At 47.2% G+C, this 144,179-nt stretch overlaps 1 protein-coding gene across 1 annotated transcript; it reads left to right on the top strand.

Moving 5' to 3' along the window:
* Nucleotides 1-65,625: 65,625 nt before the first annotated feature.
* On the top strand, nt 65,626-143,809 carry LOC146808570 (pepsin A-like). Its single transcript, XM_085620642.1, has 9 exons — nt 65,626-65,728; nt 79,091-79,247; nt 80,323-80,440; nt 104,830-104,948; nt 107,897-108,093; nt 114,164-114,280; nt 117,457-117,601; nt 141,785-141,883; nt 143,494-143,809. The coding sequence occupies exons 1-9, from the start codon at nt 65,676-65,678 to the stop codon at nt 143,620-143,622; spliced, it is 1,134 nt and encodes a 377-aa protein (XP_085476768.1). The 5' UTR covers nt 65,626-65,675; the 3' UTR covers nt 143,623-143,809.
* Nucleotides 143,810-144,179: the final 370 nt, after the last annotated feature.

Here is a 144,179-nt window from a genome sequence, read left to right as displayed (position 1 = left end):
GGGGCACACACCCTATGACTTCGGGGTTTCACCCTGTTCCGGACCTACAGAAACACAGAGTCTTCTGGGTGAAGTCAAAGAATCGTTTATTGGCTGCAGACCAATGACAGGTATCCTAGAAGTACACCAGCGTGTATGTTCTCAGGAGACTGCTGAAAATCATAGGAACGGACTTCTCCTTAAGTACAAAATATCATGCTCCAGGCATACATTCCTTGGTTTATGATATGGTCATATAAAGGCATACATTACAAACGAAAAAGCAGAGTCATGATGACCATCCCACATTCCAGTTCGGCCAGCCCACAATGATTTACACAGGAAGGTTCAGATCCCATGTTTGAAGTAAATAGACCCCCCAATAAACATGAGCATCTCCTGTTTTGGGAAACAAGTCATAAAGCAGGAACAAGCAGGTGTGGAAAAGATTAGCCGGGGGATTGTGTGGAATGAAAGGGTTTTATGACGGGTCAAGCCCTGATACGAATCACAGGTGGACGGAGGAAGGGGAGCTCGTGAGACCGGTTTGACCCGGGGCAGCAGAGCCAGCTGCCCAGGTCACGGAGAAGTCAGAGGGAAAGCCCATGTACTGTGAGGCCCGTATTAACTCCATCATAGCCTATGTGAGGGCAATGACAAGATGGCCACTGCTTCCAAAATGGAACCCGCGTAGTTGAGCAGAATACGTATACACAGTGCGTTCGTAACTAGAACGACACGCAAAGCACTCGTACGTGCCGCATTTACCATTTGCGGTTCGTTAATACCAAGATAGACAGGGGTAGGGCCCTGTCCCCTACGCGGTTCCCGAATATCAAAGTACGACAGACCCTCCTTTTGCCCTTACATAGGCAATCACTATACTCATCTTAATCCGAGTCTAGGTCAATGTTCACGAAGTCATGGAGATGTTGCTGTAGCATCATCCTATTACTTAACTCGTCCCTCGATACAGGTTTCCTTACACATAAGGTAGTACAGAGGCCACATATCGCAGGAGCACACTGTATACATAGACAGAACAGGAAAAGAATGGCTAAGATCATTCCAATGACCATCAGAACTTTCCAACCCCAGGCAGATATCAATTCCCAGAACCATCCCATCAGTGACCAATCTCCCTTATCCACGTGTATGGCTTCAGATATTTTATGGAGTTTGGAGATGGCTTGATACACTGTTGGAGCATTATCTGGTATGAAAATGCAGCAACTGGATTGGATGACCTTGCATACCCCACCGCGGTCTGCAAGAATAACGTCTAGGACCATGCGGTTCTGCAAAGTCATAAGGCGATCCGCTTGGAGCTCAGCTGTCAGATTACTAAGGGCACCAGCCGTTACATTGACGGTGGATTCAACCACACGAGTCAGCTGTCTCAGGTTCCTACTATTGACCATAGGTCCCCAAAACGGCAGGAAACCCAAGAAGAAGTCTCCTGCTTCCTGACCGGCAGTGTCCTCCTTACTGATCACACCTCTCACAACTCTGGTCTTGTGATAATCAGAGGCGGCAGTAAATGTCGGCGGTAGCAAGTTCGCAATATAACATGTGCCCGAGAAATCAGGGGGCAGCCATGTATATGCTCGGTCATGACAGATGAAATATGTGCCCTTAGCAGCCAAAAACGCAGGGGAAAACTGTGACGGGAAAGTGTACGTTTCAGTACAGTCACTTCTTCCCGGTTGAGCCCTAGGGTTCTGACCATTACCCTGTAAGCAGAACCGACCCATGTGGGGTACGACCCAGATTGGAGATGAGATTTTTCGCTGTCTTTCACCCAGACTAATACTATACCCCGTCGCGTTCCATCCTACATAAGGTCTCAGCTCTTCTTTGGGAATGGATGAGTATGCATTAATATCTCTACTCATATCGGCAACTCCTTTCATCAAAGCCTTATTATTGGTGATGGGTCTGATGGAACGCGGTGGGCGAGGGGAGTATGTATCTAGAGCGTAGAGAAACATGGTTTGGAATGCCCATGACGATCCATTGTAACTGTACGGTAGCACCAGGTAGGGAATACCCTTGTTAATGGTATGTGGCATTAACCCACAGACCCAGCAATTGGTCGTATTCATTACCAGTTGGTGCTGGTGCAAGAGTTGGATAAACGAGTTATTTACGAACTCTGATCGTCGGGTCTGTTCGTGCTCAGGCAAAGGGTGAAAAGAGTGAGAGGAGGCAGTAGAAAGAAGTATAGGCTGTTGAGTGGGTGCAATGGGTTTTGGAGCAGAGAAAAACACACATCCTACAATAAACATCATGATACTACACAGTGTAAAAAAGCACAAAAAGACAAAACATTTACTTTTTACAATTCTACACATCCTGGCTTGAAAGTTCATTTCTTCAATCGGTCTCTCCATCTTACAAAACTCCATCCTCTACTCGGGCCGCTCGCGGCGGATGAGTTTCTTCTGCTAAGGAGTACGCCTGTCAGTCCAGGGAAACGCCCTAGTCCAACCAGAACCGTTGACCTAGCGTCTTCGGCCTGTACCCCAAAGTCTTGGCACCGCGACCCTGCGGCAGAACCCGGATGATGGTTCGAAAAACAAAAATCAAGAAAGTCCTTCAGATGGGAGAGCAAAAAATGTCAAAAGGGAAATAATGAGGAAATCTTTATTTGTCCATGGGCCTAGGTCTCAAATTATAGCGGAGACGGCCAGGTGTTGTTTGGTCTTGAAAAAGAAGTTCAGGCTCAGTGGTGTCCAGTCGATTCGATGGCGGCACAGCTTCCTGCAGAATATTGTCACTCTCTTGGACTGAAGCTGTGTCTTTTAGGCGTGCGTCACTGAATGGTACAAAACGAGGCACAGTGTCTGTCTCTGAGTCGGCGATACCCTCTTTGACCCACTGGTCATATGGCAGAGGCAAGGGAACTACCTTGCAGTGAGTACCATGAATCCAGTGCTTCTTCCCTTTCACTCGCACTGCTGATCTTGTCGAAAGAAGAACAAGATGAGGGCCGATCCAACGAGGCTCGTCGTTGCCCTTACGCTGGAAATTCCGTACTAGGACCCACGAACCAGGGTTGATGGGGTGTCCAGGAGGTTCAGAGGCTTGGGGAAGAGTATCATGTACCTGTTGGTGCAAAACACGCAGTTTAACAGTCAAATCATACAGGTAATCGAGCAGTACTGGATGCTCTATCTCGCTGAACTTCGTAGGCCTTGGCACACCCCATACGTTGGCCGGGCGGCCAAAGACTACTTCATAAGGACTAAGTCCCACTCGTGAGTGTATCGTCATTCTGGTGGACAAGAGTGCTAAAGGCAGAGCGTCAGGCCATTTAAGACCGGTGCTCGCCTGAATTTTGGCTAACTTGAGCTTTAAGGCTCCATTGTAGCGTTCAACCAGTCCAGCTGATTGGGGGTGATTTGCAGCGTGAAATTTCTGCCTTATGCCTAAACCTTCACATACATTCTTCATCACTTTACCCACAAACTCACTTCCGTTATCACACCATACCATTCTCGGCATCCCAAACCTGGGGAAAAACTCCTTCACAAGGGCTTTGGCTGTGGATAGGGCAGTGTTATCTTTCAGAGGATAAGCCTCTACCCATTTGGAAAAAGCACAAACAACCACCAATACATATTTTAGGTTGTTGCACCTTTCCATGTGAATAAAGTCCAGCTGCAAAACTTCGAATGGACATGATGGGGGTGCAAAGTGACCGGCCGGAGTTGGGGTTCCCCTACCAGGGTTGTACTTCAAGCATACTATACAATTCTTGACCACATTCTCTGCACATTTGGGAATTCCAACATTCTGCCATACTGGAGCCAACAACTTACAGATACCTTTCGTACTGATATGTGCCATTCCATGCGCCATAGTAACCACTGGAAGCACATATGCATCAGGCAACAACCATCGCCTATGTTCTGTCAGGTCAATCCAACAACCATTCCCATCCAACTTACCCATACTCTCTCTCCACTTGCTTAACTCTTCTTCTGTAGCTTCAGCCTGAAGCGACTTCACACTCTCTATTGTGTTCTCACACATTCCCACATCATTAACCCATCTTGCGGGACCTGCAACATACATTCTAGTCTTCACATTCTGTGCGGTTTCTCTCGCGGTCTCATCAGCAAACGCATTCCCACGTCCAACGTCATCTGTGACTTTCCTGTGCGCACTACATTTCATGATCGCAACTTGCAAAGGTAGGGTCAATGACTCAAGGAGATCATTCACCAACTTGCCATTCTGAATTTTAGCTCCATGCGACGTCAGGAACCCACGCTCTTTCCACAAACGCCCAAAATTATGAGCCACGCCAAAGGCGTATTGGCTATCTGTGTATATGTTCACTCTCATTCCTTCAGACAACACACATGCTCTCGTGAGGGCGATCAATTCCGCTGCCTGGGCCGAATTATGTGGCACTCGTGCAGTTTCCACGATCGTGTGTAAAGTCGTGATAGCATATGCAGCAGTCGTGTCACCATTAGGGAGCTTGAAACAGGACCCATCTACCCATAAAGTGCCATCACATTCAGTCAGGGGAGTATCTTTGAGATCTACTCTCCCTTTCGTCTCTTCTTCTGTTCTGAACAGACAATCATGTTGCTCAATCTCATCTGAGTCTGCTGGAATCGGCAATAATGTAGCTGGATTCAGCGTATTGCATCTTTTTATGTGTATATGATTCGCTAACAGTGTGAGTTCATACCCTGATAATCGCGCACTAGTCAAGTGTTGTGTCTTGGTTCTATTCAATAATGTGTCTACAGCATGTGGAACCATAACGATCAATGTGTTGTCCATTACCAGACCAGCAGATTGTCGGATAGACATCGCTGCAGCAGCTGTCGCTCTCAGACAGCTTGGCAATGCCCTCGCTACAGGGTCCAAGGTTGATGAAAAATATGCGCATGGGCGCGGTCTGTCGCCAAAAGGCTGTGTTAACACTGACAACGCACAACCATCTTTCTCGTGAACATACAATGTAAAAGGCTTACTGTAGTCGGGAGTGCCCAACACAGGAGCTGAACACAACGCATTGCGCAATTCCACAAAACTTTTCTGGCACTCTTCAGACCATGGGATAGGATTCGGTGTGTCTTTGCATGTTAATGCTAATAAAGGTTTTGCCAATAAAGAAAAACTAGGGATCCAATGCCTACAGTATGAGGTGATGCCCAAGAAAGCACGTACTTCTCTCTGTGTCTTTGGCACACTCAACTGTGCAATGGCTTGAATTCTCTCTGGGGTCAGTTTCCTTCCCTCCTTCGATAAGAGATGACCTAAGTAGGTCACTTCTTGTCGACAATATTGCAGCTTAGAGAGAGACACTTTGTGATGGTAAGCTGATAAATGGCGCAACAGTGACAATGTGGCTTCTTTACAGATCTTCTCAGTATCCGCGGCGATCAGTAAATCGTCCACGTACTGGATCAGGATAGCGCCACTAGGTAAAACAAGTGCATCAAGCTGCGCTTTCAGAGCTTGACTATATATGGATGGACTCTCGCAGTAGCCTTGGGGAGCGCGTTTGAAGCGGAAGCTTCGGCCTCCCAGACTAAAACCAAAAATGTCTCTGCTCTCTTCTGCAATTGGGATACTAAAGAAAGCATTCTTTAAATCGATCACTGAAAACCATGCAGCAGAGGCTGGAATCATCGTTAACAAGGCAGTTATATCGGGGACAACCGGAAACTGAGGCACGACAATCTTATTAACCTCTCTAAGATCAATCACAAATCTGTAAACAGGTGGCTGTGAAGGATCCGTTCGTTTTAAAACAGGTAAAATCGGGCTATTGCAAACGTTGCCTCTTGTCTCTTCAATCACACCCTTATTAATCAAGTCGCTGACAATGTCTAACAATGCTTTCTGCCCTTCATTAGAGATCTTGTACTGGGGAATACGTGGCAGTCTGACATTAGCCTTTAGAGTCACCACATATGGTGGTATTTCCAAGAGGCCCACATCATTGGGACCAGTAGCCCAAAGGGCATCCGGAAGGGATGACAATTCAGGTGGCATCGTGTTTTGAGACAAATACATTGGGGAAACCACTTTCTTGCCTAATGTAAGTTGTACTCCTGAAGGAGAACAATACAGTGTAGCGTGCAATCTTTTCAACAAATCTAATCCCAGCAAATTCTCACCACAACCTGTTGTCAGGATCAGGGGCGCTTTCAGCTCGCAAGGTCCAACAGAAAGTGACATGGGACTGGAAATCGGGTTCCTAACTGGGGCGCCAGAAAAACCTACTGAAATATTTATATCGCCAGACAAAGGTGCGCCAGGGAGTTTGGAATGCATGATTGAACTCTTTGCAGCACCAGTGTCTAGCAGAAAAGGCTCCGTTACATTTGCTGTAGTCACCTCAACATACGGTCCACTCTGATCCACTGGCACTGAAACAACTCCCTCTCTCTGTCTATGGCTGTCCTAGTAACCATTATTTTCTGCATCGCCATCTTCTGCATAATAATCATTATTGTAATACTGTGCCGTATTACCAGTCGCGTTAGCTTGCTGATCAAAACTATTAATTGCGCTTTGGGGCGGAAGAGGACGCGCATTTTGGGGAACACTTCCACGCCCTCTGCCTCTAGGAGCTTGCTGACCACCTCTACCTCTTGCGCCATACGTATTACCATTCCGTTGCATTAATTTAGGACAACTATATTTAAAATGACCTTCCTCTTTACAGTATGAACATTGGTTGGGACCTACAGGGACACGTGGTTGATAATACCCATTCATTTGCTGGTTTGTCTGAAATTGTTGGGGTTGGTGATAGACACCTTGGGGTTGTCTATAATTATTACCACCGCCACGTGGTGGATAGGCCTGCTGTAGAAGGACCTTCGTCTTTAGTTCCTTCGTTTTCTTCTCCGTCCTATCTTTCTCGTCTTTATCTCTGTTTTCATAATACTGTGCAGTAGCCAGTATTTGCGCTGAAGAGGAAACAGCCCAAGAACTCTCTGAATCTTTCAACTTTTTACACAGGTCAGGGAGTAAATTCTGCACAAACTTATCCACAAACAACCGTTGTCCACCCTCAGTACTCATATCTTGCCCACTGTGGTCAATAAACGTTTCCTCAAACCTAGTAAAGAAGTCTGACACTGTCTCATCTTTCTTCTGCTTGCATGCAGATAACTTGTCCCAATTTACGCGCATCGCAGGCATTATTGTCTTCATATACGTGATGATTCTACCAGGCAATTCAGCTACTAAAGGTTCTGGTTTCGCACCACCCGTTTGTCTAGCATCAGCAGCAACAATGTTAGCCCATGTATCCCCTAGTTCTGCATTGTGATCTACATTACGAATTGATCCCCATAGAGGCTGTGGAACAACATTACCGAACAACATGTCTATGTCGGCCAGATTCATAATGCATGACCCTGCCGTCTGTGACAACTCTTTATAATAACCTGCTGGGTTTTTACGGGGATCAGGCAATGTCTGCTTAAGTGCTAACACCTCAGAGCGCTTCCACGGAACGTGCACCCAAACACGTTGGAAATGCGCTGGCACAGCGGGGTTATTGCCGACAGCTGCAACTGCTTCCTTCCATACCGGGGGAACTTCTCTCATAGGGTATTGTCGCGCTTTTGCCTTTTTTCCTACAAGGACCTCTTGTTCAAACAATGACTGTTGGCAATCGTCATTCCTTAAGGACAGTACAATCGCAACTGCTTTATCTACTTCGCGGTCCACAATTATACCAGTTCCAAAATCGCACCTCACTCTACACAATTCCTGCGGGTTCGGATTTCTACCACTATCCTCCAATTCTTCACAGAGAATTTCGCACATTTTCTCAAATACATATCTCTGTTTCGGGGCATCCCATTGATGGAAAGTGTTAACAACCGATTCCACATCATACAGTGAAGGAAAAACGATCCATCTACGCGCCATGTGATCTATTACCTTTTTCTCATCGGGGTTAGGCAATTGGCTACGCAACTGCTTACGCTGTACACCAGGAGTTGCACCAGATGACCCAAAGAGAGGCGACATTAATGTAGTAACCACATTAGCTAAACGCTGTCGCGCTGAAGGAGAAGCTGAAGCGAGAACAGGGGGAAAAACAGAGGGAAGAAAAGAGGATGTAGAGACAGGTACTGGAGTGGTAGAATGAAGAGTATTAGGGGAGGCAGTTACTGGATTAAGCAAAGTCGCAGAAAGTGCGGAGGTAGTTGGAAGCACAACTGGAGGCGCTTGAGAAGACTGCGCTACAGGAATAGGAACTGGTTGCAAAGCAACTGGCGGTTGCGGCAAGGCTTGCAGTATATGCACTGGAGGTGGCATATTTACAAGCTGGGGAGGCGCCGTGGCAGTTTGAGCATACGGGGGTGGCGAACTCAACAAATGTGACATCAAGGGATCTTTCTCCTTTTCTTCTGACTCATCCTGCTTAGAATATGGCAAAGCCGGGTAACATTTGTCAATCCCTAACTTACGCTGCCTGTGCAATTGCTCATTCATTTGCTCCTCTTCATTGTCTTTAAATTGTACAGCTGCTTGCATTACTGACATACCTCTCTCTCTCTTATTCTTTTTCGCTAGCTTAATTTCCTTCTGTTTGGCTTCTTTTCGCCATAAGCGGAAAGAGTCAAACATCGCCGGCCGGGCTTTCTTCTTAAACAATTTAATTTCCAGATTATCTAGAATATCGGTATCGAAACTACCATTTTGGGGCCATTTTAAAACACCGTCTTTCCTGGTGTAGTGGATCCACACTTCGTTATACACTATGGGGCCTACGCCATGTTTCACATAGAGCTCATAAGTTGGAGTTCCAACCGGAGGAACCGGACATGATTCCTCTAGCTGGAAATCTTTTCCACAACCCAAACAGAATAATCTACCAAATAGTCTAGAACCAGGCATCTTCGCTCACTAGTCTAGATCCAAACGTCAGAGGATTATCGATTACGATATTCTCGTGAATACACGAGTCCTCTGGCTTTGGGGTTTGCAAACACCAAATCACCAATTACCAAATCAAACCAAACGATCCCGAGGGATACCAAAACAAATGGGAGACGCTCCACTTATACTTAACTGAATATTGCTGATCGATGGCGTCACCAGAAGACTCTCTCGATTGTTTCGCTCTCTCAAACTCGTCAAGGGTCCAAAACAGGTCGATTAATCAGGGCAGCAGTCCTTCGTAGCCGTCGGGACGCGGAGAACCTCGCAGAAAAGACTTTCGGACCACGTCGACATGCAGGGGTCGATGAAGTGGCGGCCTTCCTCCGGAATTTCCACACGAAGCTCCTCACGAACCTCTGGCTTGGACTGGTACCGCTGAAATCGGCCCGAGTTGGGCGCCAAACTGAAGTACTGGGTATTTTAGACCCAGCGGTGCAGGGGCACACACCCTATGACTTCGGGGTTTCACCCTGTTCCGGACCTACAGAAACACAGAGTCTTCTGGGTGAAGTCAAAGAATCGTTTATTGGCTGCAGACCAATGACAGGTATCCTAGAAGTACACCAGCGTGTATGTTCTCAGGAGACTGCTGAAAATCATAGGAACGGACTTCTCCTTAAGTACAAAATATCATGCTCCAGGCATACATTCCTTGGTTTATGATATGGTCATATAAAGGCATACATTACAAACGAAAAAGCAGAGTCATGATGACCATCCCACATTCCAGTTCGGCCAGCCCACAATGATTTACACAGGAAGGTTCAGATCCCATGTTTGAAGTAAATAGACCCCCCAATAAACATGAGCATCTCCTGTTTTGGGAAACAAGTCATAAAGCAGGAACAAGCAGGTGTGGAAAAGATTAGCCGGGGGATTGTGTGGAATGAAAGGGTTTTATGACGGGTCAAGCCCTGATACGAATCACAGGTGGACGGAGGAAGGGGAGCTCGTGAGACCGGTTTGACCCGGGGCAGCAGAGCCAGCTGCCCAGGTCACGGAGAAGTCAGAGGGAAAGCCCATGTACTGTGAGGCCCGTATTAACTCCATCATAGCCTATGTGAGGGCAATGACAAGATGGCCACTGCTTCCAAAATGGAACCCGCGTAGTTGAGCAGAATACGTATACACAGTGCGTTCGTAACTAGAACGACACGCAAAGCACTCGTACGTGCCGCATTTACCATTTGCGGTTCGTTAATACCAAGATAGACAGGGGTAGGGCCCTGTCCCCTACGCGGTTCCCGAATATCAAAGTACGACAGTTCTCAAATATGCCGCTCTTTTCGAAATTAAGACAGATCAAAACTAGAAAAGGGGTACTCGAAGAAGCTGTTCCCATTCCTCCTAGGGACACTCCAGGGTACTTCATGTATCATAAACATGGCCTAGACGCCATATTATTTCTTGATTTATGGGTAGACTACACCAAGGAATTACCAGAAAGTCAGAGGTGGCCCGCAGCTGGGACCTGGGATGCAGATTGCATCATGAAAGTAGAGGAAGAATTATGGAAAAAGAAAGCTAGACAGTCACAGAAAGATGCCATTGAATTATGGCGTAAAGAATCATATAGACGTACAGAAAAAGCACTCAGACAGGAAGAGAAAAGTAAGGAGAATTCAAATAAAGTCCGTGAAAATCTATTAATTGAAGAAGGTACTCGAGTAAAATCAGAACAAGTAGACAGACAAAGAAATGCCCTTATGAATGGTATGTATCCTCTTCTGGCCGAAGGGTTACCTAAGGCTACTCCGGAGATACCAAAAGACTTGCCACCCCCATTGTTTCCGATAAAAGCACATCCTAAAGGGCATCCCAGAACCGCAGAAGATGTTTTCCTTTCCTCTTATTTAGACGACGCAGCTCCCGAGTATGCTAATACTGCACCACATAGACCGCCTGCCGAGGGGGTTCATTGCCAAGACCCTCCTCTGTCTGTACCTCCGCAACAACAAACTCCGACACAAGTTCCGGCAAGCACATCTGTTCCTACAGCTGTACCCACACCTATGGTTGCTATATCACGTTCAACGAATCCTTTCATACCCAGCACCCCAGGTGGTGCTACGGGAGGTACAGCAAACATTTTTTCCACGCCACCCAGAGTAAATAAACTTTCCTTTCAAGAATTAGCCCACCAACGTACGCCCAAACTAGTAACTCCCGACATGCTTAAGGAACTTCTAATAGATTGTAGATATGACCCTGTGCCACATCGTGTATTCCACCACCAAGATTTCATTCATCCCGGAAGAAAAAAGAAGAACAAATGATGCTATATGAACAGATCAACGGATTGATGAAGATTGATATCTCTTAAGGGCAAGTAGGGGACAAGGAGGGAATGTGGAAATATGGATTTTTATGATCAGTTATGTCCCCTACCTTGGACCCCAACGGTTTCATGTATAAATCACAAGTACATGTATGTTCCCTCCAGTTCCAGTTATGAAGACGCAAACACATGTGCGTCCACCGTCAACATGTCCTCTTTCAGATCCGCCATGAATGGGCCGGATATTCTATTCCTAAGTATGAAAGGCCACCGGCTTTATATGGTTCATTTATCCCATTTTACAGTCCAGGCGAGTAGGCCCTGATTCTGCCATTAAGCTTTTCCTGCCTTCTGCCTCTGAAAGCTCCAGTCTGAGCTCGCATCTGTATCCATGAACTTTGTCCTACTCCCTGCGCGGCTAACGGTGCCTGACTCGACCTGTCTGCTTGCCAAAAACTGTATTTCACCTTCGAGATTATCTGCTTCGCTCCCCATCCAATGCATTCCTGTCTAGTAGTTTAAGTAAACATTCTTCCAGCTACCGAGCAAAGGGCCCGGCTTCTCTGTCTTTATGCAAGTAATTCATAGCCCTGTTACTATGGAAGATTCCTACCCCCTCGCATCTAGTGTAGACACTTAGACGCTTGTACACGCACTAACAGTCAGTATAGTCAGTATAGAATAAGATTCTATCCTAAGAGACCTCTCTTTTTGGATAACATAGTTCTTTAAACATAGGATGTTAGATATGATTTGGGATTAGGTTGACATAACCCCAGACTTCTGTCTCCACATGTAGAGCTAAATGTCAAGTCCCCTTCACCCCCTAGTTGCACGTCAATCACACGTCATGCTGCTGCGCGCGCATCTCTGCCAAGTATTTCTGCTGACATTGCGAAATTCTTTCATGGAACCACCCATTTGTGACATCACACCTAAATGACGTTCTTTAGTTACGCCTAGTTACACCCATTTTAGTTACGCATGTATGATTTTATCTCTGTTATCAACTGTTACGCCTCCTGCATCTGTTTCACTATAATGCCTCTTCTATAAATATGATTATCTGTCAATAAAGTATGTTCCTTCACTTCCTGAACCTTCGTGGTGATGGAATATGGAGTCCTCAATTCGAATTGATTTTGGAATAAAGCCCGTTCCGAACCTCTAATACCACGGATTCTGCCTCTTATTTCACTGAGCTATTATTATAGATTTTCCGCATCAAATTAAGTACCGGTAATTAAATTATTTACCACATGTGCACCAGAGAACTGTGTATACTGATGGTCCGTAGGGTGACGCATGCGTCATACGTCCAACAGCCCCAATGCGTCATTGAAACCCCGAAGAGACGATGTACTCATTCCCTGACTTCGCGGAGGGTGTCTGTCCCATTCGTCGTTCATAGTGGAGTTGAAATCGCCCCCTATTATGAGTTCCCCTGGGGGCAGGTCCAGCAGAAACCCGCCCAAGGCTGGGAGGGCAAGCGCGTGTAATGCTGGAGGAATGTACATCGAGACAAAGTTAAAGACGCGCCCCTCCCATGGGCAAGAGGCCGCAGCAAAACGCCCCTGAGCATCTGTCCACGTCCCGGTTCCACCATCAGAAAGCTTTTCCGGATCAGGATCCCCACCCCTCTGGAACCAGATGGGAATTCAGAGTGGGACACCATCTTGAAACCCCATCTATCCAACGCTTTGACAGCCGTACCCACCAGGTGGGTTTCTTGTAGGAGGGTGATCGACGGGGCGTGCCGTTTGAGGTACTGTAGCACTAGCCCCCTCTTTGTCTTGTTACCCAGACCGGTCACGTTCCAGGATATCACTGCCAAGGGAGAACCCAATGCCTGTGCACTATCCAGTTCTGCGCGTGAGTCCTCCATTGTGGTGCACTTGGAGTGTGTGAACAGTTATAAAATATAAGGCCCTAACTAGGAGTGTGCCGGGCATGTCGCGCATCATTCGTGTGACCAATAATGTCTTCTGTGTGTGAACTCGTATGTGTGACATAAATTGAATAACCAAAAACAAGAAACAAACCCCCCCACCTCCCACCTCCCTGCTCCCCTGCCAGACGGTTTCCAAACTAACCGCCACCCTAACAGTGCAGAGTGCTTCAGTCCCATTAAACAGTACTTGCGTGTGAGGGGAGGGAGTCCGAGTGTCGTCTGTGTCTTCCCCCAACTCAGAGACAATTAAATGCAATGGATTGTTACATTGAAGTGCATCTTCGTTCACTGGTCTTTGTCAGTTTCAAGCGGGGTCACACGTGGGTGTGGAGTCCAAGTGGTAGGTGTCGCCTGTTGTCAGTTCCCCGCCTCGGACATCGCGGGGTCCTGCTCGCCGTTCTCGTTGATACCCTCTCCTGAGTCTTCTCCCTCGCGGAGTTGTTGTTGGCATTGTCCCGGTCTTCGGGGTCCCTCCACACATCTCAGCCCTCAAGCCAGTCTTGCGCCTCTTCGGATGTCTCGAAAAACCAGGTCTTTCTGTCCGCCACTACTCGCAGTTTGGCTGGGAACAGCATGGGATAGGCGAGTTCTCTACTTCTTAGTTCCTTTTTGACCTCAAGGAAACTCCGTCTACGCTTCGCACAGAGTTTTGTATTCGTAGCGGTGGAGCCACTCGTGCAGTTTGCAAGATTACGTCCCGGTCCCTAAAATTGAAAATACGGGCCAGAATAGGTCTTGGAGGGGCCCCCGACTTCGGCTTGCCCCCAGGCACTCTGTGTGCTCTCTCCACTGTGAAGAAGGTGGAAAGCCCCCTGGGTTGTAGCCTAGTCTTCACGAGGTCTTCCACATAGAGATCCATTGCCGGGCCCCCTTCGCTCTCCGGGACTCCCGTGATTCGAACATTATTACGGCAGGAGTGCCCCTCCTGGTCGTCCAGCTTGGCCCCAATGAGTTTGTTTTCAGCTTCCAACTGACCCCCCCTCCGTTGCAGGGTGGTAGTGTCTTTCGTGAGGGTCAGTGTCACTTTCTCGACCTCCGTGACTCTGGTGGCCATCTTCTGAAAGTCCGCTCTGAGGAGGGAGACATCGGACGAGATCGATCCCACCGTCGTTTGGACGTTGGAGAGGGCAGACATTATATCCTCCAATGTGACTTTGGATATGCCCACCGACGCAGGAGCCTTGTCGGCTGGTGCTTGTCATTCCGGTAAAGCTGGAAAGTCTTTAGTGTATGCATATTTGTAGAGCTTCAGCTGTGCGTTCGCGCGTGGCCCCCTGCCCCCCATATTGACCAGCTAGCAGGGCCTCCGCACGCTGTTATTCACTCCGTGACCGATGCTCGCCGCCGTCTGCCGCGTGATTTCCTTGCACGCACGGCCTGTCGGTTTTACGGCCACCTGGTACTCCTTAGGTAGTCTGAGCCGTGTGCCAGCAGTGTCCCATGGGAGCCCGGGCTTTATTCAATAGCTGCGTGTGCCTGCTGCAGGGACTAACTCTCCCCGGCTCCCGAGGTCTGTGGCTGCTGGGCTACGGGGCATCCTCTCCTGTCGTGCGTGATGGGACGCATCTTTCTCCCCCGAGTTTGCCCTTGTTGGTTGCGCTGGGCATTGGGTCCATGGGGCAGGGGTTACCACCCCTGCTCACCTCGCTATGCAGGATCGTCGCGTCGATCACAAGGCAGCAATCATGACCGCAGTGCGGCCTGGCGTCTCTCTCCAGGCTCCACTCTATGCCTGAACTCTACCCTATGTGCAGGGTCACTGGAATTATGCGACAGGGGAGGGCCAAATTATGTGGTAGAGTTGAGTAAGTTATTCAGCAAGAAAAGGCGGTTCGATGTGGCACATTTTATAATGGTAGTACTTCGTTAGTTTGTCATATTTAGGTCTCATGCCTACCGTTGCATTGCGTAGCCCTGCTCGCTCAACCCGAGACTTCTTGTAGGGGCTTCAGAAAGCTGACCACACGCTTGTGCGTGTGGTCAGCTTTCGTTACAGGGCTATTGGGCTTTGCGTGCGTCTTTTTGAGAAAAACAGCACGCAATTGGGCAAAGGTGGGTGAATGTCCTGCCTTTGCTCCGCCCACAGCCTATTGGTGTCGGTTACCCGCACAGTCCACATCTGTTTTCAATTATCGCGCCCAGACACGGGCGCGATAATTGAAAACAGATCACTCGCTGTGGCGCGCTCACTCGCACCACTCGCGGGCTTGTTCCGTGTGTCGGTGCCCTGGGTGGGCTTTCTCCCTTGAACAAGGTGGGCTCTGTACTCTGGGATACGCAAGTAGGTTTTTCTCTGAAACGCAGAGTGGTAAGGCGGGACGTGCCCCTGCATGCCTTCCAAGGAATACCACAGCGCTTTGCACAGTTCAAGGTTTTTACACGGTTTAGTGGCGGCTTATCGAAGTAATAGTCTCCATCACAATAACCTTGGTCTAACAAAATGCACAAAATATATTCATCAATGAATGCGGCCTGCCACATGAACATTTTTAGAACCAGTAAAAAGTGGGAAGGTTAAAATAAACAAGTATACATGCCTGTGTCATATCACACCTCAGAACAAGAGCGCCCACATTCCAGTGACAGCTCGATTGCTGTCAGAGGTAGCCCCGTTTGCGCCCAATTCCCAACCCGTTATTCTCGTTTGTAGATCACGCTGGTGAAGCTGAAAACTTTCGGCCTTTTGGAACTTTCACCAAACTCCCCAAATCCCGGCATTCTGACTGACTCACAACAAAAGCGGACCCCTCTCTGCTCCCTGTTGAAAGGGGTGTCTGAAACTAAGAGAATCTCTGTTCCTGCTACCACCCCAATCACCTTTGCACTTAGACACACTGATCTCACCCTATCACCCATAAACCCCGGACAAATGCAAAAAGAACTGTTGATGGACAGAATGCAGAACAATGTCATACATTCACCCCAGTACAGAGATCTGGGCCTAAATCCATTGTTTTTTTGCTCACCATGCCATTCCAGTTTGGACCAAGCCATATGCAAATCAGTCTTGACCCTGTGCCCAATGGGAACAGTCCAGCCCGAACTGCCAGGCCAGGTCCTAACTGGACTGGAAACAAGCATCCTAGGACCGGTTTCCTGTGGTCCAGGGAAGACATGGTTTGGCAGTTCGGGCTGGACTGTTCCCAGTAGACACAGGGTCAGACTGATTTGCATATGGCCATGTCTGAACTGGGGTGATGGAGTGAGCTAAAGAATGATGATGGATTAAACCCAGATCAGTTGACAGTGGGTGAGTGTTTGATTTGCTCAAGCGCTCCATCCATCATTCCCTTTGGTATCACAAACCCCGGACAGCACTCCAATCCCACCGTTTGAGCTTGCATTTATTTAGAGCTGCCCATCACGGCAGCTTGGTATACGGGTTTCGGTATTTATACAAGATTCACCCATGCACCCGGCTGCATACCGCCCAGGTCTTACTCGCCACCTCAGTCCTAGGCAAGTCAGTTGCTGAGCAACTTTTTAGTCGTCGGTCAGTCTTTACTCCTCCTCACTGGATGAAGTACTAACTTTACCACAAACAGTTAGCCGGCGGGAGTGGCAAAGGCTAGCTCACAACCCGTGCACACAATCTGAGACCTGCTCCATTTGAGCTTCTCTTATCTGGTAAAACACACGGATGTCTGTACCTGGGAGCAAATAGAAAGGACTCCCCATACCGCCTCGAGGAGCCATTCCAGATGTTCCCATGCTTCCCCTAGTGGCCGCCAGGTTTAGTGAATATCACCCACGAAAAGGACCCCAATCAACCTGCTTACCCTGGTCTCCACAGCATTTAGTGACACCTCCTCCGGCTAGCTCTCTGAGCCTTCCCACACGCGTTCTTGGCTAGATAAAGCCTCTTAATGCCTCCTAAACCTTCCTGCACCGCTTCGAGTTCTGTTTATCCAACCTAGGGGCCCCTCCACTGGAACCCGTCCCTTGCTAAACTATGACTCGGCCACTTGATTTATGCAACAGGGGAGGTCCTAATTATGTATACTAAATTATGCAAAAAGAAATGCAAATTATGTGGCCTAATGCAACTCATTTTGTGATAGAAGTACCTCATTGTTGTGCAAGTTTTACACAGGTTAACAGTATCTGGGCGAGGTTTGACCTTATTCGTACCAATTTGACAACCAAATAGGGCAATACGCACCAGAAAGAGGACTAGGAGCCCTTGCGGAGGGCCTCCCACGGGTTGCAAGGGTTTAGTAATATTTGGTCTGTTTGAGCCAGAAACAGTTGTTCAGACCTGCAGGGCATGCAGAGGATGGTGGACTTTGTGGCAAATGCAATGAAGTCATCATCAATAAAATCTTTATTCGGTCGAGCAAAGCAACCATATAAGAACGGCATACAATACCATGACATATATCAATACACCACAGCCATAAAAACAGAAAAAAACACAGAATAAAAACAAGATGAAAAACACAATGTCCGCTATGCCCATGCTGGAATCAGTCAAGCCTCGAGCGTCTGGATGCCAGAACTGCCCTTAAAACACTTGATACACAAATAAAACATGTTCATTGGGAGCACTTATAGATGCAGGAGGGCAGGACACACTTGAGTAAAATTCAAAGATCTCAACAATGGCAACAAAAACCTCTTTCTGGGCCAACTATAGTATTTACCTCATTAAGAGGATCCTGCGGGGACCTATTGTCGCAACCGCAGAGCGGCAGTTACCAGGGTGCCCCCATCGCACAGGAGTGGCCAGTAAAGGATGGATTTGATTAAAACGAAACCGGTCAAGAAGAAATCAACTATGCCTATTAGTCATCTGAACCAAATATTGTTCCATGCCCTTAATCTTTAATAACATATGGACTTTCACTTATGATTTCACCATTTAAGTCCCTTCACGGTGTGACAAAGCCCACTCAAAAAATAGGGCCTTAGGGCCCGATTCACAGAACTAACTTAAGACAAAATCCTAAACTTACTACCATTTTCGTATTCACAGAAGGCACTTACTCATTTCGGTATTCACAGAAGTTAGGAGTCCTAACTTTAGGACTCCTAAATGCCTTCTGTGAATACTGAAAGTCTTAAAGTTAGGAATTTTCTCTGTTTAGGAGTAGCAAAGTTAGGACTCCTAACTTTAGGACTCCTAAATACCTTCTGTGAATACCGAAAGTCTTAAAGTTAGGAATTTTCTCTGTTTAGGAGTAGCAAAGTTAGCACTCCTAACTTTAGGACTCCTAAATACCTTCTTTGAATACCTAAAGTCTTAAAATTAGGATTTTTCTCAGTTTAGGAGTCCTAACTTCTGTGAATACCGAAATGAGTAAGTGCCTTCTGTGAATACCAAAATGAGTAAGTGCCTTCTGTGAATACCAAAATGGTAATAAGTTTAGGATTTTGTCTTAAGTTAGTTCTGTGAATGGGGCCCCTTATTCCCTGAAAGGGACATGGGTATAGAGTGTGAGGGGTCAAATATGCATCAGCTCTCCCTTGGCCGTAAGTGTCGACTTAATGTAGGCAATCCATGGGGTTCTAGATGCTCCGTCCAGGAAAGCCAGTCAGAGAGAATCAATCTGTTTAGCTTGAGTTCCTGTCTGATCCGGCCTTTCCCCACCAAAGTGAAGGGATAGGAGCCACAGGGTAGGCAACGAATTGGACTCCAAACTCCGCATGTACAGACCAAGCCAGGGTACCCTGCGGGACCTGTAACAAAAGCCTTAAGAAAAGATTTTCTGGTGTTTGGATGGTGTCAGTGTCAACATAACCCCATAGCTCGCTCTCATAGCACACCTGCGAAACACTCTTCACTGTGTAGTCTTTCAACAAGACTTGTGGAGACCAAAAAGCCAGCCTATCCGCAAAGGAAGCCAGAGCCCAGGTTGATTTAATGGGCACCGTTCTTGTCTTCTCCAGAAGAAGATGCCAGCTGTTCTTGGCTTCAAAGAGTACCCCTGATTAGTAAAAGGTGGAGACTTTAACCCTAAGTGTGCTGACCCAGCTTAAAGGTCATGGAGCTGGTGAAGTCATAACTTTGTGAAAGAAGCATTTACAATGCAATAGGTCTCGCATTTGCGAGAGTTTATGCTAATGACAATGCATTTTATTTATTTGTTTAAAAAACCAACACATTAATAAAAGGCCTTGTAATCTACAATGCCAATAGCTCAAACTCTAGTAAATGCGAGACCTATTGCATTGCAAATGCTTGTTATTCTTGTTAACACTGTCTGGGAATTAGTTGCACCTTAGTAGTACCAGATTAACATCCATATATATGGCAATAAGCAACAGAAAGGTGACCAATCAATCTTTGCAAAGAGCCTTCCGCTGCACGGCAGCATGTGTTGCTGAGTTTTATTAACTTTTGAGCCGTTTGAGCTAGAAACAAAATGTTTTTTTGCTAAAATCTTCAGATTATGCAGCAGAGATGAATACCATGGATCCATGATCCATATTGAATTATTGGATGTATTTACCGTATCAAAATTATGTTCACTGTCCCAGGCACCCAGGAAAGGGGCAGGGTGCCGCTCCAACGCCCTCATCTACTGGCCACTGCTGGTGTGGGAGATTCCAGCCGGTAGCGTTTGCTTGAGGCTTGGGCTGCAGCAGCCAGGCCTTAGAACGTTGCAGCACCCAATAATGACCTCACACACAATGCTTCTCCTTACCTTCCATACCTCTGCCCTCCACTCTCGCTCCAAACAGAAGCACCCCCACACAGTTACATGTTGTTCAAGGCAGGTCATAAATGTGCATCTTAACCCCCCGAAATACTGAATACCATGCGGAAAACTGCATAGTATTTCTGTGTCTGCATAGTTAGTACCATTCCCAAAGGGGTGGTACTGAAATTGCATGGTACCGGAAGGGGTTATCTCACAGTAACAGTAATTATGTGTGCAGTACTGATGAATAATTACTCACTTACTCCAAACAACGCAACGACTCTGTACATTATTTGCAGGATTCTGCTGTAGTTTCTTCAATGATACAAGCAAATTTAAACCATTACCTGCACTTCTTACTCACTACTTATGAATCTAAATGTTATAAATGTTATCGACAATCACCAGAATGTGTACAAATCATACTACACAACACAGAAAAAAGTTTGCCTAAAAATGGTGGACCTGAAATCCTTGGCGTGGTACTCCCTCAAACATTATGCCTTCAGCCCTCCTATTTTCTAAACTCAATATTGTTGGCATTAGGACTCTGCTAACCCTTAAAACATGGTAGAATTAGTCTACATCTGATTGGCAAATTTAATGTCAATTTACTTTACTTATAGGTCCCTAGTCTATGGTACTACAACTACCCAAGGCCTGTAAATTAAATGCTACTAGTGGGCCTGGAGCACTCATTGTGCCACCCGCTAAAGTAGCACTTTAAAACATGTCTCAGGTCTGCCATAACAGCCTATAGTGCAGTTTTAAACTGCCATTTCGACCTGGGAAAAACACCCTTTGCCAGGCCTAAACCTTCCTTTTTAATACTTATAAGTCACCCCTAAAGTAGATCCTAAAAGCCAGAAGGTCAGTGTGCATGGTATTTAAAATGTAGGACATGTGTGTTTAAGTTTTACTGGGAGTGAAAAACTCCTAAAGTCGTTTTTCACTACTTGAAGGCCTATCTCTCCCATTTAATAACACTGGATCACCTTATTACCTTCAATAAGTGCTAACTTTGGATTGGAAACAGTTAGAGATGTGCTTTTTAGACTCAAATGAACTGTAATTTTAAATTCTCTTTAAAGGTGAAGTCGGATTTTAAGTCACAATTCTAAAAACAACACTTTTAGAAAGTTGGCATTTTCTTGTACTAACCATTTGCGTCTTCTACAAGTGTCCTAGATCACATGAGAGTGAATGGCTCTGCTGTTGGGATTTTTGCATTTCTCGCAAGCAGTGACACAGAAGGGACTAGATGTGGGCAGGATGGGCAATCCTGCCAGGGTAGCTGGGGGGCAGAGCTGTGCCATACCACACTTGCACTTCAAAGAGCTTGCCTCCAGCACACCAAAATGAACCTGGCACTTTTGTCACCCCAGACTTCTTGGAGCCTGGACAGGGGAAACGAAGAACCTTCCAGAACCAGATGTGAGGGTGGGACCCTCAGACCCACTTGTCAGAACACTCCACTCCTAGTCCTGTGGAATGCTTCAGAAGGATTGTCCTGCTGCCAGAAGGACTGCCTTGCTGCTTGAAGGTCTACCTTGTTTTTGAAGGAGACATGGACTTGCTCCTTCAACCCAGGAGCACCAGAGTGACTCCAAGAACTAGTTGTAGTAGTAATCACAAACCCACTATACCAGGAACCAGCTATGTAGACTCAGGCCTCCCCTGAATCTTGCCGTGACAGGGGGTGGCAATTCGACAGCTGGTTTGGGCTGAGCCCAGGTATGCAAACACTGTAACTTTGAGCTAAAAGTACCAGATACCCTTAACTCTGATGTTCGGAGATTTCGAGCTGAGAAAATCGCCTGGAAACTAGGCCTAATTAATAGCCCATCCATCCCCAAACACAAAACAGAAATATGTCTGTTATTGGAGGAGGCAGACCTCGGTGCCTTGTTTATCACTGGAAGCTGGATAAAGAGCATATATGTTAATGGCCCTACCTCCTGGGATTCAAATTGACAAACAGGCTCACATAGGAAAGGTGGGGGGTGGTCTTGCCGTTCTGATAAAAGAAGAATATAAATGTGTCATTAACCACCTTCCCATTCTTGATTGTGAAAGCTGTCAATTTATCATTACCTTCTCAGGGCAATTAATATAGAGGCCCCCGGGTCCTTATGGGGAGTTTTTAGATAGCCCAACAGACACTTTGGCCAGTTGTTTGGTAAAGAGAGCCCTTATTACTATTCTAGAAGATCTAAACTTTCACCTTGAGGATCAGAGTCTCCTCAATGTTAAAAGGCTGCTGCAAGATCTTGAGGGGCTACAACTAACCCAGCTGATAACGTCTGCCACACACATTAAAGGACATATACTTCATCCATTGATCTCTAAGAACCGTACAATCTCAGCATCTTCCCCAGTACCTGTGCCTTGATCAGACCACCACGTTATCCCTTTTGCACTTTGTTATATGGGAACTGGAAAGAAAAATCACCAATCCTCTGACATTACCCAGATGGGGAACTGGTCTAAGCTTAACCCATATGCATGGGGGGAATTCCTAGTCTCCTCTGCTCCCAAGATACAGGGAGAGGGTGAAGAAGAATATTCAAGCTGGGAAAGCTGGATCACACAATCATTGCATAGGATGACCCCTAAAATGAGTCCTAAAGCAAAATCCATGCCCAAAAAGGCACCTTGGTTTAATGCACAACTAGCGTCCATAAGGAAAAACTGCAAACAAATTGAAAAGGAATGGAGGAAGAACTATGACGTGCAACTTAAAGTTAGGTATAAAGCAGCCATCAGACTTTACCATAATAATATTAAAGATGCTCAGGCAAAAAAATTTGAGCAAAAGATTAACCAGGCTCATAATTAACCTAAGGAACTCTTTAAGGTAGTCACATCCCTAACCTCTCTAACTCACGACAATCATACCTCTCAGGTTTCAGAGGAAAAATGTAACAATATAGTCACTCATTTCCATAAAAAAGTCATGGACATTTATAGCTCCTTTCAGGATGGGAATGAGACAATTGTAAGCCAGGAATAGATCATGTGTGGATCTCTCCGACTCCTGTCCTTACTTGTTTCCCACCCACTAACATATATGATGTAAGATCTCTGATGGATAAGGTCAAATCAGGATCACCATTAGATCCAGCTCCACCGCACGTTCTTTGTATGGTCATTGAGAACTTGCTCCTGTCAATAGTGGAAATCATTAATCTCTCGTTAGAGGCAGGCGAAGTTCCAAAAGCTTGGAAAGATGCAATCTTTATTGAAAAAATCCAATCTAGATCCACCTCAACCAGGGAACTATCATCCTATATCACTCTTACCTCTAATTGGTAAACTGACAGAGAAACATGTAAATGGAATGGAGTGCGAGCACAGATTCTGCAAACTAACCGCTGCCTTCATCCTAAGCAGACGGGATCAGCACTGCTAGCAGTGTCAGAAGAATTAAAAATTACCTCTATACTACTCCCTGATCTTAGTCCGGCATTTGACGCCATGGACCATTCTATTTTACAAAACAGATTGATTGAAATTTGTATCCAAAACAAAGCCTTGGAGTGGCTTTCTTCCTATTTAAAAGGCAGAACTTTCCAAGTCGTGGAAGCCAACCTTTTTTCTAATATCATGCCACCGACTTGCGGGGCGCCACAGGGCTCCTCGCTTAGCCCGACATTGTTTAACATCTATTTGGGGCCGCTGGCTCATATAGTCCAGGAGTTTGGTATCTCTATGATATTGTATACAGATGACACACAGCTGGTGGTCACTTTTGATCCCAGAACTAATGGCAAATCAGATCTTTTAGCACCATGTCTGGAAAGAGTTGTGGAATGGATGACAAGCAGCTGTCTGAAGCTGAACGTGAACAAAAGTGAGCTGATGGTCCTCGGAAACAATGTGGTGCCCAGGCTGCTGATTAGCTGGCCTAACTGTCTAGGCATGCCACCAGTCCCAAACTCGACTATTGAAGATCTTGGCTTTTGGCTCGACAGGGAACTAACAATAGAGACCCAAGCAAAGTAACTTGGTGGTAATTGTTTTGGATTACTCAGAATGCTCTGTAAAATTCTGGAGCCTATACCCTTGCAGTTAAGAAAGACAGGAATCCATGCACTGGTTACATCACGCCTCAACTATGGAAACTCCCTTTATCTGGGGGCACCAAAATATGTCAATAAAAAACTCCAGGTCGTCCAGAATGCGCACTGAGACTTCTGTGTAAGTTCCCAATACAGGAATTTGTGGGAAAGCATCTAAAAGTACTATACTGGCTCCCGATTGAGGCTAGAGTCAAATTTAAGGCACACAAAGCCATACACAACGAGGGCCCATGCAAAATTAGAGACTTGGTGAGCTTATATGTCCCCAACAGAAGCCTTAAATCTTGCTCCGAATGGTTACTAAAAACTACCAGAATCGAAAGAGAAAGATGGGGGATAGATCCTTTGCACATCTGGCATCCAAGCTGTGGAACTCTCTTCCACATGAATTCAGATTTCTGGAAACAGAATACATTTTCCGAAAAAAGCTGAAGACCTGGCTTTTCCATCAGTACCATTAAACTTGCCTCTGACTCTTTGCACCGTATCTGACTTCCAGCGCTCGGAAGCTCTTGGGCAGCTACACACTCTATAAATCTTATAACATAACAGTTGGCGGGTGTTAGAACTGGGGGACTCTAGTTGGCAGAGGTAGGTACATTTGATCAAATAGGGACCCTTGCTTCTAAGTCAGGGAAAGGGGATTACACTACTGGATAACCCCTGCTCACCCCCTTGATAGCTTGGCACGAGCAGACAGGCTTATCTCAGAGGCAGTGTGTTAAGCATTGGTGAGCACATACAGTAATACAGATGGACACCACACAGGTTTTTATAAAATTAAGTATTCTTTATATAGACTTAACACAAGACACAAACGACAGAAATCCACAATACTGTACTAAAAATTGACTTAAAGATGGTAGAAGTAACTTAGTTCAAGTTGATGGTATATGCGACAAAGTTCTCACAAAAGTACCTGGTTGAATACCGCAAAATAAACAAAAGGCTCGCTGCGTTGGAGATGCGTCGGTTCCTTGCTTCAGGGGAGAGAATGCGTCGCGCCTCAATGCTTGCGCAGAGTAGGGGATGCGTCTTGATCCTTATCGGAGAGGAGGTGATGCGTAGATTCTCGTACTGCAGCCCGGTTGCGATGCGGCAAGATGGCGCCTCGATGCGATAAGACAATCCGGTGCGATGCGATAAGATGGCGCCCTTGATGCGACGATGCGTGCACGCCCAACGGTCGTGCGGCGAACTCTGTAGCTTTTGGAGCCTCGACAGGCCCTGCGACACGCTTCTCCGATGATGCGATGGCGACCTTGCGGCGGCGACACGCTTCTCCGGTGATGCATTGGGTAACAGCTTTGATGAAGGCACGCTTCTCTGGTGATGCGGCAGCAACCTCGGCGGCGGCAACACGCTTCTCCGGCGATGCGAAATCAACAGCTGCGACTGCGACACACTTCTTCTCGATGCGTCGCACTTCCAGCTCCCAGCGACACGCAGGCTTCTGCAGATAGAATTCCCACCAAAGAAATTCCAGGGGGAGCTGGTGGTTAAGTCTTTTGGCCCTGAAACTTCAGCAGGAGGCAAGCACAAGTTCAAGCCCTCCGAGTAATATTCTGCAAGATGATGAAAGTTCTTTAAAAGTTCCTTCTCCTTTCCTTGGCAATAAAGAAACCAATGCAGGCCAACCCAACAACACAGGACACTGGCAGGGGGGCAGTCCAGACTCCTGCAGTTTCCTTGGTTCTTCTCCTTGGCAAAAGGTTTGTCTTGTTCCCAGAAGTCTGGGTCCCAATATTTATACTACTATTCTCTTTGTTCTCTGAAGGCAGAGAGGCCTTTGCCTAGTCCAAACCAGTTCTGGTCAGTCCTGGAGCACTTTGTTGACAAGACTCCTTCTTTCCTTTCACATTGTAGGTCAGGGACATCAGACACACCACAGGAGGTGGAGCCAGCATTGTGGAGGGAAGGCACAGCCCTATGCAGGTCCCAGGTACAGCTCCTCCCACCCATCTACATGCAGATCTCTCTATTCAGCCCTGTGCTGACTCACCCTGTCTCCTGGAATCCCCCAGCCCCTGGCACTCAAACTCCAGACAAGGAATACACAACCTAGCAGAGGCAGGCTTGGATAGTTAGGTAAGAAAATACCTACTTTCTAAAAGTGGTATTTTCAAACATAGAATGATAAAAACAACTTTACTAAAAGATGTATTTTATCTTTCTGAGTTCAGGCATACTAAATTCGAGTTTCTACCATGTTCCCTGAGTCAGTTAGGATTATAAGATGTAATAATCAAACTGCCCATTCTGGCCTTTTGGGGGACAGGTAGCATTGCAATAGTGAAAAACGAAAATGGCTGTAATTCACTATTAGGACATGCCACACACACCAGGGCATGTCCTACCTTATACTTACAATGCACCTTGCCCTTGGGCCTACCTTAGGGGTGTCTGATAGGAAGATACAGGAAGGTTAAGGAACTGGCAAGTGGGTGCACTTGGTCAGTCAGCGTGGCAGTACCAGACTGCACATAGGCTCTGCAATGGCAGACCTGAGACTCACTTTACAAGCTGCTTCTGTGGTGGCACAACCAGTGCTGCAGGGCCACCAGCAGCATTTGATTTACAAGCCCTGGGCACACATGGTACACTGTACTAGGGTCGGAGAAGTAAAGCAAATAATCCAATCATGGAGTCACTAATCAATACATCAATTTAACATAGGTAGCACTTGCACTGTGGCACTGAATAGCAGTGGCACAGTGCCCAAAGCATCTAACCAGCAAAACAGATCAAAAACAGAGGAGGCAATCAGTAAAAAATGGTGAACAACCTTTACAACGCAACTTTTACACCGCACTACCATTACAACGAAACTATTACAACGCGAAATCTGTTACAACGCATGCCATTACAACGCATGCTATTACAACGAAATGCACTAGATGGCGTGCTAACATTAGAAATAGTGTAGTTTTACTATCCAAACACCTTCCCTACTGCAACGTGGACCGGAGTTAGAATAGTAAATTATACATTTCTAATGTCAGCACTCCATCTAGTGTACGTCGTTGTAAAAGCATGCGTTGTAAAGGCTGGCGTTGTAACAGATCTTGCGGTGTAAAAAATGCGTTGTAACGGCATGCGGTGTAAAAGCATGCGTTGTAACGTCATACATCCGTAAAAAATGGAAGGGAGACTCACGCCAATGATACCAGGTCTAACAGCGGGCTTCCTGTGTGAGATACAGGGACATAAGAAGTTCTTGAGGCCTTGAACACTGCTGCTGGCCTCTGCTGGAGTGTGCCCAAGCCCCTTTAGTTGTACCACCCCCCCCCCCCCCCCACCCCCCAGGTCCTGGACCCTTGGAAGTGGTGTCAGTGGTACTGCTCATTCCTAACCCTAAACAGAGTAACTGTTTAAAAAAAAGCTGACAGGAGAAGACTGGGTCCTAACTGCTAGCCGAAATGCTAAAGTTACATTGAAGGTCGGACTGACTTTGCGGAAGCTCGCGCTCCATTCTACTCTGTAGCAGCACATCCTCTTCAGTAGGACCTTTTGACGAAGGTATCAGCCTCGTGGAACCCTCCTTTAAAAAAAAAGTTTTATATGACACAAACTCACACCAAAGGAATCTGAGCTCTTTATATGAGCCCCAGTTGCGTTACAGACGGACACATTAATTTTTATTTAGGCACTGAGAGATTAAGTGATTTGCCCAGAATCACAGGATATTGAGAGTAAGTCCGAAGGTACAAATCTTTACTGGTCTGGACAACGACTGATTCCCCATTGACGATGACAAACTCCGTGGCCTGAAAATTCAGCTTTTCTTGATCAGAGAATTTCCCACCATCATCGACAGATTCATCAAGACTTTGTTCAGCGTCTCTTTGGTGTCGAAGACTCATTCTTGGACACAGCCTGCTGCCGTGCCCTGCTGAACTCTACCTTCTCAGGATCTTTTCATGAAGAATTATTCTAAGTCTGAAGATAAGCTGAGACTAGTCCCAATCCACGCCTTGTATCCTATCCATGCTCCATCACGGTCAGCCTTACCTTTTGACTTTGATCCGGTCCCATGCGATCGATGCCTGCAGTTGACACTTTGAACTTTTAGGCGCTAGATTGCACTAAAAGCTGTACAAAATTCATAAGCCTTGTTCTCCTGATTGAATTTGTTTTGGTGTCATTTTATTTATTACATTTTCTCTGTTTTTTCTGTTGTTGTGTTTTCACTTTATTAATGTTTGTGTGCTGGATAGATATATTACAAATTGCTTCTAATTTAAGCCTGGTTGCTTTGTACCAAGCTGTCAGAGGGTTAAACACAGGTTAATTTCGAGAATTTTGCAGTTTACCCGACAAGGATTGTGGTTGTTACATGAGTGGGCTTATTAACAAGGGCTTTATCTCTTTTTTGGCTTTAAAAGCCAAAGAAGCGGAGATAAAAATATCGCCCTATCAACAACAGGGTGCTAACATGCAAAATTGCATGTTAGCACCCTTTTTCACTACGCTTCCCTTTGCATCTCTAATGAGCAAAATAATAGGAGAAAGCGACATTTCTCCTATTATCAAGCTTCACGCTAACCCTGTTAGAGACAAAAAAAGCAGCGCTAACCTCGGTTAGCGCTGCTTTGTTACGTCTGCTAATTTTCAGACTTAGCCATGTAATCCAATGGGAGGTGGATTACATTGCTGAATCCACCATGGGCTATCAACAAGGATATCCCTATCTTGTAGTTTTATCGCTGCATTACTAGCGATAACCTCCCAAAATGCCGCTATCGCTGGATTTTTTATCGCCTAGGTGGTTAGCGTTGTTAATAACGCGATAACCAGGCGATATTATCCAGCGATAGCGGGCGTTAAAAAAATTGAGCGCCCTTAGCGTTAATTTTCCCTGTTCCTTGTTAATATGCCCCATAGTTTTTAAAGGAGCAATCTGGTGTGCAGGTGTTGTCGTACCATGCAACTTGTAATCTAGGTCTTAGAAGGTGCTCAGCTGGAAATGGAGTCGTCGAGTAGAGAAAAGTGATTAGAAGTGATGATAAAGAACACTAGTGCCAGAGATTGGCTCAAGACACTTTAATCCGAATTAAAAGAAGGGAGAGAGAAAAAGAAGGTGACGATATATACAAGAAAGCAAGGGGAAAAGTCAGACCTGCAAAAAAAAGGGACACCGAGCGACGAATAACTTTATCATTAATTATAAAGTCATGGTGCCAGCCTCATGTCATGTCGGACACCCAGAAACTTTATTTTCTTTACCCAACACTTCGATGCATTCTGGAACTTGTGGTTTTACTTTTCACATTGTGAGTATGGGTTCCAAAGTCCAATCATGAAAAGTGCTTTTGAGTGAAAAGCTGGATATGGGGCACCAGTACACCTATGCAGTCGCGCCGACCCTCAGAGATGCCAGCCCAAACATGGCTTCCTACACCCCAATCATATAAACACTTTCAACAGGAAGTTTTTATGTGTACTCTGGGTCTCAGCACAATCTCATAGTGACCTCCAAAACCCTAAAAAACTAATTGCAGGATTTGTGATGCCTACAGAGCCCTCTAGCCGGGCCTCTCCATGCCCTGCACTTGGGCAGAATCACTCTAGTGCAGCATTTTTCAAAAATGTGGGTTGCAAGCCGATTTTGGGTAGGTCAGGAAAGTCCAAGCAATGAATAAAGATGACTTAAATTCTGCATTTATCTTGTCACATTTGCTGCGCTTCAAACACAGAGGTCCAATGTTAGGCTGTGTTCTAACAAATTGCTGCTTTTTGTAACATAGGGATTGGTGTTTACAAACTCTCTCACTTTGCAGTCAGAGAAAGAAAAGTAAAGTGAATTATTTGACAATCTTGCTGGGGTACAGGGAGTGTGAAACGAAAGCCACAAGATGTCATTTTTTGCAATACACAACAAACGTGAATAACTGTAAATGAACTGTACACATTCAGCAGTTAGAAAAGTAAAAATTAAGCATATTTGTAAGAATTCTGAAGTGTGATGTAAAGGTAAATTTTAATTGGATCAAAATAAATCCAGACACTTTTACTTGGTGACGCACAAATGATAAATATTGAGTAAAAGCCGATTTCCTCACATTATCATTTGTGTGCAAAATAAGAATATCAATAAAACTGTCTGTGCAAATTTAGTGGCCATTTCAGTAGAAAATGTGCTCTCTGTAAGTGGCAGCGCTGCCGCACAATGCTTTAGTTACATTAAAAAAACGCTCTCCTCAAGTACATGAAAACTGGATGAGTCACAAAAGTTTGTCGTGCAAACATTGTTTTGTGGTTCTGATGTTTGGGGGGCGCTGCTCTAGGGGTTTACTTGCTTCCTTTCAAACCAGAAGCCTGAGTAGTTATGTCGACGTTGGTCGTGGGCCACACACCATGTGATCCTGCGCAAATCTCTTCACCTCCATGCACCTCAAATCTTAAACACGTGTCATGCAGTGTAAGTATGTGTAATCTATACCTGAGCGTGAGATTAAAACATAATAAACATGTTGAACAGTTCTGCCTCAATTCCATGGTCACATCCTGCTTCCTATCACATCCTTGTTCCAGTTATCTGATGCTGCCTGGACTTCAAGCCAAGTTCTGTTCTAGGCACAGAAATCTTGTTTCTGATTTTGGTTCTATGATAAATTTATTCTCTGCAAAATGTTCAACTGTTCAAAACTATTAAATGGATAAAATAACATAACACACCTTCACTGACAGCCTCCCCCATGACAAAAACAAGCCCTCAACATTACAGGTTCTTAGTGCTGCATCTATCCTGCTAGGGGTGTAGGTGGGGTTGGGGTGAAGGGACTGCTGAGCGCCCAATATCCGTGAGGAGATGGAAACCTGCTTCAGTCTGTCACCATCCTGGTGGCAGCTGCCCTCTCCCTGTTCACCAGCACTGGCACTCCTCCTAGCTGCATCTAGTGTGCCACCTCAGCCCAGCGCACCGCTGTCGACTCGCCGCCCCCCACCTTTTGTACCACACCCACCACCTTCCAAGACACCCTGCTGAATGCCGGGTCTTTGTTCTCGATGCCACAGAATACCATCACTGGTCATCCCCAAGGGTTCCTTCTGCTTCCAGTCCCTTCCTCAAGCTCGGCTCACCCACATCAAGAAGTGTTCTCTCAGGCATCCTACCAAGTGATCACAGTTTGGGAAGAACGGTGACATGATGTGTCAGCGCGAAGTTTGTTGCAACCCTTGCAAGTTTCCAGTTTGCCGCACCTCATTCGGTGTGGGCCAAACCTGCCACCACACAGCACCCCTCTCACAGGTGTCCTTACCAGCTTCTGAGTACCGCTTTGCTGAAGAACTAGGCTTGGTGGTCGAGTAGCTATCACAGACCATGATGCCACCACCTGCACCATGAGTCCTTTGAATATCTGGCCATTCTGTGGGTTACGCTTTAACTTAATCATTGACCTCGCATTCTCACCCAAAATCCACCATTATATCCTGCACTTGACCAAACACCTTTTGGGTATCTCAAGGACTACATCCTTCCTGATGTCCTCAACATCTGGGCTGGGCGATGCCTTCACCTCTGAAGCTTCAGCAGTAGCCAATGAGATGAAAGATTCTAGAATCACCCAACTGTTCTTCTATTCCAACCTCATGGCAGCTCGCGTCATCAACCTGCTCTTCTCCAATATTGCACACTTCCACATGCCCACCTGCAAGCCCCTCCTTTAAAATGCATCACCCCTGTCAACTGTAACATCCTCGGAGAGATCACAGGAAGGCAAGATTCCTGGGTGTGAGAGTTTATCCTCATGACCTTCATTGAGAACGACCTCCATGCCGGTATCCCCCTCAATACTTTTCTTGGCTTTTCTGTTTTTTTTGTCGGTCACCATATTCCACCACTCATGTGTCCAGGCCATTTACATATCACTAATCCATTGAAAGGTGTCCGTCTCTCAAAACAAGTTCTCAAGAGCATCACACCTTCAATCAGAAAAAAGTGTATTCAGCCACGCCAAGTATTTAAGAAGGACTGTGAGGGAAGTGGTTTATTATATGGTGTGTTTGTGAGACCACACAGTGTAATAAACGCACAAATCCATCTTTGGTCCAATCAGGCGCGTTTGTAAAGCCGTAGCTCAACCCTCAGTACCTGTGGCTTCAAGCAGTCCGGCTTTAACAAAGGCTCAAGTGCAAAACCTTTAGAAGTACCGAAACAGCTGAATGAGAAAAAAACATGCCACCAAAGAAATCCGACACCACTTTATAAAAATAGACCTCATTTTTATTAATTTTTAGACACCAAAATGAACAAAATCCACTGAAGGGTTCCTGAGGTATAAATTATTAAGCAAGCCATAAATCACTGCTTTTCACTCAAATCGCCAACAAGCAGTGGTAACTACCACAGTCAATGGTTACTTCGAAACATTTTGAAACTTTCATCAAGTTGTGTTCAAGTACTCCAGCCCCAATTTTGGGCAACCAACTCCATCAGGAAGCAGGTCACAGGGGCCCATAAGGCTGGATAGGACAGTTACCCTGCAGTCCAAACAGTCTCCGGTCCAGTTCCAGGTCCTATGGGCCGTAGATTCCAGTGAGTGTTCGTGATGCAAGGGATGAAGGATGCTGAAGATGTCGAAGAATGCTGAGGATTCTGATCCAATGTCGGTGTCTTTCTGGGACTACTCCTCGGTCACAGTGGGGTGACTTTGGCCCCAGTGTCGTTCTTCCCTGAAGCCCGGGTAAAGTCCAAACCAAAACCAGTTGCCTCTGGTTTACTGGTCTCTAGTCACAGCAAAACCAGAAGTTCCCTTTAACCGAGGCTTGTGTCTGTCTTGGGCAACCAAACAGCACTCCGACAACTCTCCTGGGTGCAGCATACTCAGGTACAATTTTTGAGAAATGAGACTTGGTCTCCGGGACTGCGCTTTGACAATCAGTGAAGTCAAGCAATCGTGGCTACCAAGTCACCAAGGCAGGCTTTTTTTAGCTTTTGTGGCCCTGAAACTGTAACAGGGAGTCAGTCAAATGACTCTTGGAGTCACTCCTTCTGTCTGGGGCTCAGGGATTACTCTTACTCGTGCAGGGCACCATACACATATATATCTATATAATGCTTTATTTAAAAGGAATCACAGACATGTTGGTCTTCTGACCCCAACAGGTCACCATTCCATTGATGGCTGCTTTTCCTAGTGTGTCCCAATTTGTGACCTGCCTCATGAATATTCATGTGGTAGGTCATATTGTGACCCACTAGGAATCTGTAATTTGAAAATCTAACTATTAGTACATAGGTCAGTTTGCAAATTACTACAAAGGTTGCAAAAATACTGGTTGAAAATTGCAACCAATACTTTGTGACCAGTGGTGTGTACATCTGGCCCCATAGACCATAAACATGCCAGACCCATTGGCTTTCTTTTGGCAGCGTCTGCTCTCCAGTCTCTTTGGTCAGCTGTGACATTGGCTATATTCAGCCTCAATAATGAGTCCTCTGACCAAACATGTGCTCCACGGAGATTGCTGCAGTGATGTGGCAACATGTCCACTCTTGCCGGTGATGTTGTGATGGAGTGTGTGACGGTGGTTCAGGGGACAGCTCTCCGCAGCACCTACAGTTCAGATGAATGACCTCTCAGCCAGTGCTGTCAACTCCTTTGTAAAGAAAGGTAAACTCACGATCCTCGGATTTACACAAGCTCACAGACTTCAAAGGGTCTTTACAATGACTACCCTTGTAACTAATGGAGAGTAAACAGCACTGAGTCCACATGGATACTTTTCACCCAGGTACCACCATCAGAGCAGCAGGGCCCTGTTGCAGTGAAACTGTAAATTCAAGGCATTGACACCTGAATGTATAACATGAAAGTCCCAGATTACTGACTATTGCTACATATGGGAGGATGATTTTCTTGAGGGACGTCCTATGCAGTACTCCACTGTCATTAAAGTACCTGGAAGTGCTGACCACAAACTGAACTTTTATCTATAATAGAGAAACATTTGCTCCACCCTGGATTGATCTGTGGTTGGCACAAATTGCACTGTCCCGGCAGTCAAACGCTGGCCGCCCATTCCAGCTCACACATCGCCCTGGGTGCAGCCCATGAGATGCATCTGGGTCACGTGATCCCAGCTGGTTCATAACTGGTGCTGACAGTAAAGAGCTTCCCTGACACTGAAACAGAAGGAGATTGGAGGAGGAGCCTGAGTGTTGCCTACCGGCTTCCTTAGCCAGGCTCCACCGCCGCTTGACACCTGCCGCTGGCCTCTATCGTTGGACATCTCCAAGGAGCTTCCTCCAGTGCATGTCTTAATCCTGCCCTGCAGCTGTTTACACTGTACACTGCTATCTCTTGAATGCACAATTACATTTATAGTGACTGCAAATTGTTGACTTCTAGTGTATCGTCAAGGTGGGCATACATTTAGATGTAGACATTTGCCATTCACACTCCATATCTACTTGCCTTGACGCTATGTTGATATTCAATAGTGGGCTGTGGATATAAGGGGGCATGGATGAAAAAAACCTAGATATTTTTGTAGAATATTGTGTTGGGACATAATTGTCCCTTGCATGGTATACAGGCATGACTAGGGGGTTGGTGGAACTCAGCGACATTCAGCAGAATTATGCCAAGGGGCAGAAAATATGCAGTTTGTGCTACAATTTTTTATTACAGGTAGCGCGAGCAATGCTGAAAGTCAATGTGACCTGCACCATGCGTTGAGCAAGAGTACTTGATCATTTTATTTTATCTACTCAAGTGACACCAAATCTACTTAAAACCCAGCCCACTGACTGCTTGCGAACACTGGAGAACGGCCATATTAGAAAATAGTGCTAGGGGGCGCCACATTTCTCTCTCACTTGCGCTCGCCAGCTCACATATTCTGGAGCCACGCTGCAATAGGTGGAATGTGGCCGGAACTCTGTGTTAAAGAGTAACATGGAGTAGCCAAAATTCTGTCAATTCACCGGGTAGAGCGGAACATTCTGCCCACCCATAGGTGGGGCCAACTGCATATAACTCTGGTATCCTGATTTGTACTGGCCCAGTTATCCTGCTAAATTAGCATGTGTGCTGAATCCTAGGACTGTCCCTGGTAATGCCAAGTTCCAGAAATGCTGGGGTGCACCAAGCACGCCCTCTTTAAAAGAGATGAGATCCCTAAGTGGTGGAGACAGCATGCCGTACTGATTCTTGAGAAATAATAGGTCTGGTGAGACATTGTTTCTGTGTCAGAAGGGTGTGTGTCCTAATGGCCCCGCTCAGATAAAACGCATGCTTCAGTACAGCACCCGGACCCTTGCACTGACCTCTTGGGCAAGATTTACAAAGAGTTCACATCCCACAGGGCAGCAAGGAAAGTTGCTGTGCTGTGTCACGTGAGTGGGAGAGAGAAGAACTGCACCACATCCGCCTCTGGTGCCGTTTTGGCAACCATGGGCGCACTCAGACATCCTTGTGCCATAGTGCAAGTTGTCACTATTGAGGTCTACATAGTTTTTTCCTGCACAAAGTGGTCCCTTCCTGCACAGTAGCTATGGGGCATATGTACAAGCCCCTATTGCCACCACATCACTTTTATGGACGTTGTGGTGGCAATAGGAGCTGCGCATTATATACAACGCAGCGTTAAGCCACTTAACGTAGCTTAACACAATACTGTACATAAGGCCCCCTTTCACGTCTTGGTTAGCATGAAAGGGGCGTGCAGTGGGTGTTGTGGTGGGCGTTCCACCGCAACACCCATTGTATTTGACCCTGCCCCCCTATGTACAAGGGTGGCATACATGGGAGGTAGCACCAAAATTAAGACCAGGAAAACCCTGGTCTTAAGTTGGCGAAACGAGTAGAAATGCATTGTTTCTCCTCGTTTTTGCTTTTTCCATGTGTGCTGCCTTGTGCAGCACACATGGAAAAAGCAAAATGCCATGGATTGTTTATGCACAGGAAGGTGTCCCTTCCTGTACATGAACAAACCTTTAAAAAATGCTGTTCTTTCACTTTCATGTGTGTTGCATGAAGCAGCACACATGAAAGTGACAAAATGGCATTTCAGGATTGTCTATGTGCAGGAAGGGACACCTTCCTACACATAACCAATTCTACCCTACACGCAGACACCCTTGCACTCTTGTGCACGGGTGCCTGCGTTGGCGCTAAGTTGTTAAACTTAGAGCCATCGCAGGGGGAAATGCAAAGCTGCACTACATTCTTGTAAATATGGTGGCGGAGCGTGTCTTTAAGCCAAGGAGGCTAACCACACGCTCTGCCACTTCCTAGTACATATCCCCTTATGTTTTAAGGGCATTTCCTCTTTGCATGTGAATTTCAAAGAGAAAAAACTAGAAGAAAGGATTTTCAGAGGAAAGCCCTGTCTAAAATTCTCTGGGGATTATTTACAAACCCTTTGTGCCATGGGTGCATCACTTTTTGTAACGCAAAGCTGGCGCAACCTCCTGCCACATATTTACAAGAACACGTAAAGCCACCTTGTAAAGCTTTCCTGTCCTTGTAAATTCCTTCAGGAATTACTAGAGGACTCCCGCCCTGACATGATGTTTCTAACTGAAACATGGCTAACCGAGGCATCTAATCCCACTATTGCCGGGGCGATCCCCGCAGGCTATCAGATCCTGAGGAAAGATCGGGGCAATGGGAGGGGCGGGGGGCTGGCTCTTATTTACAAAAGCACCTTCAGCTGCGTTTCGCTAGCTCTCCCCGAGATGGAGGGGGCTGAGTCCATGGGTTTTCTTTTAATCATCTCGGCCCATCAGTCCATTGCCGGGGTGGTTATCTATCGTCCACCAGGGTCGGCTGGGAAGTTTTTGGAGGCGATTAGCCACACTATTTCCCCTTTAGCCACCAAATATAGTCACTGTTTGATCCTTGGTGATTTTAATTTACACATGGACAATGTGCTAGCACCGGAGGTACTCAAATTGTACGAATCCCTTGATATTTTACACCTGAGCCGTTTTGTCCATCTGCCTACTCATGACAGGGGTCATATCTGAGACCAGATTTTTTCTTCAACTCCAATAGATGTTGACGCTCCTCTTCCCCTCACCTGGTCGAACCACTGTTTGGTTCATTTTAGAGTCCCTAAGAGTCTCAATCGATCCCGTCCATTGGTAAATGTCTGCGCTAGTAGTTTCAGGCCTTTTAACCAAATTACTTCTGAGGCCATACAGAGCGCCCTGCAATCCCATCCCTTTTCATTTTGCGGGACTCTTGAAGAGGACGTACTTTCCCTGGATAAATGGCTATCCCTTAGAGCTTTAGAACTTGCCACCCCCACCCCGAGGGTGACAAGAACGTGCTTCTGCCCCTTGGTATACTGAAGCACTAAGGAAAAGTAAGACCGCCTGCAAACATCTAGAAAGGATATGGCGAGCAAATTATATGGCTCTCGACAAATTGACCTATAAAACTGCTTTAAGAAATCACTACCAGAAAGTCCGAGAGGGAAAGAGACTTTTCTTTTCTACCAAAATTGACCAAGCCGGCAATAAAAGCAGAGAACTCTATAATATTGTTAAAAATTTTGCTTCCCCTGCTGTGATCAGACGTCCATTTGTGCCATCGAGTAACTGGACCAAGATGATGGCTTCTTTCTTCTATGACAAAATTAAAAAGATTCAGAATGTTTTTGAAATACAGTCGCCGCTCCTCACTTTAGACCCAGGTCTTTCCGGCACTGCTGTTAGTTCTGATTTTTCCCTTTTGCAGTTCCCTGCTTTCCCCATGGACCAATCACTAGCTATTATGAAGTCCTTGAAATCGGGCTCACCGGCCGACCCCTGTCCTGCCAGGGTGTTGTCAGCAATTGCGGAAGCTATTAACCCTATATTGAATCGGATTTTAAACAACTCTCTGTGTGAAGGATCTATGCCTTTGTGCTGGAAACATGCCAGAATTCTTCCTCTGTTTAAAAAACCCACTGCGGATCCAGAGGAAGCCGGCAATTACCGTCCCATATCGTTACTTCCTTTTTTTGCAAAGGTTTTGGAGAAATATGTTAACTCCATTCTCACGGAGTACATTGAGCGTAACCATCTTCTGCACCCTAGTCAGTTCGGTTTTAGGGCTAATTTCAGTACCGAAAAAGCCCTTTTAGAAGTATCGGAGACTATTAAAACCACGCTTGACAGGGGAGGCAACGCGGTGTTGGTCCTTTTGGACCTCTCCGTGGCCTTTGACATCGTGCCCCACGCTAGACTGGTGCAAAGGTTGGTTGAGGGGGGTGTAGGCGGCACGGCACTGAGTTGGATCAGGTCATTTCTCAGTAATCGTCTTCAAACCTTATGGTCCCCTCCGTTTGCAGCTGCCATCCCACCTTTGAATGTTGGGGTCCCGCAGGGCTCTATTCTGAGCCCTACTCTTTTCAATCTTTACATGACCCCTATTGCTTACCTCGCTGAACAGCACGGGGCAAAGGTTGTATCGTATGCTGACAATACTCAGCTGCTTTTTACCTGTGCGAAGGGTGCCGAGTTTGACGGTCATGCAATAAATACCTGTCTTTCTAAAGTCTTCTCATGGTTGAAGGATAACCAAATGAAATGTAAGCCGGACAAATCCGAGATTATCTTCTTCGGCCACCGCCCTTGTGAGATCTGGCATAATTGGTGGCCACAGGATCTGTCCCCTCCTGGGTCGTTAGCGACCGTGGTCAAGAATCTTGGAGTCAAGATGGACTCCTCGCTTTCTATGAAACCCCAGATTCAGTCTGTGGCAGGGACTTATTTCGGGATTTTAAGAACGATGAGGAACTTCCTACCTTTGCTTTCTGTCTATCACAGAAGAATCATAGTCCAGGCTTTGGTTACCTCACGTCTGGACTATGCTAATTCTTTGTATTTGGGTCTCCCTAAGTATCTTATCTCCCGCTTGCAGGTGATCCAAAATGCGGCAGCCAGGGCTATTTTCCTGGTCCCCTTTAGCACTCGGACCTCTCCGCTTGTGTCGTCCCTGCATTGGCTGCCGGTTCAGAAGATAATTTAATTTAAAGCCCTGGTTCTCGTGTTTAAAGCTTTCAATCAGATTGGAGCTCCTTATTTAAGACATAGGTTCCCCCGTTATATCCCTCAACGTACTCTGAGATCCTCATCTCAACTCCTGACCTCTGTGCCGAAAATTACTCTTGCGCATGTCGGAGGTCGCTCTTTTCAGGCGACTGCATCCGGCCTATGGAACAACCTCCCCCTGCCTCTGCGCCAGGCCCAGGATCTTCTTGCTTTTAGGAAAATGCTGAAGACATGGCTTTTCCAACTCTAATTCGGCTCAACTAGCAGTCTGTTGCCTGGTACTGTGGTTTATCCTTCTGTTGTTCGGGTGCGTGTTCTTTATTCTAGCGCCGGAACACTCCTGGGAGTAGCCGCGCGCTCTATAAATACCCGACATAACATAACATAACATAACATAACATAACATAAATATGGCCCCTTCTCACGCAACACTTTGCGTGAAAGGGGTGTGACATGCGTGTTGCTGTGGGTGTTCCCACGCAACACCCATGTATTCTGCAGCATTTCCAGATTTATGAGAATTTGTAAACCTGGAAATGCGGCAGAATGCTACGCCACTCCAGGGGTGGCGTAGCGAAGCGCAACGAGGAGAAATGTTACCATTTCTCCTCATTTTTCCTCAGACTAGGGGTGCTGCATTCTGCAGAGGAAATCACCTTTTTTATTGTTTTTGTGCAGAAAGGTACCCTTTGCTGCACAGAAACCATCTCCCTGCAATGCAGGCAGCCTTGCACCATGGCGCAAGGTTGTCTGCGTGGTGCATGGCAGCCGATCATGCGCCAGCACAGGGGAACGCAGAGGGATGTGTCATATTGTTGTAAATATGACGCATCCCAGGGCTTTGAAAGTGCCGCAGCTTGGTGCAGCCACAGGGCTTGCAGTGCAGCGCTGCGGCACTTTCTTGTGAATAAGGCCCTCTCTATAAAGGTATTTGTGTAGAAACTCATGGATGGTTGCACAGGAATGTCCATGCTCCAATCATGGAACACCCCTTTGATGCAAAGTAATTCAAGGCAGAGCATTGTCCTGCATTATATTTGGTTTACGTTTGTTTGTAAATACCAACCCAGACTTTGCATCGGGAATGCATTAAAAAGTATCTGGCCCCCTGTGTGAATGTGAAGTGTGTTTGTACAGTGTGTGTGGCACATTCATGGCAACAAAAGAGTGTGTAATGTGAATATGGTTTCTGGATCCAGCGGAATCTATTTTAAATGGGGCCTGGTTTAGCTTGTCCCAAGCAGGGGCGTAACACAGGCCCCCGCATCACCCACGGTGCGGGGGGCCCCCAGCTGCAGGGGGCCCCCTCAGCACAGTACTGAGGTCTGAGTGCCCCAGATAAAATCCGGAGGGGGGGCCCCTCCATGTACATTGTAGGGGGTCCTTAAACTTTCGTTTCAGCACTGGGTCCAAGATGGAGGATGGATGAAGACAGTGGAAGTGTATTGCTTACATTCCTGCAGCCAGACGGTACAATCTCAAACACTGAATTGAGTTAGGATGGAGTCAGTCTTATTATTAGAAACTCAGAGGGGATCCTTTAGCAGGCCGCTGCATTTCAGACATTTCTGCCGTTTTGTTGATGGAGGGGATGAGGGGAATCAGTCTGCAGATTCTCTTGCTAAGTGCAGTAAGGTTTCCAGTCAAGGCGTGACGTTTTGTCTGTCCCTGATGACTGCTTCAGGAAGGTTGATGGCATCCAGGCGCAACATGTTCACACTTCACTGTGGCCATGTTTTGGATGCTCCTGATTGGGGCCAGCATCATCACTTCCTGCTGTGAGATACATCGCCTTGCACAAAGGCTGTGTCTGCACTACATCCAGGAAACCACATTTGAAAGAGAACCACCTCAAAAGGTTTTAGGACCTCAGGCAATGAATGAATGAATGAATGAATGAATGAATGAATGAATGAATGAATGAATGAATGAATGAATTAATGATAACATTTATAAAGCGCAGGCTTTCACTCCAATGGAGCATCTTGGCACTGAAAGGCTAGTGTCAGAGGAGGGTCCTCTCTCATATCACAGTGTTGAAAGGATTTAAATAAGAGAAAGGGTCAAACTATCTGGGGCTGTAAATATCCAAGTTTTCAGTTTTTTCCTAAACATAGATTCTGACTGTATATGTCTCAGATAAGAGGGTAGGTAGTTCCAGGTTTTAGTTCCCAGGACAGCCATGGACTTTCCTCCTCTGGATTTCAGACGGAAATGAGGAGGTACTAGACGATTTTCTTTAGATGATCTCAGATTACAAACAGGTACATGAACTTTTAATCTGGACCTGAGATAATTAGGACCACTTTGTTTTACAGCTCTAAAGGTAATTGCAAGGATTTTAAAAAGAATTCTCTTATGTATGGGTAACCAGTGGAGGGTTTGGAGAGCCTCAGATGATGAAGACCCTTTAGGTAAATTCAATACCATTCGAGCCGCTGCATTTTGGACGGTCTGCAACCTTTTTAGAGTACTTTTCTTAATGCCTGCATAGAGACTGTTGCAATAGTCTAATCGGGAGAGAATTGTGGCCACTGCCACGGACTTGGGGGCTATGGCAGGTAGAAATTCAAAGAATTTCTTCAGTGTCTTTAACCAATAAAAACAAGTTCCTGCAACTGACATGGCCTGTTGATGAAAAGAGAGAGAGGTATCAAATCGTACTCCAAGATTTTTTGCCGTGTCCACAGTATTGGGGGTGGGGCTGCGCCAATTGGCCACCACATTTTGGGTTTGAAAATATTACATTTTCCCAGCAGCAGAATCTCCCGTCTTACATTTTAGATGGTTGATGTTCATCCACCTAAAGACAGCCGAAAGGTACTGTTGGACGTTTTCCTCAGCTACAGTAGATTCTTTGTCCAGGGTGAGGATAAACTGTGTATCATCAGCATAAGATACCGTCTCAATATCAAAAGATGATATAAGCTCAAGCAGGGGTACCATATAAATAATTAAAAGAGTGGGGCTCAGAATCGAGCCCTGAGGTACCCCCGAACACAGCTACCTCTCAGTAGAGATATAGCTACCCAGCGTGACTGATTGTCTTCTATTTTCCAAGAAAGACAATAGCCAGGCCAGTGCCTTCTGCGAGATCCCTACTTTTTCTAGTTGTTTACCCAAGACTGTATGGGAGACAGTATTGAATGCGGCTGAGAGATCCAACAGAATCAGCACTGCCATTTTTCCCTGATCAAGTGCGAATTTTAACGTCTCAGTAGTATGTAGCAGCGCTGACTCTGTTGAAAACCCAGTCCTGAAACCCGATTGCCTAGGGTGTAGCACATTATTTAGTAGGAGGAACTCGTTTAATTGCTTGTTTACAAGTTTCTCTGTAATCTTACTTAGGCAGGGTAATAATGAGATAGGTCTGAGGTTTGTCAGCACGGTTGGATCCGTAAGATGCTTCTTTTGGAGGGGTTTGACCGATGCAACCTTCCAGCTATCGGGTACTATTGCCTGTCTAAGTGAGGAATTAACAATCTGATTAATAATAGGATTACCAGTTTCGATCAGTGCATGTAAAACTTTAGGAGGACAGGGATCACATGGGGAACCTGATTTACAAGACAGGATGGCCTGTCTAGACTGGTCAAGGGTAATCTCACTAAAGTGTTCCAGCCGCAATATGTTTTCATGATTGGTGGGGGGTCCACTGGGAAATCCTTTCTCAAGTCACTGATCTTGACATCGAAATAGTCCGCCATTTGATCACATAGTTGCTGTGATGGGGGAATTTCTTGATTAAATATCTTGGGGTGGGTAAAAGACTGAACAATTTTAAAAATCATCTTCTGGTCAGATGCTGCCTGTTCAATAAGATTTGTGTAATAAACCCTCTTTTCATGTTTGATCATCCCGTGGTAGTTTTTTAGTACTGTTCTAAAAGTAATTAGATCATTGTTATTATAATGCCTCCTCCAATTGCGTTCGAGATTCCTGCATTTGCCTTGCATCTCTTTAAGCTGAGGGGTGAACCAGGGGGCAGAGGTTTTTCCCAGGAAGGTTTTACTACAAGTGGCCACCGGGGCCATTTGATAAGCTAAGGTTGTCAGCCAGTCATTGAAAATCCCTGTATCAGTAACCGGGTCACCTGTTAATAAGGGTTTACTTAATTCTGCTAATGTATGAAGATTAGAGTTTGATAGCATTTTATTCCATTTTCTATTTACAGTTTTACAAAGTAGTTCTGGGGTTTGAGTAGCTGCATGTAGAGAGCTCTCTGCAATCTCAAAAGGGATATACTTGTGGTCACACCACGTTAATGTCGTTGGGGCATCCACTGTAAGTTTAGTGAAGTTTGTACATATCCCATCCAGGGTATGTCCAGCATCATGTGTAGGGTTAGTTATCAGCTGCTTTAATCCTAACGTTTCTATAGTCTCTAAAAAGTTTTCCGTGGTTGAGGAATTGTATATTTCTAAGTGAAGGTTGAAATCCCCAAGTAGGGTAAAGTTAGAGTGTCTGACAATCAAGGCACCGAGGCTATCAGCCAGGGTGTCTAAGAAGTCAGAACTTGTTCCTGGGGGCCGGTATAACAAGGCTCCTGCAAAACCCACTGAGCTAGATAGTTGGAAGCAGAAACCCAAACTTTCCGCACCTTTGACCTCTGGAATATCAACTGTTGAGCATTTTATGGAGTCCCTATGAATAATTGCCAGCCCTCCCCCCCTCTTTGCAGATCTGTCTTTCCTAAATATGGTGTAGCCTTGGGGGAGAGACTGAACAATATCAGGATTAGACCATTCTTTTAGCCATATTTCTGTGATAAAAAGGCCATCTAGGTTAAGATTCAAAATTAAATCATAGAGATACATGGCATGTTTTCCTAGTGACCTAACATTCACCAATCCATAACAGAAAGGACTAAAATCTGAGTTTGAATTTGTTTTACAGATTTTAACAGGGGAAGAGCAAATGTTGGCTTCAAAACTAAGTTCCAGATGACAATTTGAGCAGGAGACTGAGCCCATTATCTTATCTGGGTGGACAGGGTGATGGCAGTTGCTAGCTGTAAAATTAAAAGTCCTTAATTCCTCACCAGAGTAACAATAGTTTTGTCCATGGCCAGCAGCATTTCTGGCCCTGGTCGCGATCGGGGCACGGACGGGCGCAGACGGGCTTGCCTTAGGTGCGCCTTCGGCGCGCCGGCGGCGCGCCCGCAGCGGGCCCGGCTCAGCATGAGAAATATATGGCTGGCCGGGACTGGATCAGCGCGCTATACTCCTCCCACCAAAAACACCTGGGGTAGGGAGGAGTGTCTGGAAAGCCCTTCCGCTCAACGGAAAAACCGAGGCGGACCAAGGGCTCCAAAAAAAAAGTAAAAGCAGTAAGCAGATTCAGTTCTTTCAATTTTAGCAGTGCGATGCGATTCTAACATCCGAATAAATGTGCAAATTAGCAAAAGTGTAGCAGCAGGACTATTTCATTAAAAGAAGATCATAATTTTTTCATCAGTTTTTAAAAACACAGTAATACAAGAAAGCGAGCGTTCTGAGCACACCCTTTCAACACTCACCCTCAGCGCGCCCGGCTCAGCATGAGAAATATATGGCTTCTTATCCCCTGTCTGTAAATGAAGCATAAAAGTGGAACTCAGACCACCCACGGAGTTCCAGTTCCAAGCTCTTCTTGACCAAAAAAAGGAGTGCTCCTTGTAATACTCGAAGATCTGCTGGACCGGTAGGGCTGGTGATAGTCAGACAGCCATTCTCTTGGAGGTGAGGGGACATCATCTGATGTCAACTACAAGGTAGCGCAGCTGTGTATCTGCCTAGAATCCTGCCTGTCTCCTCAGAATGGAAAGGAGAATGCCTGACCCTGAAGGCATGGTGTCTCTAAAAGAGCAGTAGCCCCGCTGTGACCCCAGTGTGAAGAACACCCACAAGAAGCTGTCCAGACAGTGGGAGTGAGACAGGGATAGACCAGTGTTGCGGGGTTGCATTCGGTCTCAGAGTGAGGTTCTAGTGGTGAACTGCGAAAAGAAGATCATCGGAATCACCCAGTGCCACCTGGCACTTCTGCATTACAGGACCAGTGCTGCTGCTAATGGGCTGCAAAACCTCAGTCGACCCCTCAGCACCAAAGAAGAAACATCTGCCCTGGCCCAGAGGAGGCATCTGCTAAGGTCAAATGACCCCAGAACTAAAATGGCTGAAGGCAAGCACTCACCGGTTCAGACCACCAAAGCGGTCCATGAAGTGGCCCGAAGGGAAAGGAGCAGGACAGCTACCAGGGCTGAAGTCATACCACCGAAGTCTTTGATGGTGTATGCCAACATGCACACCTCCAGCGCCTGCCAAGCTGCACCCTCAGATGAGTAGGTAAACGCAAGACATGGCCTCCAGAGACTGAGACACTGTAAATATGAGCAAAGCCAAGTTGGAATAAGGATTTCTCCATATCTGTAAGAATCCTTTGAGATAAAGAACTGGAGGCTTGATCAGGTGGTTACCTAGAGGTGGCCACCTAGAGAAACTTGCATCTATGCCTAAACTCAACTTGCGGGCAGGACAGCCCTGGACAGTGTCGTGCTGGTAGGACGGTGCTGGGGTGGGTGCAGCATTCAGCACCCACCACACACATCAGTATAGGTCATGGGGGAGAAATAATTTATAGTTAGTCTGTCTGGTTGTATAGTATATCGTACCTATTGTAGGTACTTTATTAAAAGTGTATTGTTGTCTTTAAAAACATTCAAGAAGTTGGCAGAACAGCGGGTTATTGAGTCTGTTGTTTGATTGTTGAGTTCTGGGTCTTTGCCGACTTCACTACCTCCTTGATAAGCCTCTGTCTGCTCGCCTTTGATGCCATGATAGTCAGGTGCAGGTGGGGGGTGTACAGTCTGCAGAGCCGTGGCATGAGGCACCCCAAGATACCAGAGGTAAACGACCCCAACCACCACGGTTGTGGTCCCGTAGTCCATGCTTGTCCTGTGCCCCCTCATCTGACAGGCTAGCATACATGGCACCTCCATAACTCACCCCCTTCTCTTCAGCACAAAGCCTTGAGCTTGGCTTCCTGCCAGCGATGAAGCCTTTCTATTGAAGTCTCAACTCTGCACTATGAATCTACCCAGACATTCTATTGCTCTGAACTCTGTTTGACTGATGTCAAGTCTGTCCCAGTCTGTCAGTGCTTGGCAGAGGATGAACTCCGCTCATGGCTGACTTCTCACCATACGCGGTCTACATGCAGCTGGGGTCCTGCTGTGCAGTGCACTACACTAGCCTGAGCTATGCATTGTATGTCTTCATCCTGTTGGTCATTTGCTGAAGAGACGCTCACGGCGAGAGAGAGAGAGTAGAACAAAGTGGAAAGTTCCTAGGGAAAGGATAACCGAACTAGGTCTAGGTCAGGGACCCTCTAGGTGTGGAATGGGGGACGGGGAAGGACACTTATTGTCTCTTGTTGCCCTCACACACCCCAAGGGATGTCATGCTTCATCATCGGGCGGTTGCTCCTCGTCGGGCAGGCGCTGCAATGCCCTACGGGTCCCCCGAAGGGTTTCTTTTGCGGAGATCATTTTAGAGAGCAGCTGTTAGATGAGTGCGGGTATGTGGAGAGGGTCCTCTTATGTACACTGAGTGTGTGTCTGAAAGGTGAGCTAAAAATGGCTAAGGGATACCAAAAGAGAAGGATTTTAATAGTGGTATATAGGTACCCCTGTCAAACTAAAAAAAACAGAGGTTGTGCATTACATCGTGGGTAATAATGTACCCTGGGTAACAGAAAGAGTGGTCAGGTCGACATGTTTCGCGCTCAGAAGGTCATAGTGATCCAACACGCTTCATCAGGACCAGTGAAATCAAGTGATACGTGAAATGAGTGAGTGCAAGTGTAGGGGGTATACTAGCCCCCAATGTTAATGGAGCGAGCGGGAGCTGTGTAAATTACAGCGCCGCTGTGACCAGATAGTGGATCTGCTCCACAATGGGACCTAGAGATAAAAGAGAAATACAAAAAAAGGCAGGAAACATATGTGAATCATAGTTATTAGGTCAGAGCCTGCACAGTGATAATTAGTTGCAGGCAAACTGATGGGCGAAGGCTATTAGAAGGGTGTAGAACCGGCAGTCGCCCCGGGCAGACCTCGGTAGTCAGAGGTAGTGACAAGAGCCACCATGAAAATACCCTATCTGAGGTTGCCTCGAGGTAAGATGGAATATGGGTACTCTTGGTACTCTTGACCGCCTTGTCATACCCGGTTGTGTCCATGCCGATGTGCCGGGGTCCCTCTGTACCTCATTAATATCGATAGCCAAGCACATCAATGTGATCACCCAAAACGGTCCGATGTTGCAGCGCGCTGATGTGTAGTACACGCAAAATGAACTATTGATGGACAGAATGCAGAACAATGTCATACATTCACCCCAGTACAGAGATCTGTTCCTAAATTCATTGTTTTTTTGCTCAACATGCCATTCAAGCTTGGACCCAACCATATGCATATGCATATGCATATATAGGCTGTTCCCATTGGGCTGTGCCCAATGGGAACAGCCCATCCCGAACTGCCAGGCCAGGTCCTCCCTGGACTGGAAACAAGCATCCTAGGACCGGTTTTGCGGTTTCACCGCTCTTCAGCCAGGATAGCTTGATTCCAGTGGCATGGAGAGCACGGGACTCACGTCTGAGCATACCCGTCCCACTCGGGGTGACATATGCAAAAAGAACTATTGATGGACAGAATGCAGAGCAATGTCATACATTCACCCCAGTACAGAGATCTGGGCCTAAATCCATCGTTTTTTTGCTCACCATGCCATTCCAGTTTGGACCCAGCCATATGCAAATCAGTCTTGACCCTGTGCCCAACGGGAACAGCCCAGCCCGAACTGCAAGGCCAGATCCTCCCTGGACTAGAAACAAGCATCTTAGGACCAGTTTCGGGGTTTCACCCCTCTTCAGCCAGGATAGCTTGATTCCAGTAGCATGGAGAGCACGGGACTCACGTCTGAGCATACCCGTCTCACTCGGGGTGACAAATGTAAAAAGAACTATTGATGGACAGAATGCAGAACAATGTCATACATTCACACCAGTACAGAGATCTGGGCCTAAATCCATAGTTTTTTTGCTCCCCATGCCATTCCAGTTTGGACCCAGCCATATGCAAATCAGTCTTGACCCTGTGCCCAACGGGAACAGCCCAGCCCGAACTGCAAGGCCAGATCCTTCCTGGACTAGAAACAAGCATCTTAGGACCAGTTTCGGGGTTTCACCCCTCTTCAGCCAGGATAGCTTGATTCCAGTAGCATGGAGAGCACGGGACTCACGTCTGAGCATACCCGTCTCACTCGGGGTGACAAATGCAAAAAGAACTATTGATGGACAGAATGCAGAACAATGTCATACATTCACCCCAGTACAGAGATCTGGGCCTAAATCCATAGTTTTTTTGCTCCCCATGCCATTCCAGTTTGGACCCAGCCATATGCAAATCAGTCTTGACCCTGTGCCCAACGGGAACAGCCCAGCCCGAACTGCCAGGCCAGGTCCTCCCTGGACTTGAAACAAGCATCCTAGGACCGGTTTCGGGGTTTCACCCCTCTTCAGCCAGGATAGCTTGATTCCAGTGGCATGGAGAGCACGGGACTCACGTCTGAGCATACCCGTCCCACTCTGGGTGACAAATGCAAAACAAGCATTTGCAATGCAATAGGTCTCGCCTATAAGAGAGTTTGAGCTATTGTCATTGTAAATGACAATGCCTTTCATTTACGTGTTTTGAGAACCTGTAAGCGGTCCGTAAACACGCACTTTGTACTAACAGCTGGCAGAAAAAGAGGCGCAAATACTGCCAGCCTTGCTTCTCAAAGCAAGTACAAAGTGAGTGTTAACGCACTGCTTGCAGGTTTTCAAAACACATAAATACAAGCATTTACAATGCAATGGTCTCGGCATTGGTAAAGTTAGAGCTATTGGCATTGCTCATGACATTATTTTTGTTTATGTTTTTGTTTTTAAAACATTTAAAGAAACAGCATTGTTATTTACAATGTCAATAGCTTAATCACTCTCAAATGCGAGACCTATTGCATTTGCACCCACACACAGAGCCACCTACACACACACTGATTAAGCTTTTGACATTGTAAATAACAATGCCGTTTCTCTACATGTTTTAAAAACAAAAACATAAACAAAAATAATGTCATGAGCAATGCCAATAGCTCTAACTTTAACAATGCCGAGACCGTTGCATTGGAAATGCTTTTTTTTCTTCTCTGGGTAAGAAGGAAAATACAGAGTCCTGTTACTTCTCTGCCGCCCGTCCTTGAACGCCAGGAACGCCAAGCTTTATTTATAGGCGATGGTAATTTCTTGCGTCCCGGGAAGCATCTCGCATTTGTTGGAGCTGGAGCTATTGGTATTGTATGCTATGTTTTGTTGTGTGTTGCTATGCTATGTTTTGTTATGTTATGCTATGATATGTTTTGTTATGCTATGTTTTCTTGTGTTTTCTTATGCTATGCTTTGTTATGCTATGCTATATTTTGTTTAGTTATGCTATGCTATGTTTTGTTGTGTTTTGTTATGTTATGCTATGTTTTGTTATGCTATGCTACGTTGTGTTTTGTTATGCTATGCTATGTTTTGCTTTGTTATGCTATGTTTTGTTGTGTTTTCTTATGCTATACTATGTATTTTTATGCTATGTTCTGTTTTGTTATGCTATGCTATGTTTTGTGTTTTGTCATGTTATGCTATGTTTTGTTATGCTATGCTATGTTTTGTTATGCTATGCAACGTTGTGTTTTGTTATGCAATGCTATGTTTTGTTTTGTTATGCTATGTTTTGTTGTGTTTTGTTATGCTATACCATGTTTTGTTATGCTATGTTTTGTTTTGTTATGCTATGCTATGTTTTGTGTTTTGTCATGTTATGCTACGTTTTGTTATGCTATGCTATGTTTTGCTATGCTATGCTTTGTTTTGTTATGCTATGCTATGTTTTGTTATGCTATGCTATGTTTTGTTGTGTTTTGTTATGCTATGCTATGTTTTGTTATGCTCTGCTATGTTTTGTTGTGTTTTGCTATGCTGTGTTTTGTTATGTTATGCTATGATGTTTTGTTTTGTTGTGTTTTGTTATGCTATGCTCTGTTATGCTATGCTATGTTTTGTTGTGTTTTGTTATGCTATGCTATGTTTTGTTATGCTATGTTGTGTTTTGTTATGCTATGCTATGTTTTCTTATGCTATGCTGTTTTGTTGTGTTTTGCTATGCTGTGCTTTGTTTTGTTATGCTATGTTTTGTTATGCTATGCTATGTTTTGTTTTGTTATGCTATGCTATGTTTTGTTGTGTTTTGGTATGCTATGTTTTGTTATGCTATGTTTTCTTATGTTATGTTATGCTATGCAATGCTATGTTTTGTTATGCTATGCTATGTTTTGTGTATGCTATGCTATGTTTTGTTATGCTATGTTTTGTTTTGTTATGCTATGCTATGTTTTGTTATGCTATGCTATGTTTTATTTTGTTATGCTATGCTATGTTTTGTTGTGTTTTGCTATGCTGTTTTGTTTTGTTATGCTATGCTATGTTTTGTTATGCTATGATATGCTTTGTTTTGTTGTGTTTTGTTATGCTATGCTATGTTTTGTTGTGTGTTGCTATGCTATGTTTTGTTATGTTATGCTATGATATGTTTTGTTATGCTATGTTTTCTTGTGTTTTGTTATGCTATGCTTTGTTATGCTATGTTTGTTTTGTTATGCTATGCTATATTTTGTTTAGTTATGCTATGCTATGTTTTGTTGTGTTTTGTTATGTTATGCTATGTTTTGTTATGCTATGTTACGTTGTGTTTTGTTATGCTATGCTATGTTTTGTTTTGTTATGCTATGTTTTGTTGTGTTTTGTTATGCTATACTATGTTTTGTTATGCTATGTTTTGTTTTGTTATGCTATGCTATGTTTTGTGTTTTGTCATGTTATGCTACGTTTTGTTATGCTATGCTATGTTTTGCTATGCTATGCTTTGTTTTGTTATGCTATGCTATGTTTTGTTATGCTATGCTATGTTTTGTTGTGTTTTGTTATGCTATGCTATGTTTTGTTATGCTCTGCTATGTTTTGTTGTGTTTTACTATGCTGTGTTTTGTTATGTTATGCTAAGATGTTTTGTTTTGTTGTGTTTTGTTATGCAATGCTTTGTTATGCTATGCTATGTTTTGTTGTGTTTTGTTATGCTATGCTATGTTGTGTTATGCTATGCTATGTTGTGTTTTGTTATGCTATGCTATGTTTTCTTATGCTATGCTGTTTTGTTGTGTTTTGCTATGCTGTGCTTTGTTTTGTTATACTATGTTTTGTTGTATTTTGTTATGCTATGCTATGTTTTGTTTTGTTATGCTATGCTATGCTTTTTTGTGTTTTGGTATGCTATGTTTTGTTATGCTATGTTTTGTTTTGCAGTTTTCAGAGAATGAGATTTGAGAGGAACAGGGAGGCATTCGGCGTCGAGGGAACGGGATCAGAACGCTGTGCAAAAGTGCCATGTGTAAGGATTAGGCTATGCCATGTAATATGTAACTTCGGGCACTAGAGTGTTGCTGCAACTGAAAGAGAAAGGAGTGACGGGAGAGGAACAGAGCAGCAAGCGACGAACATAGGGGGTGACAGATCATAGGGGAAAGGTAAAAGAATAGAGACTAGAAGGGACTAGGCAATCGTCAGGAAACTGTACAGAAGACACTACACAGGAGAGTATGAAAGCGTAGACAGTAGGACAGCGGGGAAGGAGAAACAGCAGGAAAGGGAGGAGAGAAGGACCAAAGGACATACAAGAGGGAGAACAAGCAGGAAAGGGAGGAGAGAATGGCTAGAGGACAGGGGGGAGAAATGCAGTTGTGTAAACACAGAAGTGTTCCACACATTAATGTCGGTATGTTTAACGCATATCAAAGAACTCGGCTGGTAGAGGGCCCGGTGCTGACAGACCTGTTACCCGCTTTTACATAACACAAAATTATAACATTTCCTGCAAGTGAAGTAAACTAAAGTAATTAAAAACATTGCGTTTGCGATCAAACATCAAAGCGGAGAAAGTGAAAGTAATGGAGCAGAGCATCAAAGGGCTGGGTGAGAAGGGAGGGGGGAATGCAAGGGTCAAAGCGGCTAAAGTGAAAGTAATCGAGCAGAGCATCAAAGGGCTGGGTGAGAAGGGAGGGAGGAATGCAATGAGCAGAGAGCCAGCCAAAAGACTGTGGGTAGCACTTTGAAAATCCCACATATAAAATGTCTCTTCGAGCCTTTGGCTCGCGAGACCTAAAGAACTATTGATGGAGAGAATGCAGAACAATGTCATACTTTCACCCCAATATGGAGATCTGGGTCTAAATCCATTGTTTTTTTGCTCACCATGCCATTCCAGTTTGGACCCAGCCATATGCAAATCAGTCTTGACCCTGTGTCCAGTGGGAACAGTCCAGCCCGAACTGTCAGGTCTAAACTGGGGTGGCATGGTGAGCAAAAGAATGATGGATTCAACCCAGATCTCTTGACTGGGGGTGAATGTTTTTTCGGCATTCCGTCCATCAATTGTGTGTCTTTTGCTTTGTCGTGTAGTACATGGCCGACGTGTGTGCAACCAGCTCAGGCCGTTCAGGCAATCCCCTCAGTAACATGGTCATATCGCTATTTGCAAGGGTTCTAGTAAAATACCTCACCTATGAAAGAGTGGAGAATTTCTCCATGGGTGGCGGCGTAGGTATCCCCATAGATTCACGGTCTATAACTCTTGCACTCACTCATTGCACTTATCACTTGATTTCACTGGTCCTGATGAAGCGCGTTGGATCACTATGACCTTCTGAGCGAGAAACATGTCGACCTGACTACTCTTTCTGTTACCCAGGGTACATTATTACCCACGATGTAACGCACAACCTCTGGTTTTTTAGTATGACAAGGGTACCTATATACCACTATTAAAATCCTTCTCTTTGGTATCCCTTAGCCAATTTTTTGCTCACCTTTCATACACACAGTCAGTGTACGTAAGAGGACCTGTAGTGTAGCACCCATATCCCTGATAGGCTCTGTGCATTGGAATAATATACACTATAGTTTTGACATAGGACTGAGGTCAGTATGTGTCTATCGAGTACATTAAACTTAATTACTTGTGTGTGCCTGCTAACTCAGAGGTCACTAGAAACTTCTCGAATATACAAGAAGGGATTAGTTTCTGACAACCGCATAAACATAGCAAAAACCAAAGGAAATGATGGACGGAGTGTTGAACATTGCAAGCACTCACCCCCAGTCAACTGATCTGGGTTTAATCCATCACCGTTCTTTAGCCCACTCTGCCACCCCAGTTCAGACATGGACATATGCAAATCAGTCTGACCCTGTGCCTCATGGGAACAGTCCAGCCTGAACTGCCAAGCCATGTCTTCCCTGGACCGGAAACAAGCTTCCCAGGACCGGTTTCTGGCATTTCAGCCGTCTTCAGCCAGGCTTGCTTGAATCCAGTGGCAAAGTGAGCAAGGGACTCACGTCTGAGCATACCCTGCCAACTTATGGCGAACAAAGCAAAAACCAAAGGAAATGATGGACGGAGTGTTGAACATTGCAAGCACTCACCGCCAGTCAACTGATCTGGGTTTAATCCATCACTGTTCTTTAGCCCACTCTGCCACCCCACTTCAGACATGGCCATATGCAAATCAGTCTGACCCTATGACTCATGGGAACAGTCCAGCCCGAACTGCCAAGCCATGTCTTCCCTGGACCGGAAACAAGCTTCCCAGGACCGGTTTCTGGCATTTCAGCCGTCTTCAGCCAGGCTTGCTTGAATCCAGTGGCAAAGTGAGCAAGGGACTCACGTCTGAGCATACCCTGCCAACTTATGGCGAACAAAGCAAAAACCAAAGGAAATGATGGACGGAGTGTTGAACATTGCAAGCACTCACCCCCAGTCAACTGATCTGGGTTTAATCCATCACCGTTCTTTAGCCCACTCTGCCACCCCAGTTCAGACATGGCCATATGCAAATCAGTCTGACCCTGTGCCTCATGGGAACAGTCCAGCCCGAACTGCCAAGCCATGTCTTCCCTGGACCGAAAACAAGCTTCCCAGGACCGGTTTCTGGCATTTCAGCCGTCTTCAGCCAGGCTTGCTTGAATCCAGTGGCAAAGTGAGCAAGGGACTCACGTCTGAGCATACCCTGCCAACTTATGGCGAACAAAGCCAAAACCAAAGGAAATGATGGATGGAGTTTTGAACATTGCAAGCACTCACCCCCAGTCAACTGATCTGGGTTTAATCCATCACCGTTCTTTAGCCCACTCTGCCACCCCAGTTCAGAGATGGCCATATGCAAATCAGTCTAACCCTGTGCCTCATGGCAACAGTCCAGCCCGAACTGCCAAGCCATGTCTTCCCTGGACCGGAAACAAGCTTCCCAGGACCGGTTTCTGGCATTTCAGCCGTCTTCAGCCAGGCTTGCTTGAATCCAGTGGCAAAGTGAGCAAGGGACTCACGTCTGAGCATACCCTGCCAACTTATGGCAAACAAAGCAAAAACCAAAGTAAATGATGGACGGAGTGTTGAACATTGCAAGCACTCACCCCCAGTCAACTGATCTGGGTTTCATCCATCACCGTTCTTTAGCCCACTCTGCCACCCCAGTTCAGACATGGCCATATGCAAATCAGTCTGAACCTGTGCCTCATGGGAACAGCCCAGCCCGAACTGCCAAGCCATGTCTTCCTTGGACCGGAAACAAGCTTCCCAGGACCGGTTTCTGGCATTTCAGCCATCTTCAGCCAGGCTTGCTTGAATCCAGTGGCAAAGTGAGCAAGGGACTCACGTCTGAGCATACCCTGCCAACTTATGGCGAACAAAGCAAAAACCAAAGGAAATGATGGACGGAGTGTTGAACATTGCAAGCACTCACCTCCAGTCAACTGATCTGGGTTTAATCCATCACCGTTCTTTAGCCCACTCTGCCACCCCAGTTCAGACATGGCCATATGCAAATCAGTCTGACCCTGTGCCTCATGGGAACAGTCCAGCCCGAACTGCCAAGCCATGTCTTCCCTGGACCGGAAACAAGCTTCCTAGGACCGGTTTCTGGCATTTCAGCCGTCTTCAGCCAGGCTTGCTTGAATCCAGTGGCAAAACCGCATAAACATGACAACTTTGTTTCCCTTACAGTCGGAACAATCTCAGAACCTTGGAAACAATAGATAACAGTTTCACTCAGTCAATCGTGCATGCTTCATTTCTACAGAGTTGCCCAGAAATAGAGAGATGGGCGTTTCAATAAAAAGGGGGTTTATTGAACAGTCGTATTTCTCATGCAAGAGATCTGAACTGCTACAATCGTAAGACAGGATGCGAAGTACAATACGTACAGAGTTAGCAGGAAGATAAAATAATACTGCAATAGCATGGTTTGTAGCTATATATATTCATAAAATACATACACAAGTAACACAGGCTAAAATGTGAATACTCATCTGATGCTTCTAAATACTTCTACCCCAGTGTACCTAACCTAAGTGTAGTACTAGGTAAGAAGTAGGTGCTGTTTCCTAAAGTATAGCTAGCTATAGTTTTAGTTTTGCCAAGAGTTGCCAAAAGTTTCTCTAAGTTCTAGTCTGCTCCATACCTTAGAATGTGTGAGGTTGGAATCTCTTTCCGGGACTCGATATCTAACACCCCGCAAGGGGAGTCAGAAACACTGGAGCTGGATTCTCTGCGAGGAGGATGACAGCGTCTGGTCAGTGCATCAGGTGGGAACTCGATTTCCTTCCGAACTTGCTGTGGCGAACCGCAAGTAGGCAGTCGAACTGGACCGTACCGGAACCGTGGTTTGCCAGGGCAAGTACAGGTATATTTATACCTTGAAGGTGTTTAGGAGTGCCTGTATTGACGTAAACGTCGGGCATCGGGATGTCATGAAAGAACCCCTAAGGAATAGATGTTCATGCATACTAAATGAGTTCTTGGAGAAATCAATATCCAAGCAAGGGAAATTCCTAAAGGCTCAAGAGTCTGGTTTTCCAAGAACTCGTTGTGACGTGGATTGACAGATGTAGGAGACCATGCCTGTATTTGGTTAGCATGGACAATGCCTAAATAAGGGCTGGATTTTCTATGCCTAAGTTAAGGCAATATGAATTGTACCTATATAAGGGCATAAATCGGGAAACCCATATACGGAATCTAAATCTACACACAACAGACCCTCTCCACATCCCTGCACTCATCTAACGGCTGCCCTCTAAAATGATCTCCGCAAAAGCAACCCTTCGGGGGACCCGTAGGGCATTGCAGCGCCGGCCCGACGAGGAGCAACCGCCCGATGATGAAGTATGACATCCCTTGGGGTGTGTGAGGGCAACAAGAGACAATAAGTGTCCTTCCCCGTCCCCCATACCACACGTAGAGGGTCCCTGACCTAGACCTAGTCCGGTTATCCTTCCCCTGGGAACTTTCTACTTTGTTCTACTCTCTCTTGCTGTGAGCATGACTATTTAGCAACAACACGGATGGAACAGCGGCCCCCTTCTTGGTTCTAGCATTAGATTTTGGAGCACGGGCACTGGACCATAATTAGCTACTGGTCCCCCTCTCTTTGTTTGACATTTGCTGAAGAGGCCACAGGACCCATTTATGTCACCTGCAATGACCTCATTCTGGTCTATCTATCGCAGCCTCTACCTCAGCTATTAAGGGCACGATTAAAGATGGTATCATTTTAATACCACAGTGTATGGCCAATGACCACTCTGGTGACGTGAGGCTGGTGAGTGGGCAAAATCATGCACAATAGCCCCGGTAAGGTCCAGTGCTAAGCAGGAGCCGGTCTGTTGGGACATTCTCTGAACTGGTCTGATGTTTGTGAGTTTTACTGCACATGCAGTTGTATGAGGTATTTACAGGTGGGTCTGAGGCACAGCATCTCCTGCAGCCATTTGAGGAAGTTATGGCCCAATATTATGACAGCGGCTGGATGAACAAATGGCATTTAGGAAAGGCTCTTTAAAGTCATAGAGTAGCCATTGGAATTCACTGGAGTAGCAGCGAGGATGCAACTGGGTCTTTTTTGAAAACCCTGCTCTTAATCCTGATGAAGCTGCTGGACTCTTTGTATAGCAGTGAAAGACGGGAGATTTTCATACAAAGTGCACAAATGTGCCTATGGTTTCAAGCGATTCAGGCTTCATGGCTGCACTGCCACCACTGGCCATACGGTACTCATCAAACACCTGCAAAAACAAGCGTCCTAAAGATTGACCTGTATCAGGTGTAATCCTGTCCCTCTTGAAGCGTGCAAGTCCTATCTGTGGGCACTCTGGCCAATCACTTCAATTTCTACCTTACAGCAAATGGTGGGCACACTGGGTCATGTCCCCGCCAGTCTCAGAACCTGAGAGATGACACAGAGCTAGTCTCAGAACCCAGAACCTGAGACAAGAGGTGGAGCCAGTCCCAGAACCCAGAACCTAAGAGATGATGTGGGACTATTCTCAGAAACCAGAACCTGAGAGATGGCATGTAACTAGTCTCAGAAACCAGAGCCTGAGAGATGGCATGTAACTAGTCTCAGAACCCAGAACCTAGGAGGTGACATGGAACCAGTCTCGGAATCCAGACCCGGAGAGATGATCTGGAACCAGACTCAGAACCCAGAACCTGAGAGATAACGTGGGACTATTCTCTGAACTAGAGCCTGCGAGATAATATGGAACCAGTCTCAGAATCCAGACCCATAGAGATGGCATGGAACCACTCTCAGAATGCAGAAGCTGAGACATTACATGGGGCCTGTCTCCGAACCCAGATACACAGAGATGACGTGGATCCAATCTCAGAATCCAGACCCAGAGAGAAGGCATGGAACCAGTCTCAGACCTCAGAACCTGGGAGATAATATGGGATCAGTATCAGAACCCAGAACTTGACAGATGATGTTGAACGAATCTCAGAATCCACACCCGGAGAGATGACGTAGAACCGGTCTCAGAATCCACACCCAGAAATATGATATGGAACCAGTCTCAGAATATGAGAGATGATGTGGGGCGAGCCTTAGACCCAGACTAGGAGAGATGATGTGGAACCAGTCACGGAACCCAGAGACATGACGTGAAACTAGTCTCAGAACCTAACATATGACGTGGAACAAGTCTCGGAATCCAGACTTGGAGAGATGATGTGGAACCACTCTGAAACCAGAACCTGAGAGATGACGTGGAACCGTTATCTGACTCAACCCGAAGAGATGATCTGGAACAAGTCTCAGAATCCAAACCTGGAGAGATGACATGGAACCAGTGTCAAAACCTAGACCCAGAGAGATGATGTCGAACCACTTACAGAACACAGAACCTGTGAGGTGGCTTGGATCTAGTCTCAGAACCCAAACCCAGAGAGGTGATGGGGAACCAGTCTCAGAACACAGAATCTGAGAGACGACGTGGTACCAGTCTCAGAACCCAGGCCCAGAGAGATGACATGTAACTAGTCTCAGAATCCAGAACCTTAGAGATGGCAGGGAACCAGTCTCAGAACCCAGGCCCAGAGAGATGGCATGGATCTAGTCTCAGAACCCAGAACCCGAGATATGACTTGGAACCAGTCTCAGAACCCAGACCCGGAGAGATGACGTGGATCTATTCTCAGAACATAAGTACCCTTTTAAAACCTTGTTGACAGCATCATTGACTTTGACCCTGTAAATGGCTCCACAGAGATTGTGCAACGTTGACCCAGAGTTGGCGTGGTGCTTTGCCAGAGGACTCCTGTTCTAGCATTCTGACTGTCTGGTCTGCCCATGGGCTGGTTGGCACGGCCAGGACACACCTTAGGCACCCTGGCTTGTTTAAGGAGGGAAGTGAGCCCGCTGTGAAGTGATGGTTTCTGAAAGTAGTTGTTGGACTTGGCCCTGCTTGCAGGGTCATCCCGAACTTTTTCACCTTCCCCCTAGCCTTTTTGCTGTTGTGGAATGAGTGGTTGGAGAACGTTGGACACTTTGGCGCTGGTTATCAGTGCCAAGTGTGTGTGCTTTCTGCCTTACATAGGTATATTAGGAAACCCCCTCCCCCTTTAGGGAACAGCTCCCCATGGTAGGAAATGTATATGCCATGTGTGGTGCGAGAGGAAAATAATGAATGCTGTGCAATGGTGTACGCACCTGTACTTTCACCATTGCAGTAATGTCACTTTTAAAATGGACGCCATTGCTGTGTGCTTTGTGTTGCCTGCCTCCGGTGAGTCGGCGGTCTAGTGTTTGAAGTGACAGGGTGCCCTACACCTCCCCCACAGTGAGAGTTGGGACTGGAACTGCCAGGAGCCTTCTAGAAGGTTCTAGCCCTTTCTGGTAGGCGGGGTGAGTATATATAGGGGGGCTGTGCCTCCATGTGCTCAGACGGAATGTGGACTTGATTGAGAGGGGACACCCTGCCAGGAGGTACCGCCGTGAGGGCCTGTGTGCTGGCCCCTGAGCACATCTGTACCCCTCTGCTGTCCACAGGACTAGTGAGATCCCATTGCCACCTTATGGGGGTTGACCATTCCTAGGAACTGCTGTCCTGTATTGATGAGTGCCCACTGATGGCTGATCTTGCCCAGCTTTGCCTGCCTGCTCTCCTGCCATAGCGCCTCGTGAGTGCTATCATCTGTTTGCCTGCACTCCAAGGAGGTGAGGAGCGTGGGCGCTACTCCCACGGATGGGACCCTGGGACTGTGAGCCATCTAGCGCCTCGTGAGCCTCCAGCCCTTGCCCAGGAGAAGAAGGTGCGTGGGTCCTGCAGCGCTGTGCTGCCAGAGTACTATACTTGCATTGACTGTTCTCTGCTTGCTGTCTAGCACCTCGTGAAGTGCTACAACTGTTTTCCAGCCCCCAGGACTCTTAGTCCTGCATTCCTGGACTTAGCCCAGCAACTTTACTCCTGCATGAGGAGAGCACTTTATTGGTACTGCCCAGGAAGGGGAAGAAGCTGGTGCCTGGAGCGCTATGCTGCGAGGGAATCCCGGCGTGTGGGATTAACCCCCCTACCTTTTTCCAAAGGAGCGGGTGCCCACCCCGCATTTACGCGATTGAAAGCGGGTGGCCACCCCGCTTTATTCTACAACGTCATGGGAGCCTACCCCATATGGCCTGCCTTCACAGGTGCCCACCCGCGTTATTGTGCCCTTTGGCTTCTTTGTATTAAGTGGGAGCCCACCCCGCGTTTTGCCGCGTCTTGCCTGCCTTTAAATACTGCGGGAGCCTTCACTGACTTTCGCGGGTGCCCACCCCGCATTGGCGATATTTTGAAAATCTTTTTTTATTTTGTCAAAGATAACTACAATAAAGCAGAGGTTCTCCGTCCGTTGGTTATACATAACAGTCAGCAGCAGTACATAATCCCAACATTTCGCTGTGAGAAAGCACATTACATCATAATCACACCCCGTAACACCCCTTGACCACCCTCCACCCTCCCTAGCAGTCCTCATCAAGGCTCTCATCCGTGTGTTCTTGTAGAGGCTCGCAAATGTTGCCCCTGTATTTGTTCCAACCTCCCCATAGCTTGTTCCATTTTTTAGGGCAGCCCGATTGGCAAACACAGTCCTCTCTGCTATCATGGCCATGTCAATATCGGTGCACCATGCGCTAAGCAACGGCACCTCCTCCGCTCCCCATTTCCGCGCTATGTTGCACTTAGCCAGCATAACCCCAAGTGTTCGCCCAGTCTTGCGCCAACTGTGTTAAGTCGTTTGGTTCCCAAACATTCAGCAAACAACCCCTGGGCTCTGGCAAGAGGGACACCCCCGTTACCTGCGAAATCGTCCTCATCACTTTCACCCAATAAATCATAATCTTCGGGCATTGCCATATGGTATGATAAAAGGCGCCCTCCTCCCCACATCGTCTGAGGCAGTATAGGTGCGAGGCTCTACCCATCCGAAACAATATGCATCTTGTATAGTAGGTTCGATGCAAGATTTTGAGTTGTACCAATTTGAATCTCGAGGGTATACTCACTTCCCTCGTGGAGGACAGCGCCTCCTGCCACGCTGTGTCATTGAGATCACCCACATCGCGGATCCATCGGTCCATGAGAGGCATCGTGGGATCCGGTAGGTTGTTAACTAACTTGCGGTAAGTAAATGACGTAGCACGCTTATGCATATAGTCTGTCAACAACCTATCCTTCATAGGGGAAGCCTCCGGGACTGCAGTACCGGGCGGCAGGGCTGACGTCAGTGCATGCTTTATCTGCGTGTATCGGTAGAATTCAGTGGGTGTCAATTCGTACTGTTGCTGGAGGCATTCAAAGGTGACCACCTCCCCCTTATGCCACATGTCTCCCACTGTAGAAATGCCAATGGCATCCCACTGGTCGAAGCCCTTACTATTCCTAAGCCGCCCCAGTTTCCCCGTGTCCCACAGAGGAGTGAGTTGGGTAATGACCCCCTGCCAGCCCAGTTTTGACTGCGCTTCGTGCCATATGGCAACTGTGTGTTTCGTGGGCCCTATTAGTCTACGGGTGTGCTTCTTATTGTAGAGGGGAGACAGCAAACTTCTTGTTCCTAGAAGGGATCTGTCAGCCTTAAACGCAGGATCCGCGTGTGGTACGTGCACCCACTGATTAATCAACTTCCGTTGCGCCGCCCAGTAGTACAGTTGTATATTTGGGAGCGCTATCCCCCCATCATACCACCCCCGTACTAGTTTAGCCTGCGCTATGCGTGCTGGTTTGTTTCCCCACAATAAGTTGGAGACCTGGGCCGCAATTGCTTTGAAGTAACTGGGATGGACCGGGAACGGGGCGTTTTCCAGCACATACAGGAATCGAGGAAGGGCCATCATTTTGAAAAGCGCTGCCCTCCCCAGCAGAGTCAGTGGCAACAACCCCCAGTGTGCCGCGTCCCGTTTAAGGTGCTCCAGCGGGGGCAGCAAATTCCTTTTAAAGAAGTCATTAGCGTCAGCCGTGACATAGATACCCAGATATTTAAACGCAGCGTCAGTAACCTTAAGCGGGCAGCCCGGAGGCAGCTGTGGCGGGGGGCCGCGCAAGACATATACGATGGATTTGGACCAGTTAATGGTGTACCCAGTCACCCGCCCGAAGAGCTTGCATACATTGAGGAGAACCATTATGGAACACCTGGGGGAGGCCAGATATAATAAGATGTTGTCTGCATACAAAGAAATGCGGTCCTCCCACCCGTCCGACCATCTGAGACCTCTGATCGTTGGCTCCCACAGAATCCATGCCGCCAAGGGCTCCAATACCAGGGCGAAGAGCAGCGTGGACAGGGGGCAGCCCTGTCACGTGCCCCTCGTTAAAGGAAAGTCAGTAGAGATGTGCCCATTAGCTGTAACATGCGCCACTGGCTTGGTGTTTAGAAGGCGGACCCACGTACAGAATATAGGGCCAAAGCCCATGTGGTGAAGAACTGCAAACAAAAAGGGCCACTCGACCATGTCGAACGCCATTCTGGCATCCAGGGAGAGCACAACCGCCGGTTCTTGCAGATATGGGATACATGCCATTACTCTGTGCAGGCGCCGCAAGTTCAATGCAGTACTCCTACCTGGCATGAATCCGGACTGATCCGGGTGAACCAGGGTCGCCAGGTGCGGCGTTAGCCTCAGTGCCAATAGTTTTGCCAAAATTTTCGCCTCAGCGTTAATTAACGATATCGGACGGTAGGAGTTGCAGTCGTCAGCAGGCTTGCCTGGTTTAGGTATTGCCACTATCGTGGCAGTTCGCTGGTCCAGTGGTAGCTCGCCCTTCGCCAAACAGTCGGTGTACATCTGTAGCAAGCATTGGCGATATTTTGGATAGCGGGTGTCTACCCCACATTGTGTACCTCTGCCGCGGGTGCCCACCCCACATTGCCGCCGAGAAACGCTCGGATTGTGGGCTGGGCCACCGCGCTGCCTGCGGCGACCGGAATCCCAAGCCTGGTGGTAGGCGGGGCGGAGGGAGCACTGGAAACTCCGACGGCAAGGAGGAAGCGAGAGGTGCTGATGTTGGTGGGGTCCCCGTGAGCTGAGGGGAGCTGCGCAGCCTGGCCACTACGTCCGGAGCCTTTCAGGCTCCTTGCCCAAGTCCCGGTCCAAGACAGTGGGGACCTGGTGAAGAACGGAGATACTGCCGCCTGCCCAGAAGAGGTCCCGGGATCGGGGCCGGACCCGAAAGTGCTGCGCCGAGTTGGGCTCCCGTGAGCTGGTGGGAGGATCGGTGCTGAGAGAGCCTGCTGGAGCCTCGCGGGCTCCACGTTGAAGTCCCGGGTCCCAGGAGGGGGCCCGGGTGATGTCAGGAGAGAAGACGGCGCTGATGCTCCCAGAAGGCGGAAGCAACCCAAGAGGAGCCGCCAGGAAGGTGCTGCTGCTGGCGGGGCTACCGTACTGGAGAGGAGAGCTCAGCATGCGCCGAGCAATGGTGGAAAAGAGGAGCCCGGTGAGTGGGGCTCAGTGGTGATTCTGTCGTTGGGGGGAAGGTGTTGGGGCACATTGCTGGTGTCCGCCCCCTGTGGATGCTCGTAGGGCACCGGGAGTGCCTGTGTTGACTCACAGCTGCCCCGTCTGACAGCGGGCAGCTGCACCATTTTGGGGCAAGGTTCTGGATTAGTGAGTCCCCGAGGGGGCTACTGCTGTACCCGTACTGCGTGGGCCACATCACTTGCCATTGCAGAGTCCCAGAGGGGGCGCCCCGGTGCAGTGGCGCCAAAGGCTCAACTGCAATGTGGGTGACAATCTTTGCAACGTGTGCATGTATGAGGTTCGCCCTTCCGACTTGAGGCCTAGTTCATTTCTACGCGCAGTGTAATCCTGCCATGATGTTCATGCTCTTATGCTAATGAGAAATGCCCTAATGATGCCTAATGTACCTGCAAAGATTCATGCCTAAGGTGTTTATACCCCAGGATGGGTGCCTATTGTATTTGATGAGGCCTAATGCCATGATGTATGCCTAACGTGCCTTTACACTAACGATATTTCATTTATGCCTGCGGTGCTGTTTAGGCCCATAAAGTACTACTGTGATTATGCATACTGCATTTCTATGCCGGATCTAATGTTTCCTATGATTTTCCAGGTCCATGCCGGATTACGTTTTCAGGGTCTATGGCTATTGCGAGGATGCCTGGTGTTTAGGCCCAATGTTTATTGCAACATTGCTAAGTTCATGAGCTAGCCAGGAGGTACAGACTGTTTTACATTTACTACTGTTGTTATGATGATGAGGAGGCTCTATGTCTATACCTAATGCTCTTCCCTAAGGCTGACGTTGATGATTTGTGCATAGTAGGTTTGCTACCTACTGCGATGCCACATGCTGATGTGTTCTATACCTCCAGGTTATGCTAATGATGTTGCCTTTATGCTAATAATGTTTTCTCTCTAAGGCCTACAATGTTGGAGATCTGCATGACAGGGTCTTCAGCCTTTAACTACTGCAAACACGATTGTGCCCTATGCTAAAAGGAGGAGGCCTAATGTTATACATGATGTGAGCTATGCTCAGGAGGATGCCTAATGCAACTATGCCAATAAGTTTGATGCCGAATGTATTTCTCCTAATGCATTTATGCTAATAAGGTTTTCGGTATGCCCACTGCTAATGTTGTCTATGCAAACGTGTTGATGCTTACTGATTACGCCTCATGCGTTAAGCCCCATTTTAATATGACTATGCCTGAGGCCCTTACACTGATGGGTTTTGTGCATAATACGCCCCTATGCTCACATGTTCATGATGTTGTGTTTTTCATGCCAATGAGGGTTATGCTTCATGTTTAGGCCTGCCTTGATAAATGCCTAGAGTGATTTATGCCCAGTGCATGTCTTCTACCCAGTAGGTACGGCCGGTGAAACATTATTGCTTATGAACTTTCATTTATTCTTGGACTGTGATGGTTCTGGCAGCGGCCCGATTGGCCCTGCCTTGTAAATAATTCCCCTGTGAACTGCTACCCGGTGCTGGTTGGCACAGTTTATCTGTACCTGAGATTGAATTCTACAATGTTTTTATAATGCACAAGTTATTTTTACACATCCTGGTGTAGAGTCTCTTTTGTAGTGTGCCTAGTGTGTCGCCTGTGAGTGTGCTGTGCAGATTCTTTACACAATGCTCCTGGTTTAGCCTACCCGCTCCGCACCACGCTTCCCCGTTTCGAACAGTAGTAGTTTCTCAAAGGAGGATAGAATGTGACTGGTCATGAAAGACCTTTCACAGATGCTTTGTCCTGAAATGGTCAATACAAACACCTCACATTAGCCGATAAAGAATGGAAGGATTGTGCTACCATCCTGGCTAGTGTACTCTGAGAGTGACGTGGATTTGTATGAGACAAATAACCTAACATCAAAGCAACACGAGATACAATGAACCCAGCAGAGATAATCCTTCCTGAACTTAAGCAGACAGCCAGTGAGTTTTAGTGTAACCTAATTTTGAGAATAAATGATGTCCCGCCACAAAGCACTCTCGCCACAGGTCATAGGCATGTTTGGTTTCTCTGTTTGCCCATACAGCATTAGGTGATGGATCTCGTGCATTCAAGCACACCATATGTCAAAGGTCATGCGCGTGGAGTTATGCCTATAATGGAAAGTGTGCGTTTCTCAACATCACAAGAACTTAGAAATGATAAGAGTCTAGGTGTGGACCATGACAAAGCTCTGGGTGAGATGTTTACTTCTCCTATTTACTGTTCTCTTTGGGCTTTGTAAGTTGTGTGAGCAGGAGTCAGAGCTCTGTGGTATATAAGGAGCCCCTGACAGCAGAAGTCACCTTCCTTCGTCTTGTGTACCTTGAACCAACGACAAGAGCCATGAAGTGGCTGCTCCTTCTCACGCTGGTGGCGGTGACCGAGTGCCTGCTAAAGTGAGTATTAACCATGATCTGTGACTAAAATCCTAGGGGCTAATTTATGAGAACCCTGCGTCCCTTTTGCACTGCGGAATGTGGTACATTGTGACTCAGGGCTCTCAGTCTGATTTATGAAGCTACGCAAAGCTCCCTGCGTGACTTTGAGTGGCCTCATAACTGATGGGTAAGGCATTGCAGTGCAAATTGCTGCGTTGTCTTACGCTGTGCCCAGGAGACATTCCATGGGCGTTGCGCTGGGAGTTCCCAGACAACACCCATAGATTTTGACGCTGCTCCAGATTTACAAACTGATGTAAACCTGGACAAGCGGCAAATCCTTATGCCTCCAGAGATTAGGTGTAATGAAGAAAAATATGTTTCTTTCTTTTAGTTTTCTCCTTGTTTTTTCCTCTTTCCGTGTGTGCTGTATTCTGCAGCAGACATAGAAAGCGGAAAACGCCTTTTGGTATTTTTTTTGCAGGGGAAGGTGCCCCTGCAAAATCCTGAATGTAAAGGAGGGACCCTTGCACCATGGTGCAAGGGTGCCTAGGTTGGTGCTAGGCTGCTGAAATGGCGCCAGCACGGGGAGGAAGTAAAGGAAGTCACTGCGTTGCATAAATACGGTGCATTCCTGCCCTCTAACTTTTTCATAGGACAGCGCAGCAAGATGCCTTGCTGAGCTGCCCTATGCCAAAATCCCGTAAATGTTGCCCCTAATATTCACACTTCCAGACATGAAATGTTGCCTTTGAGGGGTCATCTGCCAGGAACCAGGGTCGTACGTGCCTACTCTGTACCATCCAAGGTTCTCGAAAACCTTCTACATGGGGGTAGAGAGGGCTTCGATCGCTGGTTCGACTGCACCCCGCCTTCTCGAGGCCTACACGGCTCATGACCAGAGCCGTTTCTACCATTAGGCAAGGCTAGGCGGCCGCCTAGGGCGGCAAAATGGGGAGGTAGGCAAAAAACTAAACATGCATGCATGCGCGTAATGCAGTCCCAGGGTACAGAAGGCCCCAACCCTTCAGGACTCAGTGCCCCATTTTTTCGGGGGTCAATGAATATCTGTTGTTCGGCAGAGTCACGGGCCCCTCATCGCAATCTGCAGGGAGTAGGGGCTGGGCATCATTTTCTGTCATGCCACTGAACGGAGGCCAGAAAGCGAGAACCATGCAGATTCCGGCAATGGGGGCTCTTTTTCTGTTGAACCCGTCTGTGCCCCTGGGCAGTGTGTCAATAGCGGGACACGAGAAAAGTGCTGCATATGTTCTCACATGCGTTCAGTCTGTGCTGTACCATGAGCTGCAGTCTGGTGGTCGGGAAAGTGATAATGGGATACACCACCTCCCCTGCCCCCCTTCCCACTGTCACTCACATTCAAAGGGCCTCACTTGGAGCACACATGCATTTTTCCAACCTAGATGGAATGAGGGCCTAAAAACACCAGTAGGCCGCAGCCTTACCACGCCACAGGGACTGCTGGACCAGGCCTGGCTCTTAGAAGCAACGTCTCAAGTTTCATGGCAGTATATTCCTGTTTCTATTCATGCCTTCCTTTACAGTCCACTGTTGATGTATCGTAAAGGCAGGTGTACCGTGAGTGCTGCGTGCTCTGTGCACCTTTACAGATGTTACACTGCCCTCTGCCGGTAGCGTCTGCTACTGTGAGCCTGTATTATTGTCTTCTGGCCTCCGTACTCTGGTAATGCACTGCAGCTGTGCTTCCCCCGTTACTGTCACCTGTCCCTGTGTTAACATTACTGTCGCCATGGGGGCCCACCAGCTCTTCGGGCTATTTAATGCGGATTGAAAACCATGCAGCAGAAACATGTACATAATATATTGGCGCAAAAATCGAAAAGTGACGTCCCGGTCTGTTTAAATAAAAAACCCAGACAGCACTTTTAAAACTACAGATCTCACATGTGGGGGCCTTGTGGTGGTCTCCTGCTTGGAACAAGCTTTTGGAGAGGGTTACAGAGAATGAAAAAACTGACAAGGAGTTTTTTTTTCCAGGCTAAGTTAAAATACATCAAGGTGGGTAAAAGGAAGTGCTTGTGTCGTTTGAACGGCACATTAGTATTCTGTCGCACTTTGAACAAGCATTTGCAATGCACTAGGTCTCGCATTTACGCGAGTTTAAGCTATTGGCATTGTAAATGACAATGCCTTTTATTTATGTTTTGGTTTTTAAAACAGAAATAAAAGGCATCGTCATTTACAGTGCCAATAGCTTAAACTCGCGTAAATGCGAGACCTATTGCACTGCAAATGCTTGAGATCACATGGGGCCTTCCATCCATTAAGTACCAAGAGTCCTGTGTGCCTGTGATATTAATGTACAGCTGGTACCGGGCCCGCCCCGAAAACGATTATCCTGGCATTGCTCGATATCTTGTCTAAGATAAAGCTTGCTCGGTCTCTAGAATCTCGCCCCATAAAGCAGCATACTGTGGGTTGGTGTGATTCTGCGTGGGTCCGTGTATCTGCCCGTGTTGGGTGTGATTGGAGGTGGTAGAGGCCAGCAGCCCTACTGCTCTCCCAACTCAAGCCCATGATAGCATAACTGAGTTAATACCCCTCAGAACAGGGCAATAACTTACATAGCCGCAACAATTGACACAGATGACTTACTTTAATACAGATGAGCTAGAGAGGCAGCAAAGCAGGCCTCTATTCCCCGACACCTGGATGACAGGGGGAGAGAGTGATGGTAGTAAAAGGGAGGGGAAGCATTTTGCAGTTCTCGCCTAGGGCGGCAAAACACCTAGAAACGGCCCTGCTCATGACAGGATGGCTAGACTTCCATAAGGTAGAACTAGATATATGCCAGTCCGCTTGTGGTGGGCGGGGACACCACACAAACCAGGGAGCGTTCCTGCATCTCCCCTGACGAATCAGACACGGTCACTCACACAAGCAGAGACAGAGGCCTTTTACACACTCACACACACACATGCAGTGGGGAACCCCAGTGTCATTCTCGTGAACCTAAACACACCACACTCGTGCACGTTTAAACAATGAGCACAGAAGAGCTGAAGGCGATCATTCTTCTTCACACAAACCCGTGTATTGTCCCTCACATGCCACACACAGCACAGCACAGCATGAGTCCCAACTCCACTCTCTCTCGCTCATCTACGCTAACCCTCTTCCGCTCTCTCTCTCTCTGTATCTCTTCCTCTCTCTTCATATCTCTCTCCCCACTCTGTCTCATCCTCTTCTGTGCTCTCTCTGTCTGCCACTGTTCCTCTTACTTTCTCTCTCTCCCTCTCACGATCTCTCACTTTCTTTCTCTCTCTCCCTCCCACTTTCTCGCTCTCTCCTTCTTCCTTTCTCTCCCTGTCTTTCTTTCTCCTCTCTCTCTCCCTCTTCCTTTCTCTCTCTCTGTCTCTCATGTTCTCTTTCTCTCTCTCTCTCTCTCTCTCTCTCTCTCTCTCTCTCTCTCTCTCTATCCTCTGAATGAACTTGTGCCTGTAAACTAGGCTTTTCAACTTCATCCTGGTGTCAGCTGGTAATCAGCCCAGTGTGGTGTTTATGAACACTCTGGCGGCCTAAACCCGCCCCTCGTGTAACACACACGCGCATTTCAAGCTGCTTCTAAAGTAAACACAGGCGCACTCTGCGATTGACTCAGGGGGGTGAGTGAGCAGAGGAGGCGTTTCAGCTGATCACCCCCCCCCCCTTATAAGCACTTCAAAGAGATAACCTCTGATCTCGCAAAAGTAAAAGAGTCTCCGCCAGGCCAGTGAGCTGTCTTCCTGCTTGTCTTCTACCCCTGTGAGCCATATTCCATCTCTCCTCGTCCCCTAGTGAGTCAAATTCTATCTCTCCTTGTCCCCCAGTGAGCCATATTCCATCTCTCCTCGTCCCCTAGTGAGTCAAATTCCATCTCTCCTTGTCCCCCAGTGAGCCATATTCCATCTCACCTCCTCCTCGAGTGAGCCATCTCCCCACTTGTTTCTCCGCGAGTGAGCCATCTTCCCACTTGCCTTCTCCCCAATGAGCCATATTCCATTACTCCTCCTCCTCAAGTGAGCCATCTTCCCACTTGTCTCCCCCCTCAGTGAGCCATATTCCAGTTTGCCGTCTCCCCTAGTGTGCTATCTTCCCACTTGCCTCCTCTCCCAGTTGTGCCATTTTCTGCTTGACTTATCCCTTAGTGGGCCATCTTCCAACTTGCCTTCTCCCCTAGTGTGCCATCTCCGAGCTTGCTTTCTCCCCAGTCAGCCATCTTCCTGCTTGCCTTTTCCCCCAGTGAGTCATCTCCCTGCTTCCTTTCTCTCCTAGTGTGCCATCTTCTAGCTCGTCTTCTCCCCCAGTGATCCATCTTCCTACTCAACCTCTCTTGTATTGATCCATATTCCAGCTTGCCTCCTCCCTCAGTGTTTCGTCTTCCATCTTGTCTCCTCCCTTATTGAGCCATCTTCCATCTTGTCCCTTCCCCCAGTGAGTCATCTCCCTGCCTGTCTTCTTCCCCAGTGAGGCATCTTCCAAACATCCTCTCATTCCCAGTGATCATATTCCAGCTTGTCTTCTCTCCCAGTTTTCCGTCTTCCAAATCGGCTCATCCCCCAGTGAGTAATCTCCCTGCTTGGCTTCTCTCCTACTGTGCCATTTTACATCTAGTCTCCTCCCCCAGTGTGCCATCTTCCATCTCGTTCCCTCCATTGTGCCATATTTTATATTGTCTCCTCCCCCAGTGTGCCAGCTTCCATCCTGCCTCCTTCCACAGTATGCCATCTTCCATCCTGCCTCCTTCCACAGTGACCTATCTTCCATCTTGCCTTCTTCCCCAGTGACCCATCTTCCATCTTGCCTTCTTCCCCAGTGACCCATCTTGCCTTCTTCCCCAGTGACCCATCTTCCATCTTGCCTTCTTCCCCAGTGACCCATCTTCCATCTTGCCTTCTTCCCCAGTGACCCATCTTCCATCCTGCCTCCTTCCACAGTATGCCATCTTCCATCTTGCCTTCTTCCCCAGTGACCCATCTTCCATCTTGCCTTCAGGCATGAACCCCTATGTCAAGGTCTCTACCGCAGTCCGTGATGTGCTCTTCCATCATGGTCCCCTCTTGTGCTTGAACTCTGTAGCGGTCCCCCCTCTATACGGGAACCTGGGGTATGCTCTCATCAGAGTTCAGGGGGATAGACACCGCATACACTGATCCCCACTGCTCCTCCTATTCCACCCTTAAGTACACATCTCTGTTGTTCTGGGACCCCGAGCCCACGGAGTGGCGAGTGCTCACTTCAAGGACTCGGAGGACTCAAAAGAGGTGTTGATTCTCTCCTCGAGGTTTTGGGACCTCCGTTGAGGTACGGGTCCTATAAGAGATCCATTATCCTAGGAGAGGAGGTGCTGATGTGGTGACTGTATGAAAGCCTTAAGAACAGAATAGGGAGTGCTCTCCAAATCACCACTGGGGCATTGGAATAGTACCCATATTAGGGACAAGAAGAGAATTTATTCAGGCCAAAGTCCATCCAGATAGGTACCGAGATTCTTCCTTTTAGTCCATAAACTCACAAATAGACATAGAGGTGAATTTTCAAAAAAGTAATTCTTCACATATTGAACATCCAGCCCAGCCAACGCGTTTCGCCCTTCAACAAGGACTTCATCAGGGAACACAAATATCTTTCTAATAATATCACCATATGCAATTTTATGCTCGTAAGGTGTTAAAACTTTACAATATTCTATATCACCATAAGTTACTATACACTCAGAGTCCCCCCAAAACACTCGCAAATCCAGGATCAGAGTCTCTGTTCAGGGTCCCCAATATGTCACTCAAACCCAGAAAGAGAGTCCCATGTAGGTGCATCTATTCCACCAGTAACAGACCTGGCTGGATATTGGTAGTGAGGAATGAACAGATGGTGGCCATGTTGGTGTTGGCAGGCCCCTCACTTTTGTTAACAGAATCTATGGTTGGCCATGTGCCGCTCTGCTGGAAAAATGTAAAATGTGTGGAAAGAAGCTTTCCCTGAAAGTAGCCATCTTAACAAGAGGGTTTGTCAAATCAAGAATTCTCTACAGATCTACCGCTCTCGCTCTGTAACTTATTCCCACTTTTGTTGCCTGATTATATAGGTGCTGGAAGTAGTAGTGTGTGGTGAGGGGTCAGGGGAGGGGGGTGATTCAAGATTCCCAAAATAACTATGCTGAAGTTCAGAAGGTGAATATGCAATAGAGATGTCTTCACATTTTGTTTCATCTCGTCACATCTACTGTGTGTTCCAAGACAGAGGTCAAATGTCAGGCTATGTCTTCTGATAAATTGCTACTTATTCTTTTAACATGGGGATTGCTGTTTTTCTTTCTTTCTCTGTCCACAAACTGGGAGCATTTTGTAAAGGAAACTATGCAGCTTTTGGTGTACAGGGAGTGTCAATCAATCAATCAATCAGTCAGGGTTTGTACAGCGCTCCTACTCACCCGTGAGGGTCTCAAGGCTCTGTGAGGGGGGGCTGCAGTGGATCCGACTAAGTGCTGAGTGTGAATAGAAATACTGTAGGATAGCATTTAAATATCAGTAAATGAATTTTACTAATTTTTCAAAAAATATCAGTAGTTGAGAAAAGACAAACAAAGCACTTTTTTGTTATTCTGAAGTATGATGGAAATGTAGATTTTAATAGGATAAAAACACATCAAGCCAATTTACTTGATGATGGCCAAATGATAAATATTCACCGAAACCTGATGTCCAACTTTAATGTCTAGGGGGCATAGTATCAAGACAGGAGATAAAATTATCGCCGCGAAGGACATCTAACATGGGCTTCAATTGGAATTCCATAGAGCATATTATCAAGCCCATTATCGCCGTTTTAGCAGCTGTCTTGATAATATGCCCCTGAGTGCTATATAGTTGTATTGGTAAAACTGAATGTCTGTGCAAATTCAGTAGCCATTTGAATGTAAAAAATGTTGTCTATAAATAACTGAGCGGCACCACAACTTGTTTTAATTATGTATGTGTGACAGTGTGCTCCAGACTGCCCCACCAGCTGCACTCCACACCCTGCCCACTCTCCTGGGGAATGGGTGTGGCTCATTTGTCACACTTGTGGCTGCCCCACCACCTGCTCGCCACACCCTGGCCACTCTCCTGGGGGATGGGGGTAGTCATTTGTCACACTTGTGGGCTGCCCCAACAGCTGCATGCCACACCCTGCCCACTCTCCTGGGGAATGGGTGTGGTCATTTGTTACACTTGTGAGCTACCTCACCAGCTGCACCACACCTCGGCCGCTCTCCTGGGGAATGAGCGTAGTCATTTGTCACACTTGTGGGCTGCCCCACCAGCTGCACGCCAAACCCTGCCCGCTCTCATGGGGAATGGGAGGGGCTCATTTGTTACACTCATGGGTTGCCCCACCAGCTGCACACCACACCCTCCCACTCTCCTGGGGAATGGGCGTGGCTCATTTGTTACACTTGTGGGCTGTCCTGCCAGCTGCACGCCACACACCAGCAACGCTCCTGGGGAATGGGCTTGGCTCATTTGTTACACTTGTGGGCTGCCCCACCAGCTGCACAACACCCCAGCAACGCTCCTAGGGAATGTGCCTGGCTCATGTGTTACACTTGTGGGCTGTCCTGCCAGCTGCACTATGCACCCTGCCCCCTCACCTGTGGAATGGGAGTAGCTCATTTGTTACACTTGTGGGCTGGCCCGCCAGCTGCACTCCGCACCCTGCCCACTCTCCTGGGGAACGGGCATGGTTCATTTGTTACACTTGTGGGCTGTCCCGCTAGCTGCACGCCATACCCCAGCAACGCTCCTAGGGAATGGGCCTGGCTCATGTGTTACACTTGTGGGCTGTCCTGCCAGCTGCACTCTGCACCCTGCCCTCTCACTTGAGGAATGGGAGTAGCTCATTTGTTACACTTGCGGGCTGCCCCGCCAGCTGCACTCCGCACCCTGCCCACCCACTCTGCTGGAGAACAGGCGTGGTTCTTTTGTTACACTTGTGGGCAGTCCCGCCAGCTGCACGCCACACCCCAGCAACACTCCTGGGGAATGGGCCTGGCTCATTTGTTACACTTGTGGGCTGCCTCACCAGCTGCACCACACCCCAGCAACACTCCTGGGGAATGGGCCTGGCTCATCTGTTACACTTGTGGGCTGCCCCGCCAGCTGAACTCCGCTCCCTGCCCACTCTTCCGGGGAATGGGAGAGGCTCATTTGTTACAATTGTGGGCTGCCCCACCAGCTGCACGCCACAACCTGACAACGCTTCTAGGTAATGGGAGTGGCTCATTTGTTAACTTGTGGGCTGCCTCACCAGCTGCACCACACCCTGGCTGCTCTCCTGGAGAATAGCATGGTCCTTTGTTACACTTGTGTGTTGCCTCACCAGCTACAATCCACACCCTGCCCACTCTCCTGGGGAATGGGCGTAGCACATTTGTCACACTTGTGGGCTGTCCCACCAGCTGCACGCCACACCCCAGCAATTCTCCTGGGGAATGGATTTGGCTCATTTGTTACACTTGTGGGCTGCCCCACCACCTGTTTGCCACACCCAGGCTGCTCTCTTGGGGAATGAGCATGGTCATTTGTTACACTTTTGGGTTGCCCCACCAGCTGCACCACACCCTGGCCGCGCTGCTAGGGACTGGGCGCAGTCATTTGTCACACTTGTGGGCTGCCCCAACTGCTGCACACCGCACCCTGCCCACTCTCCTGGGGAATGGGCCTGGCTCATCTGTTACACTTGGGGGCTGCTCAACCAGCTGCACTCCACACCCTGCCCACTCTCCTGGGGAATGGGAGTGGCTCATTTGTTACACTTATGGGCTGCCCCACCAGCTGCACGCCACAACCTGGCAACGCTTCTAGGTAATCGGCCTGTCTCATGTGTTACACTTGTGGGCTGCCCCACCAGCTGCACTCCACACCCTGCCCACTCTCCTGGGGAACGGGCGTGGTTCATTTGTTACACTTGTGGGCTGTCCCGCCAGCAGCACGCCACACCTCAGCAATGCTCCTGGGGATTGGGCGTGGCTCATTTGTTACACCTGTGGGCTGCCCCACCACCTGTTCGCCACATCCTGGCTGCTCTCCTGGGGAATAGGAGTGGTCATTTGTTACACTTGTGGGCTGCCCCACCAGCTGCACCACACCCTGGCTGCTTTCCTGGAGAACGGCATGGTCATTTGTTACACTTGTGTGTTGCCTCACCAGCTGCAATCGGCACCCTGCCCACTCTCCTGGGGAACGGGTGTGGTTCATTTGTTACACTTCTGGGCTGTTCCGCCAGCAGCACGCCACACCTCAGCAATGCTCCTGGGGAATGGATTTGGCTCATTTGTCACACCTGTGGGCTGCCCCACCACCTGTTCGCCACACCCTGGCTGCTGTCCTGGGGAATAGGAGTGGTCATTTGTTACACTTGTGGGTTGCCCCACCAGCTGCACCACACCCTGGCCACTCTCCTGGGGAATGGGCGTACTCATTTGTTACACTTGTGGGTTGCCTCACCAGCTGCACTCCACACCCTGGCAACTCTCCTGGGGAATGGGCGTGGCTCATTTGTTACACTTGTGGGCTGCCCCACCAGCTGCATGCCACACCCTGCCCACTCTCCTAGGAAATGGGCGTGTCTCATTTGCTACACTTGCGGCTTCCCCACCACCTGCTCGCCACACCCTGCCCACTCTCCTGGGGAATGGGCGTGGCACCTTTGTTACACATGTGGCTGCCCCACCACCTGCTGGCCACACCCTCCCCACTCTCCTGGGGAATGGGCGTGTCTCATTTGTTACACTTGTGGCTGCCCCACCACCTGCTAGCCACACCATGCCCACTCTCTTGAGGAATGGGCGTGGCTCATTGTTGGACCCGGCCTCGTGGCGTGGTCTTAACCCTCTTGGATTGTGCTCGTCCCCCGCACCGGCCTACACGGGCCGCCCTTTCAGGCCGCCAGGGACCCCTCCTCCCTCCGAGGCCCCCTTTGGATTGTACCCGTTCTCCTACACCCGCCTCAGCGGCCCCCTTTTCCAGGCCGCACAGGGACCCCTCATCCCTTCGGGGTCCCCCCCATGCTTGCTCCACGCACCAGCCCACGCAGCCCGGCTCCCTCCGGCCTCGGCCCCAGTGAAGCCCCGACATCGAGGCACCAAGATCTGGCCAGGGGGCGCCACATGGCCACTTCACCACTCCCGGAGGAGGAGAGTTTCGATGGGACCCCCACCGTCCCTCAACACCTAGGTGCGATCGTCCTCCGGCCTCCCCGGGCCTGGCGCCTCTCCCGCTGGGTGTCTGGCCTCTCCCAGCCCGGCCTCTCCACCCCCCAGGCGCAAGGGTCCGGACATCAAAGGGCTCCAGACCTATATCTGGGGCAACCCCGCAATGGGACAGTAGTTGTATCCCGGAGTCAAGAGCCCTGCTGATGGAATCGCGGCTGACCCTACGGAGAAGAACTCTTGCTTGACACTATACCACGAGCCCTGCTGACTGCGTCGCGGCTCCACCTTATTGAGACAAGGAACCTCACGGAACATCGGGGCCCTGCTGACGCTGTCGCGGCCCAACCTCGCTGGAACCTCCCCCGGAGCCCTGCTGACGTCGTCGCGGCTCGAGCTGAACTGAAATGGGACAGTAGTTGTATCCCGGAGTCAAGAGTCCTGCTGATGGAATCGCGGCTGACCCTACGGAGAAGAACTCTTGCTTGACACTATACCACGAGCCCTGCTGACTGCGTCGCGGCTCCACCTTATTGAGACAAGGAACCTCACGGAACATCGGGGCCCTGCTGACGCTGTCGCGCCCCAACCTCGCTGGAACCTCCCCCGGAGCCCTGCTGATGTCGTCGCGGCTCGAGCTGAACTGAAACACCTTAAGAGCCCTGCTGACCTAGTCGCGGCTCAAGCTCCACGAACTGATCGCTAGAGCCCTGCTGACGCCGTCGCGGCTCGACCACTCCGAGACCCGGAGTCCCTCCAGCTTGAGGATCAAGAACTGGGCCTAAGGTACCCTCGTACCCAGCTGCTACTAAAGACTGTCCCGCTACCCCGTCCCTACCAAAGACTTTGAGACTCTTGCGGATCCCTCGATCCCCCCTTGTATATATCGATAACCGTAACGTCCTAAATGCTGATAAAGAACTGCTCGTCTTGATAAACAACCTCGAGTCCTGTGTGGTGGTGTTACTGTGCTAGTACGGTATAGGAGAAGGACCTCTCCTAGGAGGCTTCTCAGCAGTGCTCGACTACTTCGTACAGTGTGGGGGCCCCCCTGGGTGGTCTCTCCGACCTCCCCCGAGGTCCGCCTTCCAACGCTCATATGTTATAATTCTGGCTGCCCCACCACCTGCTCGCCAAACTCTGCCCACTCTCCTGGGAAATGGGCGTGGTTCATTTGTTATACTTGTGGCTGCCCCACCACATGCTTTCCACTCCCTGCCCACTCTCCTGGGGAATGGGCCTGGCTCATTTGTTACACTTGTGGGCTGCCCCGTCAGCTGCACCACACCCCAGCAACGCTCCTGTGGAATGGGCGTGGCTCATGTGTTACACTTCTGGGCTGCCCTGCCAGCTGCACTCCGCACTCTGCCCACTCTCCTGGGGAATGGGTGTGGCTCATTTGTTACACTTGTTCTTAGTGTGACTTTGACTTCGGTGACTTGCCACTGATGGCAGGACCCCACTGTGAACATGGTTCCAGCACCACTGCCTGAATATGACTACTCTCTTTTCTCTCTCTTTTTAGGTCGAGCCTAGACAGCGCTTGCGCTGTCTGCAAGACATATTGTATTGTAATCTATGTGTATTAAAAAAACTGCTTTTCATTGGCTGCTGGCTATGCCGTTAAAAAATGTAGCATTTGTATTGGTATTGGGTTGTAGAAGTCCCTCCCTTCTCTCCTTCTGGCGATTTCACATAGTGAGTATTTAGTTTGGCCATCACACTGTGTAGCGTGTGATGGCCCCTGTTTACAGAGACGTGCATCTGTTAGCAATTATCCTCCTCTTAACTGCAGTTTCACTTCAATTCCGACCTGTGCCTTTGTTTATGTTTTAACGTTCATCTGTTATGAATTATCCTGATGGTAACTGCAGTATGACTTTTATTCCAAGAGACAAACTTATTAAAAAAACACAGAGCATTTTATTTTACTAATATTAAACATTGCATGTTATTAATTAAATAATACGGTAGAGCGTTTTTAGTTTCCATTTCTGTTGACGTTGTCGGGCTTTTTTTTCCATTTTGCCAGCAGATATGGGCAGAGATGCTGGAGTCATGTAAGGTGTGGCTGGAAGTAAATCACAGTGCATATGCAGTTGTTCGGCACTAACTTTTTAGAGCTAACAATGGTGAGCACCGGCAGGACCTGGCCCCATTAAAGCTGTGTCTGTTGGTGTGATTAATACAACTATACCAAAGAGTCAAACTTAAAAATAGTATTAAAAAACCACGTTGCATTTCATTGTACTAATATTAAGCATTTTGTGTTATTAAAAAATACGGTAGATCATTTATTTTTTCCTTTTCTGTTGATGTTGTCGGAATTTGTTTTCCGTTTTGCTACCTCTGCTCTTTAATACTTTCACTGCTTTTTAATACTTTTTATATGCTAAACTCCAATATATGGCGAGACCTATTGGCACTGCCAGTGCTTGTTCTTTCTGTCTCTATGGCTCTTGCTTCATTCGGTCCTCTCTGCCGCTTGTTTGTCGGCCTCTCTTTTTACGTCTCTCGGTGCCCACATCACACACTCTCTCCCTTTCTCTCTCTGATTAGCCGGATCTGGTGGCTTAATGCCCACTGTCATGTTCAAATCCCAGCCAGTCCGCTCATCCTTCTGAGATCGATAAGATGAGTACCAGTGGGTAACAATAAAGATCTGTTACTCTGCGCCTAGATACCCTGCTGGGTAAACGTGCGCTTTTACAAATTTCTGCCTATCACTGTCTCTTTCTCTTTCCCTTTTCCTATGGCTCTGCCTCTGTGTCTTGCTTATTGCCTGTCTCTTTTTCACACACACCCATTCCGCTGTCTCTTACTCTAGTCTTTCTCTTTGTATTTTCCATAGCTCTATTATTTCTGCCTATCTCCTGGCTTACCTCTTTCTCGCTTCTTGCTCTCTCTTTTCTTTCTATTACAAATTCAAACATTCTCTCTCTATACACCATAGCCTTTCTCATGCACTAACGTGTCCGTCTGTTTTTCCGTTTTCTTTGTGTTTGTGTCTCTCTAGCTCTGCCCCGTTTGTTCTCTCTTCTACTTTCCATCCCACTCTTGTGTCTTTCTCTCTCTCACTCATGTTTCCCCTTTTCCGTCGCGTGCTGTTGCTTTCCCATCTGTACTCTTTCGCTCTTGCCTCTTACCTTTCCCTTTTCCGCTCTCCTCAGGGTTCATCTTCAGAAAAAGAAGTCTCTGCGGGAGAGCCTGAGGGAACAGGGCAAGCTGGGCGACTTCCTGAGGAAGCACAAGATCAACCCGGCTAGCAAGTACTCCCCCGCGCTAGCCGCGCTGGTGTCCAGCGAGCCCATGACAAACTACATGGACGTGAGTATCGCCCAGCAGACCCCGGGGCCGTACAGCATGATGGATACCGCTGCGTGAGCTCACCTTAGGGCATGGTGCCAGTGAGCGCCGGGGCGGGTCTTCAGTCAGGGGTGACTCCCTGTGGGTGTCTGTGTGCCAGTGGGGTGGGGTACGGGGGCCTCAGATGGAGGGGGTGATGCTCTACGGGCTGAAGAAGGTGTTAAATCTAGTGACTTATTTGATGTATTAGTTGCAGGCCTACCAAAAAGCCCCATGGAACCAGTTGGAGTTAACCGTAGACACACGGACTATGTGGTTAGCGAACCATGGACAAACAGGCAGCTTCAGCCCTAAGTCCTCCTTCCCTCCACTCATCCCCTCCCCCCTCCCCTGGGTCTTTGCTTCAGAAGCTTGCTTGCAGATCTTATGTCAGGGAAGTCTAAACCCCAGGACAGTTGAAGCCTTCCTGACAGTCCTTAATTTGTGCCGGGGCTAATAAGTGCTCAGTTCCTATAGTTATTTACTGGTTTGAACACTTCCTGCTGCTTGCCCCCCCCCCCACTTAAAGCTCTGCTATCAGCATAATGCTTCTTTTGGCCAGAGCCTGGCACCCCTCCTACCCCCCCATCACTTGAGCCCGCCCCCCAGTTTGGAGACCCCTGGTCTAGTGTGTGTGCAGAAGGCCATTAAACCCCTCCACTGAAGCGACACGTTCCCCCCTGCCCTCACAGCTGCACTGGCTACAGCTGGACAGAAGCTTTGTGTAAAGAGGGGTCACCGCAGGGATCGCCTTTAAGACGGTTTATTGTAAGACGCTGGTAACAGACGCCTCACCCTCCCTCCCCTTCAGCCCCAGAGCACTGTCTCAACCGACAGACCCAGAATGACCAGGGCAGTCCACCCTTCTAATTCCAACCCTGACATATCCATGGTTCCAGTCCCACCCTCATCGAGGCGCAACACCTTGCTTCCATCCGAGGTGTATGAGGGTGGAGCTGGAGGGGCCCTCTGAGTGCGCGCGTAGATGCCCCCTGATTCCACTTGAACAAGTAGCTGAGTACAACAGTGTGTCCCCATCTCTCTCCCCTCTTCACAGTCGTCTTACTACGGAGCCATCTCTATTGGGACGCCCGCCCAGCAATTCAACGTCATCTTCGACACAGGGTCCTCCAACCTCTGGGTCCCGTCGAACAAGTGCACCAGCGATTCATGCTGTAAGTCCCTTATCCATGCCGTAAGTACCGTATCGATCCTCGCACCTGTACTATTATTCAATATCTGCACAATCTGGTAAACAGCATCAGTACCGTAGGATGTAAAGTGATGTGTAATGCCCCATTCTCAATTCTGCAGCACACATAGAAAGAGGAAAACGCCTTGTAGGATTGTTCTTGTGCAGGAAAGTGCCCCTTCTTGCACAAAAACAACGCTGCCGACAACACAGGCACCCTTGCAACATGGTGCACGGTGCAAGGGGGCCTGCGTTGGAGCTAGGCTACCACAAAGGCTCCATCACAGGCAGAAAGGATAGGAATGCACTGTATTGGATAAATACGGTGGATTCTTGCTTTTTCACTTCGGCGTAGCACATAGCGTAGCAAGGTGGCTCAGCCAGGTGCCTCGCTGCGCTGCGCTACGTCAACAGGCCATAAATGAGGCCCTAAGTTAGGGCCTCCTACAAATCCCAATGTGCACTTCAGGAAGTCAAGTAAGAGACTGAGGACTGTCAGAAACAGTGCAGAGTGAGTGTGAGTGACTGCGAGTGAGTGACTCCTTCAGAACTCTGCATGGACTGAACAGGTTCTTAGTTCCCAGGATGGATCACTGGTGGCAGAACTCTCCGCTCATGGCTCCACTCTCTGGCTGACCACCATCCCCATGTATGGGCGAAAGAGTCGGAGCATCGGTTGTAGCAAGAACTGACTAATACAGGGAGGCTACACACACACATGCACACACACACACACGTACGCATGCACACATGCACGCACGCACATATACTCACAAACACACCAGCCACCACTCCACCTTTTGGAACATAATGTTGTATGCATAGAAGGAAACTGCGGGCAGTTACTATACGTACTGCAAAGACAGCCAAGAGAATAGAGCATGCTTGGACCTGGGACGTGACCCATCACAGCCAGAATGTTGGGCTGGGGCAGCCTAAAGGGACAGAGCAGGCATAAACGTTCACTGTCTTTGACACATCCTCGATACTTCCAGATGCAATGGTGCATTAGATGTGGCCCAGATCAGTCACACTGGAGACAATCTTGGCCCCTGGCAGTCTTTCTTTAAGTCACGCCTGCACATGGGGCTCCGGGGACCTGGCTGTGTCACTCCCAGCCAAGGGCAGATCCTGTCTCACAAGGGAGACCGGTTCCTTGTCCTGTAAGGAGGAGCAGCAACTCCAGCCGTTCCCACACAATCCTAGTGCCAGCCAGGTAGAGAAGAACAATAGTGAGCAGTGTTCTTGTAAACTTAGGGCCATATTTATGATCCCGTTTGTGGGGTCCCTGCAGCAGGCCCCATAGTGCAAGAGTGATGCAAACCTTAAGTCAGATTTCTGAAGCTACACAAAGCCACTTTGCATGCCTGTGAGTGGTTCCAAAATCTGGAGTTAGACGACACGGCACAAATCGCCACGTTGTGTTACTCTGCCCCAGGCAGGCAGTCCATGAGCATTGTGTGGGTGTTCCCATGAAACTCCCATTGTCTTGACACACTCCCAGACTTACCAGACATTGCAAACCTGGGAATGTGCCAAAAATGAGGCATAACAAGGAGCAATGTCTTTATACCTCTGTGTTACTTCCTCATTGTATGTGTGCTGCATCCTGAAGCACATGTAGAAAAAGGAAAAAGCCTCCGGGATTGTTTTTGTGCAGGAAGCTGCCCCTTCCTCCACAAACATAATCCTGCCCACAACATAGGCATCCATGTAGCATGGTGCACGGGTGCCTGCACTGGCGCTAGGCTGTCAAATCTGTACCAGCGCGAGGGGAAAGGACAGGAATGTTCCGTATTGGATAAATACAGTCCATTCCTTCCCTTCTCCTGTGATGCAGGACAGCGCTGCAAGGTGACTTGCTGCGCTGCCCTGTGCCACAAAAATAAAAAATATTTCTCTTAGTTATCTGGCCAATCTTTCCAAGTGACTCTCAAGCGAGTGAAGGTGCCGGTCCAGGGGACCAGTATTCATAAAAACTGAGAGCACTGGCGAGAAACTGGGACCCAATCAGAAGCTTGTGTCAGCCAGGCAGCCAGCAAAGGGAGCATTTTTGCATAATTCCTCCAAGGATGGCTACACTACAGGCGCGGGCAGTAACATTCGCTGAGAACTGCATGAGCTATAACAAAGTGCAAAGGCCTCATCAAAGAGGAGGAGACTAAATACTTCTCGGATGAAATCTTACAGTCAAAGAACTCCACTAGAGAACTATTTGACCACAGTTAAAAATCTGGTGAAAGCACCCGAACCTCCTCGTAACAACTGCAGCCCTGACTTCTGTAACTCAAGTCCAAAGTGGAAGAAGTCTATAACACATTTAATACCAGCAAGCAACACATCACAGAGTCGTCTATGATTGCAGAAACCTCTCTTACCAACAGTCTTCTGGAGACTTGGTCCCCTTTAGACACAGAAAAGGTATTAACACTTGTATTGGCAAACAAGTCAGGTTCACCTTTTGAACTTGTCTGCCCAGGTTTGTGCATCTCGCACAAGACTAACCCCACCACCCCCGATGAGGGTGCACTCACCCTCGAACGCTGGATGAACGACTGCACCAACACCGTAGCCCCGCTGAAAAACCCCACCAGCAGAGACACCAGCAAAAGAGTCAGCCGGTTCACCCCGGAACTCCTCGACTCAAAACGCACCTGCCAGAAACTGGAGAACATATGGCACGATGACAAGATGCCAGACAGCCGCGCTGCCCACAAAGACGCCATCCGCAACCACCACCACCTCATCAGGACCGCCAAAAGGACCTCCTTCACAGACCGCCTTGACAACAACGCACACAACAGCAAGGAGCTCTTCACCATCGTGAAGGAACTCTCCAACCCCAGCTCCAGTGCCAACAACATCCCACCATCGCAGGCCCTGTGCGACTCCCTCGCCACCTTCTTTCACCGGAAAATCACCGTCATCGATGACAGTTTCAAACATCGGACGACTCCTGCAGACCTCGCCGCAACTCCATCGCACCCCACCTGCACAAAATCATCAACCTCTCCTTCGAGACCGCCACCTTCCCTGAGAACTGGAAGCACACCGAGATTAACGCACTACTGAAGAAACCCAAGGCAGACCCGAGCGACCTCAAGAACTTCCGACCCATCTCCCTGCTTCCGTTCCCAGCAAAGGTCATCGAGAAGATAGTTAACGCCCAGCTCACTGGTCACCTCAAAGACAACAAAATCCTGGACCCGTCCCAATCAGGATTCCGCAGCAACCACAGCACCAAGACCGCCCTCATCGCCGCCACAGACGACATCAGGATCCTTCTAGACAACGGCGAGACGGCGGCCCTCATCCTCCTGGATCTCTCCGCCGCCTTCGACACCCTCTGCCACCGCACACTTCGCACGCGACTCCAAGATGCAGGGATCTGGGAGAAAGCCCTGGACTGGGGGGAACAACGTTTACAACGCAACTTTTACAACGCACTACACTTACAACGCAATTTTTACAACGCAACATCCACTACAACGCATTCCATTACATCGCATGACACTACAACGCATGTTTAAAAACTACCTTTACAACGCATTCCATTACATCGCATATTACCTTTACAACGCATACCATTACAACGCATAATATTACACTACACTATCCAACACTTACCCTACTGTTGCACCCCCTGGAGTTAGAATAGTCATTTTTACCCCTATACTATCCAACACTTACCCTACTATTGCACCCCCTGGAGTTAGAATAGTAATTTTTACCCCTATACTATCCAACACTTACCCTACTGTTGCACCCCCTGGAGTTAGAATAGTAATTTTTTACCCCTATACTATCCAACACTTACCCTACTGTTGCACCCCCTGGAGTTAGAATAGTATTTTTTACCCCTATACTATCCAACACTTACCCTCCTATTGCACCCCCTGGAGTTAGAATAGTAATTTTTACCCCTATACTATCCAACACTTACCCTACTGTTGCACCCCCTGGAGTTAGAATAGTAATTTTTACCCCTATACTATCCAACACTTACCCTACTCTTGCACCCCCTGGAGTTAGAATAGAAATTTTTACCCCTATACTATCCAACACTTACCCTCCTATTGCACCCCCTGGAGTTAGAATAGTAATTTGTACCCCTATACTATCCAACACTTACCCTACTGTTGCACCCCCTGGAGTTAGAATAGTAATTTTTACCCCTATACTATCCAACACTTACCCTACTGTTGCACCCCCTGGAGTTAGAATAGTAATTTTTACCCCTATACTATCCAACACTTACCCTACTGTTGCACCCCCTGGAGTTAGAATAGTAATTTTTACCCCTATACTATCCAACACTTACCCTACTGTTGCACCCCCTGGAGTTAGAATAGTAATTTGTACCCCTATACTATCCAACACTTACCCTACTGTTGCACCCCCTGGAGTTAGAATAGTAATTTTTACCCCTATACTATCCAATACTTACCTTAAATGCAATGTAATATTATGCGTTGTAATTGTATGCGTTGTAAAGGTGGTATGCGATGTAATTGAATGCATTGTAAAGGTAGTTTTTAAAAATGCGTTGTAGTGTCATGCGATGTAATGTAATGCATTGTAGTGGATGTTGCATTGTAAAAATTGCGTTGTAAGTGCATGCGTTGTAAAAGTATGCGTTGTAACGTCATACATCCCTGGACTGGACCACCTCCTTTCTCTCCGGCAGAACTCAGAGAGTCCGTCTCCCCCCGTTCCGGTCCGATGCCTCCAAGATCATCTGCGGCGTCCCTCAAGGATCCTCCCTCAGCCTGACGCTGTTCAACGTCTACATGGCACCGCTAGCACGCATCGCCCGACAGCACAACCTCAACATAATCTCCTACGCCGACGACACTCAGCTGATCCTCTCCCTCACCAAGGACCCTCTCACCGCCAAATCCAACCTCCACCAGGGAATGAAGGCCGTCGCCGACTGGATGGAGGATAGCCACCTTAAACTGAACACAGACAAGACGGAGATCCTCATCTTCGGGCCCAACCCCTCTGCATGGGACGAGTCCTGGTGGCCCACATCACTGGGGACCCCCCTGGCCTCCACCGACAACGCACGCAACCTGGGAGTGATCCTCGACTCGAAACTCACCATGACCAAACAAGTCAACGCAGTCTCCTCCACCTGCTTCAACACCCTCCGCATGCTCCGCAAGATCTACAGATGGATCCCGACAAACCCAATGAAAACAGTCACCCAGGCCCTAGTCAGCAGCAGACTCGACTACGGAAATGCCCTCTACGCCGGAGCACCGTCCAAACTCATCAACAGACTGCAAAGAATCCATAACGTCTCTGCTCGCCTGATCCTTGACGTCCTGCGCCGCGACCACATCAACCCCCACCTGAGGAACCTGCACTGGCTCCCCGTCGACAGGAGAATCTCCTTCAAGCTCCTGATCCACGCACACAAGGTACTCCACAAGACAGGCCCAGCCTATCTCAACAGTCGACTCCACTTCTACGTACCCAAAAGGAAACTCCGCTCCGCTGACCACGCCCTGGCCACGGTCCCGCGCATCTGTAGAACTACTTCCAGAGGCAGATCCTTCTCCCACCACGCCGCCAGGACTTGGAACACCCTCCCCCTCTACCTACGACAAACTGAAGACCTGCTGACCTTCAGGAGACAACTCAAGACCTGGCTCTTCGACCATTAGCAGCAGAACCCCCCCCCCCCAGCTCCTTGAAACCCTCACGGGTATGTAGTGTGCTTTACAAATTACTGATTGATTGATTGAAGACGTTGTCAGTGAGTCACTGATGGAGCTGTTTAATGAACTCCTGAGAGCAGGACTCTTCCCATTAATGACGAAATCAAATCTGGACCCACTGCAACCTAGTAGCTATAGGCCTATCTCCAGATGGCCTTTCTCATCAGAAGTCCTTGAAAGGGAACTGAAGATGGGGCTTCCTTCCATTAATAATCCTAACAAACTCCTAATCCAACTCAGTTTGGCTTTAGGGGAGGCTCCCAGCACGAAGACTGCCCTGACTGCAGCAGCTGAAGACTTGAGATCAATCTTAGACGAGGGTGGGGAGGCAGCCCTGATGCTATTGGACATCTCAACAGCCTTTGATACGGTCAATCATTGCATACTAACTAATCTGCTCTCTCAGCTTGGAATTAAAGGTACTGCTCTAAGGGGCATATTCACAAGAAGCTATTGCCGAATTAACGCCACTTTATCGCAGCCAAAGTCGAGATAAATTTACCTCCCCATTCACAAGCTGGTGCTAACAGCCCACAGTGCCAGTTTACCCGCAATAGCAGCCGCAAAAAACTTTGCCACAGAAGATCCCCGCAACTTTTGCTAATGAGAAGCAGAGTGGGCGTTCGCATGCCAAAAGCCGTGACAACATCACACCTCAACATTCTCAATGACCAGCCACATCGGTGATAAGATCACAAATCCGGTGATAATGCGCGTTAGCACCAGGAAATCTACACCTGCTCTGACCTGGTGTAAAGTCACACGGCAGCCTGCACCACAAAAGGGAGCACAGCCCAGGGCCACATCAGAAGGGCAAGAGATGCCATGGAGCCACTCATGAAGCGGCCCAGACACCCAAGAGGGCCACAGCAACCACCGCCACCACCCCCATGACCGCCCCGACCAAAGACATGCCACATCAGCTACACATAAACATGTACAAAATAATCCGCTTCATGTTTGGTGCTGGGTCTTGATTACTCCATGGCATAGGACATACCAGTGCACCCAGCACCATTGCAGGCTGCACACCCGCTCAGCCTAATGGGTGCCACTAACTCTGGGATCCCGGAAGCTATGCCACGTGGCGGTAGGACCACGCTGCCCGCTGGCTCTGGGCTGCACCGCGGTCCAGCAGGGTAAACAAAACCTGAGCTGTCCGGACCGACGGGATGGGTCGTCATCGCAGGCTGCACACCCGCTCAGCAGCTTAAGGTGCCACTGACACAGTGCACCCAAAGTCACCGTCCTGTGGTGGGGTGCCTGTGTCGTCCGCAAGGCCTCAGATGCCACTAACCCTGTGCAACCCCAGTCAGCTCCACGTGGAGGTAGGCCCGTGCCGTCCGCTAGGCCTTGGATGCCACTAATCCTGTGCAACCCCAGTCAGCGCCACGTGGTGATAGGCCTGTGCCATCCGCTAGGCCTCGGATGCTACTAACCCTGTGCGCAACAACTCATGTGCCCTTCATGATTGGGAACCGTGGAGTGTCCATCATACAGGCACCACTGGAAGAGGAGGATGTGACGCTATCGGCCCCTTATGTTGGCGGAGTCACATGGCCTGTGACGCCTGTGCCGGATGGGTGTGGTGTGTGTGCAAACCTGCCCTCAGGGAGTGGCCGTGACATCCTGACAACTAGGCCAGTGACCTGCACACCACCAGCGATTATGCCTGCGGAGGGTAGCAATGAGGACCCCCCCTCGGAGTGCAAGCGGAGTGGTCTGGCCTGGTGTATGCCTGAGCAATGCAGGACTTTCAACATTGAATCAGGGGCTCTGGGCGTGGTTCAGGCTATGTCCGGACAAGGAAGTGACTGATGTGTGTGTCCCTGTGGTAGTGTCCACGGCACCCGGAACACAATAGGCAATGTGGAACACTGTGACTTGCATCCCACTAGATGAGCATCAGTGACACAAGAGACATCACTGTCCCTACATTCATCCACACATTCACACATGAATGATGAAAGACATGACACAGCAGTGCATCACTGGATGTTTATTGCACATCTAGTGCAGTTATGCAGCTGGAGCGGTACAGGGCAAGCTGAGCACACTACACAATATGGGCCCATGGCTGGTCAGCCAGAGTCCATCCGGGGATAAGAAGTATTGCAGGAGAGGAAGGGTACAGTCTGCAGTCTGGTCGCCATGTCATTGGTCGTCAAACAAACGTGTATTGGGGGTCAGTGGAAGGTCATGAGGCCATGTGCGGGACCAAGCAGAAACAGGCCAGGTGGCGAAAATGAATGCTAGTGCATAATCCTTCTGCCCACAGTCCCAACCACGTCCTCATCATCGGATGTGTGCTCTGTCACACCTGTGGCTGTTGCAGTACCAGCTGCGGCACTGTGTGCCACTGACACATCAGGTGCCGGAGTGGATATGCCTGCCGCACTGTGAGCCACTGACACACCAGGTGGCGGAAATGTTGATGGTGTGCGGGCAGCAGCATTCATCGGCGCCACACCTTGTGGCAGCAATGGCATGATGAAGTACTGCAGGGCATGGTAGATCCCTGCTACATTTCGATGGTGTGAAGCATTGGCTGCCATCCTTTCCGCCTCCATCTGCAACATGTCCTCCATGAGCCTCCGAATGTGTGCCAGCTCACGGCTGGCATCGCTGGAGACACTCTAAGTGACCAGGTGTTCTTCTCTCCACGTCAAGACTCCAGCAATGTCAGTCAGGGCTCGTTGGAGACCATGGGGCGGGCCTAGACACCCAAGGATGGCGTCCAGTTTGGTATCCATGAGTTCCAAACCCCTACCACACCTGCTCAGCAGTCTCCCTCTGGCCCTCCAGCACACGGCATTGGAAGGCCATGTGTTGTTCCTGGGGGCCTTAAGAGAGTGCCGGGGCTTTGGGTGCCTCCTGCTAGGTTATTTGGGTGGCGGGTGGGGTCTCATCAATGTAGCTGGGCTGCCCTGATCCTGGAGGTGGGTGGCAGATGAGGTCAATGATGTCTTGGATGGTTTGGGTGTCGATGCTGGTGTTGTCCTCCTTGTCATCAGTGAAGAGGGGCTGGGACTGCTCTGCAGGAGGTGTAGACGATGCCCCTGCGATGTGAAGGGGAGATGGTGTATTACATTGTGTCCACATGTATGTAGCCACATGGTACATGTTGACATTCAGTCAGCATGGCATTGCACATTGTGACAGTCTGTAGATCTGGGCGATGACCCAGGGTCATTGTGGGTGTGCACTGTGCTGTGCTTGACTGTGCATGTGTGCCATTGTGCCCATCTCCACCTGTCCCCCCCAGTACCTGGTGGTCACTTACCCCGTTGCAGATGTGTTGCGTCCTGTCGAACAGTGTCCGGTCCCCCGACTCTGGCCACAGTCTCCACACAGATGACTGTCGACACCAGCTCCTCCATGTCATCCAGCTCCAGCTGTGGCGCTGGGCCCCCACCTCCAGTCTGCGTTGCTGCCTTCTGGTTGGCGGAGAGTTTCTCCTTGGTCTTCCGCTTGATGTCATTACATCACCTCTTGACCTCGTCCATTGTACTCTTATACTCTCCGACGGCATTCACCTTGTCCACGATTTCCTGCCATATTCCAGTTTTGGTGCCCAATGACACGTTGGAGGTGATGAAGAGTTGTTGATGGTGTTCCATCACCTCCGTGACTATGATCCTGTTCGCCTGTGGACTGAACTTCGTCTTCCTCTTCTTGTCCTTGCCCTTCCCTGTCCCTGAGGTCCCAGGCTGGTCATCCGGGGTGCTTGTGGGGTTGCGCTCGTCCTCTGAGCCTGCTCCGGCTGCCTCCATGGTGCTTGGGTGTTGGTCAGTTTGTGCTTGTGTGTTTTTTCGACTTTTAGAGTGATATGTGACCGCCTGCCAGGTGTGTGTTGCAGGCCTGGCACTGCTTATCGCTGATTTCCTCATCGCGCTTTGGCACATCGCATGTTTTTTGGTGTTGTGGTTTTTGTTTTTGTCTCCATCGAGGTAGTTGTATCGCGGACATTGTCCGCAGTTTCGGCTGACAATTGCATGCTACCGCCTTGTGAATTCCACGTTGTCACAGAGTTATTTTCCTGCGATATGCTGGGATGCTGAAAGTTGCGTTACGCTACTCTTGCGGTAGTTATCACACATTCTTGTGAATATACCCCTAAAATTGCTAAAATCTTTTTTATCAGATAGGGATCATCACGTACCATTAGGAGAATCCACCTTTGTCAGTTTTAAGTTACCTTGTGGGGTTCCGCAGGGCTCCTCACTGTGCGTACCCTGTTCACCTGTGCGTTACCCGACTTGCAAGGCGCATCAGATCCTACGGCGTTTCAGCCGTTTCCTATGCTGACCACTCTCCGTGTCTAGCAATTCTCAGGAAACGGCTGAACGCTTTAAAATCTGTATGACTCCGATCAACAGATTTAAACACCCTAGCACACGTAATATTCTGATTTCGGTTAATTTCCTATATTATTCACAACACAAAAATTCAGGCGAAGTCTTTTCCTTTTTCTGTCTTTTAATCCAGTCGGGTGTTCATTAGCCAACACGTGTTTCGTCGTCTCTGTAGTCTAATACATACGACTTGTTCACGGCTAAATGGGAAAACACACAGTACGGTGTCTTAGGTTACAAACTTTAGGGGCAGTATTTATAATCATACAAAAAGTTTGTTAAAATAAATGTGAAAGTGTCTGTGCATATACAACACACAGTGATTGAAACATATTAGAACTTAGAACCAGTTATGGGAAGTTATTTAACATTGTATATCCTTCACTCTTAGCTTAGAGATAATTATAAAGCACACATGTGAGTAGTGAAGATTGTATGGGATTGAAATTAAATCTACGTGAGAAATTCCCTGTGTCTCATAGAACCTTCACCCAGGAAAAAGAACCCAATTATATGCAGAAGTCCAAAGAAAACGACCAAAATTCTGGCCCAAAGTGATAAAATCCCGAGTGAAAAGCAAAAGCACTCTAATCCGACCATAAAACCATGCATTTAAAATTTGAAACAGACATAGAAATCCAGAGAACAAACCTGAACTGTTATAGTGAGAGTAATCTAAGGGGAGACAAAGAGAAAGAAAACGTATACACTATTATCAGTATACGTCATATATAAGATGTACGAGGTGATAGTTAATCCACAACTCTATAAGGAAACGAACATAATACGTACTCCTATTGTGGCGATAATTCCAGGCCACAATAATCCTGTGGCGTGGGGTACGAGAGAAAATCCTTCTTCAAGAAGAGTCAATAAATAAAAGCTCTGTATGGGTTGTCAATCCACAACCCTCGTTTGTCACTGGCTTTACGTCTACGTTAAGACACTAAAAACAAACAGGAAATTCTTGTTTACTAACTAGCTCCAAAGTTTCTCTAAAGAAAAGATCCATCTAATTATAGAAAAAGGTACTTAAGGGCTTTAAGCACGTCCTGTCGGGTTCCCATGTAAGTACCTACTTAAAGTCTGTGGACTGGTTTATTCATAACGAACGTCTCCCCACGTCGGTCTCCTCGAGTGCGAGTGCCGGGCAGCCAAGTGAAAAGTCTAAATAGGAGCGTTTACGTGATCATGTGATCACGTATAACGTGATCAAGTGGGTATGTAAATATCGCGCCATTTTCGTGTGGGCAGATTGTAAGAATACAGGTGGTTCTAATCTTAGTGCGAGTGGCGCGAATATAGGTGGTTCTAATCACATGATCGAATTTTCGCGATCACGTGACCCCATATGCAGCGTGATCGCGTCGGTGTTTGGAAAATGCGCTATGTTTGTAAGGGCTAGTTGTAAAAACAGTAGGCAAATCAATAGGAAAACCCAAACCCGAAATAAAATATAACTTTCTGATTTTTAAGTCTCTGGATTTCAAAATTGACAATTAAAGTGGCAAGACCAAAATATATTGAATATTCAATAGACGATCGGTTCAACAGAAAGCATCACCCTTAGATGACACTTAGTTAAGCTTTGTAGACATGCAGTTGAATCAGCAAAACAAAAAACGCACCCTAAGCGTCAATAAGCATGGATGCAAAGGACTGAATACGTATCCGTCTGCATCAATATAAACAAAATGGCCATAGCTTCTAAAAAAACTTCTCGGCAGTGTGACTAAAGTCAAACGAATGTAAAGACTTAATCTCTATGCAGGAAAAGCCGTTTTGCTCCAAAATCTCCTTTAGAAACCAGACTCAGACCACCACGCAAATTTGGTGTCAGTGAGTAACGTCAAGTCGGTCTGTTGTGGTCGTTCAAGTATCTAACTAGCCCGCATTTATGCGAAAAAGTGGGTATATTTATATCCCTCCCTTTCGGATATGTGTATGTTTCTAAACCTTCAGATTACAAGGTCAATTTCAGTGGCTATTTTGTGTGGGTGACATCAGTATATATAAAGTAAATGGTTAATACATCATTCAACCTTTGTTACATAGTAGTATAGATTTACATTGTGCTATACTCCAAGATTGTTCTTGTTATGATTAAAGTTTTGTTGATTCACGGGCTCTTAATTCACTAAACATGTCTTATGCATTTGTAATATTAAGACAACAATTTCTTTAAATGGCAGGCTCAAATCAATTACATATATCTTGTGTCAAAAGAATGCCAAGATGGGTCAGCCAAAAAACAACTCTTCCGACTCTTAAATGTTAGTAGATGCGCATAGTTCACATTCAGAATTTTATTTACCCAAGAAATAATGCATTTCCTGGTCCACATTCATCCCTATTTCAGTTGTTTGTAATTTAAGGATCCAGGATGCCTCATTTCTACGCAGTTTCAATTCTCTGTTGCCTCCCCTAGGGTGTCTCGGAGTTTGTTCTACCCCATAGAACGAAAAATCTTTATGAAGTCCTTGTTTGTGGCAGTATGCAATGTGTGTCGCTATCGGGTACCTGAGGTCGCCCTGTTTGACCGCCCTCATGTGTTCCCCAATCCTCTCACGTAGTGGTCTTAAAGTACTCCCTACATATTTTATGTGGCATCTGCATTCTATTATGTAAACCACAAAATTCGAACTACAGTTTATGTTGGTATTGATTGTGTAACATTTATTGTTTGGGCCCAGGAAATCCAATTTGTTTTTGACTGCCCATTTGCAGGCGGTACAGTGCCCACACCCATGGAAAACCCTTTGATTGTGCTGTCAGCCAATTGGTATTTGTTTTCATAATAGGGTAGCTTGGGCTTAAAAGGTTCTTTAGGCACATGCCTCTCTTATAGGTTATTTCAGGATTTTTGTTGATCTCACTAGATAGTGTTACGTCTTCTTTTAGAATATGCCAGTGTCTGTTTAGGCTTCTACTAATAACACTTGAAAGAGTGTTGTAGTTGGTAATGAACCTAACCTTACTGTCCTTATTCTTCTTTTTGGCATTTTCTTTCAGGGTTTGTGCCCTCTCTGTCTTTTCTATCCTGTTTTTGGCTTTAGTCAGTATGCCTCCACCATAGCCTCGTTGTTTGAAACGTTGTGTCATGGAATCAGTACATATTTTAAAATCCTGTTCTGAGCTACAATTGCGTCTCACCCGCACAAATTCCCCAAAGGGGATGGCATTGATCTGATGTGCCGGGTGTGCGCTGGATGCGTGTAAGATAGTGTTGCCGGCTGTGCTCTTGCGGTAAAGTCTGCTATTAATTTTGTCGTCTTCGATATACAGTTCAATATACAGAAAGGCTATTTTTTCTTTGCTGAATTCGTACGTAAATCTGATATTCATTGTATTTTTGTTCAGATGTTCCACAAACTCTACCAAAATGTCAGTATCTCCCCTCCAAATCATTAGACAATCGTCTATGTATCTGCCCCAAAACATAATGTGATCTGTCCATTTTGAACCAATAGGAGTACGTATTATGTTCGTTTCCTTATAGAGTTGTGGATTAACTATCACCTCGTACATCTTATATATGACGTATACTGATAATAGTGTATACGTTTTCTTTCTCTTTGTCTCCCCTTAGATTACTCTCACTATAACAGTTCAGGTTTGTTCTCTGGATTTCTATGTCTGTTTCAAATTTTAAATGCATGGTTTTATGGTCGGATTAGAGTGCTTTTGCTTTTCACTCGGGATTTTATCACTTTGGGCCAGAATTTTGGTCGTTTTCTTTGGACTTCTGCATATAATTGGGTTCTTTTTCCTGGGTGAAGGTTCTATGAGACACAGGGAATTTCTCACATAGATTTAATTTCAATCCCATACAATCTTCACTACTCACATGTGTGCTTTATAATTATCTCTAAGCTAAGAGTGAAGGATATACAATGTTAAATAACTTCCCATAACTGGTTCTAAGTTCTAATATGTTTCAATCACTGTGTGTTGTATATGCACAGACACTTTCACATTTATTTTAACAAACTTTTTGTATGATTATAAATACTGCCCCTAAAGTTTGTAACCTAAGACACCGTACTGTGTGTTTTCCCATTTAGCCGTGAACAAGTCGTATGTATTAGACTACAGAGACGACGAAACACGTTTTGGCTAATGAACACCCGACTGGATTAAAAGACAGAAAAAGGAAAAGACTTCGCCTGAATTTTTGTGTTGTGAATAATATAGGAAATTAACCGAAATCAGAATATTACGTGTGCTAGTGTGTTTAAATCTGTGTATTTTGTTACTCTTGCCACAAATCCTTTGGGGAGGCTGGTGGCTCTCCCTCACCTTTTAGCACTGTTCAGAATTAGTGAGTGATCTTTAACACTTGAAGTGTAAATACTTGTGGCGCCTATCTCCTATTACCCATACCGCCGAAACCTTTTGAAAGCATGACTCCGATCAACAATTAGATGAAGCTTAACTGCCTAAAATTGAACTCCAGGAAGACAGAGGTTCTACTCTTAGGGCATGATGCCTCTTTTTTGGTCATCTATCTGGTGGCCTTTGGACATGGGTACTCTTCCCTCACCAGTAAATAAGGTACAACATTAATGACTTATCTTTGACATTAGCCTGACCTCTAGTGACCAGATCAGCTCCTTTGATTCATCAGCCTTTTTCATACTAAAGATGATATGAAGGATTTGTTCTTTCATTCCATCCGACCTTCTGCAGACAGTTGTGAGTGCCTTGGCCCTATCAAAGCTTGATTATGGTAATGCTCTATTCCTAAACATTGAAAAAAAACTTGTTGCAGAAAGTACAAATGTTGCAAAATGCCAGGCTGTAATTTGCTGTTGTTCACCCAAGAGAAAGTCGCAGTTTCCCAGTAACTGCATAAAACACGTTTGTACAAGAGAAGCCTGCAGTCTGGAATTTATTCCGCAAAAATCACAAATAATCAAGATTTGTCCTGACACTCCTTTGGAACTCTCTTATTGCCAGTGGGATGGGGATTCCTCACTGTTAAGGGCAAATACGTTACCTATATTAAACTCAATAATATGGCTTCTTAGGGATTGGGACCTTTTTTCCCCTCTTTTTCCTCCGGGATCTCCCATGGTCTGGCCAAACTGCACTGCTTCCAGTTGACGAACGGATTACGTTTAAATCGCTATGCATTGCTTTTAAAGCGCTGTATAATGTGGGTCCGGACCATTTACGACATCGCTTTACCTGGTATACTCAATCCAGGGATCTGCCAATATATGTATCAACACAACTAATAACCATCACACCCTACAAGTGTGGCAGTTGGGGAAATTCCAGGCCCCCAAAGCTCTAAGAATGGCTTGGGCGGCAGGCAATAGTCATTTTTAAGGTATATTGAATTAATAATTACCTGTTGTGGTGGTCAGCCCGAAATTAACCTGACTGCACCACCTTGTGGCAGACTGTCCCAAGTGCCAGTGTTCACAATTAATTGCCGGCGCAGCCCTGTACACACAGCCTCAAATTAAGCACTGGAACTTCCCCAGAAGACAGCTGTGCTGGCAAACAACACAAACAACATTGAGATTTAAAATACTGGTTTGTTAAAAGCAGAGGGTCAGGACGGCACCATTGTTTGAAGACCATTGTACTATTCGAAATAGCATTAGTTAAAAGGAAAAAAACCAATAACAATTAGATTCATAAAGGAACAAAACATTACTTGAATCAGACAAACGTTTAGTTTATAAATGTTAACAGGTTTAAAGGGTATTTCTGTTACCAACCATACATATAACGTGTTTCAGTGATCCTGGTGGGTGGAGGGGTACAGGACACTAGTTTAGAGGCCATTGTGAGTTGATGTATGTGTAGTATCCTGGTTTGTTATGGTTCATGATGTGCCAGTGGAATGCTGCCTGAATGATGCATGATGGAATGTTGGGAGTGGGAACTCACAGTTGGAGAAGGGCTGAGCGCCTGGCTGGCTGCTCCTGGTGGGGCTGAATACTACTGAACCTACATCTTGTAACCAACCTGAATAAATCTACTTTAAAGTACATTCTGGATGTGGACCTGATTACTACAGTATGCTTCAGATATCCGATTAGCACAACATTACTTTACACTCAACTTCAGTTGTCAAGTATTCTCAGATTCCTACAACAAGCCCCAGCTCTCAAGCAGGAATCCATGTGGCGTTCACAGTGTCTCTGCACATCTGGCACAAGTGTGCTCCCATAAACACCTAGACACGTACACGCCTTATGCTCCATCACATTTTATGCTTCCATCTTTCTGATGACCCTGGACCAGTTCAACATAAGAATGCCATGGAATGATGTGATGTTGTCAGTCAAAACATTAGTTTATTTAGATCATAATCTTTCAAACATGTGTTATAAAACTCTTTATCTCAATTTTTCATACATTAGTAAAACGTTTCGGATTGAAATCAGACAAAAGTCATGGTAAGTCAAATCCAGTATATACAGGAAACACTTGCCTGCTGTGAAGTTCTGTTGGGGAGGATTCCCTTGCGCCTGCCGTCGCCTTGCTGCCCTGCCTGCCCTGCCGCTTTGCTGGAGAGTGCTGAGTGCTGCGTCTGGACTGCCCCCGCCGCTGTGCCGCTGCCGCTGCGCGGCCGCGAAGAGGGCCGGACTACATCCGCCAGCAACCCCTGCATCACCGCCCACCACCCGGTTCCCCCGCCTGGAGGCGTACAAAGGAAAGCAGCTCCCTTCGGGGAGCGGGAAACACTTGCCTGCTGTGAAGTTCTGTTGGGGAAGATTCCCTTGCGCCTGCCGTCGCCTTGCTGCCCTGCCTGCCCTGCCGCTTTGCTGGAGAGTGCTGAGTGCTGTGTCTGGGCTGCCCCCGCCGCCGTGCCGCTGCCGCTGCGCGGCCACGAAGAGGGCCGGACTACATCCCCCAGCAAGCCCTGCATCACCGCCCACCACCCGGTTCCAGCGCCTGGAGGCGTACAAAGGAAGGCAACTCCCTCCGCCTCGCGGACGCGCGCGGGCGGCGCCGGGAGAAGCCCGGGACAAGGGCGGGACCGTCTGTGGCCATCCGGGGCTGATCGAGGCCGGGCAGGGCCACATCTCTTGGTCAGTACTTTTGTCCCCGATTGTCTCTTGCTGGACTATATGACTTACTCTATAGTGTGTAAGGCAGTGAATTATTCCAATTAGCATATTGTATTGGCATCCACGATTAGTATTGAGGTTATCCATTCCCCTCTGTGGTATTATTCAGCTTACTCTCTGCTAGTGCTAGACCTGCTACCAGCTTGCACTGCATTAATAGTCCACAGCACTTAACGAAATGATGAAACGGGGTAAAAAAAACTAATACTAAATCCCCTGCCACACGGTCACATACCAGACTATTGACCGTGGAACCCCAGCCCCTACCAACTTTGACTGCTATAGATAAAATGTTACAGCAGACCATTGGGGTTGTGGCTACTGCCATTGAGAACACAGAGAGAAGGCTCTCTATTACTCCATCCTCATGTATCCCAGTACAGGAAATGGATACTTCTATTACTATGAATGAGGTGTTGGGAGCCAGCTTATGCATGACATCTTCATATATAGACCTGCCTTGTAGTCAGCTACCTGTAGAAAATGACAAAGAGCCTCACAGCGGACCCACTTCCACAATCCTTTCCGCTGCTGCAGGGAAAAAGCTAGACACACGAAAATCCTGTCCCAGATCTAAGAAAAAATGCAACACTAGTAGGTCGAGCAAACACAACCACGCAAACCATGATTTGGTGACCCCTTCTAATAGTCTCCCCGAATCTACGACAGGGATACCTTGCCGGGTTGCTATTATGGTCACGGATTTACAAACGTCCTTAGAGAGGATAATAACAACACAATTAATTGGTGTCAAAAATCGATAAACTTATTTCTGCAATGAATGCCAAAGGGGGAGGCAAAACAGGGATAGCTAACCCCCTCAAAAGTATGGGACCCATCACTGTGGAAGCTGAATCATGTAAAACCTCTTGTCACTCAAATGTCGGAAGCAATAAACTCCTAATGCAGAGTAGTGATACGGGTCCAAGCACAGATACCCAAAGTTTAACTTTTGTTCCATCCCAAACCGCGCCAATCCCGGGTCCCCAGAGCAATAGCACCCTACCCACAGCAACTCTGACAAATACAGCTGATAAAGCTGCGACAAAGTTGAAGGAAGTTAGCCAGGGGCCCAAAACTATTATACCTATGGGAAACGACACGATGACAAGAACTAGCTCCTATCAGCTGCCAACAATACATTTACCCCCAGAAGCCCAGCCATTTGTTGTAGTACTTGTGGGAGTACCACCCTTAAGTGAGGGAAAAAGAGAAAGGGAGGATGAGCTCAAAAATAAGTGCATCCAATGGCTAACGGTTAACAGGCCCCTACCAACTAATATCTCAGGTGAAATCCTTCTCGCCAGAAGAGTGGGCTGGATCGGGAGGAATCCAAAGACTATAGCAGGGGATGCGATAATCTTAAATTTTAGGGACACCAGTGCTGTGTATTATATATGCAGCACCGAGGCCTACAGACAAAACACCCAAATATCTGCATTACACCTCTCACACTTTTACCCCACTCCTAGCTTGGAACCACTCTGGCAAAGAGTTAGGCCAGCAAATAGAGGGTATTATCGTCTACCCTATACCCCGGAAAATAGAGGGTCATACAGGGAAAGCAGGCCCACCCGCCCTTTTCTTTTCCCGATACAGCCACACTGGAATAGATTCAGGTGCCGATTACGATCCGGTAAAAACCGGGTACGAACCGTCGGTCGGAGCGTTTTCCCCGTCCGACTCGTACCCGGTCGTAAAACTTTACAAACATGGAATTACGATTCGCACGGAAACACCATTTCCGTACGAATCGTAAAAAACACCGACCGACGAAAATATACATACGAATGTGATCCGGGAATGCTGCGACGTGACGTCGGTACGCTTTCAGGCAGCGTTTCACGACCCAGGAATTACGATTCGAACCGACAGCAGTCCGGATGGCAATATTTTCACGGCACCCAAAAAGTGCCGGAAAAGCGAAGTACGGCGCGAATCGACCAGAGTAGGTGGCCCGGTACGCGCCGACCCCCCCCCCCAGCCCCCGTACGTATGTGCCGACCCCCCCCCAGCCCCCGTACGTACGCGCCGACCCCCCCCCGCCCCCGTACGTATGCGCCGACCCCCCCCAGCCCCCGTACGTACGCGCCGACCCCCCCAGCCCCCGTACGTACGCGCCGACCCCCCCCAGCCCCCGTACATACGCGCCGAACCCCCCTGTATGTACACCCGTGTACGTTTCGAACCCCCCAGTGTACGTTCGAGTCGTACCCCCACCCGTGTATGTACGGTGCGTACCCCCCGTGTACGTTCGAGTCGAACCCCCCCATGTACGTTCGAGTCGAACCCCCCCGCTACGCGCTGGGGGTATGCACCGTACATACACGGGTGGGGGTACGACTCGAACGTACACGGGGGGGTTCGACTCGAACGTACACGGGGAGGGGTTCGACTCGAACGTACACGGGGGGGTTCGACTCGAACGTACACGGGGGGTACGCACCGTACATACACGGGTGGGGGTACGACTCGAACGTACACTGGGGGGTTCGAAACGTACACGGGTGTACATACAGGGGGGTTCGGCGCGTACGTAAGGGGCTGGGGGGGGTCGGTGCGTACGTACGGGGGCTGGGGGGGGGGTCGGCGCGTACGTACGGGGGCTGGGGGGGGTCGGCGCGTATGCGGGCACGTCTCCATAGTTGCTATGGGAGTTCGGTGCGGACGGTGTTTTTTCCATTCGGTTGTAACCTCGGACGCACGGGATGGATCGTGATTCCTCGGTCGGACTTCACCTTTCACATTTGTACGGTAAATCGTACGAGGACGTGTCGGACACATTTTCCGACCCGAGGACGTGTGGGGAATGATTCCCAATGCGGTTCGTATGGACTTTTTACCATGCGAATCGTGATTGCCAGTTCGTACGGCACTGGTAGGATTCGTACTGTAAAAAGACCGGATACGAGTCGCACGGGGAAATTTTTTACCGGATCGTAATCAGCACCTCAGTGTTTTGGAGGAGGTGGATTGACTTACCCCAGAAGTAAACTCAAATTCTCACGCCATTACCGAGACTCCCACCTGGGCAGAGGCTACGGTAGAGAAAACACTGCAAGAAGTCCCAACAGCCACCTTACCACCCGAACAGAGATCCAAGGAAAGGGTAATTAATGTTAATACCGGGGCTATTAAGGGCTTGGATGGCCCGAATCAATGCCGTATACAATTGGTCTCATGGAATATAGCTGGTATCAAAAACAAACTGCCCACCCCAGAGTGGGTAGGATTTATGGCTAAATTTGACATCTGCCTAATGCAGGAGACCTGGGCACTTGAAAATAGCGTTAGTACGACCTTTGCCACTTACGACATCTTGGCGTCATTCGCAGGCAAAGGCCGGCCTTCTGGTGGACTATCAATTTGGATAGCCACACACTTGGGAATTCAGGCCACCCAAATACCTACAAAATCCCTGGACTTCCAGTGCGTTCTTTTAAAACCCCCAGGTAATCCTCCAGTAGCAATAATAAATGTATACTCAAAACCCACCAAAAGCGGTAAAGAATCAACCGTATTTGGTGACTTGGCCTCATTTATTTCAGGGCTCGATCCCTCTATTGCCTTAGTTATTGGAGGGGACTTTAATTGCCAGTTTGAACCGCTGGGTGAAGCTGAGTTGGGTGATCAGGATGAAGTAGATGAGCTGTGGCATATCCCAGCTCCTGACACTGTACCTGTAAGAGCCTGGACACCTTTGGCACTACAAATAAAATCCTTCTCCCTTGCAATGTCTTTGCGGGCATGCAACGGGAGATTGGACTCTGATCGCCCAGCAACTGGAACATTTAACCGATCTAACAGAGTCTCTATCATTGACTATTTAATGATTGAGGCCAAAATTTGGGACAAGCTGCTGGACTTCAGAATTGAGAAAAGACAGGACAGTGACCACAATGCACTGATCCTAACCCTGAAGCCAGGGTCCTTTGGCCTGAAAAATAGTGAGACCAATCCTACTTTAGTAACCCACCCCCTCGTATTAACTAATAACAGAAGGCGGGTGAAATGGCCACATTTGGTAGAGTCACCCTTACAACTTGCTAAAATTGACCAAATGGCCACGCCTTTTATAGCCCAGATGGCTGAGGGAAAAGAGCATGTACAAATACTGGATATCCACAAACAACTAGTCATGGTACTGGCTGATGTTTTCCATCCTGTAATTCGTACCAAGAGGCGTGCACCGAATAGCCACCCCTGGTATAATACTGTTTGTAGGAAATTACGAAAGGAACTTCTAACAGCAATCAAGCTAAAAAATAAGTTGGATATTAGAACCCTTAGGAAGGCATATAAGGAGGAACTACATAGGAGTCGGATGGACTGGGAAGAGGATACATGGGGAAAATTGAGGAATGCCCTGATGCTGAAGGACGCCAAACTTTTCTGGGCTCTAGTGAATAATACTACGAGAAATAGCGCTGAACCTTTTTTGCCAAATATTGCCCCCGCAGTGTGGGAAGCACATTTTGCGCCCCTTAATAGTTCTCCCTCGGGAGTAACATTGGTGCACCCAGCTGGTGAGAGGGCATTCCAACCGGATGGTTCTATTCGTATGACACTGAATCCGGACTTCCAGTGTGAACCCAGAACACGAGGGTCTATGACATCTGCGGAACACACGGACCACTCAGGTACTAGGGCTGGGGTAGTTTCTGAAAGCACTGCTAGGATATCAATTAAGGAAGTAGAGCACGCCATCGCCAGGCAGCCCCTTAATAAAGCACCCGGTCTGGATAAAGTGCCCGGTGATCTTTTCCATTCCCAACCTAGAATCTGGGCACCCTATTTAGCTGCACTGTTTAATGCAGTGCTACAGGGAACTAATATCCCAGACACATGGTCCGGGGCTGAAATTGTCCCTATATTCAAAAAAGGTTCCCCCTTAGCCCCCTCAAACTACAGACCGATAAGCCTCTTGGATACCTCACACAAACGTATGGGTCGGATCATCTTGGATAGAATTCTGGAATGGGCAGAAGAAAATAAAATATTAACCACTTTTCAAGCTGGGTTCAGAGCCGGGATTTCAACCTTAGACCAGCTTTTTAGATTACAGGTTCTGTACTGGAAGACGGTAATATTGGAGGGTGGCAGCTTATACCTGGTATTCGTAGACCTACGGGCCGCTTTTGACCTTGTGCCCAGGGAAAACCTATGGAGGGTATTGGAAGACCTAAAGCTTCCACCATACTTACTAGAAGTTTTAAAGCGTTTTCATAAAGGGAACTATGCCCAGGTACGCTGTGGGAAGAACGGTGATCTATCGGACCCTTTCCCCGTCGCCAGAGGAGTACGCCAGGGTTGCGCCCTGGCGCCCACACTCTTCAGCCTTTATATAAATGGCATGGTTGGTGACCTGGATGCGGTCAGAAACAATGATGCCCCTCGCTTGTCAACCGGGCGGGTGCCTGCTCTGATGTTCGCGGATGACACTCTGCTGTTATCGTGAACATCAACAGGCATCCAGAGGGTTTTGGATGGATTTGTAATATTCTGCGCTCTGAGGGGACTTGAAATGAACTTAGATAAGACAAAGTATATGATTTTCGGCCCACCAAAGCGCACCCGCCCCTGCCCATCTGTGAACGGCATCCCGCTTGAAAGGGTCAGAACTTTTGTTTACCTAGGTGTCACCCTGACCGAAGATTTCGGCTGGGGCCCCCAGGTGGCCAAATCTGCCTTAAAGTTAACGCAGATAGCGGGTGGCATTAGTAAGTTCCATAGGAAAACACAATTTAAACCAGTTTCTCCAGCCCTCGAAATGTACAGGGCTCAAGCCAGACCTGCCGCTACATACGGCGCAGAACTTTGGGGCCACACTCGCGTATCACCCCTCTCAAAGGCCGAACACATATTCGCTAGAAATCTGTTAGGGCTCCCTCAGAGCACACCTCTTATACCTATGAGGTTCGACCTAGATCTGGAACCCATTTCTGAATTCTTATCAAACCGACCCCTTCTATATTGGAGAAGGTTATGGACAGCGCCCGAGCTCAACGACTATAGAGCTGAATTTTTAGCAATCTGGGACCAATTGAAGGCTAAAAACATACCCTGGCTATTCCATCTCAAAGCCTTAATACATGCCGCAACTTTGGGAGACCCCAGGGGTGAGCTGCATAGCGGTACAGAAGAAGGAGTTGCTAGCTTTACTCAGACAGTATAAACTAGCTCTGTTATACCGCTCACAGTCCATGGGTCGGTTGACCACAGACTTCCTGCAAGTTAAGATGGTACCCAGCAGGGAGGAGTTCCTAGACCAAATTCAGCCCCCGATCGCTAAAAAGTTATATATTCAGCTAAGGTATGGCTGCCTTCCAATCGGGGACCTGACCTCCAAATGGGCAGGGAGAAGTGAGGGTCTTTGCCCGGGTTGTAACGAAACTAAAGAAGATTTAGCCCACATTTTATTCTTCTGTCCTGCTTACAAAGAAATACGCAGATCTTGGCTTGTGCCACTATGTAGAAATTTAGGCTTAAAACACTGTGCACAAGCATGCAGGATATTACGCTATGATACCTCACCCCCAATTGTGTTCACTGTTTCCCGTTTCTTACATAGTATGTGGCGGAGGAGGTCCGCCCTTATTAATTAAATTAATGATGTGTAAATTTCATCTTTGATAACTGCTGTTTAATAACTTTTTACTTGTATGAATAATTATTTATGTTTTATCTTGTATGTACATATTTTACCTGTGCTTTTATGGTCAATGACCGAAATAAAGCTATCAAAGAATAAAATACGCTAAAACTTCATTTACAGACAATAAAAATTGTTTTAAAGCACAAGTTATATCCAAATACCGCACATTAAAAAATAAGAGCCTGCTCTCTTCCTCTAATGCCATATTTTTGTAAAATTGGCCTCGATAACATCTTCCGTTGGTTTAAGACCCACAGACACTCGACTAAGACGTGCACTAAATTGCCTTTTACATTAAGATCACATTTACAAATTCTATCCTTCTCTAAAAGGGAGCGTTATGCTTGAGAGGATAAGATCCGATTAACCCCACATCTAAAGTTCAAAAGACACCTTCTTGAGCATACATTTGGTAGGTCTTCAGGGTAGGGGAATGTTTCACCTTCGAGCCAGACAGGCATCACAGGGGACCCAGATTTTCTATTCCTTGATTGATGTGACTTGTTTAGTGCCCATCCTCAAGAGGAAATGTTTTGTCCCCACAGCAAACCACAACGTGTTCAACCCTGCGGCGTCCTCAACCTTCAATCCAATCAACGAGAGCCTCTCCATTGCCTACGGCACCGGGAGCATGACTGGGGTCCTGGCCTCCGACACTGTCCAGGTAAGTGGGCGAGGAGCCATCTGCCCGTCCCGGGGCAGTGCCCGATGAAGAGCCAAGGTGGGTCGCCATCCTCCAAGGTGGCCTCTGCAGAAGACCCTGGTCTAGTAATCGGTGGTTGATTTCACTCACACAGAATTTAACCTCACAAGATCTATGACTCCATATTGATTACATTGGTAATACCCCGCTTACAATCCCCATACTGTTGAGATGGTGTTTGTCTAGTGTTTTGTAGGAAGTACTGATCAATAAAACTGGTTTCCTACTTAAGACCAGTGGTGACCCCGCCATTATGGCGGTGGAGCACTGACCACCCCTCCCCCCAGCCCCTACCCGAAGCATAAACTGATAATGAAACGGATTTTGAACCTGTTTTATTATTGTTTTATTTTCATCCCCCTGGATCCGCCCCCAGGACTCTGATGCGTCTTAGGGGCGGGTCCAGGGGGTGACGCTGTGGTGTGGGAGTGATGGTGCCCTCCGTTGTCCCTTCTATGCACAGGAGGGTTTGGCCGGCCGTCTCATGCGCAGTGAAGCTTCCTCCAGCCCCAGCTGCATTCTTGGGGCTGGAGAGAGCAGGCACAGACTCCCAGTCTGCCTGGGAGCGCAAAGTCCCAGCTCTCAGCCCAACCCTGACTTTGCTTTCATGCAGCGGCATGATTGGCCGCAGTGCATTCTGGGAGCCTGTGCCCGGAAGAGCGCGATGCAGCAGACAACGCCGGCGATCAGGTAAGTCATTTTAAAAAAATTAATATTATTTTGCACTCTGACCACCCCCTCCGTAGCTCCCTCCTCTGCCCGGCTCACCACTTTGGCTGGGGACGGGCCGCTACTGCTTAAGGCTGAAAGCGCAGTTGGAGACATTCATCAAGCCCAACAGATTTGCAGAAAATCAATGTCTTCAAACTCTTCCTGAAACCCACACACTGATGTAAAACCACTTGGTTGACATGAAGGTTGCTTTTTGGGTTGTATGTGGAACAACGCATGCCTTTACCACGCATGCTGTTACTCCAAACTCTTTACAAAAAATGTGTCTTTACCATGCATTCCTTAACCCCGCATATCATTACAACTTCGTGCCTTAGGGAAAGCGCTGGACTTTGGAGCGGTATAATTTACTATTCCTACTCCAGTCTGTGCAACAGTAGGGAAAGCGTTGGACTTTAGAATCCAATGCTCCCTTCCATGAAGCATGTCATTGTAACGTCATGTGTGGTAAAGGAGTGCATGGTACGGCTATAGGGATAAAGGCTGAATCCCTGTTTTGGGATAATTTCGGAGATGATTGTCCTCTGAGTCTGGCAAGGAGGACTCTGGGATTTTTGAACGAGAGCAGATACTGTTCTCAAGTGTCTGTGTTTGGAGTACAGAAAGAGCTGATAAGTGACTTTCTGGATCCAAAAGGCCACATATGGGTTTACATGTGGCTTGTTCGGCCCCTTTGAGCCTAAGCACAGATGTACTTACTATGTGCTTACTAGGGGAGAGAATGTCGTCTAATGGCTAGGGCGAATGACCTCGGGGTTGGAGAACCGGGTTCGAGTCTCGGCAGGGACGCTCAACATTCTATGATTCTGGGCAAATCACTTCATCTCCCCTTGCCTAACAAAACAAATGTGTCCATCTGTAACGTAACTGATGCTCATGTAAAGCGCTCTGATACCTTCTGATCTAGGTGGCACTATATAAAACTCCACTAACCAATGTTTTATGTCTTTTGTTACAAAAGAATACTTTCTGGGTGAGTGATATACATACATTTAAGGAATAAAGCGTCCCTTGCCTTACACTATAAGGATATTCAAAGTCACTGAGCAGCTCCATAACCATATAGAGGAACAAAGCCAAAGACCCCGGCAATTCCTATGTAAATGCACGCCTATAATCGCGTGATCATCGGCAATGAGCGGTGCGCTCGGTCACCGATTATAAAGAAAAGATGCCAGAACTCGACTGTATTACGTTATTGCAGTTGAGTTCTGAGGTCACAATTCCTGCTGCCAGAGTCAGCAGCCGTCGGAGAAAGGCAGCTCAGGTCTCGGAGCAGCCGTGTAAAGCAACGAAAGGCAGCATTGCTTTTCTTTGTGCTGCTCTCTTTGTCTAGTTTACAGTGACTAGCAGAAAGAACATGTTTTTCTATTCCTTAGATAAGTACTAATAAAGTTAGAATCTTTACTGCGGCCGGCGTTGAACTTTTTCTAACATCATTTTGCAACAACTATCTGACAGGTGTTTGATGTGTTTCATTTTGCACATAAGGTTCTATTTTTATTTCTCAAGTTTTCAAACATGCTGTCTTTTTCTGAAAGATCTACACACCAAGGTTTTAAGTGGTTTGTGAGATAGGTGATGGTGTGATCATGTATTATATGGGATAAAGTACCTCCTGCTGTACATGATAAGGATGTTGCAAGTCACCTTGGAGATCCACATTCTTAAAAATCGAACTTGGCATTCGGCCTCATTTTATTGTTTATGATTATTAGAGTCCTCGGTGACTTGCAATATCCTTATATTATATGGCAGGGGGTGCTAGATCCCTTATACAGTGTACGGAAAACCCATAAATCACTGATGGAATTATTGATCTCCATGTAGGCGAACATTCGTGACATTTATTCTAAGAAATTGTTTGTATTCAAGTTGACTGCTACTACCAACACCTCCATATTTAAATACAAATCTGAGCTTATTGGGGGGCAATCTTAGCGTTCTTTCACGGCCAACTTAAAGGCGACTTGAAACTTGAAGTCCTTTTCTAAGCTTTACTCAGACACTCCGGACCCGATTCACAAAAGTAATCTCAGACAAAATCCTAACTTTACGACCTTCGGTATTCACAAAGGGCATTCAGGAGTAGTAAAGTTAGGATTTTGTCTCAGTTAAATTTAAGTTTTGGTCTTAAGTAAAACTGTGGCCACATTTCATCTCCCTCCATCTTCCAGGTTGAGGGGATCACAGTCACTAACCAGGTCTTCGGGCTCAGTGAAACGGAAGCCGACTTCTTCTACTACATGCAGTTTGATGGTATCTTAGGTCTGGGATACCCCAGCATTTCTTCGGACGGAGTCACCCCGGTCTTCGACAGCATGTGGAACGAGCAGCTGATACCACAGAATCTCTTCTCTGTCTTTCTCAGCTCGTAAGTCACCGTAACTCAACTACGACATCACATATTTAGAGCCGACAATTTGATAGATGGACCTCAAGTTGTGCGAAAATATATCCTCATTACTTCACCATTTAAGAAGTTGTAAAGTTGAAGGTCTGTTGTGTGCCTTAAATTTGTTTACTGATGTTAAATTCTGTGATTTTTTGGGACATGTTTCTCCATTGGATCACTGTCACTGATCAGACCTGTTATCTCCAGAACCCATCATTGTTTTCCAAATTCTCTGTATGAACAGTTAGGAAACATTTGAATAGCAAATATTTCAACTGAATTTTAGGGAAATGACCAGCTTCAACGAGATCCTGGCAGTGCAAACAAAATAGCACAAGATCAAGCAGGTGCCTGGCGTTGCAGGTAGAAGGTCACCGTAGGGATGCTATGTCTGTCTGCAGTTCTAGAGAGTGGCCTTGAAGTGTTGCTATAGAATGAGTGTCAAAGCCACGTGATGCACCTTCGTGGAACGAGACCTGAAACCAGATCATGAACAATGCACCTGCACAGACGATAAACACTCAGGTGTAAGCCACAGGTGTAAGTTTAAATCTTTTTGTAAATGTGTTTAAGTGTGTAGATAGGGGTAGATTAAGTAACAGACTGAAGGCCTCATTTACAAAAAAATGGCACAGGGCAGCAGCACAAGGCTTTTTGCTGTGCTGCACTACGCCAATTTGAAAGGGCAGGAATGAAACATATTTGTGATATATGGTGCATTCCTGTCTTTTCAGTCAGCACCAGCTAACAATTTGGTGTCTAGAGCCAACGCAGGTACTCTTGCACCTTGTCTTGCAGGGCATGATGCACAGGTTTGATGTTATCCGGAAGCAGCAAAGGTGGGAGTGGAAGGCACAACCCTCGTTTGTACCAACAATTCTGGAGCAACTACATGAGGAGTAACACCAGCCACTAGTCCATGGTCTCTAACGCCAACAATGTACGAGCAGCGAGTGTACATGTATGTTGGGGTACAGAGTCAGTGGCACAGGTGACGGACGGGGATGCAGTCTGCGATGATGCCGGTACACTGATATGTACTCCACCATTGCCAAATCAAGACTGTGACCTACTGGACCGCAGTGTAGGCCGGAGGCAGCGGTCAGCAGTGGGCCACAGCCACGTGTCGTTGGCTCATGAGGCACAGTCAGCGACACAAGGGCAGTTGTTGGTAATATTTGATCACCTCCGTGACAATGGTTCTTATTTTCCTCCTGGCTGAACCGCGTCTTCCTCTTATGCGTCTCCTTGCGTGCAATAATTCTAACTCTGCCTTTGAATGATCGATGTTCATTTCCAAATCTGTGACCCACTCGTGCGCAGCGTAGGCCAAGGGCAGTAGTCGGCGTAGGCCCACAGACACTTGGGGTTGTGATGCCATGCACAGACTTGTTGGCACCTCATCGAAGGGAGTATAGTGGCTTGACCTATGCCTTAAATGATGTTCACTGCCATGGTGTAATCAGGACTCAGTTCCACATGGGTGACCTACCTGACCGTGGTGTAGGCCTGAGGCAGCGGTCAGCACGGCTCATTCACAGAGTGTCGCCGGCATTGGTTGGATGGCCTCTCCGGCCTGTGTGTTTCAGGTTCAGTGGCACCACATTTCACTGGCTGGCGCTGAACAAGGTTAGTGGCACCAAGTGTCGCCAGCTGGCATTGAACTGGATTAGTGGCACCACGTGTCGCCGGCTGGCGTTGAACAGGGTTAGTGGCACCACGTGTCGAAAGATGCCCATATGGAACTATGCCTCACAGTTCGGGAGGGGGTCTGGTGCTGTGGCCGCTGTCCCGGATTTGGGGTCACTGCCATTCATGACTCAGGACACAGTTTCACACATGGGACCTACTGGTCCGATGAGTAGGCCGAAGGTGGCAGTCAAGTACATCAACGAGAAAGGAGTAAAGCGAGCCTGTGTCGTGGAGGCCGTGATGGTCTGAGGAGGCTGCCAGATCGCGAGATTCGGGCTTGGAGCTTGCACCGGCATGTGGTGGGCCCTCCTTTACACACACCGGTGTCGGCAGGTGATCAGTGTGGCCTGGCTGCGCAGTTGCGGGCCTGACGGGTTCGTGGTCCTGAGTTCCGGGGTCCGGCAGGAGCACAGCATCGCAGGCAACCGCGCTCACGAGGACGGCATCGGCCTCGTGACAGTGTGAGAGGCGCCGCCCTGGCAGGGATGTGGGTCTTTCCGAAAGAGGTCCACGCCCAGGCTTAGGTGCTTTTTATTCACACCCCTACGCTGGCGTGGCGTACACCGGGCCATCCCACTCCGGTGATGCTTAGGGCGGTGCATAACAGGTTAAATTTCCGCGAGGTCCCCCACTGGCTGGGGTGGCATGGTTGCGTCCACTGTCCACTGCACTCCATACACCAGAGATGTATGTCGCAAGCTGCGTAGTGCGGTAGGGAAAATGCTGTTCGCACTGATTGCACAGTGCCGGATGCTTGTCCGCACTGTGCAATCATTGCTAACGACATCTTGCACAGTGCAAGCGCTCGAGTAGATTTGTACTCGAGCGGCAGTTTTCTCAACGCGGACTGGTAGTTTTTCATCGCGAGCTGTCTCGAGCATGCACGACCACTCGCAATGAGAAACCTGACCTCCCCGGGTTGAGAATCTTGCCGGGAGGTTTATTTTCCACGCTTGCGATCAGTAACTTGATGTTGCTGATCGCGAACGAGGAAAAAGTCTCACCGGGATGTCATTTTGCTTGCTCGCGGTCGCCAATTTGATGTTGAGGACCACGAGCAAGCAAAAAATGCCCGCTACGCTATACTATGCGTTTATGCACTGTGCTATGTGCAATTCGCGTAGTGCGAAGTAGGGCAAACTACGCAAGCGTAGCGTAGTACTACGCCCAGGGTTAGTTGCCACCTCTCCCCACATTCGGCAGTTGTGTGGCTGAAGTGCCATGTCGTTGATGGCTCATGTTCAGGGCTTGCCCAGATGGCATTGTTAGTTGTTCTGTCATGTCTGGTGGGTGTGCATGTTGTTGTGCATGTTGGTTGTGCTTTTGTGAAGTGTGCATTGCCAGAGTTGTGATTTGCATGTTTGTGGAGTTGAGGTGTGTGGGGTGTTATTTCTGAACTTGCCAAGGGGCTGTGCATTTCCCTTGTTGCCATCCTGGGTACGCTGGTTGGTGATGTACTGTCGGAGGATGAAGGTATCATGCACACTGGCTGTGTATTTGAAGGCCACATTGTTGGAGGTTCAATGGTGTTCTGTTGTTGCATACACAATGATGTGAGACATGTGCCCCCTGTTGCGGTGATTGTGTGCTGTGTCACCAGGGGGCACTGGTAGGACATGTGTACTGTGGATTGCCCCCAACAAGTGCGTGCATCCTGCTATGGCGTATGGTCCTTGCTTGATCTCCAGCGCGTCCTGCGCATTGTGTTGGACGTATGGGGACTGGGGTACCAGGGTGATGGTGATGTCCAGGACAGGTTTGGGGGACTTGGATGTGGCTGGCTGTGTGACTCCTCCGACTCAGGCGGATGTTGTTTGGGGTGTATCAGGGGCCAACAGGTGCAGCCAAGCTAGCAGCTTTCTGTGGGGTGGGATGTTGGTTGTCCGCTGTGTGGGTGCCATAGGCCTGCTAGGCGATGATGGTTAGGATGCGTAGGATGGTTGTCCCTTTCAGCCTGTAGTGGACGGGACATTGTCTGATGTTCGGTCTGTGCGGCTGGTACGTTTCCTGGGGGTCCGCTGTCTTTGTCTGCGCTGCGTCTTTGGTGGTCCGGGTGGGTGTGTGTTCCGTATGTGGGTTGGGGTCCTGGATTGGTGGTGGTGGTTGCTGTGGCCCTCTTGGGTGTCCGGGCCGCATGATGTGTGGCATCTGTTGCCCTTCCGATGTGGCCCTGGGCTGGTCTCCCTTTTGTGGTGCTGGCTGCCATCCGACTTAACACCAGGTCAGAGCAGTTGAAGATTTCCTGCAGCTAACGCACCGTATCTCCTGTTTTGTGTTCTTATCGCCGATGTGGCTGTTCGTTGTGAATGTTGAGGAGTGGTAATGTCGTGGCTTTTGGCACGGAGATGCCTACTCTGCATCTCATTAGCGATAGTTGTGGTGATACTCTGTGGCGATGTTTTTTGCGGCTGCTAACGCAGGGAAACTGGTGATATTGGCTGTTAGCACCAGCTTGTGAATGGGGTGGAAAATTTATCACGACTTTGGCTGCGCTAAAGTGCCGTTAATTTGGCGATAGCTCCTTCTCAATATGCCCCTGAGTGTTCTCAAAACCACGTCTGACCACTTGTGAAAGGACATATGGATTTGAGATGCCTGCTTCACAGGCAGGAGGCCCGAGCCACATCTGAGAACACAGGTGAAGATGACAGTTTCCAGCACGTATTTTCCATTCCATTTTCCAAAAGCTGACAGTGTTCACCACTATTGATCACTGGCTACTTACATAACAACCAGCACAGGTTTACACCACCGTGAATGTAACTTGTAGTGTGACCCCCTTACTAATGAGATTAGATGCACCAGGTGACCATCAGCAGCGAGTTCTGGGTAGACCATGCCTAATCAATGTTCAGAAAACAGAAGTGGCCCATAACCGGTCAATGATCGAGACATCCAAGCCATAAGTCTCAATTATTGGTCAACCTCAACTGAGCAACGCAAGGCAGCTATAGAGGATGGATCAATTACTCATGAGCCCTGAAAGACCACTGCTCAGTGCAGCTGATCAGTAAGTACTGATCACTTGTGCATCGTAAGCAATCAATCTTTAAGACAATCCAAACAGTAATAATGATTCCTGTTTAATCCTATTCCATCAATGCTCAGGACAAGCCAACCACATACATCAATTACTGGTGGGCCAGAACTGATCAATGTGACTCAAAATCCAACTACAGGTCAAGACTACTGCTAGATAAAAACCTATAGACATTGATCACCTCCCAAATAGTATTGATTAGTGGTCCTGAAGGTCTAAAGTTTAGGCACATTTCTGGTTGACCCCCAATCATTTTTACTGGGTTTATCTATTTTCCCACCCATCCCCTTATATCTAACTGCAAGCCCCAGGAGTGGTCCAGCTCTCTGTTCTTTTAGTCTGAGATGAGTAGCTATCTTTACATATACATTGAATTGAGGTTGTGGTCCAACGCACAGAGCTCTTCCTTGATTGGTCGAGATCCTCCAGTAAAGGAAGTACATGGCTGCTGAACCGCACACCTTAAGTGATTGGTTCAATGTCCAATGCAGGATGATCGAGAGAGCCTATATAGTTCAGGAGGGCCTCCTCGCACTCACATGCCTTCCTGCCAGACCTTCTTCATTTCAAGCATAAAGGAAAGACACTTTCCCCCTATACTCGAGCATCGAACATCTTGAGCGCTCTGCCCAGAATATGAATTTCAAAAGGCCAGTTCTTAGCAAGGCTCCAGCGACTGCTGCCTTTTTCAAAATTAGAGAAATATTTAGTTCTTCCTGGTCTTCCACCGAGAGTTACTTTACTTCAATCCTCAACCAATGTTTTAAAAAAAATGATTTTAGGATTGTAAGTTAAAACAAGTCCCACTTTGGTGTGAGGGACCTCTAAAGTCAGCTTAATATTGACTATCCTTTTGCTGACACCCCTTACATCTGTCTGAACAATCCATTTGACTAAAGGATAGTTGAAATAAATCAGTGTCTCTGGCAGTGCTAGGTATTCATAAGATGTGTCAAACACACGGTGGTCCATTGGCTGAGGCTCAGTGACATGTGCTTCCCAGTAGATGACCAAGTGAGACTCAACAGTGTTATTCTAAAGATGGATGAATAGAAAAATGGTGACCACTGTCATATGTCTGACCCTCAAAGATCAGCTCACAATCATATGTCAGAAACTAAGAGAATATGGACAAAATGCTGTCAGATGATTTTTTTTTTATTGTTGCTTACCAGAACTCGGTCTATGACCTGCGCAGGGAGTTTGTGCTCCGTTGATATCCAGTGTTATCTTCTGCCCCTTTGCACGTCTGTTCACCCGTGAGCTCTCCACTGGCCATGACATGCCTAAGTAATGCTCTCTCTTTCCCTCACTCAGGAATTCAGCTGTTGGTAGTGTGGTGACATTCGGGGGATACGAACCTTCGTACTACTCTGGAAGCTTGAACTGGGTACCGGTCTCCGCAGAAGGATACTGGCAGATCAACCTGGATAGGTATTGTGTTTCTATCATCCCATACTGTCAAATCTACCTGGGCAGGTGTTGTGTTTCTATCATCCCATATTGTCAAATCTACCTGGGCAGGTGTTATGTTTCTATCACCCCATACTGTCTAATCTACCAGGGCAGGTGTTGTGTTTCCATCACCCCATACTGTCAAATATACCTGGGCAGGTGTTGTGTTTCTATCATCCCATACTGTCAAATTTCCTGGGCAGGTGTTATGTTTCTATCATCCCATACTGTCAAATCTACCTGGACAGGTGTTGTGTTTCTACCATCCCATACTGTCAAATCTACCTGGGCAGGTGTTGTGTTTCTATCAGCCCATACTGTCAAATCTACCTGGGCAGGTGTTGTGTTTCTACCATCCCATACTGTCAAATCTACCTGGGCAGGTGTTGTGTTTCTATCATCCCATACTGTCAAATCTACCTGGGCAGGTGTTGTGTTTCTACCATCCCATACTGTCAAATCTACCTGGGCAGGTGTTGTGTTTCTATCATCCCATACTGTCAGATCTACCTGGGCAGGTGTTGTGTTTCTATCAACCCATACTGTCAAATCTACCTGGGCAGGTGTTGTGTTTCTATAATACCATACTGTCAAATCTACCTTAACTTAAGGATTGACACTGCCTGTTGTCATTGTAAGTGACAACAGGCAGTGTGTGATATCTCGTATATGATACAGCTGGATTCTTATCTTATCGCATCTTACCATCCCTAAGAATCCTCAGGTCGACCGAACCATTTTACCTGCTGAATAGTGTGGAGGGAAGAAAATCCAATTTCTCAATACAGTCAAATAATTTTACTTTGACTCCAAAGATCACTGACTCCAAATTCACATTTCAGGGGTTTATTACAAAGCCAAAAATAACTGCACATACAAGCACCTCATCACGAAGTTTAGGAAATAAATGGGCACTAATAAAAAAAAGATTCTACGCCGGAGTCTCATCCGACTCAGAATAATGAGAATTGTTAATTCCAGAAGCATGAGGCAACCAATAACTGCTCCAATCTCTATATTAGACTTCATTAACCTATTTAAAGGAAAGCGTTACTCTATCCCTACCCTAACACTAAGGTGACATCCCTACATATCAAGTTTCCCAGGCAAGAATAGGAAAAAGGTGTCAGGAGTGAAGACTTCCTGAGAAGGTCACTCACTTTGCATAGGTCAGTAGCCAAAGCTACAGAGCTCGTTCTAAGATGCTCCTTCTAGCTTTCCATCTAATCCTCAACTGCTCCACCCTCGGGGAACTGTCCCTAATACAAAATCACAAATCAGCAGCAGAACACACCCTTGTCACGCCTCTTCGGCCAGGCCTTCTCCTCCGGTAAGCTTCCATTGAAACCTGTACCTCATCCAAAACCGTTTGGCTGGCCTTGGGTCCCAGGCACCTTCTCCACTGAAAGTATCATATCTGCATTCCAGTATACTCCCATGTTGGTTTCTCCTACCATCCTAACTTCTAAACAAGAGAGTCAGTCTTCCTAACGAGCTCTGTGTCCTTGCACCTGCAACAGAAACATGTGAACGAGAGATTTTCCACTATCTAAAATCTACTGACTATTTCTGAAAACCCAGAACCTTTCCAAGGGAAACATTTTCAGCCTACAATATTCAGCTAACAAAAGAAACGAACAGGCCGTTCTCTTGAACGTATATGCGATTAGGCCATTACACATTTAAACACATTTCTCTAATATCACGTCTATAATCATTAAATTCATTACATTTCATATATGGATAAACAAAACTACACATGCAACTTTAATATGGCACACGTTTAAACCTAATACATCACATTACACTTTTATATAGGCACTACATTAATCACTAAAATAACACAATTCTTCTTTTATTCACCCTAATATATGCTGTTTTAATACTATAATTCTATGAACCACACATTAGCATACATCTCTAAATATGTGGGTGCGAACTACCTGTGATTACGATGCACCCCTACAAATTTCAAAATAAATGGCGCTCTTTCATATACAACCTCAAGACCTAAAAGTAACCAAAACGTAATCCAAGAGTAATCAAAAGTAATCCCACTGTATTGCATGGCAGCGCCCACAGGATGCTTGTGTCATTGAAGCTGAGAGATGCTTGTCTCTCAGGTCCCACAGGATGTGTGTATCACTGACGCTAAGAGATGCTTGCCTCTCAGGTCCCACAGGATGCTTGTATTGCAGAAGCTAAGAGATGCTTGTCTCTCAGGTCCCACAGGATGTGTGTATCACTGAAGCTAAGAGATGCGTGCATCATAGGTCCTGTAGGGTGCTTGTGTCGCTGAAGCTATGAGATGTTTGTCTCTCAGGTCCCACAGGATGCGTGTATCGCTGAAGTTGAGAGATGCTTGCATCATAGGGCCCACAGGATGCTTGTATCGCTGAAGCTAAGAAATGCTTGTCTCTCAGGTCCCACAGGATGCGTGAATCGCTGAAGCTGAGAGATTCTTGCATCATAGGGCCCACAGGATGCTTGTATCGCTGAAGCTAAGAAATGCTTGTCTCTCAGGTCCCACAGGATGCGTGAATCGCTGAAGCTGAGAGATTCTTGCATCATAGGGCCCACAGGATGCTTGTATCACTGAAGCTAAGAGATGCTTGCCTCTCAGGTCCCACAGGATGCGTGTATCGCTGAAGCTGAGAGATGTTTGCATGGCAGCTCCCACAGGATGCTTGTGTCACTAAAACTAAGAGATGCTTGCATCGCATGTCTGCAGGATCCTTGTATCACTGAAGGTGAGAGATGCTTGTATCACAGGTCCAGCAGGATGTCTATATCGCTGAAGCTGAGAGATGCTTGCATCACAGGTCCCTCAGAATGCTTGCATCACTGAAGCTGAGAGATGCTTGCATCATAGGCCCTGTAGAATGCTTGTGTCGCTGAAGCTAAGAGATGTTTACCTCTCAGGTCCCGTAGGATGCTTGTATCGCTGAAGCTGAGAGATGTTTGCATGGCAGCTCCCACAGGATGCTCGTGTCACTAAAACTAAGAGATGCTTGCATCGCATGTCTGCAGGATCCTTGTATCACTGAAGGTGAGAAATGCTCGCATAGCATGTCTGCAGAATGCTTGTATCATGGAAGATACTGGAAGAGGCTGACATCTCCCCCTTATCTCTTTCCTCTCTCTCTCTTCCTTAGTATCACCATAAACGGAAATGTTGTTGCCTGCAATGGGGGCTGCCAGGCCATAGTGGACACAGGGACGTCTCTGATTGCTGGACCTTACACAGACATCGCAAACATCCAGAAAGACATTGGAGCGACCCAGAATGATGATGGAGAGGTATGTGCACTAAGCTTCCCCATGTGATGTTATGAATTACAGTAGTGAGTGAATGACTGTCCATTGTGAATAACATTCTATGCCTCGAGCCAGGCCTCTTTAACACCTCTGTCATGTGCTTCATCAGTTTAATCCCCACAGGGATGTTACCAGAACATTGTACCCAAACAACGAATAATAGAATGCTACATCTCAAATATCGTTTAGAAAAATATTGCCCTCATGGCGTTCATTATATAAAATGCACTGCCAACAGGGTCGTATTTTTGTATATCTATTTAGGACACAATATTTCTGTCAGGTGATTTTGTATCGCGCTTCTAAATAATACGCGGACACGAGGTAACCTTTAGGCTTCTTTATTATTCCCCGGCCATCTTCTTAACTGGCGCCCCCTCGCGCCGCCCCTCCCTTTCCTGCCATGCCTGACCCGGAAGTCCTGGACAGAGTCTGGCATGACAACACAACATCTCCCCCTTTTGTGATTTATCTGTTACCTTAGATCATTGTCCCTTTCCTCTTCACTACTTGTAGCAGGTGGGCATGATAACGGCTGTCGGCTTTGGTTCTCTGTTCCTGCTTCACCAGTACCCAATCTCCTACTTGAATGTCAGACGTCTTGGCTCGACGGCGATTATTGGCGCATTCTTTCATCTTTGTTTTCTTGTCTCTGTCGAGGTTCATCAGTGTCTCATGATCCGAGGTCAGAAGTCTGGATTGTATGACTGCATCCGAAGTCGGTATCCTGGTGCGCGTAGTCCTCCCGAGCATCAGGGTGGCAGGGCACCTGTTGGTGGTGCTGTGTGGTGTGCTTCTGTATGCTCGCAGTACTTCATTAAGTGCTGGTTGGATGTCGCGTTGGGACAGTTCAGTTTGCTGTATTGTTTTCTTCAGGGTGGCCATGAAGCGCTCAACCATCCCATTGGCTTGAGGCCATAAAGGAGTGATTCTCCGGTGTTTAAAATTCAGGTGGTTTGCGAATTCCGTGAACTCATGTCCATTGAAAGGTGGTCCATTGTCTGTCTTCACTATCTTGGGGATTCCCCATGCTGCGAACACTTCGTCAAGGATGGGTATGACGGCAGATGCTTTTGTGGATGATAGTTGGTGTGCATTGGGAAATCGGGAATACTCGTCCATGATGACAATGAAATATTTCCCAGACTTTAGCGGGCCGAGAAATCGACCGCTACCTGTTGCCACACACTGTCCGGGAGATCAGACATCTGCAGTGGAGCGTGTAGTTCTTCGCGCCCTACTAGTTGGCACTGTGGACAGTCTTGAAGCTTGGCTTCTACCATTTGGTCTAGGGACGGGAACCAGACCCTCTATCTTAGTGCTTTCTTCATGGCTACTATGCCTCTCTGGCCCTCATGTGCTAGATTGATGGTCCCTTACCTTAGTTGGTGAGGGATGACAATCCTTCTGTCTCTTAGTATCAACCCATCTGTGCTGATTGTGAGATCATCCTTGACGTGTCTGAAAGATTAGAGTTCTTGCATATTGATAGCGATGGTAGTTTGCGAATCCTCCAGATGTCTCCATGAGTCTGCACGGATGTGTTGCATAACGTCTTGGAGTGTGGCATCCTTGGCAGTGACTTCTATGATGGTGTCCAGTGGGACGGCAGGCAGGGGCGGCTGGTGACATTTGAAAGTGGTGGGGCGCAAAGTTTGTGGTGAGTGCGCGGTGGCGAGCGAGCGTAGCGAGCGAGCTCCAATGTTATAGGGAGGGTTCGGGGGGTTTTACCCGAGAAAATTTTGAAAAAAGAGTGAGCAAATGGTGCATTTTAAAGCATATTTGCAAAAGCAAGAAGGTTAATAAAGCAATGGTCATAGTGTCTTTTCAGACTCACAAGCCTGTCAATAAATCTGCCGGCACTGCTCCAGCTCAGCTGTCCTTACAGACTCCTGTACACCCTTTAGCACTCCCAGGCCTGCCAGTAAGTCTAACGTCACTGCCCCAGCTCCACTATCCTTTCATACTTCCAGGCCTGGATCCACACAAATGGGATCCACACAAATGACTTACATCTACCAGTGAAATGTATGATTATTGGCTTTGTCCATAAGTGTTGCATGTTGTGGTTTATTTAAAACACCAAATGCTAATTGTGAAACACGTAGCCAACCTTATTTGATGAACATGATGTATAACTGAGTATCGGGTGATATCAGGACAAGTTTGAAGCCACCCAGCTTTGGTTGTACAAGACACAAAACGTTAGATTACAGGCAGTGGCTAAGTCCTATGGTTAACACAATTGGTAACAAAACACCTTTGAAAGCAGATAGCATGCGCCTTTGGTAAATGTTATGTTACTATGCGCACGTGACGCAAAACAATTGCACAATCACAGTTCTCCACAGAACACTTCCGAAGAGAACATCAAACCCACTTCAACTGTAAGGTTTTCAATGCTGTACTTGTTGCACTCAGTCCACAGACAGTGCCACAACCCGAGAGGTGAACAACAACAAAGACGTGGGACTGGAATTCCATTCAAAGTTTAAAGCATTCAAGTATTACTTACCGAGAAGTCACAACATGCATTCAACATACAGCGGGCACGACAGAGCACCCACCTGCAAGAGTATCGCGACATAGATATTCCCTGTTTCATGCGCTTTAGGCATATATGCTGCCAATGCTAGGGAGCCGGTTTATGGGCTTAAACACACAACATTAAAAAAGCTAATTTAGTTACTAAACGGAATTTGTCCATATCTAATTTTAGCCTAATGTTAAGACACGTTCGAAACATACGTAGCAGACCCATTAAACAGCCGCAGGACCATGGCAGCAATGGATTTACCAAACACTCAGGGGTAATCTGGGTGTACAGCCTCGACATCATGCTGGACGCTGTAAAATAACACGATGGTAACACCAATACACCCGAAACATGCACAGCTTTCGGTGCATTACGAACCGCTCACACCGTCAACTATCAGCTGCAACTTTTCCAAAATGAGAGCAGGCACCCTTCTACTACAGTGCCTTGGAGTACAGGTTACAGAACGAGGCTCCCTGCATTTCAAAACCACTATGCACATTTTGTACAGGGATAATTAAAACAGTTATAAAAAAAAAACAGAACACAGTCAGGAAGGGGATGCCAGCCAAACTTGCCGAATACCAGGGAGACGATACCCAACCGTATTCGTGAAAATCAGAGGCTTACCCGCTCGTTTACAGGCAGTGGCTAAGTCCTATGGTTAACACAATTGGTAACAAAACACCTTTGAAAGCAGATAGCATGCGCCTTTGGTAAATACAGTTGAAAAGTAAACCCGTAAAACAGGTTTTGGAAATGTTAAATTACACCACATGCAAAAAGGCAGAATGACCACTGCTAATAGTTCAAACGTGCACAGAAGGAACCACGTGACATACACCAGCGACGGCCCGGGTCACAGTCAGGAAACCTTAACCACCCTAAAATAAATTAAAAAACACTTACCTGACCGGTGACCGCCTCGCCTTCTCCTGGCCCGCGTTGGCGCCTCTCTGCTCCTTCAAACGGTCCGGAACACCGTGACGCGCAAGTGACTGGCAACCCGGCCCTCAGCCAATCCTGGCGTTGCAGCAGCGCCAGGATTGGCTGACGGCACCGCCTACTCCTCGCCCGCCGCCTGCCCATTAGGAGACCGAGGGGCTCCTAATGGGCATGCGCAAGGCAGCAAAAACACAAGTACGCATGACTGGGCACGGAGTAAAATAATAAGCTCCATGCCCACTCATGCGCACTTGTGCTGCCTTTCCCAAATGTGTCTGACAATGATGTCAGTCAACATGACGCGGACCGCCCACGGTCCGACGTCATGCTGACTGACATTCACAGAGGAGGGAGAGCTGCGGGCACGAGGCGCGGGCTTCACAGAGGAGAGGGAGAGCTGCGGGCGCGAGGCGCGGGCGGGGGGGCTACGCCCCCACGCCCCAATGGACGCACCGCGCCTGACGGCAGGTGGGCGTGCTTGGTCAATAACGAAATGAAAGTATTCTTCAGATAGCGAGTTGGGTGTCTGTGTCAGTGCTTGGGGATGACATGATATGTAGTCCGCTGGGTTCTCTGCGTTTCCTGGTTTGTGAATAATGGTGTATGTGTGGTCTTGCAAGCGGATCCCCCACCTCTCAATCCTTGGAGGCATCTTTGCTCTTGGGTTGCCGAAGATGGTGATGAAGGCCTGATGGTCGGTGATAAGTGTAAAGTGCTTCCCATATACAAATAAGTGGAAGTGTTCGCATGCCCACACGACTGCCAGACTTTCTTTCTCTGGTTGGGAGTACGCCTTCTCTGTGTCAGTTTGGCTGTGGCTGGCATATGCTATGATGTGGCACTGGTCTCTCTCATCATCATACTGAACTAGGATGGCACAGAGGCCAATGGGGCTGGCGTCAACTGTGATTTCGGTTTTCCATTTGGGGTTGAAGTAGGCTAAATGAGCGGCAGAGCTCACAGCCTTTTTGATCTTGTTGAAAGCATGCTCGCATGTTTTGGACCAGTGACATGCTTGACCTTGTCTTGTTAACCCTCGCAGCGGGTAGCTGATGGTTGCATAGTCTTTGATGTATCGGGCACAATAGCTGGCCGTGCCCAGGAAGGACCGAATGTCGCTGACATCGCGAGGTTGTGGTGTGTCAGCGAGTGCTGAGACTTTTTCGGGATCCGGTCTCATGCCGTCTTCAGAGAAGATGTGGCTGTAGAACTTGAGAGTTGACCTGTGGAATTCACACTTGTCTCTGTTGAGTGTAAGGTTGCCGTTAAGAAGGGCATGACACACGCGGTCTAGGGCTTTGTCATGGTGTTCGCCTGTTGAACCAAATACAAGGATGTTGTCACTATAGTTGAATGAGTTTGGAATGTGGTGGATCACTCGCCGAACGGCTTCTTGAAAAATTTCCGCCGCTGAAGAGATACCAAAATTAAGGCGTTAATATCTGAAAATTCCTTGATGTGTGGTAAATGTGGTGATGTATTTCAATTTTTCATGGCGTTCGAGCTGGTGGTATCCTTTGTTGAGATCTAATTTTGAGAAGACTGTCGCTCCGTTCAGGCGAGTAATCATGTTGCTGATATGAGGTCCAGAGTGTCTTTCCCGTTCACCGGCTGTGTTCGGAGCTCGCATGTCCACGCACAGGCGCACCTTGTTCTCATGTCCTCGCTTAGGCACGACTACCACAGGTGACACCCACGGAGTAGGTCCGGATGACCATTCTATGAAGTCCGCTCTCAGCAGGTCTTGAAGCTCGTCATCGACTGCTTGTTGGAGGTGGAACGGTACTTTCCTGTGGTGTTGGGATACTGGTGTTACTTGCTCATTTATGTGTAGTTTGACTTTTACCTTGGCTAATTTTCCTAGTCCCAAAAACAGCTTTGGGAATTTGTTTATTATTTCAGGTAAGTCATCCACTTTGAATAGGATCTCTACCAGCTTTAGCCGTTCTGCTGTGGGTAGGCTGAGGAGGCAGTCAGCAGCTTCAGGACCTTCTATTACGTGAATTTAGGCCTGGATTGTCTTTTTCCTTGTAAGTTAGCGTTGTGGGAAATCGTCCTAGGCACGGCAGTTGTTCCTTGGACATCCACATGTAGATGCGCACTGCAGCTGGTTCTAACTTCGGTTTCGGGTGCATTTTCTCATATTCCGTCATGCAGATGTAGTTGAGTGACGCTTCTGTGTCCAAAACAAATTTGGCGGAGTAGTTTCCCATTTGAATGTCTAGTTGGGGGTATTTCTTCAACCGGTCTGGGTCTGCCACCATGCACATGTATTCATCACTGTCTTGTGATATGGGAGTGAGGGCGGACGATTCTCTTGATGTCGACCGGCGAGATCGATATGAGGCCGGTGACTGGGTGCGAGACCTGGACGAGCTAGTTGAGCGGTCTCTCCTTCCATGCACCGCCCTCACATGGTGGCGTGTTCCAGTGCTTCGTCTGGCTGGTCTGGCTTCTTTATGCCAAGTTTGGCACATAGCTTCGAAGTGATTGTCTCTTCCACATCGGTGACATGGTTGTCCCATGGCCGGGCAGGTGCCTGTATGTGGGTAGTCCAGGCCACAGCGATAGCAGTGTGGCGGTTGTTTCTGGGTGTTGCTGTTTCTGGTCCCACCACGGGATGAACTCGTGGGTTTGCCAGGCTTCCGATGGTCCGACCGACATCTTACTTCCGCCTGGGACTGAACTTGGAGGGCTTGTTCTCGTTTTTCCGTTTTCCCAGCTTCCATTTTCTTTGCGTGTTCTTCTGCTTGATCATTTATACGGGTGAATTCCTCAATGTCGTTGAGTGAGTAGTGTTTCTTTAGTAGCTGATGTTGTAGTGACTTTGATTGGTAGCCTTCGATGATGCGTAGGCGAAGCGCATCTTCAGTATTAAAGTTATCAAACTCACAGTATCGTGCCAGACTCTTTAGTCGTGAAATGAAATCGCCCATGGATTCATCGCGTTCTTGGATGCGAGATTGAAGGTGTAGCGTTCGTAATCTAGGTTATGTTTGTGAAGAAATTTCCTGTTCAGAGCTTCTCTCACGTCTGCATACGACGCGGCGTTCACCGGAGGCAGTTCTTTGATTATTTGTCCAATGTCTTTGCCCACTAGGTATCTTAGTGCTATGAGTTGATGGTCGGGGTCATTTACTCTTGAGCCTTTTATAAAATCTTCGAAGTCCTCTATCCAGCTCTTCCACTTGGGGCCCATGCTGTTTCCAGAGGTCAGTATTAGAGGTTCGGGGGGCGCAGGACCGATACCCCCATTAGTATGGGTCCATATGGCAAAGCTGGGGCGGAACCTGGCGTTGCATCTCGTGTGGAATCAGGTTGATTGGACATGGTGACGTGTTGTTATCTTCACTGTCCCCTCTGATACTTTCCCCAGCGTTTACAAGGTCTCAAGATATCTTTTGGCGGGCTCGGAATGCTTTTTAAAAAATATTTGCCTGACTTAAAGATGGCCGCCGGAACGGTGACAGTGCTTTCCTATGGGGTTGATTCCGGTCCAGGGAAGACATGGCTTGGCAGTTCGGGCTGGACTGTTCCCAGGAGGCACAGAGTCAAGACTGATTTGCATATGGCCATGTCTAAACTGGGGTGGCGTGGTGAGCAAAATAACAATGGATTAAACCCAGATCTGTGACTGGGGGTGAATGTTTTGCCAATGTGCAACATTCCGTCCATCATCTTGTGTGTTTTGATTTCCTATGGGGTGCCTGACTTTAACATGGCCGCCAGATGTGACTCCTGTATTGCTGGTCCAATAAGTGAGGGGTTAATGCTAATACCCCAATGCCATGCACTTTCATCAGTTTTGATGACTGAGGGGCCTGTCTTGCAGGGCGCTCTCATCAGGGCTGTGAGAGTGAGTCGATCGGCAGTGCTCACTCGCCCTGATGATAGTGTGCCTCTTTTTGCGGCCGTAGCGACCGTCAGCGCCGTTGTCTCATCATGCAGGGCTGGAGGGGGGTGTCCTCGGATCCCATCCTCGTCGCCAGTTTTTGTATCGCGTGTTTAAATAATACGCGGACACGAGGTAACCTTTAGGCTTCTTTGTTATTCCCAGGCCATCTTCTTAACTGGCGCTCCCTCGCGCCGCCCCTCCCCATCCCTTTCCTGCCATGCCTGACCCGGAAGTTCTGGACAGAGTCGGGCATGGCGACACGACAGGTGATATTTTTGCTTACAATATTCTGAAATATAACCTCATCTAATGACCACTACAAGGGTCATCGAGGCCCAGCCATACGACATGGTTGACATTCGTCATCCAAGAAGACACCGTTGTTCACCCTAACCTTAGTCAGTCCATGAATAATCACCAGCGAAAGGATTGTCATAAAATCATTGAGATTACCGCAGTGGTATGGTAACCGAACATCGTGGTTAGGGTATCACCTGACACAAATATCATGTGCTATATATTGCTTCCCGAAAATTGTTTACATTGTGTCACTTGTTACATTGTGTCACTTGCTTTTAACAGTTGATATTACGAACTCCTAAAAGCCTACCTGATCCGCTGACAGACCTCATACCACGCAGCCGACTGATCGCTGCGGTGGTAATTGTTTGTTTGTTGTTTGAGCGGCCGCCATCGCAGGCGTGCTCACTAGCCACGCCCCCTTGAGGCCACGCCCCTTCCATCTCATTTCCTATAACATGTGCCTGGGCAGGAAGCGCAGCGGACGAGCGCAGCGGGAGCGCCGTTTGCGCGCCGAAGGCGCGCCTAAGGCAAGCCCGTCTGCGCCCGTCCGCGACAAGACCGCGACAGGCGCAGGAAACTCTGCCCATCCTTCATCCCACATCTCCTACCAACCTAGCGACCTCCTTCAACTACAGGTCACTAAACAGTGTCCTTGTATACTAGACCCAGCTGCACTTTCAGGCCCAGTCAGTTGCAAACACTGCCACTGGTCTACTGGCCTCTTCTCAGCTATTCCATCGGCCAATATACCTCCGGCTCCTCTGCCCTCCCTCAAAGGTGGTCTGATCAACGCACGATCCATGTGCAAGCACAACCAAGATATACACGACCTTATCTTGGAGTCCGACCTAGACTGCCTCATGATAACTGAGACATGGCTAACAGCAGATAGTAATCCTGATATTGCTGTTGCCCTTCCTCTAGGATATTCGCTCTTCAGGGAAGATAGAGCTAAGGGCTGAGGTGGAGGTGTCGCTATCATCCTTAAAGACACCCTCCCTTGCCACACTTTTAGTCTAGAGCCTTTAAAAAAGACAGAAGGACTAGGCTTTTCTATTAAATTGAACGATCACACTTCGTTCACAGGCGGTCTGATATACCGCCCACCCGGTAACGCATCTGAATTCCTTGATTCACTGTATGATTCCTTAGGTCAATTCTCACTCAGATATCCATTCTTCACCCTCCTGGGTGATTTTAACCTTCACCTAGAATCTAAAATAGATGCTCAAACCATCAACTTCGTACAAACCCTCGGCATGTTCAATTTTAAGCAACTTGTCACCTTATCAACCCACTCCCTAGGCCACACCCTGGATGGAGTCTGCACAAACTCTCCCTCCTTGATCACACTATCCCCTTTGTCTCAGATCTGGTCTGATCACTCCCTAATCCCATTCCACTTTCTGAGTGACAATTTACCCAACCGTAACAAAGTTGTCTCTCGCCCTGACAATCATATCAATTGGAAAAAGGTTCAGGATAACATCACTCTTAATCCCTCAATGCAAACTCAAGCACCCACCCTTTCTGGCATTGTCGATACCGACGCCGATCTTTTTCACAACTGGATCTCTCAAGAAATTAAATCCAGACTCCCGCCCCCACGCCCCCGCACCTCCCGGGAAATTACCAAAACAAATGCCCCCTGGTTCACACCAGAACTTGCAAATGCGCATCGGCTATGTAAAAAAGCAGAAAGAAACTGGCGAAAGACACACGAGGCCTCTAACCGTATTTCCTACATTGCGACAAGGAAAAATTACCTATTGGAAATCAAACTGGCTAAAAAACACTATTATGTCAACGCCATCAAAAACGCTGGCCAAAAACAAAAGGTGCTGTTCGCTATAGTTAAATCCTTCACGCAGCCTAAGGCTCTCTTACCTGAAATCCCCCCTTCCCAGAAATTTTGTGACCAAATCTCCGATTACTTCGAGGACAAAATTGCTTCTATCCAAATCAATTTCCCCCCCCCCCATCACTCCCCCTCTGCCCCTTCCACTGGTCCCCCAAGGCTGCACACTAAGTAGTTTCCCCTCTGTCACTTTTGAGCAGTCGAGACAAGCCATCCTGGCCTGCAAATCGGGCGCCCCGTCCGATCCTTGTCCCCTAACATACTTCACCAATTAATTGACGAGGTTAACCCGACCATCAACAAACTAATCAACTCCTCGCTTAGCTCAGGCTCTGTACCCAGCCGTTGGAAAAAAGGAATTGTCAAACCCCTTATGAAGAAAGCAAATAAATCCCCAACTGACCTAACCAACCTCCGCCCAATTTCGCTACTCCCGGCTTTGGGAAAAATTACGGAACACCTAGTCCACAACGAACTTAAACGCTACCTGGATGAAAACAACCTTCTTCATCCCCAACAATCTGGTTTCCGCCCCAAGCATTCGACAGAAACCGCTCTTATCGAACTCTCTGACACCATAAAATCCCTACAAGATCAGAGAAAAAACTCCATTCTAATCCTCCTCGACTTAACGGCGGCGTTTGATACCATCTCCCACGCCATCCTCATCTGTAGACTCAGAGACATTGGCATCTCTGACTCCGCCCTATCTTGGATAAAGTCTTTTCTCTCCGACCGATCCCAAACAGTCGCTCTGGGCACATTCCACTCCAATGACAAACTTGTCCCCTCAGGCGTCCCGCAAGGATCCATCCTTAGTCCCCTCCTATTTAACATTTATCTTATTCCCCTTCTTAATCTGATAGAATCATTCGGCATTCCTGTCACTTCATATGCCGATGACACACAACTCATTGTGCCACTGGATGAACGATCCACCAAAGCTGAACTTAACCTGAAACACTGCCTGACCGAAGTATTTCGATGGATGGACAACAACCACTTGAAATGCAACTCGAGTAAAACGGAGATCCTCCCGATTGGTATCAACTGCTCCTTCTCTCCAGCACTTTGGTGGCCAGATAATTCTGCTGCCCCCCCCCAGACAGTATCGTCAGCGCGTAATATCGGCGTAATCTTTGACTCCGAACTCTCCTTTGAGCAGCATGCCAGAACCGTCGCAGGCAAATGCTTCGGAACGATCAGATCCCTGAGAAAGTTTTTCGACTTCCTCCCCGTCGATGCCAGAAAGACAGTAGCAGTAGCACTTATAATCTCACGACTGGACTACTGCAACGGCCTGCTTGCAGGAGTCAAAAAGAGCACCATCCTAAAACTGCAGAGCGTTCTGCATACAGCTGCCCGTCTTGTCTTGGGCCTACCCCGCCGATCCTCTATCTCTGCAGCGCTCCGTTCACTTCACTGGCTCCCCCTTCACAAGAGGATCCTCTTCAAAATCCTGATTATAGCCTTTCGTGCCTACAACCAAACAGGCCCTAAATATCTCGCCAAGCGCTTTCCCCACTATTTGCCCAACCGTCACCTTCGTTCAACTCACGACAACCTCATCCTTCCCCCTAAATACAATCTGAAAACGAAGGGTGAGAAGACTCTCAGTTTCCTTGCAGCCAAAGCTTGGAATAAACTGCCCAAAACACTCAGACAACAAACCCAGGAAAAACCCTTTAGAAAGCTCCTAAAGACATGGATCTTTAATCTCTCTGATGATTACTCCAAAGCTTCCATATAAACTCTCATGGTCTGGTTCTTTTAGGATCCTCAGCGCCAAGATGCTCCCTCCGGAGCGAACGTTGCGCTTTAGAAATACCCCGCAAAATACCACCCTACACCCAATATTTAGGAAACAAGGGGCATATTACAAGCAGATATGGATATTGACACCAGAACGTCACTTTTTTGACCCCTTCACATAGACAGCGAAGTTTATAACCGGCGCTAGGTGAATCGCAGGGGTGCACCGTATTATTGTAAATACGGCACATCCCTGCGTTTTCATAATGTTGGAGCGCAGCATTATCAATTGCGGCGTAACACCGTGCTCCGCCATTCTGTTGTGAATGCGCCCCATATGTTTCAGACAAATCTGCACTACGCATGTGTAAACCCATCTCTAACTTGCTGATTAACATCTAGTTATGGCATCACAAGTCATCTGTAATAAAAGATGAAGTAGCTTCTCAATTGTAATAATGTATTACTGTTGATTTTTGACATCCTAGTGTGACAGTATGAAAGGTAGGGCACAGAGCTAAAACAAAACTGCTGCTTATACAAAGAAAGAGAAAGCTAGCTTTCTGACTCTTCTGAATTATTTTTAATGACAGTGAGTAGCCTTTAGCAGACACGGAGACATTTATAGCAGTGTGTTTATTTCTACTGCTTAATTTCGGTTTACAGGTTGCCACTCACCCTGATTTGCAGCTTTTTAAAAAAAATGTAACGAGATGACAATAAAATGTTTAAAGCTATTTAGTGACGTTGCTTCCCTGCACATTGTTGTTTGCATGTAATACATGTGGAATCTACATACCTGCATACATACTACCTCAGGAGAAGCAAACAAACAAGGAATGATGATGGTTGGGGGAGTTTGTATGATCTGAGAATTTTGAGAAATATAGGGCCTCATGTACTGATTTTCTACTCGCAAAAAAGAGAAGACTATATGGTGAGGTACCTCCTCTGTGACTTGAAATATTTTTATAATGTACGGAAGGGGTGGTTTATCCCACCTGGTATCGGTCTTTCTGGTAGGCATTCTGTAGCCTCCAATGGATCCACCATGAAAGAGTCAGGCACAGAATCTTCATGCCTGTCAGAGGATGAGACGGTCTCAGTGCGTCGAGCCGAAACCCTATGAAGGTTGGACCTTCTTCTCCCCACCCAGCCCTTCCATCGTCTGATGCGGGTGTGCTGTCCGCGCCCTGGGAGAGGAGGCACAGTTGGGTGGTTGAACCTTTTCTATGAAGTCAACAGGACTCTGAAATAAACTGCAGCCCCCAAGAAGGCTGACAAGGAAGGACCCTAAGGTCAAACTATGCCTGAAGATACTACTGGTTGAGTGTGTTGTCTCTCAGGAAAAGTGGGGCTAAAGTACAAACATATTTTGCTGTCTGAAAGCCTACACTTTGGAAAAATGCAGGGCATGTGACTTCCAAATACATGTTTGCAATGTGCAAAATGTAATGTGCAATTTATGAATGGCTCTTGATGGCAGTTGTGGTTGAAAATCATTGATAAGTAACATCTAAGGTGTCCCCCTGATGCCTGACTGTAGGTGTGAAGCAGCACACATGCAAGGATGGAAGTCTGCTGCCCCTTGAAACATACCTCCTGCCTCATTATCATTCTTGAGACAGCAGCTTCTGAGCCCTCCTGTGGATACCAGCTAGCACATCAGTCACACTGCACATGTTGGCAGGTGGCAGCCCATGGTGTGCAGTCTGTACGTCCTGGCTGTGGATCTGCCCATGATATATCAGGCTCAGTGTATTCTGTTTGATAGAACCAAGATATCCTCTTGAAAGTAAAACAATTCTTTATTGCTATGTTAGTCAAAACCATACAATAGCATTCACCATACATAAAAAGAGCTGAACCGGACTGACATACATGAACTAAAAGAACCTGTACACAGGTTTATTAGGATGGCTTAACAAGTGAACTGTGAGCTCTGTGGCAGAGATTTAACAAATGCAGCAACTATGGATTCATGACCGCTGACAAGTTTCAGCTCTGACTGGTTGAAGACGACATTCTCCTGCCATTACACGTATGACAATGACCACAGTCATGAAGAAGGCCTCACATATGCACCAATACACTGTTAGGGAATGAGAATGTTCTGGTAAGGCAGAGTCGAACATCCCACCCTGGCAACCCAGAAACAAGTACACACCAGCAACGCCGAAATGAGAGCACACCCCTGTGTTAGACCTGTCAGCCTTAGGGTGGTCTTCTCCCAGACCTTTTGCCTTCACCCTCCTATTTTGCTGAATTTGTTTTTGTTGGCTTTAGGACTCTGTGCACTTTACCACTGCTAACTAGTGTTAAAGTGCTTGCGCCTTCTCCCTAAAACATGGTATAATTAGCTTACACCTGATTGGCATATTTAATTTACTTTTAAGTCCCTAGTGGAATGGTATACCATATTCCCAGGGCCTGTAAATTAAATGCTACTAGTTATTTTGCTAGCCACTTAAGTAGCCCCTTAAAACATGTCTCTGGCCTGCGATTGCATCCTGCATGCAGTTTTACACTGCCAATTCGACTTGTCAATATGACCCCTTTTCCAAGCCTTAAACTCCCCTTTTATTGCATATATGTCACCTCTAAGGTGAACTCTAGTTAGCCCACAGGGAGGGAAAATGCATTGTAATTGAAAGGTTAGACCTACTTTTAAGTTTTACATGTCCTGGCAGTGTAAAGATTCCACTGGGTTACATTATTACATTTAATATGTGCTAATCTTTCATGGGGAAAGAGTAAATGCTTTATGTTTGGTGTCTGAGAAATTGAATTAAAAATCCTCTTTAATGGTAATGTTGGATTGTAAATTGCAATTTTGAAAATGCCTATTTTAGACAGTTGTCATTTTCTTGCCCAGAATATTTTCTGGCTGGAGCTTGTTCCAAGGGCACATGATGGGGTATAGTTGTCAGCTGAACTTTGTTTATTTCTCCCAGACAGACTAGCAGAGACAGAGATTAGGTGTGTCTGGATGTGTCATCACTGAACTGGCCTAGGTGTGGAGGTGGGCACAGGCCCAATTACTACTCGATAGGCTGTGCTCTCAAAGGACTTTTCACTCCTACATTTGTTCATGCAGCAAGCTTGGTGTCAGTGTTGGGGAAGCAGGAAAGGTCAAGCACTTCAAAGTGAATTCTCTAGAAACCTCCCTTGCTTCGAAGGAGGCACCAGGTATAAAAATTGGACCCTCAGGCCCACTCTTAAGTTCACATTCTGGACTTGAAGAAGGAATCTCATAGAACTGCCCGCTGCTGTGGCCTGCCGTGCACTTCAGAGAACTGATTTGGTACACCTGGAAAGACTGCTCTGTTGCCAGATGCCTGCCTTGAGCCCTTAGAGGTCTGCCCTGCTGCTTGAGTACCCTGTTTCACTGATGAATCTAGGACTACCAGAGTGACTCCAAGGGCTAGTTGGCTGGCCTCCTGATCTTGACCTCAGGGACATAAAATGCTCCAACCATCTTGAACCACACCTAGACCCAGCCTGAGTGTTTCCTAACCCCCAAATGGTACCGCTCCAGGCCTGGACCGCGGGTGATGGTGCTGAATGTATCCAGATAGCCAAATCCAAAACCTGGGACTTTGAAAGTGTTTGGCTGAAAACTGCTCTGACAACCGAGAGGAGACCGGAACAACCTGCTCATTTATCCATCGAATGTGCGTCGCTGGTCGGCCAGACTGCGCGGCTGCTCTCACAATGGTCTCCTTCGCAGCACCTCCAGAAGTGCTTGCCTTTGCCTCTCACAAGAGCACTTTTCAATGTATTACCCAGGGTAGAAAACTTCCTGGAAGAAGTGAGTGAAACCCCAAATGTTTTGAGTTTTTGGAAGTTCACGAGTGCAGCTTTCACATCACACTCACCTTCCACTACTGATACCAGACTTTCAAACGTTGCAAATCTTCCATACTACGGTAATTTGCACCTTCCTAAATGCCCCTTATGATGTTAGAATATGAGCACTTAAGTTGAAAAAAAAGTTGCGAATAGAGCCCAAAGGTATTATTTACTGGTCATAAGAAACTAGTCACAATTTGTGATGAGTATTTTGAAACCAGTAAGTATTTTTTTTAAAACATTTTATTAACAAAAAACAAAGATGCACCTTTGATCATTACAGAATATTTCAATGCAGTACTCCTGGTAGCATATTAGCCTGTATATCACACTAAGGGGTACGAATAATGGAGAAAAATAAAGCATCAGACATCACTGACTCCAAATGAATGTATCTCACAAAAAGTGATGAAATGCTTATGTCCTAAGAGGGAGACATGTGTGTATGAGGAAGGGAGGCCAAGAAAATAATTCTTTTAAAGACGAGAACCCTCACTCACCCGAGGGTGACATGCTTCATCATTGGGTCCCCTCTTGCACACTGTAACCGCAAGGTATACAGTGTGAGCTACAACTCTCAAAAAAGGGGGGACAAGAGAGGAGCGTGAGGTGTTTTAATGGGGGTATCCAAAGTGACAGGGGGAGTAAGGGGCAGAGTGTGAAAAGAAACAGTGTGTAGGTAAGTAAAACTAGCTACAGGGTAACAAAATCAATTTTAATAGTAGTTCCCATCAGCTAGGATTAAAATGAGGTGATCTAGGATTAACAAAATATCCTAGTAATTGGTGGTCGACATGTTTCTGCCAGATGACTTAGTTGTTCGCGGCATTCATCAGGACCTCTCAATATATCACTCTGCTCGTATAATCAAAATAAATGAGTTACAGACCATACTCGTTGGTAGGTAATAAATGACAAAAGGACCAGCTGCAGTCCGGTACAATGTCTCTGAAAAAAATTAACAGTTCATTGTCATTTATACCAACTTAAAAAGTCAACCTCCACATACCAAAAGAAACACCACACACGTGATATGTGTTGCACACGTGATTAAAACACAAATCATTCTGGTGAGTAAGTATTTTCTAGGAACTCACCTAGGGGTAATATTAATTTACCTCTACCTTGCGACGAATGGTGCTAAAGAGCACAGATTGCTAGAAAGATAAAAGACTGGTTCAGAATGGTTTACACAAGTTGCACGAAAAAACATATAGACTAATAGATAAGTATTGCTCTCAATCGATGTAGTATGGCGAGCACTATCTAAAATTCACCCAAACAGCAGTATTTCAAATAAAAATAGGCTTATTCTCATGTCCCAAAAGAAAAGAGAGGGGACGATGGATGGGTGTGACACGCATTCACTTCATGCCACGTCTCACATGTAGATGTAAGGGACGTATTGTGTGCCAAATCACAATCGTATGTATGTAAAAAACACATAAAAATCAATATTCCCAACGAGTGGGTCCAGAGCGTCACTCGCCCGCTCCCAGCTCTTAGAATCATAAAGTTTGACACTACAGGTAAAGTTAGTGGAAACTGCGCTGACCCGCTTTGAAAATGCCCTTGATATCCCCGACATCCATAACCTAACTGGTTGCACCCGCTCGCTCCAGGGCGTCACTCGCCCGCTCCCAGCTCTCAGAATTAAGGGGTTCCACAATGCAAGTAAAGTAAGTGACAAAGCACTCGATACCTCCAACACCCCTAACGATACCGGTTTACAACAGTCACTCCCTGAATTACCTTTCGTTAGTCTGTCTCAGCCTAATTAGAGCACCAACCCGCTGGGGAGAGGCTGCGCGTCTCGCAGTGGTTATGAGCGTTCCCGTGTATCTTCGTGAGTGCGTAAACCCGGAAGTGCAGCAAATAACTTCCGGGCAGCGCAGAATCATGGGAAGTGTAGTTCGCTGTAAGGCGGAGGCGCCAGACACGATTGGAATACAGCACTATGCGCCGTATTGAGGCTATAGTCATGATTACCACCAGTTTAACAATAAATGTGTCGAAATACAACAGATTGACAAACCCAGGACGTCTAGTGTTGCCTCCGTGTGATATGCCATAAAGTCAGCAAAACGGGAGCTCTATACAAAAAAGGGGGGGCTATATGACCACAGTCATACTCATGCAGATATGGTGGCTAAATAAATGGAAGCACTCCATAAAATCGTTCCAAAATGCAGAGCCAGATGCCAATTCCAAAACACATAGTATTGGTAATTACATATGTAGTGCATGTATTAGGCTGTCTATCCCAAAGGGAATCAGACCAGTAACGCAACATAAATGTGTGGTGTTGTGCGGCAACTACAAATGGGAGAAGCTGATATAGGAGACCCGGATGAGGTTACACAGAACACCAGGGAATATCTTCATTCAGACCCCTCAAGTGGCTTTTGAGACGGAACACCCACCGTTGTTCACGGCGGAATAGAACTTGTTCCAATGGTCCCATATTAATATCATAGTGAGGTTTGTCAATAATGACCCATTGAAGGTCGTTTTCTGTGTGGCCCTTCTCAAGGTAATGCCTAGTCATTCGTGTATTCGATTTTTTGCATCGGATGGTACTAAGATGCTCAGTAATTCTTTGTCGTACCTTGCGACATGTCATTCCAATGTAAATCAAATTACAAGGGCACTTAATCATATATATAACCCCACTGGTGTTGCAGTTGGTGTGGTTATTCAATTTCCATGGTCTCCCCGGTAAAATGTCCAGCTCTGTGGTGTGACTGGTGAAGGGACAGCACGAACAGGATCCGCATGGAAAATGACCAACCACAGGATTAGTGTTCCATAGTGTTGTCTGGCTGTTGTGATATACAACGGTTCTTGGTCGTGTATGTACCATGAGGTCCTGCAAGTTACTGCTCCGTTTCAATGCAAACAGAGGTGAGTCCAATGTCAGCTTGCCTGTATTGAGTATGTGCCAATTCTTGTTGATTGCCCTTTTTACATTTGTAGTTAAGTTACTGAAAGTTGTCACACATACCAATCTGTCTGATTTTGGTTTGGTGTATGTTTCCAGGAGTGCCCCCCTGTCATTGTTGCGTGCTCTTTTTGCCGCTCTTTTTACCAATTGTACTGGATAGTGTCGTGCAGCTAGTTCATCAGTTAGTTTCTTTGCATGTTTATAATACTGCACCAATTCTGAACAGTTTCTCCTCAGTCTAAGAAATTGACCGACTGGAAGGTTGGTAAGTAATGCCCTTGGGTGGAAGCTATGAAAGCTCAGTAGGGAGTTACGAGCCATCGGTTTCTGATATAGCTCAGTATGGATCCTCCCATCTTTGGGGTATAGTCGGAGGTCCAAGAAGGGAATGGAGAAGTTATTATTCTCACCAGTAAACCTCAAGTTAGTATCCCGTGTATTGAGCCATATAGAGAAGTCTTCTAGAGACTCCTGGTCACCTTCCCAGATGACCAGGATGTCATCTATATAGCGTTTCCACAGTTTCAGTTGGTCATGGTAAGGATTGTGTAGAGGATAGATGTGTTGAGTCTCAAAATTATGCATGTACAGATTGGCCATACTAGGTGCACAGGTACTCCCCATGGAAGTACCAGTTGTTTGCCAATACAATTGGCCTTCAAAACTAAAAAAGTTTTCTTTTAGTGACAGAGTCGCACATTGCATAACAAAATCATTTGGTGTTTGGTCATCACGTGGATTACTCTCTAATAGATCCCGTATTGTCTCTAAAGTGGCATCCTGCGGTATGTTCGTATACAACGCTTCCACGTCGTATGTGGCCATCAGTTGACTATTGGGGTCAAAGGAGAGGGATTCAAGATGTTGCAAGACGTGTTTGGTATCCTGTAGATACGATGGCATTAAAGATACAAATGGACGGAGGAAATGGTCCACAAATTTCGATAAAGGCTCTAGAAGGGACCCAATTCCAGATACTATTGGCCTCCCAGGAGGGGGTCGCTGATTCTTGTGGATTTTTGGGAGGGCATAGAAGGCTGGTATTTTGGGATTTTTTTGGATCAGGAAATCGGCCTCATTTTTCGTAATCCAGCCAGCCTCTCTCCCTTCCTCTACCAAGGACTTAATTTTCAACTGCAATCGCCTAGTTGGATCTAGCGCAATACGAGTATAAAAATTAGTGTTCTCTAGCTGTCTATGGCATTCTTGTCTGTAGACCTCTGTGTCCATAATTACCGTCGCTCCCCCCTTATCAGCTGGCTTGATCGTGATAAGGGGATCATTACCCAAATTGGAGACACATTGTCTCTCTGAATTGGACAGGTTGCAAAAACCTTGTTTGGTGTGACTGAGGCCCAATTCATAGTCCTTCAGAACCGCTTTTTCGAACGTAAGGACTTCAGGGGGAACCTGTTGTGAAGTGGGCAAGAAAGTAGATTTATTGCGCAGTCCAGTATTGGAACTCTCATCATGTGTTTCTGTCTCTGCATCACTAAAGAAGAAACACAGCCGTACTTTCCGAAAGAATTCCGCCAGTTCCTTGTGTGTCATAAAGTCATCGCCAAGTTTTGTGGGTACAAAGCCTAGACCTTTCGACAGAACACAGATCTCCAGTTCAGTAAGAGATTTGCTGCTCAAGTTGACAATTAAGTTGTTAGCTCGCTCGTGGAGGCTGCCATGCTCCTCGTGATTCTCTGTTCCAGTGCCGGGTCCCAATTGACTCTGGGGGTCTCCGGTGTCTGGCCTCTGTTGCCTCTCCTGCGTCCCCTTCGTCCTCTGCCCTGTCCCAAAAAAGGCTGATAAGACGGGCCACCATAAGGTGGGCCAGGGTGAAAAGGAGGAGGTGGAAAAGACCATGGTTGTGGTGGCCACCAAGGTGTTTGTTGATTCTGGGGGAAAGTGTAGCCTCTGCCTCTACCCCTGCCTCGTCTTTGTTGACGGAAAAGAGATTGGTCTGTGTCTGAGTCAGTGGAATCACTCCACTCATCAGAGTTAGAGGTCCACTCGTCCGTATCCCTTCGCCAACCTCTTGTACCTTTCTTATTACCCTTTTTGATGAGGCCTGCCTGGTAACCGTCAGCAGTATAGGGATACACCTTTTCAAGAGAGAATCTGTCAAGATCTTTCTTGAGTTTGTCGATTTTATACTTGACCAGATCGTCTTTGATCTCGTTCAGATTTTTTGTGATCTCATCAAGCTTCTTTTTGTATACTGAGATTTGTATGCCTGATTTAAGTTGTGTTTCAAGAGATTGGATCTCAATGACTAGTTGATCAGCAGTTTCTTTCGCTGTCGTGATTATCAAAACGAGCCAGTCCCTGGTGCAACGCCAGGCTATTTTGGACCAGTTGGTAACAAAGACTTTGTTGTCTAAAAATAATCTAGGGGTATTGGATACAATAAGGCCAGGAGGAGCTATATTGCCTCTAAGATATTCTGTCAAGATGGCGGCATGTAGAATGGTACGTACTTGATGTTTCTTGATGTTGCTAAGTTTGGTCCATTCTTCTGCATTTGATAAAGTCTGTGAGATATGAGTATCTAGGATGCTAGGTGTATCAAGTATTGCCTGTACTGTGTCCTCATCAAAAGCCAAACCTGTATGTTCAGTCATGTCCATATAGAAATAAATGCTAACAAAGCATGAGCTTATAGGATGAATAATGTGTCTACTTCAAACGGGCAACCAGTCGAACCAATTAAGAACCTAAAAACTTAATGACCCACAGCAATTGCTGTACTTAATATATATCACACTAAGGGGTACGAATAATGGAGAAAAATAAAGCATCAGACATCACTGACTCCAAATGAATGTATCTCACAAAAAGTGATGAAATGCTTATGTCCTAAGAGGGAGACATGTGTGTATGAGGAAGGGAGGCCAAGAAAATAATTCTTTTAAAGACGAGAACCCTCACTCACCCGAGGGTGACATGCTTCATCATTGGGTCCCCTCTTGCACACTGTAACCGCAAGGTATACAGTGTGAGCTACAACTCTCAAAAAAGGGGGGACAAGAGAGGAGCGTGAGGTGTTTTAATGGGGGTATCCAAAGTGACAGGGGGAGTAAGGGGCAGAGTGTGAAAAGAAACAGTGTGTAGGTAAGTAAAACTAGCTACAGGGTAACAAAATCAATTTTAATAGTAGTTCCCATCAGCTAGGATTAAAATGAGGTGATCTAGGATTAACAAAATATCCTAGTAATTGGTGGTCGACATGTTTCTGCCAGATGACTTAGTTGTTCGCGGCATTCATCAGGACCTCTCAATATATCACTCTGCTCGTATAATCAAAATAAATGAGTTACAGACCATACTCGTTGGTAGGTAATAAATGACAAAAGGACCAGCTGCAGTCCGGTACAATGTCTCTGAAAAAAATTAACAGTTCATTGTCATTTATACCAACTTAAAAAGTCAACCTCCACATACCAAAAGAAACACCACACACGTGATATGTGTTGCACACGTGATTAAAACACAAATCATTCTGGTGAGTAAGTATTTTCTAGGAACTCACCTAGGGGTAATATTAATTTACCTCTACCTTGCGACGAATGGTGCTAAAGAGCACAGATTGCTAGAAAGATAAAAGACTGGTTCAGAATGGTTTACACAAGTTGCACGAAAAAACATATAGACTAATAGATAAGTATTGCTCTCAATCGATGTAGTATGGCGAGCACTATCTAAAATTCACCCAAACAGCAGTATTTCAAATAAAAATAGGCTTATTCTCATGTCCCAAAAGAAAAGAGAGGGGACGATGGATGGGTGTGACACGCATTCACTTCATGCCACGTCTCACATGTAGATGTAAGGGACGTATTGTGTGCCAAATCACAATCGTATGTATGTAAAAAACACATAAAAATCAATATTCCCAACGAGTGGGTCCAGAGCGTCACTCGCCCGCTCCCAGCTCTTAGAATCATAAAGTTTGACACTACAGGTAAAGTTAGTGGAAACTGCGCTGACCCGCTTTGAAAATGCCCTTGATATCCCCGACATCCATAACCTAACTGGTTGCACCCGCTCGCTCCAGGGCGTCACTCGCCCGCTCCCAGCTCTCAGAATTAAGGGGTTCCACAATGCAAGTAAAGTAAGTGACAAAGCACTCGATACCTCCAACACCCCTAACGATACCGGTTTACAACAGTCACTCCCTGAATTACCTGTCCTGGCATGTAACAAACACACACCCCAATATTCATACCTCCCCCTCCCGCCGTAGCCACCCCCCCTCCTCCCGCCCACACCTCCATCCCACATCACACCCCTCCCCAGGCCACAAGAATGGCTTAGCTGCGGTGTCAGTCACTTAGCTCGGACTCCGAGTCCGCCACCGGGGGATCACATATATGGCCTCTGAACGTGTTCCATTTTCCCCAAATTCGTTGGGTAAGTATTTTTATGAACTGACCTATGTAACATTAGGTTCATAAAAAATAGAATCAGATTGAGTAGTAATCTGACCAACCTAATTAATATTCATGAGGTAGTTTACAAATTGCAACTCAATTGAATTGTCAACAATCACAGTGATGGAGGCCTGCAAGGGTCAGCAGGCCACCGTTTTACAATGCATTACCCCCTCCTTTGCAGTGTTGGTAAATGTCCAATGCTTTGTGACCACATCTAGGTCTCAAGGCATTGATACGTAAGCTCTCAATTCTTTATCCAGTTGGATTCACATTTTGAGAGGAAGAAACTTCTTTTTGCCACCTAGAACGGAATTAGTGCATAAGAAAATGCATTTTAGTTTTCACAAATGATGAATTGGAGTGTTTGTGACGATTAAAGTGCTTAGTACATCTAGCCCTAGGATCTTAAATTCTACCTCACCAGAAGAACTGTAATGAGCATTGGGTTGATAGTCATATTGAGTGGTGCAAAGGACTATCACAGGCTAGGATACAGGGATGACATGAAAGAGGTGGCTGCAGGGGAGCAGACGGAGAGTGGTGGCAGTACCTGGCATGGTCAGGTACCCAAAACAGCATGACCAATGTCAACTGCATCAAAACATTGGTCTGGTGGTGTACTGGGATGCAGAGTTTGAAATGGCAGAGGCTGCAGGAGTGGTTCACTGGGAAGCGTACTGATGGGCACAAATGGGCACAGCCCTGCTACCAGAATAGTGCAGATAGGAAAGGCGTCATAGCAAACAAACATCAGGTCAGTGTTGTCATAAGAGGGCACCAGAGAGCTCATGTAATGTGCCTGGGCCAACACAAACAAAATGGATTACTTGTGTCTTCCGCCAGTAGGGTCAGGAGGTTAACTCAAGAGATCAAAAAAGACATGCCTAGGTAGAAAACACCCACCCAGGAACAGCGGGAAGATGTGGGTGGGGAACTAAGGACCACAGTAAGGGATCATTTGGTAACATTTACGCAAAGCACGAGCCACCCGTGCTTCACATTCCCTACCCAGGCTAGTGGTCCTTTCAGGTAAAGAGGAGGCTGAAACGGCGTTGCAGTGAGACAGCAGATTGCAGCGCTCTCCAGACTTTTGGTGAATTTGAATGTTTGCCTAATTTCACCTATCAGATGGAGAAGGTGACTATTCTCTCAGCTCTCCATGGACCACAGGGGCCTCTACCTTCATGGGCAGGAGCTGTAGCATGTGTAGAGCTGTGACAGCGAGGTAAGTAACCATCAGCGGAGCGAGTAGATGCAGCCCCCCACCATCTGGTTTTTGATTGTTTTTCGGATCATGGAGGATTGACTACAGAATGGCAGACCCTTGAGTCTGATTTGGAAAAGGAGGTTCACTAGCAACCTTAACTTCCAGATGTGCTAAAGACTGCTCTTCTTCAGACTCATTACATTGATTTTATATTCAGAAACTAGGTAACCCTGATGGAAATTCTGCTATCTTGAACTTGACATCCACATTCCTACAGGGCATGAGGCTGCTGTTGGTTGACAATATCTACAATATAGTGGATTCAATATTTTGTAATGTATATTATAATAAATGATACATCTGTTCGAAAGCTGCTCTTTGGGTTGGCTTCTTGGTTGCCCAAGGTCACTGCCACCTCTAACCACCCTCTCTTGTTGTCCTTCTAGTACGCAGTGAACTGTAATACGATGGGCTCCCTACCAGCGATCATCTTCACCATCAACGGGGTGCAGTACCCGCTTTCTGAGAAGGCCTATATTGCCCAGGTGAGATTCACCATCTCCACATTAGTAGTATGTAGAGAGCCACACACACAATCCATGCAGATGGACCCAGAATGCCAACCAGAAAGGGAGATGGGCCGGGTTATTCTGCCTGGGATAGGTCTTATGAGGATGGACACAGTTCTAAAGTAATCAGCCTCACTCTGGTAGGTATGAGGACTCCTGTTTGATCAAAGATGGAGAGAGCATGTGGACTAACTTAAGGCTCTATAGTGACCCCAGGAAACACTCTGCCTTTTGCATCTCATCAGGGGTTTGACCTTGCAGAAGAACTCTTCAGTGAATGATGCATGTCGGGTCAAGCATGCAACTGGTAGAGTTGAACCCTTCCTCGAAGTATATATGTCTTGCACCGCAGAAAGATAGAGGGCCTGATCGGGTCTTGGCACAATTGTGACGGATAGCCCATCCGTCAAATGACATTCCCATTATATCCTTTGGAACTTGTAATACAGCGGAAAGAGTATCTGTCACATTGGTGATGGATTATCCCATCCGCCAAGATCGTAATACAGCCCAGAAGTCCAAAAGAGAGCACTTTGTCTCCATTCGCGCTAATGTAGAGGACATTCACAATCGCTTGTCCATGAATACAGCTCGCAGATAGATATTTGTAACTTCCTTGTACAAATAAAAATACAGCTTATCTTGACCGAAGTGCATTAGATAAGGTTTTTCAAGAACAATTCTTACATCTTGTAAACCATTTTCTGTAAATAGCTCAGCGTAACTCCGTGCTTCGCGTGACATGCTCATGAGCTTTCAGCAGCGAGACATGCTTACCCAAGGAAAAAACATCTTTGTGAATCTGTGAGCATGTCTTGGTCCTGGAAAGGCATGTGTAGGCCGTGGATAAGCTCACTTTCAGATCAGGTGCACTTCACTGATAAGGCAGTAGTAAGGCTCAAGTATTCATAGAAGAGGGTTTGAGAAACAGGATCTGAGGGCCTACGTTAGAGTTTGGCAGGCAGGTACTCCATCACAAAGTGACTGACAGTAGTATAGCAAGTACGCCATGGACACTGGGGCAAGCAAGAAAATGGCCCCTTTGACTGCCGATAGGGTAGTAAAATGGAGGATTGTCAGGGTTCAATGGGCCCCTCAGAGCTCTGGGCCTCAGGGCCACTGCAACTGCTTCACCAGTGGTAGCTACGCTCCAGGGGATTGATTAGAATAAAATGCACCTGTAATAAGGTGACCATTAGATTTAATGGGGTAACCCAGTAACCCTCAGAACCTGGGTACGTATATGAAAAGGAAAAATTGGTTCTGTTGGGAGTGAACTTGATTTAAGGGACACTAAATGTGTAATAAGGTGGACATTATATCCATAAGGTTATGATGGAGTTACCAGTCTGCAATACTCCAAAAGAAGTCCTCCCTGACCTTGTGCTAACCTTTACTTCAGCTACAGTGGGGATGGAATCATGCCTGAGCAGCAAGGGCTGGTAAAGGCTTTTATCCTGGGGTTTGCCCATTTGGTTTCTGTGACAGTCCATCTTGAAAGTCATTATTTATGGCTAAATAGAAGATCAATAAAAGATACACCTAGAGTCATGCTGAGTCTTTCTTTTATCTTTACCTTTCATTAGAGCTCCTGCACCAGCAACCTACAGGAGTCCTCCCCTGGTCTCTGGATCCTGGGGGACGTCTTCATCCGGGAATATTACGTTGTGTTCGACAGAGCAAACAACCAGCTCGGCCTGGCACCTATCGCCTGAAGGTGACCGGTATACAATATTTACCTCTAATCAACACATGATTTTCCAAAATTGTTAGATGTAAATGACATATGCCAATGGTGGAGTGTATCTTTCCAGGGCTGTGCTCATCATTCAAAGTGGGAGTGATAAATGTGACACTGTATGAGCATAGAATTGGTTAATAAAGAATCTTTGTGAAACCTGACATGTACATTCCCTTCATTTGTAGTGAGAGAAGCGACTGCACCAATTACATCCAATGGGAGAAGAGTGTTCTGTTGTCTGTCTTTGGAATGTGTACTAGGGAGCTGAACAACACACTGTGGGGCATATTAGCAAGAACCTCGATAAAATTATCGCCATTTTAGCGAACGGCGATAATGGGCTTGCTAATATGCATTATAGAATTCCAATAGAAGCCCAGGTTAGATGTCCTGCACAACTCTAAAAGAAGTCCTCCCTGACCTTTTCATTTTCTTTTTTAATGTATCCCGATTTCCTTTAAGGAAAACAGGCTGCAGTAAAAAAAAAAAACTTCTTTATTTATAAGCAGTCCCAGATATGGTGGTCTGCTT

The sequence above is a fragment of the Triturus cristatus genome, chromosome 8 (genome assembly GCF_964204655.1).
Source record: "Triturus cristatus chromosome 8, aTriCri1.1, whole genome shotgun sequence".
Lineage (NCBI taxonomy): Eukaryota > Metazoa > Chordata > Amphibia > Caudata > Salamandridae > Triturus > Triturus cristatus.
Note: the sequence above shows the minus strand (reverse complement) of the source record. Positions and strands in the feature narration are given on the sequence as shown.

Coding starts and splice junctions, on each gene's coding strand:
- LOC146808570 (XM_085620642.1), top strand. CDS start 65,676: ATGAAGTGGCTGCTCCTTCTCACGCTGGTGGCGGTGACCGAGTGCCTG. Junction 79,248..80,322: donor CCATGACAAACTACATGGAC/GTGAGTATCGCC, acceptor CCCTCTTCACAG/TCGTCTTACTACGGAGCCAT. Junction 117,602..141,784: donor CCCAGAATGATGATGGAGAG/GTATGTGCACTA, acceptor TTGTCCTTCTAG/TACGCAGTGAACTGTAATAC.